Here is a 144179-nt window from a genome sequence, read left to right on the forward strand (position 1 = left end):
GCACATAAGGCACTAAGCTCTTGACATAAAGATACTGCTTCCTCTTCAGAACCAACAGACACCAAACAATCATCAACATAGAAATGGTGTAGGATGGTGTTAACTGCCGCAGAACTGAAGCACTTTTGATTGTCTTCAGCACATTTTCTTAAAGCAAAACAAGCGCAACTAGAAGAGGAAGTAGCACCGAACAGATGCACCATCATTCTGTACTCCACTAACTCCTGACTGCAATCTCCATCTGGCCACCACAAAAATCTCAACAAGTCAGAGTCTTCAACTGGAACCCTGACCTGATGGAACATGGCCTCTATATCTGCCATAAGCACCACAGGTTCTTTGCGAAATCTTGTAAGGACTCCCACCAACAAATTTGTGAGATCTGGTCCTTGAAACAACTGTGAATTCAGAGATGTCCCCTGAAATATGGCTCCACAATCATAAACTACCCGCAGTTTTTTCTTTTTAGAATGATACACCCCGTGGTGGGGTAAATACCACACTCTTCCATCACTACGAGTCAGATGCTCATGCGGAACTCTCTCAGCATAGCCATCAGCCAGCATCTTGGACATAAATGCAATGTAGTCGGCGCAAAAAGATGGATCCTTATTCAAGCGTCTTTTGAGACTCAATGCACGCTGTTCTGCAACTGGTTTATTGTTAGGCATTTTTAGGTTTTTTTGTCTTACCGGCAAACCGATACTATAATGACCATCAATGAACTTGGCAGATTCAGAAACTGACTCAATGAAGCGCTTATCCTCTCTCGACTGACCAGGTTGTTCATCCTGCAGATTTTCAGGAAAATCCACCTTCAGTTGCTTCTCCCAAAGCTCATCAAGCCTTGCCACGGAGATGCGATTAACGGAGATGTTGGGCTGCAAACACTGATCGCTAAACTGATTATCTCCTCGGAGCGGACCGTTTACGGTCCAACCCAGAATGGTCTTAATTGCATAAGGGCCGCCATTCGCTGCACGAATCACTTCCCACGGTTCCAGAGCTTGAGGGATGTTATTGCCAATCAGAAGGTCTACATCAGCATCGATCTCTGGCATTTTTATTTTTCTCAGATGCAACCATCTTTGGAGATCTTTCGAGCATGGAATATTACCTCGATGAACAGGCATACTCTTCTGAGTAAAAACCTCAGGCAGGCCAAAAAAGTTGTCCGAATCTAATCCGGCTACTTCCAAGTCTGACAGCTTATAACTGTCCACCACTTTCTCTTGTCCCATAGTTCTAAGGAGAATTCCCAGTTTCTTTCCTACAAGATTAAACCGATTCATGAGTCGCTCTGTACAAAACGAAGAAGTACTCCCTGGATCCAGAAACGCATACGTGACAAAAGTCTCTTGCCCTCTCTTGGATCTCACCTGAACAGGCAAAATAGGGAGCGTGCAGTCCTGTTTACCGGCCCCAGTCAAACCACTGGACTGAACTGACGTCACAGCACCTTCTCTGGTCATTTCCAAGCCACCGAAGGCCTGAGTCGGACTCTTTTGTCTAGCTTTGGGGTGGATATGCAACAACGTAGGGTGTCTATAATTGCATATTCTACATATCAGTCGTTTTCTGCAATCCTTACTCATGTGCCCAACGCACAGGCATCCAAAGCACATACGGTTCTCCTTCAAAAAGGACATTTTTTCATCTTGAGTCCTTTTATCCAAAAGAAGACAAGCATCCAACGAATGTCCAGCTCCACAAAACAAACAAACTTTCACTAGTGAATTCTTCTCCCTTTTATGCACAGGCTCTATTTTCTTCTCAGCAGGTGCTACATTAGTGGCAAAGCTGCTGCCTCTAGCCTTTGAACCAGTTTGAGACTTGACCATTTTTAATTCTTTTCTTCCTGTCGCAGGTGTATCTTGGATGTTTCCAAAGAGAGGATCACTTGCTATCTTGACCTGTCTCTCAACAAACTGCACTATGTCCAAAAATGTAGCTCTACGATGAAACTTCTCCTGAATATCACCAGCCACACTTCTCCAATGATCCCGCAATTTATAAGGCAGCTTTCTCACAATAGTCTGCATATTTGTAGGTACATTTAGGTCACTTACGGCGGTCCCCATGGAATTGCAACATTCCTGTAACATGAGACTATAGGCCCGCAAAGCCTTAATATCTTCAGCTTTAACCATCGGCCATGAAAGCACCTTATCCATATATGCGGAAGCTACTTTAAATGGATCGCCAAAATGTTCCTGAAGTAATGACTTTGCCTTGGTGTATCCATGAGACAGTGGCAGATGTTGACAGCTTCGGACCAAATCCCTGGGCTGACCTCTTGTATACTGCTCAAGGAAATATAAACAGTCCTTTTGACTTTGTGTTCTTCCTTCTATGTTGTGTTCAAATCCTCTTATGAAGGTTTGATACTCCAGTGGATCTCCGTCGAAAACTTGTAAGTCTTGCTTGGGTAATAGAAAAAGTGACTGTTGCCCAACCAATAAAGACGTAATTTGATTTTGTCTTTCCAAAACTGTAAGAAAACGATGATCAGAGTTATTCACTGTTACAGGTTCAGCTTCATATTGAAGGCGAGTAACTGATGGATGAAAAGCACCCTCTGACAGAGTGGAGAGACCAGCATTATTCGTGACAGCAGGCTGAAAAGATAAAGTGGATGGATCATCTCTGGTCACAACAGCAGGCAGCCCAATTTTGTTGTATGTCTTGGGCCTCACAGCAGCATAACCTGAAAGCAAAGCTTCATCTCCAGCCTCTGCAGCAGATGGTTGAGTATTGAACTCAGGAACAAATATTGCAGCGCCATGGCTTAACTGTGTGTTATTTTTTCTTTCCAAATAGGAGTTCATCCCATCTGATCTCACAGATGCATGAGACGCACAAGATACTTCGGAAGCCTTAAACACGCTTACTTTAGCCATAGATGCTGCCAGCTCCATGTCCAGATCGAGCTCCTCCTTCTTCCTCCTCAACAGTTCCTGCTGTTCCTCCAAGGCATGCTTCTGACTCAGCAGCCTTTGACGAGCCTTAAGAGCAGCTGTTTCAGCCTCAGCCCTCATCCTAGCTGATGATGCAGTAGACATAGATTTACTCACCACTGTACTACGTTTCTTTGACCTCACTGATACATTAGAAACGCTGTCACTTGGCCTAATATCATCATCTTCTGTATTTTCCATAATTCTAGATATATGGGCCTCATTAGCATTGGAAACAGTAGATCGTAAACATGGGGCATCAACATCCTTTACAGGTATGTCTGGCGCATTCAACAGCCGTTTATTTATCTCTTCCACAAAAGCGGCTTTATGTTTTTCAATGCTATCAAACCAAGTGTTCTGTTTTTCTTGTTCTTCAGGTGGGATCATAGAAATCACAACACCATGAAGATGACTTGCTTCATTAAACAGGCTTGATATACTTTCAAGGTGTGACCGTATATCTTCAGCACTATCAGCACTTTGCATTAAATCTTTAATATCTCTAATTGCACCTTTGATCTTTCTTATTTTTGTTTGACGTTCTTCTTGGAGCTTTCCTAATTTATATTCGAAAGCCCTAGGTGTCAATGATATTTGCCTTTTCTCTTTCAACCTGGTATCACTCAACTCCATTTTATCTGCAAGATAATCCAAAACAAATCACAGAAAATACCTGCTAATGACACTTAACACAGCATACTTGAATTAACTTTCCACTCAAAAACAAGATACGATGCATTGGTCTGTTTCCCTCTAAATTATCCACAAAAGCTAAGCTAAACTCAACCCTAGTCTTCTGTGCATACTAGCGGTGGGTATTTATGTACCTCTATACCGATAGTCTTGAACCAGACTAACCGTCTTGGGACCAGAACTACGGCGGCACTCCCAAGCGCAATGCTTCACCCGCTTGACGCACAAACCAAAATACTACAAAGGGTAATAAAACAAACAAACCAGTACTATCACCTTATGTGAAAGTACCACTGAGCCTAGCAGGGAATACAATCCTTTTTTGACCATCAATCCACATTGTTTACAGTGTACTTTTCAAATACAGACAGCTGTAGTAATCAAAAAATGAGCATCAATTATAACAGAAAATTTGTGAATGAAATAAGTTCTACATAAAACAAATGCGCGTTCACGTCTATCGCTTAACAATCCAGCGTTAACCAACACTACGTTTGAATCTGCGCTTCGTAAAACTTTCTTTTGACACATGTAGCGGCATATACTCAAAAACAATCCAAAAGCCGCAGCAGGCTAAGACACGAGGAGATTATACTAAAGACGCGTCACACTGAGGCATTACATCTGATGTTATTTTTATTACTCCGTTTCACCAGCAGAAAGAACAAACACCAATCACTTACTTTGGTAGATGCATTCAGTCGAGGGAAGATACATCAAAGAACGCACAGTAACAGATAGTGATGGTAGTAACGTCATTGACAGTAGTGACGGTCAAAAGAAAGTTTTTCCCCATGCTCACCCTGCAGCCATGCTCCAAACAACCCGCCATGCCCCACAGGTGAACACACACGCTAATATACACACCACACCCACTTACGGTGCCATAGTTACAAATGACGTCACACCGCGCGTGCATATACACAACAGTATAGAAGGAAAGAAGAAATATCACAACAGACTAATCAAACCCGATATATGGCTCCTACAATTGGTCTCACAGCGGACGCAGTGTGAGAAAATCTCCCGGTCAAGCTCTCATTTTCCTGTTTCCTCTTTCTGTCCAGCGAGCATTTGGTCTCACAGCGGACGCAGCGAGAACTTCCCCGGTAAAGCAGTTATGTTTTCTCTTTCGTCCAGCGAGCATTGGTCTCACAGCGGACGCAGTGTGAGAAAATCTCCCGGTCAAGCTCCCATTTTTTCCTATTCCCTGTTTCCTCTTTCTGTCCAGCGAGCATTTGGTCTCACAGCGGACGCAGTGAGAACTTTCCCGGTAGAGCAGTTACGTTTTCTCTTTCGTCCAGCGAGCATTTGGTCTCACAGCGGACGCAGTGTGAGAAAATCTCCCGGTCAAGCTCTCATTTTCCTCTTTCCTGTTTCCTCTTTCTGTCCAGCGAGCATTTGGTCTCACAGCGGAGAAAGAAGGCGCAAACTCTCCCGAACGGTCGCTCCAAATTACAACTGCTCCCCGTTGCAGGCCAGCAGGGCCCGTCAGTCCAGGCACAGTGAGTCACCATCACGGGCCCCCCTGGGCAAACATCCAGACCCTTTCTCGAGATACCAGCCCGCCAAACTCGGCACTCATTTGGGGGGGTTTTTGTTCGGCGGCTGTCCTCTGCTGTTTAGCCTTTTGGGGGGAGTACTCTGGGTTCGGGCCGAACTCCGAGCTCGGAGCCCTCCCCCCGGACAGCACGCCAAATACGCATTAAACTTACCCCTTCAAATTATATGTAAGTGTGAACTCGTGAAATGATGTTTTATTAACAAAGTTCAGGAGGAGCTCGTTCAGATAATTAACACAAGTGGAGAGCACTCAGCAATCAATGGTAAGAGGTATATATACACTCAGCAGTCTCACCTCATTCCATTGACAGTTTGCAGCATCCCTCCACCACCCCTTCTCCACGCTTCTAGTCCTAAGCACTTACATAGGGGGGGAGTACTCTGGGTTCGGGCCGAACTCCGAGCTCGGAGCCCTCCCCCCGGACAGCACGCCAAATACGCATTAAACTTACCCCTTCCAATTATATGTAAGTGTGAACTCGTGAAGTAGGTCTCATGAAAATGGCAACACGGCAGAAGCGTCTGGATTGAATTCATACTATTTTAGGACACATACTTTTTATTGGTTGTGAACTAACTTCTTATAATGAAGTTCATTGACTCAGATGTCAGCAAATTCAAAAAGTAGAAACATTCTGGTTTAAACATCCAGTGTATCAATTAAAATGACTAAAAAATTATTAATGTACGATAAATGGACTAAGATATCGAGTCGCTTTTGTGCTCTTCAATAACTGTCTGGTTTGGGTCATCCAGCAAATCAGATATAAGAAGACTGCAGTGGACTGTTAGGAAGAATCAATGGTGTGCACCTGCCCAGCTTTCAGGATTTCTACATCTCCAGAGTGAAGAAACGGGCAGGTAACACCATCACAGACCTCTCTCACTCCGGACACGACCTGTTTGCACTTCTCCCTTCAGGCAGACACTACAGATCTCTGTGAACTAGAACATCTGGGCATAAAAACAGTTTTTCCCCCATGCCATCTCCAGCTTAAACAACAACTAACACAGGAATTATTACCTGTGTTCTGTCATTCAAGTACTACATAAATACATATGCATATCTCTTTATTTATACAGCTGTGTATAGAGTAAATAATGCACAAATCTGTACATAAACCTTCTGTTCCAGATTCATACACATTATTATTTTTGTAAAGTCTTATTTAATGTTTTCTGTTCTCATTTCAGATATGTATGTATGCATGTATGTACCAACAGCACCTTAAAAAAAACAAATTCCTTGTGTGTCTGCGCACACTTGGCAAATAAAGCTATTCTGATTCTGATATTTTACACAGCTTGTATTATTCCTGTGTAAAATGTTTTTAATTGCTGAATTACCTGAATTTACTGAAATTAGATTAATTTATCAAAAAAATAAATAAAATCATTGACTCCTTTTAGGGTTGAATGTTAAAGGGTTAAACACACCAACAGATGATCAGAAACTCCACCCTCTTACAGCACTACCCAGGAAGAGACTGACTTGTTATTTCTCCTTTCTGTCAAACTGATTTTCTTCTCTTTGACAAAAGCAACAAAGAATCAGCCATCAGTGAACAGCGAAGAGAACAACATTGAAGACATTTGTTTCTGAACAGACAGCAGATCTTTGTGATTCTCGTGGTTATTCATTTTTGCAAGTCATCCAGAAAGTGAAAGTAAAGTTTAGATTGCTGGAGCTCAAACAGTCAAAATGGCTTCATTATGTGTAGAAGAGCTTTCTTGTCCCGTGTGCTGTGACATCTATAAGGCTCCTGTTATTTTATCATGTAGTCACAGTTTCTGTAAAGCGTGTCTTCAACAGTTCTGGAGAATCAAGAAAACTCAGGAGTGTCCTGTCTGCAGGAGAAGATCCTCAAATATTAGTCCTCCAGTAAATCTAGCATTAAAAAACTTGTGTGAGTCGTTCCTGAAGGAGAGAAATGAGAGGTGTTCATCAGGATCTGAGGAGATCTGCAGTTTACACAGAGAGAAACTCAAACTCTTCTGTCTGGAGGACAAACAGCCTGCGTGTTTAGTGTGCTTTACTTCAGAACAACATGAAAATCACAAATTCAGACCAATTAGTGAAGTTGTTCCATCATATAAGGTAGGTATATCTCTCTGTCATTTTGCTCAACTTAATTTTTTAACTTTACTGTGGAAAAAGTATTTGCCCCCATACTGGTTTCTTCTGTTTTCTTGTTTGTTTGTGTGTGTGTGTGTGTGTGTGTGTGTGTGTGTGTGTGTGTAAACTAAATAGTATCATATTAAAGTGTAGTTACTGGGTAAGACTTCATGCTGTTAAAAAGTTTGATTTAAGAGTATTTTGTATTTTCACAGGTTACCTTTGCTTCATGTTAGGTTTTAATTTGAAGTCTGAATTAATTTAGTATTATCTCACAACACTGAATTTTCATCTTTTCACTGTAATCTACTTTATATATTTGTATTTTGTTCAATTCTAGGAGGAGCTCAATACAGCACTGAAGTCCTTACAGGAGAAACTTGAAAAGAGAGAAAACATGAAAGAAGAGTTTGAGAAAACAGTTAAACACATCAAGGTCAGGAAACACAATCAAGAGTGATTTTCAGTACAGGTGTAGGATCACGATACACAATTATGATTTATTATATTTAATATAATGGATTCCAGGTTGTTATTGTTGTAAATGACAAGCAGCGATCTGCTTCTGGGTCTGTTATATGTCTGGTGTCTGAGTTTCTCTTGGATCTGAATGATGTGATGTGTTGATGTGTGTTGATGGAGATGATTGAACTGAATGTGATTTGATTTCAGTCTCAAGCTGAGCACACAGAGCGTCAGATTAAACAGCAGTTTGAGAAGCTTCATCAGTTTCTCAGAGATGAAGAAGAAGCTACAATCACTGCACTGAGAGAGGAAGAGGAGCAGAAGAATCATAGGATGAAGGAGAAGCTGGAGGAGATGAACAGACACATCTCAGCTCTTTCACACACAATCAAAGACACGGAGGAGATGATGAAAGCCAATGACGTCTGCTTTCTAAAGGTCTGATTTCAGATCATCCATCGATTGATTGATTGATGATTGATTGAGTTCTTGATGATAAATGGTGTATTTGTTCTCCAGGAGTTTCCAGTCACGATGGAAAGGTAAGTTATCTGCTGGTGTCTCTGATCTCTCTGCTTCTGAAGCCAAAGCCACTGCAGTTCTGATCCTGAATGTTCTTCCAGAATCCAGATCTCACAGCCGGATCCACAGACGCCTTCTGGAGCTTTGATTCATGTGTCACGATACTTGGGCAACCTGCCCTTCAGAGTCTGGAAGAAGATGCAGGGGATTGTCCAAAACAGTGAGTCTGGAGAAGATCTGTGCTGTTACACATACACTGGAAATGAAGCTTGAGGGACTATTTACAGATTTCAGCATTATGTGTGAATAACCAGATGAGCTACTACACCAAAATGAGCCGTAAACAAGAGAAGAACAACTTTGCTCCACATGATATTCACAGTTACAGTGATACAGCAGATCTCACTTCAGTTTGATTCATTATTAAATCTAAAATTTGATATATTTACTGTAACAACACAGAGTAGAGCTGCACGATTCTGGATAAATTGGGAAACACATTTTTTGTTGTTGTCTCCAGGGTTTGAAATGAACACCCGCCAACACACGGGTAAAAATCAGATGAGGCGGGTAACGCTGTCAAATCACTAGACAATTTGGCTGTTAGTTATGTTCACTCATTCATTTCTAGGGGAAATTCATGCAAGCCAAATCTGTGCAAAACTCAACTCGTGAGACATCATGACATTATCGAGTATGTTACAAAAACCAAATAAAACACACCTACAGAGAGCACTCATACAGGATGTGGTTAGACTAACTAGTGCGCATTTAGAGTGAGTTCTTTCACTGTCTATTAATATGCATTAGGAATGATCACATAATTCAAAATAAGGGGGCAGAAAATGGATATATTTATATACATTCATATAGTTAATATCACACAAAGACTGCCGTTTTTTCCTTAAAAAATCAGCACGGTTACAAATGTGATATAGGTTTTATACAACAGTTTAATAAACAATAAGTTAATATTAGGAGACTTATGTTTTAGACACCATATTGGCTGTTTTTGCTCTTATTTAACTCCAAACACAGCCACAGCACTGTTCTGTGTCTCTGAGCAACATGATGGTGTTTCGTTCCTGAATGAATCAAGCTTTTAAATGATTCGGTTCACTCACTTATTAACAGTGACTTTTAATTTTACATTTAAAATACCTTTTCATTTTTTAAATAATTTCAAATATCAGTTTTCAACATTTCATGTTTAAAATATCAAAGCATTATTAATGCATTTGTAACTGCAGGTTAAAGCATGTCCCTCTAAACTGCATTAACATGTAAATACATCTAAATGCCATAAACTTCTGCAAAGATGAATTTTACTGAAACTGATTTCATTTGTTTAGTAACAGTCTAAATGTATTTTATTATTATAATTGATTGATTAAATGTAAGAATTTGACTCAAAAGGTGATGCACACTTTTAGAAAAAATGGTTTTATAAAGGTAAAAATGTCCATAAAAGGTTCAAATCAATTTAAACTTATTGGAAAATATTAATTTCTATCACTTCTGTGAACTGACCACACAGAATATGAAGAATATCAAAAACTGTAGGAGTCAGCTGTCCATATCAGTCCTTATCAGCACAATAACACACTCAGCACAATATTGTCTAATTATCTTCATCGATAAAATCACAGAAAATATTGAGATATTATTTTTTGTCAATATTGCACACCCTTAGTACTGACACAAAATGACTTGTAATGTAATGTAATGTAATGTTTTTGGCTAGTAGAAGTTATGAATGGCCGGTAACTTGGTGGTGAGTGAAAAGATCATTTCAGTCCCTGGTCGTCTCAAATAGAGATCACGATTATCTCACAATTCAGAACAAAACAAAATCATTTGTGACAAAACATTAATTGCTGCAATCTATTTAACAGTGTTTAATTAATTTGAAAGAATTATTAAACATTGTAATATCTTATATATTTAATGAACTGATTTTTAATATTAAAATGATGAAAAGTGGTTTGAATGACTCGCTCATGAATACTTGTTTCATTCCTGGATGAATCAGTGTTTTTTAGGGCTGATGAATGAATGATTCAATGACAGATACACTTTATAACAGTCACTTGTCGTCATCTACTGGAGAAACACTGTAATCAACACAAACCTTATTTGAAGCGCCAGTTACTTTAAGAAGGTGATTTGCTCTGTTTTGATCAATCATAGACATCAGTGTTTATATCCGAGCTATAAGCGTTTATCCCAGTATTTCTGTGATAATATGAATCGTAAGACTGTTTGTGAAGCTGTTTCTTACCTAAACATGATAACTGCTCTCTCTGTGTCAGCAGCTAAACAGATTTTAATGTTCCAGGATGATTTTTTCAGAGGTTTAATAAACACGGGCGAATCATTGAGATTTAGAAAATAGATTGTGTGGGTGTTTGAATCTTTTAACGATTAATTGTGCAGCTCTAACTGACAGTGATCAGAGGAAAATGTCTGATGTGTTTGATCAATAGGATGAATGTCATAATTCATAATAATCTGTGTATGGTTCACTCTTGATCATTATATGAACATCAGAATAAAATCAGCTGTTGATTGTGTCTCATCAGCTCCTGTGATTCTGGATCCAAACACTGCAGATCCACGTCTCGTCCTGTCTGATGATCTGACCAGTGTGAGATTCAGCGGGAACAATCAAGCTCTTCCTGATAATCCAGAGAGATTTGACTCTTATCCATGTGTTCTGGGTTCAGAGGGTTTTAACTCAGGAACACACTGCTGGGATGTGGAGGTTAAAGAGACTCCATGCTGGAGTCTTGGAGTAACTACAGCATCAAAACAAAGAAAGGGAGATGATTTCTTTGACACTGATGTCTGGAGTGTGGTGTACAGATTGTCTGAATGGTTTGGTTTCCCTGTCAAACAGGATCTTGAGCGTGTGAGAGTTGATCTGAACTATGACAGAGGAACAGTGTCATTCTCTGATCCTGTAACTAACACACATCTACACACATTCACAGCCACCTTCACTGACACACTCTTTCCTTTCATCTGTTGTTATAGTTTTTCTCCTCTGAAGATCTTACCGTTCAATAATCAGTAAACGTTACACCTGTAGATCTGGATTGATCTGCTTTCATCGTCGGTGTAGAATTGAATGAAATATAAATACTATGAAAATACTTGATTAAAGTTGTTTACTAATCAGATTCTCAGAACAAAGTCTCTGTGACTCACTGAAAGCTCGTCAAAGTTTGTCAGAACCTGAAAAAGGAATTTTTTATTTTATATTTGTGATTAACTGTGATTATATGATTTTAGTAACAAAAGGTTAAATGTTTGTGTATGATATCTAGTTTGTAAGTCATGGAAATGCATTGGTTTAAAAGTGTGTCCTGAATTTTGTTTATTTCTGTTTCCCTAATAAATGAATAAATGAATGTAATTGACTTGTTTAAATCAATCTCAGCTTCTGGCAGCAGTGGAAACTTCAGTGTAGTTTTACTAAATGACTAGAAGTTAAAGGTTCTACACGCTAGTCTCTATTTAATCAGCAAACAGTTCTAGTTTCATCTCATGTTTCATTTAGATTCTAATTCTGATCAGTTTAGTCCCGTCTCTGCAGCGGCGCATTTCAGTCGGAGACTCTCGCGAGAGTGAGCACTTATAATCGCGCGGGCGCCGCTGTTTAAACTTCAGCGGTTCACGATGTGCTCAGCTCTCAGAGTAACGACGGTTACATCGGTAAGAGAGAAAATTAACTCATTTGAGCTTATTTAATTACTTTTACCTAAACCCTCGTCATTTTAGTCAGCCTAATGTTACACGGTTATTTCAAGAAGCTAAATGAACAAATGTTGTCCGCCGGGAGGTTTGTCATTTTTAACATGAATCCCTAAAGCAGGGCTATTCAATTGGCGGCCCGGAAGCAACCTCCAAATGGCCCAGCCCGTGGTCCCGCCAAAAACGCACATCCCTACGTAAATTCATACAGTAGTACAGACCACCTAGCCTAGCAACATGCAAACAATGCAGAGCGTGCCGGTAGTAGCCTAGACTACTATCAATATGTCTTTCTCAACACTTAAAGTAAAATTGCCAATGAAAACCGTCAGTTTAACCCTGCCTGGACTGACAAATACTTGTTTATTTTACCGCCACATCCAAACGCCAAACCGATGTGTTTCATTTGTAATGAGTGCATTGCAGTACTTAAAGATTACAATGTGCGGAGGCACCACGTTGAGAAACACCAGACTTTCCACACCAATTTTCCAGAGCATTGTGCATCAGGCAGTGTTGTGCGCAAAACTAGGCGGGGCGCTCAAAACGACAATGGACAACATGATGGCTACAATTAATTTTATTCGCTCTACATCAAGCCTCCAACACTGCTTGTTCTGCATGCTGCTGTCAGAAATGTCTGCTGAGCACCACGACCTGCTTTTGCATAATGACGTGAGGTGGCTGTCCAAAGGCAAAGCACTGGAGCGTTTCTGTGGTCTCAGAGAGGAGATCATAACTTTCCTCAGCAGCAAGCAAAAAAAGGCAGAAACGCACTCGAGTCGGATACTGGACGACAACTTCATGGCCGATGCCTGCTTTCTGAGCGATATATTCAAACACCTGAATGATCTCAATTTGGCAGAGACAAAACTGTCATCGACCTTGTGGAACAGATGCGCGCATTCCCAGTTAAACTGGACCTTTTCGCAACTGATTTGAGCACAGGCCGAATGCTGCATTTTCCGACACTCCGCAAATTCATCTCATCCCCCGCACAAATCACGGATGTGATGACAGATTTCATTGCATTGCGAGGCTGAAAATGAACTTTGCTGGTCGATTGGATGGACTTGTTCTGTCCTCAGAGGTGGCCGTTTTTGTCAGAGACCCGTTCACTGTTGCATTAGAAGGGGACTTATCCGCCAGAGCAAAGCAAGTGGTTCCTTCCATTGACGAGGGGAAATTCACACTCGAACTTGTTGACATGCAGTCATCTGTAACCATGGCACAGGAGCTTTGCACTAACGGGCCTACAATGTTTTGGACTGATGTCAACGTACATCAGTTCCCTAACATTAAGAAAGTATAGCGATCGTCATGCTCAGTATGTTTGGATCAACATACACATGTGAGTCGAGTTGTTCACACATGAACTCCATAAAGAGCAACTATCGCTGCTCCCTGACTGACTGTACTCTCCACCAATGCCTTCGGATTGCATTGACAACTAACAAGCCTAAAGTCACTGCTCTCGTTCAAAACAAAAAATGTCACTGTTAACTCTTTTATTGTATTTTTATGCACCTTTTGATGTGCAAACTGACCAAAGTTAAAAGAGAAACAATGAATAAACCTTACATGTATTCAATAAATTTGTTTGTGTTGGTTTTAAAATGTGTCAATACGAGTTGCTTCGCCGCTGAAATAACTGGCCCAGCTAACCTTCTTGGTTTGAAAATCTGGCCAAACTGAATTTGTAATTGAATAGCACTGGCATAAGACATGCTAGCAACATGCTAATCATGGTATCAATATGCTAAATCATGCTAGCAATGTATTAAATCATGTTAAAACATGCTAGCATGAATGCTATCCCTATGGCTCAGCAATTTGTTATAAGCAGATCTGTAGAAATTAGTCATGTCATTGTCCAGCTCAGTTCAGTTCTCAATAGCATCAGTACATCATTTATAATAATGGAATAAACAAAACTGTACTGAATACTGTGTGTTTGTTTGTTGGTTTGTTTCTAGGAGGGCATCAACCCCTAATTGACATGAGGAAAAAAATGATTGAAAAGTGTTCAGCGTACAGTTCCCTCTTTGCAACAGAGGAAGCTTTAGGAAAGAGGAGAAGAGACACTCAACAGATGTTGAGAGACTTTATTTCTGGAAATGCATTAAAGGTCACTCACATTTATTATTATTATTATTATGTTGAATAGATTTTTTTTCAGGTTTATTTGATGAATAGAAAGTTCAGAATATCAGCATTTATCTGAAATAGAAATCTTTTTGTAACATTATAAATGCCTTTATCATCACTTTTGATCAATTTAAAGCATCCTTGATAAATAAAAGTATTAATTTCTATAAGAAGATCATTCTTTTAAGAAACATTAAAAATGTCACTGTTCCAAACTCTTGACTGATGTAGATTGACTCGGATGTCAGCCAAATCAAAAAGTAGAAACATTCATGTTTGAACATCCAGTGTATCGAGTAAAATGACTACAAAATAATTCATGGATGATAAATGGACTAAGATATTTTAAAAAGCTTGCAATACTTCTGTTGTACAAAAATGTTCCTGTTGTGTAAAATGTTTTTAATTGATGAATTAACTGAATTTACTTAAATTGACTGAATTTATCAAAAATTATATGTATTAAAATGACTGAAAATGGCCTGGATATTACATCAAATCAAATCACTTTTATTGTCACACCAGCACAGCACATGTGTCTTGGTGAGTGAAATTCTTGGGAGCGTGCAGAAACTATTTACATAAAGACAGTACCATTACATTCCTACAGACTTACACAGATGACAATGTGCAATATACACATACATATACTCAGAACACACAGTGTACTATTAGACATACAGTTAGCAATACACATTATACACAGTATGTACACATTCTACATTATCTACACATATATATATATATATATATATATACACACAGAGGCTGGAGTTACTGATGATCCTCCGGGCTTTCCTTATACACCGCCTGCTGTAGATGTCCTGGAGGGAGGGAAGCTCACCTCCAATAATGTGGCGGGCAGTTCACACGACCCTTTGCAGAGCTTTGCAGCTGCCAGCAGTGCTGTTTCCAAACCAGGCAGTGCAGATGTAGAATGATCTGAGGATGCTGGGACTCATTCCAAACCTCCTCATCCGTCTCAGGAAGAAGAGGCGTTGATGTGTCTTCTTCAGGACTGTGTCTGTGTGGGCGGACCATGTGAGATCCTCACTGATGTGAACGCAGAGGAACGTAAAGCTGTTTATCTGCTCCACAGGTGTCTGGTCGATGGTGATGTGTGTGTGTTCTCTGCTCTGTCTCCTGAAATCCACCACCAGCTCCTTGGTCTGGTCGATGTTGAGTGAGAGGTGGTTCTCCTGACACCATTTAGTCAGCGTGCTCACCTCCTCTCTGTAGTGATCTGTCAGAGATCAGGCCTATCACCGTCGTGTCCTCAGCCAATCTGACCAGCATATACCAAATACAGCATGTACTATTTATCTCTAAACGTTCCTTTTGAGTAAATTTTATTTTATGTGGACACTGATAATTATGAAACATATCTAAGACCTACTAACAATATCGCAGGTATGTTTATTATTAATAAAGGCAGTGAAACAGTGCTACACATGAAAAGCAAGTTTTACCATCAACAGACCTCTCAACAGTATAGTAAAATTTTATTTATATCATTTAGATAAAAGCACAACTTTTTACAAAAACAGCTTGAGGTTATTTTTATGCGTCCAATAATAAGAATTTTAAATAATGTTTAAAAAATGAATCTGCTCTTTCAGGGATAAAGTTAAAGGGTTAAACACTCAAAGTTCATCAGAAACTCCACCCTGTTACAGCATTAACCAGGAAGAGACTGACTTGTTATCTCTCCTTTCTGTCAAACTGATTTTCTTCTCTTTGACAAAAGCAGCAAAGAATCAGCCATCAGTGAACAACGCAGAGAACAACATTGAAGACATTTGTTTCTGAACAGACAGCAGATCTTTGTGATTCTCGTGGTTATTCATTTTTGCAAGTCATCCAGAAAGTGAAAGTAAAGTTTAGATTGCTGGAGCTCAAACAGTGAAAATGGCTTCATCGGCTGAACATGACTATAATTGTCCCGTGTGCTGTGAAATCTTCAACGCTCCTGTTATTTTATCATGTAGTCACAGTTTCTGTAAAGAGTGTCTTCAACAGTTCTGGAGAACCAAGAAAACTCAGGAGTGTCCTGTCTGCAGGAGAAGATCCTCAAAAGATCAACCTCCAGTAAATCTGGCATTAAAAAACTTGTGTGAGTCGTTCCTGAAGGAGAGAAATGAGAGGCGTTCATCAGGATCTGAGGAGATCTGCAGTTTACACAGAGAGAAACTCAAACTCTTCTGTCTGGAGGACAAACAGCCTGTGTGTGTAGTGTGCAGAGATTCACTAAAACACACCAATCACACATTTAGACCCATCAGTGAAGTTGTTCCATCATATAAGGTAGGTATATCTCCCTGTCATTTTGCTCAACTTTATTTTTTAACTTTACTGTGGAAAAAGTATTTGCTCCCATACTGGTTTCTTCTGTTTTTTGTGTGTGTGTGTAAACTAAATAGTGTCATATTAAAGTGTAGTTACTGGGTAAGACTTCATGTTGTTAAAAAGTTTGATTTAAGAGTATTTTGTATTTTCACAGGTTACCTTTGCTTCATGTTAGGTTTTAATTTGAAGTCTGAATTAATTTAGTCTCACAACACTGTAAGATCACTGAATTTTCATCTTTTCACTGTAATCTGGTGTTTTATATATTTGTATTTTGTTCAATTCTAGGAGGAGCTCAATACAGCACTGAAGTCCTTACAGGAGAAACTTGAAAAGAGAGAAAACATGAAAGAAGAGTTTGAGAAAACAGTTCAACACATCAAGGTGAGGAAACACAATCAAGAGTGATTTTCAGTACAGGTGTAGGATCAATGTACACAATTATGATTTATTATATTTAATATAATGGATTTCAGGTTATTATTGTAGTAAATGACAAGCAGCGATCTGCTTCTGGGTCTGTTATATGTCTGGTGTCTGAGTTTCTCTTGGATCTGAATGATGTGATGTGTTGATGTGTGTTGATGGAGATGATTGAAGTGAATGTGATTTGATTTCAGTCTCAAGCTGAGCACACAGAGCGTCAGATTAAACAGCAGTTTGAGAAGCTTCATCAGTTTCTCAGAGATGAAGAAGAAGCTACAATCACTGCACTGAGAGAGGAAGAGGAGCAGAAGAAGCAGATGATGAAGGAGAAGCTGGAGGAGATGAACAGACACATCTCAGCTCTTTCACACACAATCAAAGACACGGAGGAGATGATGAAAGCCAATGACGTCTGCTTTCTAAAGGTCTGATTTCAGATCATCCATCGATTGATTGATTGATGATTGATTGAATTCTTGATGATAAATGGTGTGTTTGTTCTACAGGAGCTTCCAGTCACGATGGAAAGGTAAGTGATCTGCTGGTGTCTCTGGTCTCTGCTTCTGAAGCCAAAGTCACTGCAGTTCTGATCCTGAATGTTCTTCCAGAGTCCAGATCTCACAGCCGGATCCACAGACGCCATCTGGAGCTTTGATTCATGTGCCACGATACTTGGGCAACCTGCCCTTCAGAGTCTGGAAGAAGATGCAGGGGATTGTCCAAAACAGTGAGTCTGGAGAAGATCTGTGCTGTTACACATACACTGGAAATGAAGCATGAGGGAATATTTACAGATTTCAGCATTATGTGTGAATAACCAGATGAGCTGCTACACCAAAATGAGCCGTAAACAAGAGAAGAACAACTTTGCTGCACATGATATTCACAGTTACAGTGATACAGCAGATCTCACTTCAGTTTGATTCATTATTAAATCTAAAATTTGATATATTTACTGTAACAACACAGAGTAGAGCTGCATGATTCTGGATAAATTGGGAAACACATTTTTTGTTGTTGTCTCCAGGGTTTGAAATGAACACCCGCCAACACACGGGTAAAAATCAGATGAGGCGGGTAACGCTGTCAAATCACTAGACAATTTGGCTGTTAGTTATGTTCACTCATTCATTTCTAGGGGAAATTCATGCAAGCCAAATCTGTGCAAAACTCAACTCGTGAGACATCATGACATTATCGAGTATGTTACAAAAACCAAATAAAACACACCTACAGAGTGCACTCATACAGGATGTGGTTAGACTAACTAGTGCGCATTTAGAGTGAGTTCTTTCACGGTCTATTAATATGCATTAGGAATGATCACATAATTCAAAATAAGGGGGCAGAAAATGGATATATTTATATACATTCATATAGTTAATATCACACAAAGACTGCCGTTTTTTCCTTAAAAAATCAGCACGGTTACAAATGTGATATAGGTTTTATACAACAGTTTAATAAACAATAAGTTAATATTAGGAGACTTATGTTTTAGACACCATATTGGCTGTTTTTGCTCTTATTTAACTCCAAACACAGCCACAGCACTGTTCTGTGTCTCTGAGCAACATGATGGTGTTTCGTTCCTGAATGAATCAAGCTTTTAAATGATTCGGTTCACTCACTTATTAACAGTGACTTTTAATTTTACATTTAAAATACCTTTTCATTTTTTAAATAATTTCAAATATCAGTTTTCAACATTTCATGTTTAAAATATCAAAGCATTATTAATGCATTTGTAACTGCAGGTTAAAGCATGTCCCTCTAAACTGCATTAACATGTAAATACATCTAAATGCCATAAACTTCTGCAAAGATGAACTTTACTGAAACTGATTTCATTTGTTTAGTAACAGTCTAAATGTATTTTATTATTATAATTGATTGATTAAATGTAAGAATTTGACTCAAAAGGTGATGCACACTTTTAGAAAAAATGGTTTTATAAAGGTAAAAATGTCCATAAAAGGTTCAAATCAATTTAAACTTATTGGAAAATATTAATTTCTATCACTTCTGTGAACTGACTACACAGAATATGAAGAATATCAAAAACTGTAGGAGTCAGCTGTCCATATCAGTCCTTATCAGCACAATAACACACTCAGCACAATATTGTCTAATTATCTTCATCGATAAAATCACAGAAAATATTGAGATATTAGTTTTTGTCAATATTGCACACCCTTAGTACTGACACAAAATGACTTGTAATGTAATGTAATGTAATGTTTTTGGCTAGTAGAAGTTATGAATGGCCGGTAACTTGGTGGTGAGTGAAAAGATCATTTCAGTCCCTGGTCGTCTCAAATAGAGATCACGATTATCTCACAATTCAGAACAAAACAAAATCATTTGTGACAAAACATTAATTGCTGCAATCTATTTAACAGTGTTTAATTAATTTGAAAGAATTATTAAACATTGTAATATCTTATATATTTAATGAACTGATTTTTAATATTAAAATGATGAAAAGTGGTTTGAATGACTCGCTCATGAATACTTGTTTCATTACTGGATGAATCAGTGTTTTTTAGGGCTGATGAATGAATGATTCAATGACAGATACACTTTATAACAGTCACTTGTCGTCATCTACTGGAGAAACACTGTAATCAACACAAACCTTATTTGAAGCACCAGTTACTTTAAGAAGGTGATTTGCTCTGTTTTGATCAATCATAGACATCAGTGTTTATATCCGAGCTATAAGCGTTTATCCCAGTATTTCTGTGATAATATGAATCGTAAGACTGTTTGTGAAGCTGTTTCTTACCTAAACATGATAACTGCTCTCTCTGTGTCAGCAGCAAAACAGATTTTAATGTTCCAGGATGATTTTTTCAGAGGTTTAATAAACACGGGCGAATCATTGAGATTTAGAAAATAGATTGTGTGGGTGTTTGAATCTTTTAACGATTAATTGTGCAGCTCTAACTGACAGTGATCAGAGGAAAATGTCTGATGTGTTTGATCGATAGGATGAATGTCATAATTCATAATAATCTGTGTATGGTTCACTCTTGATCATTATATGAACATCAGAATAAAAGCAGCTGTTGATTGTGTCTCATCAGCTCCTGTGATTCTGGATCCAAACACTGCAGAGCCACGTCTCGTCCTGTCTGATGATCTGACCAGTGTGAGATGGAGCGGGAACAATCAAGCTCTTCCTGATAATCCAGAGAGATTTGACTCTTATTCCTGTGTTCTGGGTTCAGAGGGTTTTAACTCAGGAACACACTGCTGGGATGTGGAGGTTAAAGAGAGTTCAGGCTGGAGTCTTGGAGTAACTAAAGCATCAAACCAAAGAAAGGGACGTGTTTTCTTCAACACTGATGTCTGGAGTGTGGAGTACGGATGGTCTGAAGAGTTTGGTTTCCCTGTCAAACAGAAGCTTGAGCGTGTGAGAGTGTATCTGAACTATGACAGAGGAACAGTGTCATTCTCTGATCCTGTAACTAACACACATCTACACACATTCACAACCACATTCACTGACACACTCTTTCCTTTCTTCTGTTGTTATAGTTTTTCTCCTCTGAGGATCTTACCGTTCAATAATCAGTAAACGTTACACCTGTAGATCTGGATTGATCTGCTTTCATCGTCGGTGTAGAATTGAATGAAATATAAATACTATGAAAATACTTGATTAAAGTTGTTTACTAATCTGATTCTCAGAACAAAGTCTCTGTGACTCACTGAAAGCTCGTCAAAGTTTGTCAGAACCTGAAAAAGGAATTTTTTATTTTATATTTGTGATTAACTGTGATTATATGATTTTAGTAACAAAAGGTTAAATGTTTGTGTATGATATCTAGTTTGTAAGTCATGGAAATGCATTGGTTTAAAAGTGTGTCCTGAATTTTGTTTATTTCTGTTTCCCTAATAAATGAATAAATGAATGTAATTGACTTGTTTAAATCACTCTCAGCTTCTGGCAGCAGTGGAAACTTCAGTGTAGTTTTACTAAATGACTAGAAGTTAAAGGTTCTACACGCTAGTCTTCTATTTAATCAGCAAACAGTTCTAGTTTCATCTCATGTTTCATTTAGATTCTAATTCTGATCAGTTTAGTCCCGTCTCTGCAGCTGTGCATTTCAGTCGTAGACTCTCGCGAGAGTGAGCACTTATAATCGCGCGGGCGCCGCTGTTTAAACTTCAGCGGTTCACGATGTGCTCAGCTCTTAGAGTAACGACGGTTACATCGGTAAGAGAGAAAATTAACTCATTTGAGCTTATTTAATTACTTTTACCTAAACCCTCGTCATTTTAGTCAGCCTAATGTTACACGGTTATTTCAAGAAGCTAAATGAACAAATGTTGTCCGCCGGGAGGTTTGTCATTTTTAACATGAATCCCTAAAGCAGGGCTATTCAATTGGCGGCCCGGAAGCAACCTCCAAATGGCCCAGCCCGTGGTCCTGCCAAAAACGCACATCCCTACGTAAATTCATACAGTAGTACAGACCACCTAGCCTAGCAACATGCAAACAATGCAGAGCGTGCCGGTAGTAGCCTAGACTACTATCAATATGTCTTTCTCAACACTTAAAGTAAAATTGCCAATGAAAACCGTCAGTTTAACCCTGCCTGGACTGACAAATACTTGTTTATTTTACCGCCACATCCAAACGCCAAACCGATGTGTTTCATTTGTAATGAGTGCATTGCAGTACTTAAAGATTACAATGTGCGGAGGCACCACGTTGAGAAACACCAGACTTTCCACACCAATTTTCCAGAGCATTGTGCATCAGGCAGTGTTGTGCGCAAAACTAGGCGGGGCGCTCAAAACGACAATGGACAACATGATGGCTACAATTAATTTTATTCGCTCTACATCAAGCCTCCAAAACCGCTTGATCTGCATGCTGCTGTCAGAAATGTCTGCTGAGCACCACGACCTGCTTTTGCATAATGACGTGAGGTGGCTGTCCAAAGGCAAAGCACTGGAGCGTTTCTGTGGTCTCAGAGAGGAGATCATAACTTTCCTCAGCAGCAAGCAAAAAAAGGCAGAAACGCACTCGAGTCGGATACTGGACGACAACTTCATGGCCGATGCCTGCTTTCTGAGCGATATATTCAAACACCTGAATGATCTCAATTTGGCAGAGACAAAACTGTCATCGACCTTGTGGAACAGATGCGCGCATTCCCAGTTAAACTGGACCTTTTCGCAACTGATTTGAGCACAGGCCGAATGCTGCATTTTCCGACACTCCGCAAATTCATCTCATCCCCCGCACAAATCACGGATGTGATGACAGATTTCATTGCGAGGCTGAAAATGAACTTTGCTGGTCGATTGGATGGACTTGTTCTGTCCTCAGAGGTGGCCGTTTTTGTCAGAGACCCGTTCACTGTTGCATTAGAAGGGGACTTATCCGCCAGAGCAAAGCAAGTGGTTCCTTCCATTGACGAGGGGAAACTCACACTCGAACTTGTTGACATGCAGTCATCTGTAACCATGGCACAGGAGCTTTGCACTAACGGGCCTACAATGTTTTGGACTGATGTCAACGTACATCAGTTCCCTAACATTAAGAAAGTAACGATCGTCATGCTCAGTATGTTTGGATCAACATACACATGTGAGTCGAGTTGTTCACACATGAACTCCATAAAGAGCAACTATCGCTGCTCCCTGACTGACTGTACTCTCCACCAATGCCTTCGGATTGCATTGACAACTAACAAGCCTAAAGTCACTGCTCTCGTTCAAAACAAAAAATGTCACTGTTAACTCTTTTATTGTATTTTTATGCACCTTTTGATGTGCAAACTGACCAAAGTTAAAAGAGAAACAATGAATAAACCTTACATGTATTCAATAAATTTGTTTGTGTTGGTTTTAAAATGTGTCATTACGAGTTGCTTCGCCGCTGAAATAACTGGCCCAGCTAACCTTCTTGGTTTGAAAATCTGGCCCAACTGAATTTGTAATTGAATAGCACTGGCATAAGACATGCTAGCAACATGCTAATCATGGTATCAATATGCTAAATCATGCTAGCAATGTATTAAATCATGTTAAAACATGCTAGCATGAATGCTATCCCTATGGCTCAGCAATTTGTTATAAGCAGATCTGTAGAAATTAGTCATGTCATTGTCCAGCTCAGTTCAGTTCTCAATAGCATCAGTACATCATTTATAATAATGGAATAAACAAAACTGTACTGAATACTGTGTGTTTGTTTGTTGGTTTGTTTCTAGGAGGGCATCAACCCCTAATTGACATGAGGAAAAAAATGATTGAAAAGTGTTCAGCGTACAGTTCCCTCTTTGCAACAGAGGAAGCTTTAGGAAAGAGGAGAAGAGACACTCAACAGATGTTGAGAGACTTTATTTCTGGAAATGCATTAAAGGTCACTCACATTTATTATTATTATTATTATGTTGAATAGATTTTTTTTCAGGTTTATTTGATGAATAGAAAGTTCAGAATATCAGCATTTATCTGAAATAGAAATCTTTTTGTAACATTATAAATGCCTTTATCATCACTTTTGATCAATTTAAAGCATCCTTGATAAATAAAAGTATTAATTTCTATAAGAAGATCATTCTTTTAAGAAACATTAAAAATGTCACTGTTCCAAACTCTTGACTGATGTAGATTGACTCGGATGTCAGCCAAATCAAAAAGTAGAAACATTCATGTTTGAACATCCAGTGTATCGAGTAAAATGACTACAAAATAATTCATGGACGATAAATGGACTAAGATATTTTAAAAAGCTTGCAATACTTCTGTTGTACAAAAATGTTCCTGTTGTGTAAAATGTTTTTAATTGCTGAATGAACAGAATTTACTTAAATTGACTGAATTTATCAAAAATTATATGTATTAAAATGACTGAAAATGGCCTGGATATTACATCAAATCAAATCACTTTTATTGTCACACCAGCACAGCACATGTGTCTTGGTGAGTGAAATTCTTGGGAGCGTGCAGAAACTATTTACATAAAGACATTACCATTACATTCCTACAGACTTACACAGATGACAATGTGCAATATACACATACATATACTCAGAACACACAGTGTACTATTAGACATACTTACAGTTAGCAATACACATTATACACAGTATGTACACATTCTACATTATCTACACACATATATATATATATATATATACACACAGAGGCTGGAGTTACTGATGATCCTCCGGGCTTTCCTTATACACCGCCTGCAGTAGATGTCCTGGAGGGAGGGAAGCTCACCTCCAATAATGTGGCGGGCAGTTCACACGACCCTTTGCAGAGCTTTGCAGCTGCCAGCAGTGCTGTTTCCAAACCAGGCAGTGCAGATGTAGAATGATCTGAGGATGCTGGGACTCATTCCAAACCTCCTCATCCGTCTCAGGAAGAAGAAGCGTTGATGTGTCTTCTTCAGGACTACGTCTGTGTGAGCGGACCATGTGAGATCCTCACTGATGTGAACGCAGAGGAACGTAAAGCTGTTTATCTGCTCCACAGGTGTCTGGTCGATGGTGATGTGTGTGTGTTCTCTGCTCTGTCTCCTGAAATCCACCACCAGCTCCTTGGTCTGGTCGATGTTGAGTGAGAGGTGGTTCTCCTGACACCATTTAGTCAGCGTGCTCACCTCCTCTCTGTAGTGATCTGTCAGAGATCAGGCCTATCACCGTCGTGTCCTCAGCCAATCTGACCAGCATATACCAAATACAGCATGTACTATTTATCTCTAAACGTTCCTTTTGAGTAAATTTTATTTTATGTGGACACTGATAATTATGAAACATATCTAAGACCTACTAACAATATCGCAGGTATGTTTATTATTAATAAAGGCAGTGAAACAGTGCTACACATGAAAAGCAAGTTTTACCATCAACAGACCTCTCAACAGTATAGTAAAATTTTATTTATATCATTTAGATAAAAGCACAACTTTTTACAAAAACAGCTTGAGGTTATTTTTATGCGTCCAATAATAAGAATTTTAAATAATGTTTAAAAAATGAATCTGCTCTTTCAGGGATAAAGTTAAAGGGTTAAACACTCAAAGTTCATCAGAAACTCCACCCTGTTACAGCATTAACCAGGAAGAGACTGACTTGTTATCTCTCCTTTCTGTCAAACTGATTTTCTTCTCTTTGACAAAAGCAGCAAAGAATCAGCCATCAGTGAACAACGCAGAGAACAACATTGAAGACATTTGTTTCTGAACAGACAGCAGATCTTTGTGATTCTCGTGGTTATTCATGTTTGAAGCCGTCGGTCAGAAAGTGAAAGTAAAGTTTAGATTTCTGGAGCTCAAACAGTGAAAATGGCTTCATCAGCTGAACATGACTATAATTGTCCCGTGTGCTGTGACATCTTCAACGCTCCTGTTATTTTATCATGTAGTCACAGTGTCTGTAAAGAGTGTCTTCAACAGTTCTGGAGAACCAAGAAAACTCAGGAGTGTCCTGTCTGCAGGAGAAGATCCTCAAAGTCTAATCCTCCAGTAAATCTAGCATTAAAAAACTTGTGTGAGTCGTTCCTGAAGGAGAGAAATGAGAGCCATTCATCAGGATCTGAGGAGATCTGCAGTTTACACAGAGAGAAACTCAAACTCTTCTGTCTGGAGGACAAACTGCCTGTGTGTGTAGTGTGCAGAGATTCACTAAAACACATCAATCACACATTTAGACCCATCAGTGAAGTTGTTCCATCATATAAGGTAGGTATATCTCCCTGTCATTTTGCTCAACTTTATTTACTTTATTTAACTTTACTGTGGAAAAAGTATTTGCCCCCATACTGGTTTCTTCTGTTTTCTTGTTTGTTTGTGTGTGTGTGTGTGTGTGTGTGTGTGTGTGTGTGCGTGTGTGTGTGTAAAGTAAATAGTGTCATATTAAAGTGTAGTTACTGGGTAAGATATCATGTTGTTAAAAAGTTTGATTTAAGAGTATTTTGTATTTTCACAGGTTACCTTTGCTTCATGTTAGGTTTTAATTTGAAGTCTGAATTAATTTAGTCTCACAACACTGAATTTTCATCTTTTCACTGTAATCTACTGTTTTATATATTTGTATTTTGTTCAATTCTAGGAGGAGCTCAATACAGCACTGAAGTCCTTACAGGAGAAACTTAAAAAGAGAGAAAACATGAAAGAAGAGTTTGAGAAAACAGTTCAACACATCAAGGTCAGGAAACAGAAACAAGAGTGATTTTCAGTACAGGTGTATCACGATACACAATTATGATTTATTATATTTAATATAATGGATTCCAGGTTATTATTGTTGTAAATGACGAGCAGCGATCTGCTTCTGGGTCTGTTATATGTCTGGTGTCTGAGTTTCTCTTGGATCTGAATGATGTGATGTGTTGATGTGTGTTGATTGAGATGATTGAACTGAATGTGATTTGATTTCAGTCTCAAGCTGAGCACACAGAGCGTCAGATTAAACAGCAGTTTGAGAAGCTTCATCAGTTTCTCAGAGATGAAGAAGAAGCTACAATCACTGCACTGAGAGAGGAAGAGGCGCAGAAGAAGCAGATGATGAAGGAGAAGCTGGAGGAGATGAACAGACACATCTCAGCTCTTTCACACACAATCAAAGACACGGAGGAGATGATGAAAGCCAATGACGTCTGCTTTCTAAAGGTCTGATTTCAGTTCATCCGTTGATTGATTGATTGATGATTGATTGAGTTCTCGATGATAAATGTTGTATTTGTTCTGCAGGAGTTTCCAGTCACGATGGAAAGGTAAGTGATCTGCTGGTGTCTCTGGTCTCTCTGCTTCTGAAGCTAAAGCCACTGCAGTTCTGATCCTGAATGTTCTTCCAGAATCCAGATCTCCCAGCCGGATCCACAGACGTCATCTGGAGCTTTGATTCATGTGTCACGATACTTGGGCAACCTGCCCTTCAGAGTCTGGAAGAAGATGCAGGGGATTGTCCAAAACAGTGAGTCTGGAGAAGATCTGTGCTGTTACACATACACTGGAAATGATGCATGAGGGAATATTTACAGATTTCAGCATTATGTGTGAATAACCAGATGAGCTACTACACCAAAATGAGCCGTAAACAAGAGAAGAACAACTTTGCTCCACATGATATTCACAGTTACAGTGATACAGCAGATCTCACTTCAGTTTGATTCATTATTAAATCTAAAATTTGATATATTTACTGTAACAACACAGAGTAGAGCTGCATGATTCTGGATAAATTGGGAAACATGTTTTTTGTTGTTGTCTCCAGGGTTTGAAATGAACACCCGCCAACACACGGGTAAAAATCAGATGAGGCGGGTAACGCTGTCAAATCACTAGACAATTTGACTGTTAGTTATGTTCACTCATTCATTTCTAGGGGAAATTCATGCAAGCCAAATCTGTGCAAAACTCAACTCGTGAGACATCATGACATTATCGAGTATGTTACAAAAACCAAATAAAACACACCTACAGAGAGCACTCATACAGGACTATGTAGACTAACTAGTGCGCATTTAGAGTGAGTTCTTTCACGGTCTATTAATATGCATTAGGAATGATCACATAATTCAAAATAAGGGGGCAGAAAATGGATATATTTATATACATTCATATAGTTAATATCACACGAAGAGTGCCGTTTTTTTCTTAAAAAATCAGCACGGTTAAAAATGTGATATTAGTTTTATACAACAGTTTAATAAACAATAAGTTCATATTAAGAGAGACTTATGTTTTAGACAACATATTGGCTGTTTTTGCTCTTATTTAACTCCAAACACAGCCACAGCACTGTTCTGTGTCTCTGAGCAACATGATGGTGTTTCGTTCCTGAATGAATCAAGCTTTTAAATGATTCGGTTCACTCACTTATTAACAGTGACTTTTAATTTTACATTTAAAATACCTTTTCATTTTTTAAATAATTTCAAATATCAGTTTTCAACATTTCATGTTTAAAATATCAAAACATTATTTATGCATTTGTAACTGCAGGTTAAAGCATGTCCCTCTAAACTGCATTAACATGTAAATACATCTAAATGCCATAAACTGCTGCAAACATGAATGTTATTGAAACTGATTTCATTTGTTTAGTAACAGCCTAAATGCATTTTATTATTATAATTGATTGATTAAATGTAAGAATTTGACTCAAAAGGTGATGCACACTTTTAGAAAAAATGGCGTTATAAAGGTAAAAATGTCCATAAAAGGTTCAAATCAATTTAAACTTATTGGAAAATATTAATTTCTATCACTTCTGTGAACTGACCACACAGAATATGAAGAATATCAAAAACTGTAGGAGTCAGCTGTCCATATCAGTCCTTATCAGCACAATAACACACTCAGCAAAATATTGTCTAATTATCTTCATCGATAAAATCACAGAAAATATTGAGATATTATTTTTTGTCAATATTGCACACCCTTAGTACTGACACAAAATGACTTGTAATGTAATGTAATGTAATGTTTTTGGCTAGTAGAAGTTATGAATGGCCGGTAACTTGGTGGTGAGTGAAAAGATCATTTCAGTCCCTGGTCGTCTCAAATAGAGATCACGATTATCTCACAATTCAGAACAAAACAAAATCATTTGTGACAAAACATTAATTGCTGCAATCTATTTAACAGTGTTTAATTAATTTGAAAGAATTATTAAACATTGTAATATCTTATATATTTAATGAACTGATTTTTAATATTAAAATGATGAAAAGTGGTTTGAATGACTCGCTCATGAATACTTGTTTCATTAATGGATGAATCAGTGTTTTTTAGGGCTGATGAATGAATGATTCAATGACAGATACACTTTATAACAGTCACTTGTGGTCATCTACTGGAGAAACACTGTAATCAACACAAACCTTATTTGAAGCACCAGTTACTTTAAGAAGGTGATTTGCTCTGTTTTGATCAATCATAGACATCAGTGTTTATATCCGAGCTATAAGCGTTTATCCCAGTATTTCTGTGATAATATGAATTGTAAGACTGTTTGTGAAGCTGTTTCTTACCTAAACATGATAACTGCTCTCTCTGTGTCAGCAGCAAAACAGATTTTAATGTTCCAGGATGATTTTTTCAAAGGTTTAATAAACACGGGCGAATCATTGAGATTTAGAAAATAGATTGTGTGGGTGTTTGAATCTTTTAACGATTAATTGTGCAGCTCTAACTGACAGTGATCAGAGGAAAATGTCTGATGTGTTTGATCGATAGGATGAATGTCATAATTCATAATAATCTGTGTATGGTTCACTCTTGATCATTATATGAACATCAGAATAAAAGCAGCTGTTGATTGTGTCTCATCAGCTCCTGTGATTCTGGATCCAAACACTGCAGAGCCACGTCTCGTCCTGTCTGATGATCTGACCAGTGTGAGACGGAGCGAGAACAAACAACCTCTTCCTGATAATCCAGAGAGATTTGACTCTTATCCATGTGTTCTGGGTTCAGAGGGTTTTAACTCAGGAGTACACTGCTGGGATGTGGAGGTTAAAGAGAGTTCAGGCTGGAGTCTTGGAGTAACTAAAGCATCAAACCAAAGAAAGGGACGTGTTTTCTTCAACACTGATGTCTGGAGTGTGGTGTACGGATTGCCTGAAGCGTTTGGTTTCCCTGTCAAACAGAAGCTTGAGCGTGTGAGAGTGTATCTGAACTATGACAGAGGAACAGTGTCATTCTCTGATCCTGTAACTAACACACATCTACACACATTCACAACCACATTCACTGACACACTCTTTCCTTTCTTCTGTTGTTATAGTTTTTCTCCTCTGAGGATCTTACCGTTCAATAATCAGTAAACGTTACACCTGTAGATCTGGATTGATCTGCTTTCATCGTCGGTGTAGAATTGAATGAAATATAAATACTATGAAAATACTTGATTAAAGTTGTTTACTAATCTGATTCTCAGAACAAAGTCTCTGTGACTCACTGAAAGCTCGTCAAAGTTTGTCAGAACCTGAAAAAGGAATTTTTTATTTTATATTTGTGATTAACTGTGATTATATGATTTTAGTAACAAAAGGTTAAATGTTTGTGTATGATATCTAGTTTGTAAGTCATGGAAATGCATTGGTTTAAAAGTGTGTCCTGAATTTTGTTTATTTCTGTTTCCCTAATAAATGAATAAATGAATGTAATTGACTTGTTTAAATCAATCTCAGCTTCTGGCAGCAGTGGAAACTTCAGTGTAGTTTTACTAAATGACTAGAAGTTAAAGGTTCTACACGCTAGTCTTCTATTTAATCAGCAAACAGTTCTAGTTTCATCTCATGTTTCATTTAGATTCTAATTCTGATCAGTTTAGTCCCGTCTCTGCAGCGGTGCATTTCAGTCTGAGACTCTCGCGAGAGCGAACACTTATAATCGCGCGAGCGCCGCTGTTTAAACTTCAGCGGTTCACGATGTGCTCAGCTCTCAGAGTAACGACGGTTACATCGGTAAGAGAGAAAATTAACTCATTTGAGCTTATTTAATTACTTTTACCTAAACCCTGGTCATTTTAGTCAGCCTAAAGTTACACGGTTATTTCAAGAAGCTAAAAGAAGAAATGTTGTCCGCCGGGAGGTTTGTCATTTTTAACATGAATCCCTAAAGCAGGACTCGATATTAACGCCTGTCCAGGAGAACTGAATGTTTTGGTCAGGCAAGTGAAAGAGAAATGTACTTTCCCAATCGGACAAGTAACTTAAAAAAAAGTCAATACCAAAAACAATAATAACAATAAATAGCCTTTATTTATGATATAGCCATTGTTATAGGGGTGTGCGATATATATCGTTTGAGATAATTTCGTAATTGTTGTTTTATGGAGTGTATTGCAAGAATCAAAACACACAGAGTGCACGCATATATTAGCTCACGACTGCATGATTCAGTATTACAATGCATGAAGAATGATCAGAAAATTCAAGATATGGGAGAAGAAAATGTATATATATATATATATAATTTCATATAGTTTCACACGGAGATCGAGCGCCATTTTTTTTTTTTTTTTTGCTCTAAAACCCATCATGATTACAAATGTGAACAGTTCAATAAACAAGAATTTAACATTAAGAGACTTACATTTTTAGACAACATATTTAGTGTTTTTGCACTATTTCAACAACAAAAATAACTCCAAACACAGCCACAGCACTGTTCTGCATCTCTGAGCAACATGATGGTGTTTCGTTCCTGAATGAATCATTTAAACGGTTGATTGATTGATTCATTCAGGAACGAAACACCATCATGTTGTTCAATCGCAATGATTCACTTATTAACAGTGACTTGATGCCACCTACTGGTGGTTTTAATTTCACATATACAGTATTTTTACATTTTTAAAATAATTTCAAATATCAGTTTTCATCGTTTTATGAATCAAAACATTATTTATTAATTTGTAACTGCAGATTAAAGCATCCCATGTCCTTCAGAGCTGCATTAACAGTGAGTAAATACATCTATTCCACTTCAGATGCAGCTTCTGTGTTTCCTCAACATTGCAAAGATGAATTTTGTTGATACTGATTTCATTAATTTGGTAACAGCCCAAATGTCTTATTATAGTAATTGTCTGATTAAATTGAACTCTAATTAAAAAAAAAAAATTAATTTAAGTTTGAAAATGAATATACATAAAAAAATATATATAAGCATTTTATTTTTTAGTTTAATATAAAATAATTGTATTTGTAATTAATACTCCCTTTTTATTTTAAAATACATCAGTATTATCAAACTTTATTTTTTTTTTTCATTATTTTATTTAAAACGAAAAATCTAACTAAATAAACTAAATGTGTTTTGTATAGCTACAATAAATAATTATATTTATAACTCAATTAAAAAATTTTTTTATCTCTGGGCAAGTAACTTTTATACTCGGACATGTAAAGGACAACCACATTAGAATGCTTAATATACCAGTATTATTTGATGACAGACTTTTCACATTCCAACTTATGTATTTATTTTAAAATAATAATAATAATAATTTTTTGCAAGTTAACTGTAAGTTAACATTCCATTCAGTTGTTGTTGTTTTTTGGGGGGTTTTCTTAGCAATCAACATATATTTGTGACTGACATGTTGGATGGGAGAGTAAAGTGGAGGGGATTAGAAAGTCCAGGATCCAGTTACAAAGGGAATTGTTAAGGCCCAGCAGGTTTAGGTTATTTATGAGCTGTTGTGGATTATTGTGTTGAATGCCGAGCTGAAGTCAAAGAACAAGGAGTCTTTATTTTCTAGGTGGGTAAGAGCCAGGTGGAGGGTGGAGGAAATTGCATCGTCCGTAGAGCCGTCCAAACGATGAAACGCACTACAGAGAGGAAGTGGCACAGCTGGCTGAATGGTGTGGCACAAACAATCTGTCCCTCAATGTGACCCTGACCCCCACACTGACCATCGACAGCTCGACTGTGGAGAGAGTCAGCAGCACTAAATTCCTGGGCGTGCACATCACAGAGGATCTCACCTGGACCACCAACACCATGTCACTCTCCAATAAGGCACAACAGCGCCTACACTTTCTCCGCCGGCTGAAAAGAGCAAGTCTCCCTCCACCCATCCTCACCACATTCTACAGAGGCACCATTGAGAGTGTGCTGACCAGCTGCATCACTGTCTGGTACGGGAACTGCAGTGCTGCTGACCGCAAGACCCTCCAGCGGACCGTGAACACAGCTGCGAAGATCATCGGTGCCCCTCTCCCCTCCATCCTGGACCCTTCAGCATCGTGAAGGACTCCACCCATCCCTCCCAGTCTCTTCCAGCTCCTACCATCAGGAAGACGTACCGGAGCATCATTGCTGTGTTTTATATTGCACAGTAAATGCTAATAAAAATGTCTTAAATGATCACACAAAACCTTGATGTGTTATGCTTATGGATATTTCATGTGATAAATTAGTTAAATGAGCTGTTTAAGCCTTAATATTGAATTAAAACAAAAATTAAATCCAAAAGAATGTTCCCATGATGGGAACCCCTAAAGGGTTCTGTATATAACCTTTTAGGGGTTCCAAATATGTAGCGCCTGATAGAACCTTTTAAGGTTCTATATAGAACCTTTTCTTCTAAGAGTGCTTGATCTATTCTTTTTTTTATTTTCTTTTTTATTATTTTATTACATAATTAAAAATAATAATAATTTCTACGTGTACTGCATTAAGCTAACTGAGACTTGTTATATGGCTTGCAAATCATTGCTCTTTTGTTGGTTTTGATTGCTTCTATTGTCCTCGTTTGTAAGTCACTTTGGATAAAAGCATCTGCTAACTGACTAAATGTAAATATAAATGTAAAGGGCTTCATTACAGCATGACTAAAAATTATTTAAAAATATTTGCTCAGCATTCAAATGTTTCTCAGGTGGAGGATTTATTTATCTGAAAAGGGTTTCAGTAATGTCAAATACTAAAATAAATATTCGGAAATGCACTTTAATAATTTAGCTGATACATCTAAATTACACTATGAATTATATACAGGCCTATATTTTTAATTTAAGATATTTAATAATAGAAATAAAAGGCATATAGGCTATGATGAATAATGAGCAAGTTTGAAATGTGCTTTTAATTCATAGAATTATTACATAACATTATGTACATAATCACAGCAGCCTTTTGTCCCAATTCTGAGGGATTCGTTTGACCAAAATCCCTTTAAGGTGTTCGATATTCTTTTATCTTACCTCAAAGCGTCTAAATTTAACTTTCCACTCAAGAAAAAAACAAATCAAATCTATAGGCTATATTTTTCCCTACAAATCACAGATATCTGTGTAACTCAGAGCCAGTATAAATGTGAATCAACTTTAGGACCCGGGGCCAGCTGCTGCATGTTCAGACTGTGTCTTAAGAACTAGTTTGACCAACTAGCAGTTGCTTGAATTAGAAAAGTTATGACCAGTCTTGAAGAAAAAAAAAAAGATGACTTTAAGACTAAACTGTTTATTCAACCGGCTCCTGAACTCTTCTGTTGATGCAGCAACACATCACGTGATCGACTCTCAGCCAGCGGGGTCACGTGACACTCATCAGCCAATAGGATTGCAGGAGTGTGGCCCCATCAGAGATCAGAGGAAGAGTCTGAAACTCGTCTTGTTTCGCTTTATTGCTTGTTTTGTTTCTTCTGATCGACTCAAGATGTCTGGCTATTGAAGCTCGATGTGCTCAGAGAGAGCTACAGGTGAGACCGAGTCAAATATGAGTTAAATCAGCTGTTTTAAAGCTCCAGATAGCAGCATTACACACACAGAGCTGTTTATTTCCTTCTGATTTAGTCTCGAGTTCAACAACTCAATCATTTATCAGTTTGATTTATCACTTATTTATGAGTTTGATTCATTATTTATTTATGAGTTTTGTGGGGTTTCATCATTATAAATGTCCTCGTTTGGTTTGTTAATCGCTTCTCGTGTCGTTTTGTAAATAAATGAATAGCGAATATCATCAAAACATATCCGGCTCATATTTAACTCTCATTTAAGTGATATATTAGTGATTAATAGTCATTAATACATCCGGATTCAAACTATCGTTACCATAATGTGTTTAAAATCAATCATAATTATATTATTATTAATAAATACATTATTATATTGATACTTGACACTATTTGTTGTATTACTGTATATACACTATACTTTCTTTAAGCAATATATAATAATATAGTAATAAAATGTGTTTTATATCTATATAAGGATTTCTAAATAATATTATGCTATATGATATATGCATGGATTGGCCAATCAGAATCAAGTATTTGATGCTATATAATAAATATTTGAAATATCTGCCACACAAGCGGTTTCAGCCACATTCATACGTCATAAGATGACAAGATGTTCCCAGCATTATTTCCACATTTTTGAAACATTTGAGTTAATTTCTGAATCAGGTCATTTAACCCTGCTGTTGTGTTGGAGATTAATGTAGTCTTGCGGGTCAAATTGACTCTCATTCATTTCCATGCAAAAATAAAGCTTGCCTGTCAACCGCATTGATCAGCCCCGCAGGTCTGTGCAGTGTTTCCTCCAGCAGGCTTGTGTAATTAATTATAATGAAGTTATTATCTGGGTTGTGTTTAAACTCGTGTTGCATTTTTCCTGAATTGTGATGCACACTGTTGCATGTGATGCAGGACAGACAGGAGCACATGACCGACTGACCGCCAGCAGCTGAGAGAAAACTACTGTGAGTCTCAGTGGACGCTACTCATGCCTTCATTAGTGCTATAACATCTCCTCATGTCCAGCATTACTGGGCCCAGCAGGCTGTTGTAAAAGGCTGACCTATATTGTATTTTACAACCAAGATGTTTCTGTTGTCGCAGTACAGTGATAATGTAGTGTTTACTTTTACAAAAACACAAATTAAGCTAAATAAAAATTACATCAGTTATTATTTTCACCAAAAAAAGTGTGTTTAAACATAGATAACAGAAATAAAATCATTAGAAATTATAATCAGTTATTGGATGTTTAAACATATTTTTAAGCATCATTTTTATACTTTTAATGGCTTTATTTCTGCTTTTTGTGAAAATAAAAAAACACACAGTCATTATACTGCATATAGAAACAAACATGAATAATAATAATAATAACTGATGTAATATGCTCATATGTGAATGTTTCAGCATGAATAACTGTAAATAATTGACTGATTTCTGCAATCAACACTACAATATTCTCTCTATTGTGAGAAGTCTCTGTAAGTCTATTGCGTGGATATTAATTTAACTGGTATAATTAATATAATATGACTGGTATAGTATGTTGGGATAATATTTATAATTTTGCAATTTTTTTTATTCTAGGTTTTGAACGATGAGTTATTTGAGGCAGTAAAGGTAAGCTAATTTCTCCCTAGTTTTACCAAATATTGCAATGAATAATGCAAAAGCTCAAAATGACAATTTTTTTTTAATTAATTTTATTTCTGAATCCATTTATTTACACAGACAAACAAACTGATTTACAGAAATTAAACAGCTCAAATGAGTTCAAATAGTGTTTTATAAACACCTCTGTACCTACAACTACTACGTTTGGCTTTTTGTACCGTCTTAAGAGCCGCATGTATGTAAGTATATCAGAAATGATCAAACACGGTTACGGGTGTTATAAATAATAAACAGTACCAGTCAAAATTTGAGGATTTTTTTTTTATATATATATTTTTTAAACAAGTCTCTTCTGCTCACCTGCATATTTTTGCTCAAAATAGTAAAAATTGTGTAATATTATTGGAATTTAATCTAAATCTATTCTGTTGTATCCATTGTAAACTGTAATTTATTTGTTATCAAAGCTGTATTTTCAGAAATTCAGATGAATATAAAGTTTAAAAGAATAGAAAAGCATTTATTTTAAATAGAAATCTTTTGTAACATTATAAATGTCTTTTACTGTAACTTTTGATCAATTTAATGCATCCTTGATTAATATATATATATATAATCATATGACTTATTTGAGTCTTAAAAATGTCCCTAAACTTCACAGGTTCACAGGACGACGACTACAAACACCATGTCATCCAAATCATCCCTTTTTAAAGTCATTCTCCTGGGAGACGGTGGAGTGGGAAAGAGCTCGCTCATGAACCGCTACGTCACTAACAAGTTTGACACCCATCTCTTTCACACCATCGGCGTGGAGTTCCTCAATAAAGACCTGGAGGTGGACGGCCGCACGGTCACGCTGCAGATCTGGGACACGGCGGGTCAGGAGAGATTCCGCAGCCTGCGGACGCCCTTCTACCGCGGCTCCGACTGCTGCCTGCTGACCTTCAGCGTGGACGACAGCCAGAGCTTCCTCAACCTCAACAACTGGAAGAAAGAGTTCATCTTCTACGCCGACGTCAAGGAGCCAGACAGCTTCCCGTTCGTGGTTCTGGGAAACAAGGTGGATGTGACAGACAGGCAGGTAAGCAGCGAGGAAGCTCAAGAGTGGTGCAGGGAAAGCGGAGGATACCCGTATTTCGAAACCAGTGCTAAAGATGCGACTAATGTCGCGGTTGCATTCGAGGAAGCCGTCAGAAGAGTTCTGGCTTTGGAGGATCGAAATGAGCATTTGATTCCAACAGACACTGTTAACCTGCATAGAAAGCCGCGCAGCAGCACAGCATGCTGTTAACAGACGAGATTTACCTCCATTAGCTATTTAATGGTCCTTGAGTGAAGCGTCTGCATTATATTTGAACATGCACATACTGGGATATATGCACTTACTCGTAAACACTGGGTTGCTTTCATTGGGTGATGCTCTTGTATCTGAACTGAACTGCCTGAATTTGAATGATTCTGTGCATTAAGATGTATATATATATATGTCATATGGGATTTGAGCAGGTTATTGCATAGATAGACGGATATCATTTTGTCTTGCATGGCAGTCAAATGGTGAAGAGCAAATGCACCTTGTTTTCCATTAAAATATCTAAATGCCCTTAAAACAAAAGAAGTTTACTTGAGAATCACAGCTGTTTAGGATAAAAAAAAAACTTAGACCTAACATTTTGAATTTATTTTTCTGATTCATATTAAGTAAAAAAAAAATCAAATCTTATTAAATGCACTGTGAAAACAATTCTATCACATGCTGTTTGATTCTTAAGTAAATGCTTCTTGTTTTAAGGATGTTCATATTTTTACTGGAAAACAAAACAGATTTTTTTTCTTGCAGTGTGTCTGATGTGATTTTCTTTTCCTATAACTATGATTAACTTATGCAGGACAGGCGTTCGTACTGTGGCTGATTTCTAATATATATATTAACATAATTATGTAGAGAGTGCCAAATATATACACAGTACTTGTGCTAAAAAATATGGATGAGGTGAAGCGTTTAAGCACTTACTTTGAAAAGAAGCACTAAAATTTCAATATTGTACATTGTTAAATTGAAATTAAAGAAGTATTGAACAGTACTTGATGAAATTGTTTATTTGAGGTAAGGTTATTATTGGACAACAGTAATGTACAAAATCATCATGTAATCGATGTTGCATTTGAAAGGTTTAGGTGAAGGCTTTTTTTTTCCTTACACACTTAAAAAATAATCTGTAATCACACTTCATTTGTTTTACAGTAGTAGGTAAGAATATGCATATTAGCTAGAAATTATGAGTATAAACATCTGAAACATGAACAACACACCTGTATATTTATGCATGCAAAAACAGTACATTTAGTTAAATAAATCAACTGAGCAGATGCTTCTTCCCAAGAAACTGCACTTTCCTGTCAAAAGCTGTGGAGCGAATCGGTGCGTTGGCTTCGTAGAAGGGATTCATTGCAAACTGGGTAAAACACAAAAATGTTTTAAAACAAATGCAATGCATTCATGTGGCACTGGAATATGACGACAGAATAATACAGATTTTACCTTGATGTATAGTTCATAAACATCATTAAAGAAGTTCTTGATTCCGTCCTCTTGCCGAACATCATGGAGCATAATAAATCTCATATGTATGCAAGGAAAGTTAAGGAATAATACATGCAATATGTCTCTTAATTATGGCTGATTCTTCAACTTGAAACTTAAATCTTTTTTTATCTGTGCTAAACATGTATCAGCCTTGGAATAAAATCTGATGGTTATGATGCACTACCTGGGATACTTTCTTATACAAAATTGCAAATAAAATTAATTGAAAATATGATTTTAAGTTTTTATAAAAAAATGCAAAGTTGTATTTTCTGATTTCCAAAGCTTTATAGTGTTAAAAAAAATCAGTTATTATAGTTAACTAAAACTAAAACTGTTACTTGAAATAAAATATAATACAAATTTAACAATCTGGTTTAAAACAATGTGCTGAAATAACTAAAAATAAAAATTAATAAAAATCAAATACATATTTGCATAAACATTAATATAAAATATTAAAAATGTAAATTTATAAAAATCTAAAATTTAAATCATTACCATCAAATATGCTAAATTATTATATATACTAAAATTTAAATGGAAATTACAAAAATAAAAACTTGATTTATTTTACTACATATGACCCTGCAGCACAAAAGCAGTCATGAGTAACACAGGTATATTTGTAGCAATAGTCAACAATACATTGTATGGGTCAAAATTATAAAATTTTCTTTTATGACAAAAATCATTAGGATATTAAGATCATGTTACATGAAGATATTTTGTAAGTTTCCTACTGTAAATATATCAAACCTTCATTTTTGATTAGTAATATGCATTGCTAAGAACTTCATTTGAACAACTTTAAAGGAGATTTTCTCAATATTTAGATTTTTTTGCTCCCTCAGATTCCAGATTTTAAACTAGTTGTATCTCAGACAAATATTGTCCTATCATAACAAACCATACATCAATGGAGAGATTATTTATTCAGCTTTCAGATGATGTATAAATCTCAATTTCTAAAAATGGACCCCTATGCCTGGTTTTATGGTCCAGGGTCACATATATAATGCATATGTCCTGCAGAGCAGTGTTTGATGAGGATATGAGCAGCTGACACAAAGGCAGACACAAACCATTCATTGAATTTGTCCACAGTCTTCAGGTACATGTTGTTGGACTGCCACATGTTCTCATCCAGCAGATCCAGAGCAGCATGAGCGATGAACTGGTTCAGATGTCTGTGGTCATCCTGCACGAGCAGATCATTACTGGAGCTGTCATCAACATCATTATTAATATATATCTATATATATATCACCTTGGATTCAGTCTTTCCAGCAGGGAGAAACTCCATCTCAAACACCGGGTTATCATGATGACCCACCATCACGAAATAAAAACTCCCCGACATGCTTAATAATCAGACTTCAGATCTGAAAACATGGTTAATAATCAGACTTCAGATCTGAAAACATGGTTAATAATCAGACTTCAGATCTGAAAACATGGTTAATAATCAGACTTCAGATCTGAAAACATGTCAGTTATTAAATATTACAGAAACACTGATGAACACATCTCACCACAGCAATTATCACTTCAGTCTGGAGGGTGTTCAGAAATTATACATACACCTCATTTAAATAAATAACTAATTGTGTAAGTCACAAAGCGAGCATTGTGAATAATAATTAAACATAACCTGAACAACAGCAGATGAGGATCATACGCGATCATAAGAGTTCCTGTTTCCGGTGGATTGACCCAGCTGACACAAAACAGCCAATGAGAGCGCTGAGCGACCCTTACGTCATGACGCCGAATCCGGATACACAGTCTGTTGTCAGTTAGGATTTTAAAGCGATGCAGCGCGCCGCGTTGCCAAGGAACGGCTCGTGCTGGATCTCTGATCGATTAATTGTGTGAATATCGATCGATTATCACGAAAGATCGTGTTTATCGGTGAAGGATCATGTCTGCGAGTAAAGAGGAGAGTCTGTCTCCGGATGAGATGCGACAGAAGCTCTATCAGACCTTCAAGAGCCGCGGGCTTCTGGACGCACTGAAGGTCCGAGTCTCCTATCATCATCATCATTATCATTATTATATTCATAAACTTTAAAAAATGTAGTTGTTATTTATCTGTTTGTTTATCTGTCTGTCATTCTTTCTGTCTGATTATTGTTCTGTTGTCAGTCTGTTGTTCTGTGTATCATAGCATCCAGCATAACATAGCAACATCCTAATAACTGCCTGCTTTAATCCAATCTTAATCAAGCCATCAGCTCGCTGCTCAAAGATCTGAGTGTGATATCTGTGATAACTGAGTGTGATATCTGTGATAACTGAGTGTGTCAGATCTGTGATAACTGAGTGTGATATCTGTGATAACTGAGTGTGATATCTGTGATAACTGAGTGTGATATCTGTGATAACTGAGTGTGTCAGATCTGTGATAACTGAGTGTGTCAGATCTGTGAGACTGTTGGGATTCTCCTGGAACAGGGTTGAAAACACCTTAAATCTTATATATTCAAACTGCACAAGTTTATATAACCTTCAGTATTAATACTATCCTCCTGCAGTAAACCGTCAGTATTAATACTATCCTCCTGCAGGAAACCGTCAGTATGAATACTATCCTCCTGCAGTCGAGACTGTTCTTCTCTAGCAGTGTTTTGTGGTGTGTTCTGCAGACGCAGCTGAGGAATCAGCTGATCCAGGAGCTGCAGCCGCCGGCGGTGCGGAGAGGAGATGCTCACTCTGTGTTAGTCACCGCATGCAACAGCGTCATCATCCATCACCTGCGGAGCGCCGGGTGCGACTACACGCTGTCTGTCTTCCTCCCCGAATGCGGAATGAGCAAAGACCAGGTGACTCCACATCACTTCATACTTACGATTGTAAAGATCAGCATTGTTTTGCAAATCTGTTTTATGATTTTGTCACAAGAGGCTGTTAGGAAAATGGAAGAACCATTATTTTAATATGTTCTGAACATCGGTATGGATGAACTTCATGGAAAACCACGTTAACAAGCATGATTTGACTAATTTAAACCAAGACCAGATCTTGTTTTTGTTGGACTTGTCTAGGTGTTATCAGCCAGAGAGCTTCTGCAGCTCATGAAGATCAGTCCTCACACACCGTTATACAAATCTCTGGTAATAAAACTTCTATTTATTCAGTGAGAGGACATGCTTCTGTGTTTATAAAGGCCATTGAATTAGTTGTTGTTTTGCTTTAATAAAGTTTCCTATTTGTCGTTCTTTCACATTCGGGCAGGTATCGAATATTCAGAAGGGACAGACAGGTATGATGTAAAAAAAATTGTTTAATTGTTAAATTTCTGAAATAATTATGAATAAATGCCAAGAAACACATGGTATGACATAGTATTTTCTTGTAAAACATAGCCCTGCACTCTGTACAACTTCAATAAATAATTTTTACAGTGTACTTGATTGGGTTTATAACTAATTAAATTTCTATCCAGAAAATATATTTTATTTATTTATTTATTTAATAAAGGTTTCTCCTGGAATAATTAAATCATACATTAAATTTAAAAATTCTATATAAATTATATTTTTCCATGTAGATTTGTTTTTAGATAAAATGGTTAAATTTTTGTAAACAATCTATTAATATTGTAATCATAATACTGTTAATTTTGCCCTGAATACAGCCATTGCTGCTGATATGGCATTAAATTATGCATACATAAATTGCTAAATAAATAACAAATGAAAGGTTTTCTTTTATTAGATTTGTGTTAGTAAATCCCTGTGCAGATTGTAGATATTTAAAGTTGGCATGAAATACAAACGGATGGTATTTAGCTGCTTCAGTACACGGTGATACTGGCTCTGTTGCTCTCTGTGATGAACATCATGATGAATGTAGTTGTATCCCTGCAGGTTTCCTGATGAGTCTCTTCACAGAGCTCACTGAACATCACGTTTACAGAGACTGCTGCGACGCTTCCACTCAGTCCACCTCCATATCAGCGCATAAAGAATCACTCGGTTAGCCTTTACTGACATCCAGACTCCATCAAAAACTCCACAGGATGATCTGCGGATTCTGTAGAATTTCCACCATTCACAATATTCACCACATGTTCATTTATTAAGCATTTCGGCCTTCAGAAAAGTGCCCACAGTGCTCATAATTGTTTATAAAAGTAAATAAATAGTCCCCATTTTAAAGTACAGAGAAATCAGCCGTTGTCAAAGTCTCAGTAAATGCAGCCTTGGTGAGCAGAAAAGACTTCTTTCAAAAACCATAAAAAAAAACTTTTGACTGGTAGTGTATGTGTTTGTGTTATGTATGTGCCACTGTGAGCACCAATAAATTATCAAAAATCTTGCCATATTTAACTCCATTGGCACAGAATTTCACAGATTCTGCCAAAATCTACCCCTAGATGCAAAAACGTCTGGATTTGATTTCACCTGTTCATTTTAAATTCCTTTCAGTCATATTAAGCATTATGAAAGAGTCTAACAAAATGTTCACTTCATGTTTGACTGTGTTTAAGTTGAGAAGCTGCAGCTGATTGACGAGGAGTATGAAGTGCTTCGGCACAGAGGTGATCGCTGGGCGTCAGTCGAGGCCAAGCTTGCGGAGTACAGGAAGGAGATACAGGAGCAAGCGCAGGTGGAGCTCAAAGCTAAGGTCCGTCAGTGTTCGTTTCCAGCAGATTTCCAGGAGTTTACATTGTAATAGCGCTCAAGATCTCAACAGAGCGTTTGCACCGTCTTCACGCAGCTGCAGCACTTCATGGAGGTGGAGATCGCGAAGGTGAAGAGAGACGAGAAGGAGGCCTCGCGGAGAGAAATCCTGGAGCTGCGGAGAGACATGGAGAGAACGTTTGAGCTGAAGTCTGAGGCTCTGATGAGCCGAGAGAAAAACGCCATCGAGAGGTTACAGAAACAACAGGAGGTACTGAGTCTCACTGCTGCCAGCAAATACATGCAAAACACAAAACCATTCTTGAATCTTTAATGTTTCATTTGATCCAGATAGAGGAAAAGGAGATTTATACTCAAAGACAAGCCCTGCTGAAAGAAATCGAATCTGTGCGGAGCCGAGAGATGGATCTTAAACAGAGGATGGAGGCCTTTGACAAGTGAGTACAGCTGGTTATTTGAACCAAAAAACAATGTGCTTCTTTGACATACTAACATTACGAAAGTACAACTAAAGAATGAAATCAATTAAATACAAAAACTTTAACTAGCCTTGGTAGCTAACTGAAATAAGTTTAAGATGAAGTACTAATGTTATTAAACTAAAACTGAAGTAAAAAAATATATAAAAACTAATAAAAATAAATATATGATGAACGTATAACGGAGTGACTAAAATGAAAAATGTTATTAAAATTAAAACTGAAAATATAAAAATAAAAAATGTAATAAAAAAAAAAAAAGTAATACATAAAAATAAATAAAATGAAACCGACTTGACAAAAACATAAAATGACAGACACTAACTAACTTAACTTAAAATAAAAAGTGAAAATATAAAATAAAAACAGCTGTACATATGGACAAATACTGAAATAGTATATAAATAATACTAAAATAATATTGGTTTCAACGCTGATGTGTTTCTTTCAATGTGAAGCAGTGTTGTTGTTAACTAGAGCTATTAAAAATGCTTTTGGTTATTGGAAAAAAAGCTGATATAAAGTAAGATATACATTTTAGATGAAAAACTTGAACTAAATGAACATTTGAAATGTTGTCTTGGCAACTAATTGAAATAATTGTACTAACTGAAAAATTTTTATAAAAAAAATTTAAAAACGTAAAATGACACCTAAAAATATAAAACTCAAAATAAAAACAACAAAATATTAATAAATTAAAAAATTAAAACAAACATGACAAAATCATATAACAAATTTACTAAAACTTAAAAAATTTATTTTAAAAATTGGTCATTCAAAATATTATAAAATGCTATAAAAGTATATGAATATGACTAAAATAGCACTGCTGTCAATCCTGATGTGGAGGAAGCCTTTACTTCTGAAGGTTGTTGTTTTATTGATCGATGAACTTTGGTCTGAACAGATCAAGGAAAATGAAATTCCTGAGACAAGAGCCCTTTCACTGTTGACTTGTTGACTTGAATTTCTTGTTTATAATATCATGGAACCTCTTATATGATGTTGAATGTTATAATATTACTTAACATTGAACTTTTCCGTAACGATGAAGAACCTGTAAGCTGCATGAGGAGAAGGTAAAGACCATGGATGATCTTCTGAGGAGGAGAGAGCTGTCTGTGAAGACCACGGAAGACACCTTTGACCAGAAACTGAAGAGCGAGTTAGCGAAGTAAGTAATTAACTCATTTTTTAATGATTGTTATTCATGAGTCCTGCAGATGGCGCTCTCGTGACTCAGGTTGCAATCCATGATGAAAGATGAACTTACATTTTAGATAAAATATGCTACTGTTCAAAAGTTTGGAGCCAGTAAGATTTATTTTTAAAGAAATTAATACATTTATTTATTAAGGATGCATTAAATTGATTAAAAATGACAGTAAAGAGGGTAATGATGGTGAAAATTCATTACCCATTATAAAATTCAGCTTTGATCACAGAAATCAATTATATTTTAACAGATATTCACATAGAAAACAGCTATTTTAAACATATTTGTAATATTTTTGATCAAATAAAAACATTAAGTCTTACCGACCCCAAACGTTTGAACGGTATTGTAACACAGTTGAATCATATTTCTATATATCATCATAAACTGTTTTAGATATCAGCTGGAGCTGAAGGAGGATTATGCGAAGAGAACCGAGAAACTGACAGAAAATGAGAAAAGGATTAAAGGTCCGTGTTCAGAAAAGTCAAATATAATTGCTGCAGTATACAGTGTTTTATTGATCTTTACTGTAAAGTTATCGTTGATGTTTTATTCTTCTGTTTGCAGAAGAAACGGTTCGTCTGCAGAAAGAATCTGCTATTATTGATGCAGAAGCAGAAGAGCGTGAGAGAAGTTTATCAGAAGTTAAACGTCTGCTGGTAAAACAGACACACTGTTCCATTTCTGCTCCCATAATCCATCTGTAGTAAAGCAATGCATGGATCTTTTCCTGTTGAGTTCCCTCTCCTGAAAGGTGCATTCTCATGGTGTTGATATGTGATGTAGATGGAGCTGGAGTCGTCCAGATCGCAGGCGTCTCTTCTGGCCCAACAGAACGAGCTGCTGCGAGAGAGACTGGAGAACCTGAGCGACTATCCAGCGCTGAAGAAAGACTCGCTGGAGCTGCAGACGCACATCAGACTGCTGAAACAACAGCTGGAGGAGAACCGGCAGGAGAACCAGAGACTCAGACGAGGTGAAGCTGTTCCCGCTGTACCTCATCTCTGGGTTTAGTTTCCCAGTTCTGTTCATTAGCATTATTACAGGAACAACCCCGCTAAAGTATCAGAACTAGTGCTGGCTAATAAATATTGAGCATCTTATTGATGCTTCTTAAATATTATTCAAAAGTGCTGAAGTGCTCAAAATTCTAAATTTATTTTTATTATCATTATTTATTTATTTTTATGAAAGAAAACTCTTCTGCTGACCAAAGCTGCATTTATTTGATAAAAAAAGTAGTAAAATTGTGAAATGTTTTTAAAATTTAAAATAGCTATTTTCTATGTGAGAATATTGTAAATTGTCATTTATTGGTCTGATTCAAAGATGAATTTTCGTACTTTTCTGAATTTTTATTTTTTGATGAATAGAAAGTTCAAAAGAACAGCATTTATTTGAAATGGAAATCTTTATTGACATAAGCTTGTGGAAAGTAATGGAAGCTTAAAAAAAAGTTGTTTAACTTCTCAACTTATAAAATTTCTAAATCTTTTTACAAATGTAAAAACTTATACAAAATAATAATATTAATAACAATAATTTATATATATATATTAATATTCTCACACTGTCAATCAAAACAAGTTTGTTTGATTTTAAAGAGATTTATTTTTATATGACTTGATAAACCAACATTATTCCAACCATTTATCAATAGTGTTTCAGCAGGATTGGAATGGAAAAACTTCACATTTCGAGCCAGTTTGTTTGTCCGTCTATTCTGAGGAGGAATAAAACAAACAACAAACATTTGCAGACTAAATATACAAAAATAAGCGTGGTATGAGTTCTGGGAAAGATGCTGTTCTTGAAATCAAGCTCGAGCAGCTCCGTCTGAAATCTAACGGGTCAAACAGGGATAACCAACAGAGAATGGTCTGTTTGGATGTGCTCTGCTTGTTAATTTGGCCCTTTTGGCTGCAATTGTGCATTTTCTGGGAAAAAGAGGAGCGCAGGGGGTGAAGGACAGAGAAACGCTTCAGAGTTTGGCCTGTTCAACAAACCCCCTGTTCCTCTGTAACACGGCAGGATACTCACTGCACAACCCTCTTTCTTGCTTTATGCATTATGAGCTTAAATTGGATGCACAAAAAAGTCCGATTTTTGCTGTTTGTCTGAAAAAAGGCAAAGCAAGCCAGGTTCAGGTTTGGAGACTAAGAACACGTGTAATTGTGTTTCTGGTTTAGAGCTCAGCGCGCCGTCTAAGGAGCAGCTGGCGCTGCAGGCCGAGCTCAGGAGACTGGAGACGGCACGCAAGCTGGACGAGGACGACTTTGAGACGCAGAAAAGCGTCTTACACACCCAGCTGCAGCACGAGGTCTGTCCCGGCGGGATCTACAGCTTCTGCTGCCATGCTCGTCAGAGACTTCATTCCCTTAGTTATGAAACATGATGTGTGTTGAGCACTTGACAGATTCAGTCAGACTCACACATAAATTCTAAAGTGAAATGCAGTCAAGAATATGACCTTCAAAAGCACAAGAAAGAAAGAAATGTTTTAATTTTTTATATATTTTTATGTTAGTAGTAGTACTACTGCTAGTAGTAATATTCACTCAAAAGTGTAAGATTCAGATGAATTACAATTTAAAAAATTGGGGGGAAATCATATTACGTTTAAGTTTTAATATTTGATTAAAGTAATAATAATCATAATAATATTATTATTCAGATACAGATGCATTACAATACTGCAAATGTTAGAGGAAGTGTGCTTAATTATACAAAATAAATCAATAAAAATGTAACATTAATAATATGACCTTTTAAAACCAAAAGAAATCAAATTACATATTTAATAATAATAATATTTACTCAAACTTAAAGCATTCAGAAGAATTGCAATAATGAAAATTTTGGGGGAAATTATATTACATTTGAAATACATTTTAATAATAATAATATTGTATTAATAACAATAACAACAATTCTTCTTCTTATTAATTATTATTATTAATAAATCTGCTAATATTGGTGATAATAATAACAATAACAATTATTCAAACGTGAAACATTCAGATGTATTACAATAATGAGAATTTTAGGGAGATGCTGGTGAAGTTGTATTACATTTTATAATATTTTATATTACATTGTAATTGTAATAATTATTATTATTCAAAAGTGAAACATTCAGAAGCATTGCAAAAGAAAACTATATTTTGGTGTCGCTGCACAAAAAAATCTATATTTAATATATTTAATTGTATTTGTTGAATGTGGCTTGGGTATGTTTTGTGTTTGTGTCTGCAGGTGCAGCAGTGTGGGCTGTTGAAGGCTCAGCTGATGGAGTGTGAGGAGCGGGTGAAGTGGATGAACACTCACGCTGAAGAGATCAAGCTCCAGCTCCAGCAGACACAGCAAGGTGCACATGACTGAAGCTCTACCGTAGAGTCTGTAGAGTTCAGTCTGATTTTCTGAAACCTCTAGAATGAATCTGTGAGCTGATGCTGTGTTCAGTTCAAAGATGCGAGACGTTGATGTGAATGTTTCTCACTAATCTTCCTGGGTGCCATCATGTTCACGCGGCGCTATACATCCAAATCTCTGCTGAACTGAAGTCTGACTTAGCTTTTCCAAGTTGGTCGTTCCTCATATTTAGTGGAACGCAGCATCAGCTGTTACATTACATGTTAGTTTGATGGTGGTTTCATTGAATCAGACATTTAGCATCTTTTCATACTCTGTGAATGCCTTTCGTATGAATTTACAAGCTAAAAACTTGCAAACATGTATTTATTTCATCCAGGGTTGCCCCCGACCATCAAAAGCCTGGGAATTTAGTGATACATTTCTTTATACATTTCTCTAGCTATGATTAGTAACTTAATATGTGTAAACAAATCATTCTTTGTTCAACGAGTCATTCAAACCAACTCACAGATTTTCCTGATTGGTTCATTTCAAACCACTTCACAAAACTTTCTAAATGATTCATTTGTGAATCTTTTTTTTTTTTTTTTAAGTTAAATGTTTTAGTAAATTCTGATAAGCCTCAAATCAGAAATGAAACGTTTAATTTAGCCAGAAACTGAATGGTAAATAAACATTATTATTCTAAATGATTCTTTGGTGAATCGTTATTAACACAGTAAATCATTCAAACCAATCATTCTTTTTAGTAATGAATTGTAGTTCAAACGACTTCACAAATCATTTGGAATAGTTAATTTGTCTCTTTATTATGTTCGCTTCAATGAATTGTTCAGACCACTTCACAGATCATTCTGAATGAATCATGTTCCAGTAATCTCAAACAGGCAGGAAGGTCATGTTTGTGGGAGCCCTGTTCTTTCATCAGTGTTGGGTGGTTTTGGCTTTCCTCTCTCTAAACTCTTTCTCTCTCCTCTCTTCTGTTTGCCGTGTTGTTTGGTGATCGGAGCAGCTCTGGAGAATGAGATCCTCCGCAATCCCAAGCCTTCCCTGGTAGAGCGTTCTGTTCTGAGTTTGATTCCTGACAGGCTGCTTCCTCCTGACGTTTACATAGACTCCGCTCTGCTCCGAAAGCCCAGAGCCGCTTCTGACGCTGATTTATTTGAAGCAGGGCCGGCCCTCAGGGGCCTAGGGCCCCCGGAGCGTGACTCCGAGCTGGTGAGCGGCGCTCTGGCCCGGATTCGAGAGCTGGAGCAGGAGGCCGAGCGTCTGGAGGAGGCCTACAGGAGCCACAAGCACAGAGCCGCTCGAGCGTCTGCTGAAGATCTCACGCCTCCCAGAGCGACCTATAGAGCACAGCCCAGGGTGAGCTTCGCTTCTGCAGGACGTCCTGTCGAGCAGGAATTCACCAGAACTCCTTCCCCGAGAGAGAGAAACCCGCTGAGACTCATCTCTCCTCCAGCCAGACGTCTGTCCTCCACACCGCTGAGCAAACGCGGAGCAGACGCCGATCACGACGCTCACGCTTTCACGCAGGGTCTGTAAAATCTGTCTGATAGTCGTGCATTGAAATTCTGGCAAACGGAAACAATTAAGTGAAACTACAATAGCATGTTTTGACGCTCTCACATTTGTTAAACCTCTTCCAACTTTAACTTCATTTTTTAAAGCATATTCAAGCATCATTTCAGCTTAAATGATATTAAACTGACTTAGAAAATTGAGCTGAATCTCATTTGAAATGAATTTATTATGAGTAATTTAATGAATCATTTACTTCACAAATTGTTCAGAATGAATCCTTTATGAATTTTTCTTTTTAGTCCGTTAATTTGAAGAAATAATTTAAGCCACTTCACAAACTGCTCTGAATAACTCATCAGTTGTTCTTGTCTCTTCATTTCAATGAATTGTTCAAATAAATTCACAAATAATTATTTTTAGTAAGTTTGTATTAATGAATCATTCATAACATTTCACAAATTATTCTGAATGATTTATATTAATGACTAATAATGACTATAAAGATGAATAAAAAACGTTATAAGAGTAAATAAAGTTAATGAACTGGCTAAAAGGAATGATTCGTGATTTGTGAAGTGGTTATTGTAGCAAACATTATTTTATACTGTATAGCATATACTGCCATTATTTTGAAAATAATATTTTCTAAGCAAGTGTAATCCATGACAATATTATTTAGAAAATTCTAATAAATTTTAGTGTAAATTTTATATTTAAAATGAATGGGGTCTAATGAGCTATAGTGCCTCCATATAATACTCCACCAGTTATTTGGCAACACAAAGTCAGAATGTAACATGTTCGTTTTTAAAATCGCTTAATTGTGGAAATTTGATTGTGGAAAAGTGTGGAGTTTTGAACTGGAAAGTGTGTAGGAACCCTGTAAAAGCAGTGTTTCTGTGTGTTTTGTCCCAGAGTGCCTGAGGATGAGTCCTGACTGTGACAGAGCGGCGCTGGTGTTTCCAGAGAGGCAGATCTCACCGATCCCTGCTGGAGAAAGCCTCTCCTCCATCAGTCCTCCCAGCAGCCCCAGGATGAAGAGCACCACTCGCCACAGCCGCAGGTCACATGCTGTTACACTAGCTCTCACATTTACCCGCCGCTGACTTCAGCCTCACGTTTTACCTTCACAAGGGCAATTTTTATAGGTATTCGTGTTGTCTTATGACTCAATTCAAGTTTATTTGTATAGCGCTTTTCATAATACGAATCGTTGCAAAGCAGCTTTACAGAAAATTGTAAGTTTCTACATTATATTTAGGAGTAGGTTATTAGTGGTGACTGTGGCAGAAATGTACAGTAAAAATCATGCAGTTAGTTACAAATTCAACAACTACAAAAGCCTTTTTTACACTGCAAAGGTGGAACATAACCTTGTATTCATAAATCAGCAGAAACGTGATTGGATGTAATGCTCAACACTCCAAAAAAAATCATGTTAATGCAACAAAAATGCATGAAGAGTAATCTTTGATGCAACATGAGCAGAAATGAGTCAAATGAATCAAAGTTCTCTGTCTAAACACTCATACTCAAGACAATCATGGGCATCAGTAGGAAAAGTGATGACACGTGCATTAAAATGTACTCATTTCTGTTGTAATTCTGCTTTGATTTCACAGTCCACCCAAACTGCAGGAGGTCATCTCCAGTTCCTCTGAAGAGTCGTCGCCTCAGCCGGAGAAGATCACGCTTCACGATCTCTCCGACCCTGTGCCACGTACACACTCCTTTCTGTTACCTCAACTCAGCTTATATGGAGAATTAATCAGAGTTCAGGAAATATTAGAGTTTAAAAATGACCTGGAAAGTCACTTCTATTCAAAAGTTTGATGTCAGTAAGGTTTATTTGAAAAGAAATGCATCATCTATTTATAAGTAATGACATTTTTGTAGTTTTGCTCTTCTCGAATATATTTGATCTGCTATACATCACAACATCTGCAGTAAATAAGGTTGATGTGGTGTGTGTTCAGTGCTGTCTGTGGATCAGGAGTGTGTCCTAGAGCAGCTCCAGGAGTCACACACAGGTGAGACGATCATGTGACTGATCATGTGACGCTCTTCACCTGTTCGTGTCTCATGTGTTTGTGTGTGGTGTTTCAGATGCAGACGCAGCTGTAAAGAGGAAGAGTGAGGAAGAGGAGAGGAGCTGGGAGGAGGAGAGGAAGAGGAGAGAGGAGAGGAGGCAGAGGGAGAGAGAGGAGGCGCAGGAGAGAGAGGAGCGAGAGCTGCAGAGACTCCAGCAGGAGCTGGTCTGACTCATTTACATGCTCCTGTAGTTTCTCACAAGAGTTTAAATTAGATTCTATTTCTATATATTTTTCATTTTCATTTGACTTTTCTTTGTGTGTATTTTTGAGTAGTTTTTGAGTAGTTTATTACTTTTTTAATATACCTATATAGTATTTAGTTTTACTACTTCAACCTAAACTAAACCAAAATGAGAAATTAAATATAAGTTTATGGTTATTTCAGTTAATGTTTATTTGACTTATTTATATGTAATTACACTTATGGTTTTAGTTTGTTATTTTAGTATTTCAGCTTATTTCCGATAGATGCAAAGGCAACATTTCTCATCTTTTTACTTTTTTTTTTTTTAATTGTATTTTAGGTTCATTTTAAGTGTTTTTTTTGTTGTTGTTGTTTGTTCGTTGGTTTAGTTTATATATATATATATATATATATACGCACCTACAAACATGCATATCTATACATGCATACATATAGTATTTTAAATTTTTTAATAATTTTTTTAACTTTCCTTTTTCATTTTAGTTTTAGTATTTTTGTTGTTTTGTAATTTTTTTTAGTTTTGATTTATTATTTTCATTAATTACTTTTTATTTTATTTTTTATAGAGTTTTAGTTATTGTAGTACATCAATCTAAAGTAAACCAAACTGAGAAATAAAATAATCTGAAATATTTTTTTTTTAATCTTTTTCGAAAGTTATTACTCTTTTTCTTTTTTTTTTCTTTTTTTATTATGATAACCCTGTTTCAAACCTATAGCACAAGATCAGGAGTCAGGATTGATTGATTGATTCAAAAGAGCCGCTTCATAAGAGTCATCTGTTCATGAATCTCAGCACAGATTCATCTGACTCTCTGATGACTGTCTGTGACTCTGTTTGTTAGAAGCTTTGATTTCTGTTTCATCTTCTTTCAGGAGGATCAACACGAGGAACAAGCTGAAGCCGAGAGAGAGGATACAGAGGGTCATGTGACATTAACGAGCGCAGCGATTGGAGGAGGAGCGGATGAGGAGGCTTCAAGAGGAGCTGATGTGGCCAATCCTCTTCACAAATACATGATGATGCTCATGCAGGACAAACAGAAGGAGCAGGTCGTTCTATCTATCTATCTATCTATCTATCTATCTATCTATCTATCTATCTATCTATCTATCTATCTATCTATCTATCTATCTATCTATCTATCTATCTATCTATCTATCTATCTATCTATCTATCTATCCATCTATCCATCATTTAGACATTTTTCACCACAAATTCTCTTTACTATAGTAAACAAATATCGTAGCTCTACTGTTTTCTGTGTTAAATCTGTTTTTGATTCTAATTGTGATTACTGCAGTACAGTATTTTATTTGTGGTATTTTTTATTAAAGTATTAAACTTGCAATATAGAGAGAGTTTTATATAGATATTATTTTAGTATTATTATTACATATTTTCCAGGTCTTATTTCACCATGAGGACAAAAGACAATTTTTCAGGATATTTCTATATATTTTTTAATTATATATTTAATTTGAATATATATATATATATATAATTTATTTAATTTGTTTGGATTTTGACATTTTCATGACATTCATGACAAAACTTGTTAAAAATGCTAAAAGTTATTTTCAAACTCAGTGTCGATTCTAATTGTTATTGCAATCCAGTTTATTGTTTGTGCTAAATTACATTTTTTTATGAATCTATTAAAATTGCACACTGTGTATATATAACTTTAGTATCATTATTATATTTTTTATTTTTCATATGGTCTTTAAAATGTTAATTTTTATCATTAGCAAATTATAATACCATTTCTGTCTTTTGAGCTGAGATATGAGCTGCACAAAGTCTTGACAGATTTCTTAAGATGTTGACGTCAAGATAAAACGGCTTGGGATTCGTTTTAAAAACGACTCGTTTCAATGATTCAGAGTCGACTCTTTCTGTTGAGAGACAATAGCTTTATACACGGTGCACTTTCAGATTTAAAACTTTACAGGATGTTTTCATTCACTTAGAGCTGTGTTACACACTACATGAAGCTCATTTTCAAAAATCCATTATAGGGACACTTTACTGGACATTTTCATTGGTTCATTACAACAGTAATAATTAGTTGATAATCTGGAATTATTGTCGTGTTTGATTTTGTGTTAATGATCTTTCAGAGCTCAAATAAAGAGGCATCAGAGAAGCAAAGTAACGAGGAGGTTCTTGAGTCTGAGAATAATGAGCGCAGGTAATAATGTGTTTGTGAGAGTTACTGTTTAACGTCCAGAACTCTTCATTACTAACCTTCAGTCTGTTCTGCAGCGTTGATCTGATGTCCCACGAGGAACCAGACGACGACTTCTGGTGAAAAACAAGTACTGCTGGATGATTTTCATGTTTTATATATAAAACGTTTTTTAAATATTAGCTGTACAATGTAGAATTTTTAAAAAAATGTTTCATTTAATTTTTCAGGGGTTTTTTTCTAATTCACAAATGAGTTTTGTGAATAAATGTTTTTATTGGCTTTAAGGTTTACTTGAATAAATGTATATATCTGCAGTTATTTTTCATTCATAAGAGCTGTTCAATCACAGCATAACTGAGAATATTATAATTACACAAACGCTGCAAATGACACAGAGTTACAAAAGCTGTTCGTTGATTTGAAAGAACACTCACGGAGACAAAGTATTTTATTCAGATTTATTTTTGTATAAAAGACAATAGCTGGTTTGAAGGGCTGATCACGCGTTCAGCGTCTCTGGCATCAAATCATCAGTTTTGGGCAGTTTTTCATGTTTTCACAATCCATCAGAACCGAGTGAATCCCAGGATTGAATTGATCAAAGTCACTGGTGAATATTACCAGAGTTTAAAGCGTTCAAAAAACACGCATAATACATGAAAACATTTTGGGAAAGGAATTTTAAAAAATCATGTAAGTCTTGGGGCTTATAAAAGAGTACTATAGAAACAGTTCTGTTTTTTCAAAATAGCAGTAAAAACTAAGGGAATCCCCTAAAATGAATGAAAAATATTGGCAGACTATAAGGTTAAAAAGACAGTATTATACAGAATTCATACAGTATATGTGAATTACATTAACAGCAATGAATACATTACATGGACTAAACGCACTCTAAGAAAACAAAGCATATTATGATGTTACAGTCTGCTGCCTACAACATCAATACAAATGACCTCCAGTATGACCAGATTCTGTCCTGCTCGTCAAACGATGAATGAATAATAGTGTGAAAAGAGACATTTTGTCAGTATTTACAATTGCACATTTAGTTACTGTTGTTGTATCTCTCCCAAAAAACACTGACCAGCAAAAAAAAAAAAAAAAAAAGTTTTTTTCCTTCAGAGTTCACATTCACACTGATGCAATTAGAATACAAATACAAAATAAAATAAAATACTAAAAAAATACAATAAAAGATGAGAAGCTGCGGTGTTACACTTTACAGAATTTGGTACAAACAAAATTGGTTAAAACCGTCCAAATCTCATTACTTTCATGAAAAAAAAGGATTTATACAATCATGGTAAGATTTGTTAAAAATTATTGTATTACAATTTAATGAGAATTAAAACACCCTTCTATAAGCATTCAATTAATGTGCATTCAGAGGCTTCAGTTGGTCATGTTGTCATTATTCATTCATGCATTTTTGCGACAGTACTTTTGTTCGTAATATAGCAGGTAATTCTGCAATGTGAAGGTGAATTCTGGGTAATGTGAGGTAGTGTGAAAACCTGCTCATCACGAGAGCTTCTGACCTGCATACATTCCTGCAGTAGCCCACAATGCAATGTGCTCAACCCACGTCCACCTCAAGACATTTTTACACAAAATTCCATTTAAAAATACAATTAAAAAAAAATATATATCGTTTCCAAGAATATTTGGATGCTATGGAAGCCTGTTTCCACCACAAAATAAAAATAATAATAAAGTAATAATATAATAATAAAAGGTAATTGTGACTTTTGGAAAAAAATCTCACAAATCTTGACTTTTTTTCCTCAGAATTAGATATAAACTCAATTTTGAGTTTACCACACAATTCTGTTTTTCCTCCATCCCATAATGAAAAAGTAAAAAAGGTAACTGCATTTTTTGTTTCCCAATTCAGATTTGGCAACTCAGGCTTTATATCTTGCATTTTTTTCTCAGAAATGAGAATTATATCTGAAGGTTTTTTCAATTGTGAGTGTATATTGCAGGTTATACACTCATAATTGCAGGTTTTCATATCACAATTCTGATTTTATATTACACAGTTTTGATTTTTTTTCCCCTCAAAATGAAGACTTTCTCAAAATTCTTCAAAATTTTTCTCAGAACTATGAATTTGATCTTGAAATTGAGTTTAACATCTTGCAATTTTGACTATATTTTGCATTTTTTACTTTTTCTTAATTCTGACTTTTTTCAGATGGTTTTTTTCTCTCGCAATTTCAACTTTCTCAGAATTATAAATTACATTTTGTAATTATAAGTTTTTATTTTGCAATGCGGACTTTTTCTCAAGAGTGTTTTTCTTAATGAATTATATCTTGCTTTTTCTTTTTTTTTTTTTGTCATTTTGACTATATCTTGCAGTTTTGAGTTTATATCTCAATTTTTTCTTTTTCTCAAAATTCAGACTTTTTCTCTCTTCGTTGTGAGTTCATATCTCACAATTTGGACATTTTTCTCAGAATTGCAAGAAAAAAGTCAGAATTATGGGACAAAAGGTTACTTTATTATCCCGCGTCGGAAACAAGCTTCCATCAGATGCCACTGGCTGAAACAATGTTCTGTTCACATACTATTTCCAAACAACAGTAAGCAGCAAACAGCACATATTGCACATCAACAAATCCAAACATTCAAAGACAACCAGACTAATTATTTCAGAAGAATCCTTTGATTATTTCTCTTCAAAATAATATTTTAAAAAAATGACTGGGAATGTTTTCAAATTTTGAGAGGATGCAAAACATGTTTATAATGCAAGTGCATGTTACTTTTCATTAAAAGCATAATATGTAAGGTCAAATAATCATGTACTTGTATAATATAAATGTTTACTCTGTTTTAAAGCAAATCTCATCTGTTTACTAACAGAATCTGATTTGCATTCCCGCTGTGTTTCCAATAGTGCAACGCTTGCGATTCACAAAGTGCTGAGAGGAGAGCGTGAGCATGAAGGAGGGATGGATGGACAGACTGCAGGTTAGCGGAGCGGGTTAGTGAGTTAGGGCTGGTTAGTGGTCGGTTGGTTGGTTGGTTGGCAGTGTTAACCCTCCTTACGAGTAGGAGTTGAGGCACTCTTTGGAGCGCGACTGGATGTCCTGCAGCTCCCGCTCCTCCTTCATTTTGATGTCTTGGTACGCATGCAAGTGACTGGCGTCCTTTAGGTAGGCCCAGTTTGCAGAAAGGATCATTAGGTAATGGATCTGTAAGAGAGGGCGAGGTGATGCCCGTCAGCAGGTTAACAACGCCACAGAGCCACAGCTCAACCACACACACACACACACACGTCACATGATACAACACAACACACTCATTTTAAAGGAATAAATTATCCATAAACATGCTCGCCCTCATGTCATTTCAAACTTGCATGCTGTTATTTGTTTTAGATAGACGCAATGTTTTTACATCTGTTTTAAATAAACAATAATGAAAAGTAAAAAAAAAAAATGAAAGCCAGTTGCCTAGGTAACATTTCGCATTTTCATTTAGTTTAACTTTATGTACTAAAATAACAAACTAAAAAATATCATTAAATAATAGACACTAGAAATAAGAAATTAAATGATTTTTTTTTTTTTTTTTTTTTTACTAAATGGTGAAACATTTCTTTTTAGCTTTTAAACTTTAATTGTATAACTTTTATTTAACTTCATTTTACCTAAAAATTATTTTATTTCAAGAAACAAAATATTTTATGGTTTTAGTTAACTATAATAACTATTATATATAATAATAATACATAATAGTTCAACTAAAATAACAATAAAAAACTAGAAATAAAAGAAATAAAAATTTTTTTTTTTTAAAGTTTCAGTAATTTTGTTGTGTTTTTGTCACTTATTTGTTTTCTCTTTTTTGGAGTTAAAATATAGTTAAATAGAGTTTTTAATAATATTTATTTGTTTTTCTAGTATTTATTTTGATTTATTTTTTTATATTTGTGTTTTAATTTTAGTTCAATTTAAACTAAATGAAAATGGGCAATGTTGCCTTGGCAACTAGCTAAATAAAATAAATTTTTTAATATTTTATTTCAATTCAGCTAAAGGTGTTTTTTTATGTTTTTAATTTGTTAAATCTGGTTCATGCGTATCCAACTTTATAATAAAGAGCTGTGCGATCATATAGTTTGTGATAAAAAACAAAAAAATAGTTTTGTAGATGTATTAATTTAATATTCACAGGGTTTTTGGAGTGAATTTAAAAATGTAAATGGCCTTGCTACAAATAAAATAATAAATCTCTTGAATCCAAAAACAAAAAAGTATCATAACAGTTGCACATATGACTTGCAGATTACATTCCATGTCTTCTGAGGTCATATGATGTTTTGAGCAATAAGGCTGAAACTGAATTGGTTATGCACTATCTGTGCTCACTGTGAACGGAAAAGAGCTCCTTTTGTCTTGCAGCACAGTCAATAATAACAGCACAGGCTTTTTAACAACATGAGAGTGAGTAAATGTTCATTACTAGCCAGACTATTCCTTTAGTATGCAAACAACTACAAACGAATGAACATGAATACATATTGAAAACACATTCATATGCACAGGACGCTGGGGTGCGAGGGAACGGGAGGCAAAGCAAAGCTTGAAATGAGGGTTAGTATGAAAAACACGCAGCATGACACAAACTGAAACCCCAAACGAACGCTCAATAAACACCACTGAGGATCACTTGTACACAAAGTAGGTTTATTTTTATAAAGAAAAAAATCTACAGGCACCACAATCCCAGAGGAATATTAAATCAATCACGTGAGATGAAGCATGCAATCTGATTGCTAAATCAATAATGCTGGATCTGGGTGTAAAATAACAGGCACATTCACATGTGAACCTGTGATACAGGCAGCATCACGTCCAGAATAAAAAACATTAAAGATCTTGCCCTTATTAATTCACCCAAAAATGAAAATATACTGAAACTGTGCTCATCCTCAGGACATCCAAGATTAGGATGAGTTTGTTTCTTCATCAGGTTTGTAGAAATGTAGCATTGCATCAGTGTCTCACCCTGCAGTGAATGGGTGCCGTCAGAATGAGAGTCCAAACAGCTGATAAAAACATCACAATAATCCACAAGTAATTTTATTTGTATTTTTTACAACCACACAGCTTTTGTCTTCTCCAGATGTTAACTGATTATTGTGATGTTTTTATCAGATGTTTGGACTCTCATTCTGACGGCACCCATTCACTGCAGAGCATCCATTGCTGAGACACTGATGCAGAGACACATTTCTACAAACCTGATGAAGAAACAAACTCAAACTAATCTTGGATCACCTGAGGATGAGCACATCTTCAGCACATTTTCATTTTTAGGTGAATTGTTCTTTTAACACCTTTAAATCCTGCCTGTATTAGTCACATTTAAAGCCACTGTGAAATGCAGGTAAATGCATGTTTTTGCATGTCTTGGCAACCAGAAACTACCTAGATTTTAATAGAAGTTTCATAGGATCTTTGAACGTTAGCGTGATTTTAAAAGGCCAGGTTTTTAGCTGGTTAAATTACTGTAAAAAATCTGTAAATGAATGCATCTATTGCCTTTCAAAATGAACAGTCATATAATCAAGTGTTCGGCACAAACCCATGCGCTTCTGATCACTAACCACAATCTTCTCGATTATCATGTTTATGTAATGTTTTATTAATGATCAAATCACACATAGGTCGTTCCTACTGACAGATGATTTAGTTTATGTATTAATAGTAAAGCAGACATTGTTATGAGCAAAGCCTATAATAAAACATGAAAGGACCTGCTGTATTGCGTTCTGATAATATAAATGCAGTTTTGAATGAAATCTGATCGTACAGACAATGCAACTCAATATTTATGTTTTAAGAATTATTTACTTGTTTTTATGCTGTTTTTCTCACTCTGTTGACAGTGAAAGGTCTGTGTTTAAAATAACAGTACCGTAAAACATATTATTCAAATCATATTTATGCAAACAAAAGAACTAGGTTAGTTGTGAAGCTGTACACTGACATCTAGCAAGTCTGTTTTTAATAGTTCACAAAGATTAAAAATACCAGCGATCTTCATAATACTGCTTCAAACAAATGAGTAGAAATGATAAAAACAACACTGAAAACTGTAAACAGGTCTGAAGGAAGAAAACACCATGAAAACACTGGAAGGCTCACTGGCACAATTGGCAAAAGTCAGAAAAATTAGGCCTTTAGAAAAAATATAGACCCCGCCCCCCAAAAAATAAAACAGATTCTAGAAGGAAAATCACATTTTCTCCATAAAGACATTAAACCTCAGAGTTCATAGCAGATGTGTTTTTAGATGTTTGTAAGTTATTTGCTTAAATTACTGAAAAGACAATAATTAAATCAGAAATCATTTCATATTTTTTTTTATACAGCACCAGTCAAACGACTGGAATAATTGTGATTTTTTTTTTTAAATGTTTTTTAAAGAAGCATCTTCTGCTCAGCAATGCCGCTTTTATTTGATCAAAAATACTGTAAAAATGTTGACATATTTATGCAGTATAAAATATGTTTTCTATGTGAATATCTGTAAAAATGTCATTTATTTCTGTGGAGTAATGATGCTGAAAATCAGATTTGATCAGTCTTCAGTGTCACATGTTCTTCAGAAATCATAATAATATGCTGATTTGCTGCTCAACAAACATTTCTGATTATTATCAATGTTGAACACAGTTGTGCTGCACAATATTTTTTGGAAAATGTGATACACTAACTTTCAAATGTTTGAAGTAATACAAAAAAAAAAAAATTAATCCAATGACATTAAATTGATCAAAAGTGACAAAATGTTACAAAAGATTTCTATTTTAAATAAATCCTGTTCTTCTGAACTTTCTATTGATCTGTGAATCCTGAAAAATAAAATGCATCAGTTTCCACAAAAATATTCAGCAGCACTACTGTTTATAACATTGATTAATTATAACTGATAATAAATGATTTCTTCTAATATGCAACGTAATTAACTTTTGACCAGTGGTGTATGTATGTGTTTGTGTGCACGCATATCAGTCTTTGAATCGCATTTCATGATCAGAATTTTCCAGCATTTCTATTGAGAAAATTAATGGGAAAAATACTTTTCTCTGTTGAGCTGTGCAGCTGTTCTTTAGCTTTAATACTTTAGACAAAGATTGTAGGAGGAATTTAAAGAGACTTAGTGTTAGGCTTCAAATGAATGTTTTCTAGCGGTTGCAGAAACGAAGGCAAAGTCTGGATAACAACATGATCATGTTTACAGACACGGCAGCTCCGGCGTCCAAGCGCTACATCTGTGTACAGTCCTATATTTACACATTACATGTCAAGGCAATGAAAGGTTTCTCTCGTTTGTTCTCGTTTCTATTATTTTAGTCCATATTGTCAGTGGCTGCTCATTCTAGGCACTTTCATGCAACTGCGTTAAAATTTAGTGCAGCAGTCCTCTCGACTCTTAAACTTCAAAACAGCAAAGTTATACGTGGTAGCCATCATGTAGATGAGCTGGTGGAAGAGAAAGCACAAAAATCAGACGCCAAATTAAAGAAACTGCAGATGAAATAAGTCCTGAAATTCATTTGCTAACACTGTCAACACTGGGAGCGTCTGATGACCAATCGGCTGTAATACAGTGAATTAAAATGCCATTTTCAACTGAAACCCATTAGTATTAAAACTGACTTTGCATGGGTTTTTAGAATAGCTGCAAATAAATATACACACTTCAGAAAAAATATTTAAATTAGTCGATCAAAGACCAGAAACATCACAAGCTGCTTTGACTTAATAGCCAGGAGTTATTTAAATTTATAGAATAGATAATAAAATTACATAAAAAATTAAAGTTATAGTGAAAATAACCATATTTCTAAAATATACATATATATACACATATACATATATACATATATACACATGTATATATATATATATGTATATATATATATATATATATATATATATATATATATATATATATATATATATATATATATATAAAATGAACAACTTAATTATTTAATAAATTACATAAAGAAAAAATAATTAATTTAAATAATTAATTATAAAATTAAATAAACAGTACATTTTTGGGGGTGAAAAGCATGATTTTGTAAAAATATAAAAATAAATAAATCAAATAATTATACAATAATATTAAATAAAAATACAACACAAATACAACATTACAAATATAAAACAATAAACACTACAAATAAAATGAGAAAAAATTTAATTTAAAATAAAAATTATGAAATTACATTTTGAAAATATTAAAATTAAATTAAAATTTAAAATAACATTTATAATGAATATCATGATATTATTTTTTAATTATCTGATATTAAATAAAGAAATAATGAAATAAAAACATTACAAATCAAATATTTAGTGTGTATATTATTTTAATATAATTTAGTATATATTATAGTTACATATATTATATATTATAGTATTACAGTTAAAAACATGATATTCGTAAAATAAAAATACTATTTAATTACTATTAAAAATTATTTTTATAAACTTAAATAAAATGAAAAAACAAAAACATTTTAAATAAAATTCACTAGCGTGGTTGGTAGTGTCAATAAAGAAACAGGCCATCCATCAGCTGATGGTGTGACACCAGATGCTTCCAGTACTGACAGCTTTATTGATTATAACTGGACTGAACTAGTGATGTTGTGTTGAATCCTTTGTCTTAAGCTGCAATGTCTTGTTTTTTGTAGATACAATAAGTCTAAATTTCCCTTCAGGTATCAGTAAAGTATGTGACTAGAAATTGAGCTTCTATGGCTGACGTCCCACTAGCTGATTTTTCAGTTATGTACATGCATGCATTTGGCAGAACAAAATCAAGTCATCTCAGGTGAACTGCTGGGACGTCATCACAAATCTACCATAGATCAGGGGCTTAAAGCACATGGTTTGCAGTAGATGGTGCTGGGGATGAAGGGATAAAAAGAGGAGGAAGAGGAACAAACACCCCATATATCTGACCATAAAACAAACATCCGCTTACCAGAGCAATGACTGTCGCCCCGGCTCCGGCACAGGCGACGATATACAGATGATAAGACAGATAGAACTGCAACAGACAAATGGGAATCATTTATATCCACTGCTGCACGACAAATAAACCAGTGAGAGTATGACTAATGTGTTTTCATAACTCACTGGTGTTGCAAATACAATTGTGAAAAATATAATTGTAAAAAATAAAATAATAAATTATTAAATAATCATTAAATAAATTAAACAAAAAAATAAATTAAATAATACTAAATAAAAAAAATGATTAAAACTAAAATACACAAATTACAAATAAAATGTATAATGAAAAGCAACAAAATTGTAAAAAAATAAATTAATAAATAAATAAATTTAAAAACAACTAACCAAATGAACAAAAAAAATACATTGCAAATAAAATTGAGGAAAAAGCAAGCCATTTAAAAAAAAATAATTATTAAATATTTAATAAATTTAAAAAGAACTAACAAAATAAATATAAACATTTCCTAGCAAATACAATTAATGGTGAAAAGCATAATATTTGTAAAATAACAATATTAATATTGTTAATATAATAAAAAATATTAATATGAATAATTATTATTATTATTTATTCAAATGAATGATAAGGCAGGTAGAACTATAATTATGTACAGTGCCCTCCATAAGTATTGGAACAGTAAAGACAAAATTGCTCTGTTGGCTGTGGAGTCAAGACATTTGCAAATATGATTAAAAGATGAATATGAGACAAAACTACAGAATGTCACATTTTATTATTAGCCGTTTCAACACATACATGTTTTACCAAATAAAAAGAACAGCACTTTTAGAGTTCATCCCACTCATTGATGTGAGCATAAGTATTGGGACATATAAAAGATTAAAAGCTATTATTTAGTTGCAGATCCCTTGAGCACAATCACAGCAGTGAGTCTGTGACCCATAGACATGAGAGGCAGCCATGCATGCCCATGCCATGACACCACCTCCACCATGCTTTACAGATGAGGCTGTATGCTTGAGATCATTGCAGTTCCCTTTTTTCTCCACATTTTTGCTTTCCCATCACTTAGATAAAGGTTCATCTTTGTCTCATCGGTTCATAAACACAGTTCCAAAACTCTTCTGGCTCACCTTTGTGCTTTTTTGCAAACTCTAATCTTGTCTTTCTATTTTTGGTGCTGGTCAGAGGTTTGCATCTTGCTGTGTAGCATCTGTAATTCTGTGTCAAAGTCTCCTGAGGACAGTAGATTGTCAGAGCATCACCCCAGCTTTCTGGAAGTTGTTGGTGATTTTACAGACATGTCTTTTAGGATTCATTTTCACAGCTTTTATGATTTGACTGTCATCAACTTCTGTTGTTTTATCAGTAGATCAGGTCGTTGTTGGTTGCTGGTGGTTTCCAAACTCTTGATTTCTCCATGCCCTTTGTTTTTGCTAGAGCTCTAATTGACTTCCTCTTTTCTTTTAGCATCCAAATTGCTTGCTTTTCTCTCAAAGTCAGCTCACTCATCTTCATCCTGGTTTGTGTGTGTCATCATCGAATGCAAGATTCAGAATATAGAAGTAATGGTAATTTTAATAAAGTAAAGTAATTTTAATATCTGAAGAATTAATGCAACAGGACACAGCTGATCACTTAGAAAGACCTGAGAGGCAACTGCTCCAATACTTATGCTCTCATCAGATAGAGGGATGAAACTCTAAAAGTGCTGAACTTCTTAGCTGGTAAAACATCTGTGTTGAATCGCCCAATAATAAAATGTGACATTCTGTAGTTTTGTCTCATATTCATCTTTTAATCATATTTGTAAATGTCTTGACTCCACAGCCAACAGAGCAATTTTGTCTTTACTGTTCCAATACTTTTGGAGGGCACTGTATATCCACTGTTTATCACATATATCCACTGCTGTCAATAAACTAGCATGTGACAGATGTGTTTTCGTACCTCGCTGGTGTTGCAAATATCACCTAGCGTTGAGCCGCAAGCTTTGCCTGGTGTTGCGTTCCACGGAATAATACCTGCATCGACATACAAACAACTTTAACAATCACAACTCAAATCCTCATCAACAGCGTTTATAGTGCAGTTAAGGGTTTGATTCGCAGGGAATGCTTCATTATGTCATATTCAGGGTCTAGTACCGTACTGCCGCACATCCACGCAGATACTGTCGATGGAGGTCAGGTTAGCCATCGGTGAGCGCATGGCAGCGCAGGTCGACCACATATTATAGAAAAGAAACACAGGAACCGCTGAGAAGCCGAAAACCCCGAGCCAGGCGATTCCCAGGATATACGTCAGGAACACGAACTGAGAGAGAGATGTTTCAACAGTTTTAGCAACGGCACCTATCATCTCAAATAGTTACATATTTGTTTTTATTTTGACATTTATTTTGATATATTTTATTTTTTATAACTTATTTTACAGTATTTACATTTTTAAATTCCTTTTATTTAGTAATTTGACTATTTTAATTATTTTCTATATCTATTTTTATATATCTAATTTATTTTGGTATGATATAAAAGTGCATTTTTATATTATATTTAAATATTGTATTTTATTGAAATTGTGTGAAAATTTTATTTAAATTATTTTTTTTATCACAAAAATCTAACCATTCATTGGATAAGAATTTAAAATGGGTGGAAATATCATTATGAAATAGATGTTTTTCTCGAATACACATTGGCCACAATTAACGGCACCCTTTTATTCAATACTTTTTGAAACCTCCATTTGCCAGTTTAACAGCTCTAAATTTGATTTTGAATTTGAAATCCTATAATGCCTGATGAGTGACCCATTTTTGTGCGGTTGGAAGATCCAAACATGGCCCATTATAAGATTTCTAACAGAGTCAGTCACTTATTGATTTTTTTTAACTGTTGGTATTGGATAGAATCCATGATGCCATGTGTCTGAACAAGATGTCCAGGACCTCCAGCAGAAATATAGGCCCACAACATCAAAAATACAGCAGTATATTTCATTGTACACATGGGGTACTTTTTATCTCTGTGTTCACCAAACCCATCTTGAGTGTTTGCTGCTAAAAAGCTCATTTTTTAGTTTCATCTGACCATAGAAGCCAGTCCCATTTGAAGTTCCAGTCGTGTCTGATAACTGAATATGCTGGAGATTGTTTTTGGATGAGTGAGGAGAATTTTTCTTGAAGCCCTCCCAAACAACATGTGCTGATGTAGGTGCCGTTTGACCATTTTTTTAAAAGGTTTTCTGACCCCGAAACTCAACCTTTTTCTACAATTCTCCAGCTGTGGTCCTTGAGTCTTTAGCCACTCAAACTCTCCTCCTCGCCGTGCATTAGGACAATATAGACACGTCCTCTTCCAGACAGATTCGTAACATTTTCTGTTGATTGGAAATTCTTAATTATTGCCCTGATGGTGGAAATGGGAATTTTCACCGTTCTAGCTCTTTTCTTAAAGCCACTTTCTACTTTGTGAAGCTCAATTATCTTTTGCTGCACATCAGAAATATACTCTTTGGTTTTTCTCATTGTGATGGATGATTAAGGGAATTTGGGCTTTGTTTTCCCTCCTATTTATATTTCTGTGAAACAGGAAGCCATGGCTGGATAATTTCATGTTCATAATCACCCTGGAGTGCTCAAAATTTTGAATATGAATGGGAATATACTTCAGAGAAATTTTACTCAAGGATTTCTAGGGGTGCCAATAATTGTGTCCAACGTGTATTTAAGAAAAACATTTCATAATGATACCCCCCCCCCATTTTAAATTCTTATTATCCAATGAAAGATTAGTTTATGAATTTTTTAAATAAAAGATCAAAAGGATTAACAATGCAGATTAATGTTCACAGTCTTCTTTGATCATATTTACCAAGGGTGCCGATATTTTTGGCCATGACTATGTATTCGTGTGCGTGCGTGTATGTATGTGTGTGTATATATATATATATATATATATATATATATATATATATATATATATATATATTTTTTTTTTTTTTTTTTTTTTTTTAATTTTTTTTTTATATTATTTATTTTATATTATTTACACTTTTAAATTAATTTTATTAAGTAATTTGACTACTTTAAAATATTTTCAAAATCTATTTTTATCTAATTTATTTTTGTACAATATAAAAGTTAATTTTATATATTTATGTATATATAAAATAGTACAAAATAAAAACAAATAAAAAATTAGATAAATTTTATATATATGTGTGTCTCAGACATTGATCTAATTATTTGATTCAAGTTATTTTTATTATATATATAGCATTATATTAATTACATTACTTATTTGCTTTCATTTTTAAATTTATTTTACCGTTTTATGTAATAAATTTTTTATTTTTTTATTTTGATAAATTTTATTTTTGGTTTAGTATTAAATATATATACTTTTATTGTTATTCATTCTTTTTTATTATATTTATTTGATTGTATTATTAATCAGTATATCTGCAGGGGGTTTCGTACCATCCCGCTGATGCAGCGTCCGCAGACGGTGGTCTTGAACTCGCTGTGGAGCTCTTTGACGGCGCTGGTGGTGTAAAACCCCTCGGCGAGCAGAATGATGCCATAGAGGAAGAAGAAGGAGGCGATGCCGTAGATGACGTACTGCATGAGCTGGATTCTGCAGAAGAGACGAGGAGATTTCACAGATGTTACTGCTTCTGTGTGTTTAGTTTCCGTCCATTCAGACCATCTGGAGCATCTTCTTAGTGAAATCACCAGTGTGTGTGTGCATGTTTATGTGGTTTATGAGGACACAAATTTGTATAATGACATGGGTATGACAGAGGTATTACAATATGAAGGTGGTTTATGAGGACACTGCCTATGTCCCCGTAATTCAAAAGGCTTAAAGAAAAAAAAAAAAACATACTAAATGGTGTTTTTTTGAAAATCTAAAAATGCACAAAGACTCCTGTGAGGGCTAAGTTTAGGTGTAGGGTTGGTGTAGGGCAATAGCACACACAGTTTGTTCAGTATAAAAACCATTACGCCTATGGAGAGTCCCCATAAACCACAAAAACCAACGTGTGTGTGTGTGTGTGTGTGTGTGTGTGTGTGTTAGTGCAAGGTGATTCTGCCATTAACCTCTGCCCTGAAGACTCAGCATTGTTTGAGAACATCTCATCACTGCATGTGACTTTAATTAAAGTCTCGAGATGGAGAACAGAACAAATGTGAAGCACTGAGATATCATCAACAGATGTGAGCAGATTTAACGGAACACAAAACTACTGGCCAGAATTACTCATAACAGGTGAGTCTTCTCATTTTAAGAGACTAATCTGGAGCTCAGACAGATAAAATAAACTGTGAATCAGTGGATGTCAAATGACCAGATAAACTTTAAGAAAATGCATTCAATTCAGTGCATGATTTCCTGGAAAATCTACAGTGATATAAATTAAGATACTAGGAATCAACATAAATCCATTAAACAGCATCTAATGTCTTCCTATGAGGCTTTAATTAAATTCATGTCTTTATCATCTGTAAGACCGTCTTCTGTTGACAGCATGCATTTACAAAAATCCAACAGATGAATCCTTAATAAAATGTCTTTAACGTCCAAAACAAACAAAAAAAACATAAAAAATACAAAATAAACTAAATTATATTTTGCTTAATGGTTCTAAAATTTAGAAATTTCATGACAATTATGCACATTTCCCTCCAAATTCTCATTACTGTAATGTGAAAAAATATATATATATTCTCATTACAGCAATGTGAAAAAAATTATTTAAAAATTAAGTACTTCTACATAAGTACAGGCATACTGTACAGTTATGTTTTTATTGATATTCATTTTTAAGAGGAAGTGACTTATATATTGTCATAACTCTATAAAAGAAAATGGACATTTAATGCAAGACATTAAATACAAATATATAAGCAATGGTGTTGTATATTTGTATATATGAAAGTATAATTTAAAATATATACACAACCAGTCAAAAGTTTGGAATAATTAAGATTTTGTAATGTTTTTAAAAGTCTCATCTGCTCACCAAAGATATAAATACATTACAAAGATTAAAATACAGTATTGTGAAATATTATTACAATTTCAAATAAATGCTTTTCTTTTGAACTTTCTATTCATCTGTGAATCCTGAAAAATAAAATGTCTCAGTTTCCACACAAAAAAATTCAGCAGCACAATGTTTTCAACATTGATAATAATCAGAAATGTTTGTTGATCAGTAAATCAGTATATTATAATGATTTCTGAAGATCATGTGACAGTGAAGACTGGAGTAATGATGCTGAAAATACAGCTGCAGATTACAGAAATAAATTACATTTTAACAGATATTCACATAGGAAACAGTTCAATTTGTAATAATATTTCAGAATTTTGACAGTGATTTCCCAGGTTCCTCCTCACTCACATGTCGGTCAGCATGGCGTGGTCTGCGGTGATCTTGGAGAAGTGGTTCTCCAGGATGGTGAGGGTTCCTGTCAGAGCGACGTGTCCGCAGCCGCAGAAGAGCGCCACGCCGGAGAAGCACAGGATGGTGGCCACCAGAGACGCATACGGCACGCCGCCCAGACATTTAATACAGCACTCAAAACAACCTGCACACACACAAACACTCGTTACAGTCTGAAGAGCTTTACTCAAACTGAACAGATTCACATTCCTGGACACCATGTATACTAGAGCTGTGTGATATATACAGTGTTGGGGAAAGTTACTTTTAAAAGTAATGCATTACAATGTTGCGTTACTCCATAAAAAAGTAACTAATTATGTTACTTATTTACTTTTTATGGAACGTAATGCTTTAAGTTACTTTTGAGTTACTTTTTAAGTCTGGGAATATTTCTAATATAAAAAAGTTATTCTGTGAAAAAGTGATAATCTTGAAAAATGGCATGTTGTCGTCACAAAGACTCATATCACGTCAATATAATGCATGCTTAATATAGTACTTTGATGATGTTTTTTGTTCTTGTGGTTACTATGAAATATTGTTAAATGCACGTTAAAGATCCGCATGAAGCGTTTCAAAAAACATTTGAAAACTCCACTTTTGTTTTCCACAGAAAAATATGGAATATGGAAAAATAACAGCATAACCCAAGAGTCAAAATTGACAGATTTTCTGTTTTTGGATGAATTATTCCTTTAATAAATGTACCATCAAACTGTGAAGCTCCTAATTCAAAACAGTGAAAAGCAGAGAGTGTGAAAACAAAGACTAAAATAATGAACTGCATGTGTGTGTGTGCAGTTTGAAGATGTTAAATTAGTACTTAGCTATTAGTAAATGTTCTGCTCCAGATCTTCAAACAAACAAACCAATAAAAAACATATGCAAACTTTGGCTGTTGGTTGGTTTATTAAACAGAATATGCATGCACACAAGAATGAAGACCATAAAAAAAAAAAAAAAACTCTGCTGAAATCCTGCTGGAAAAACAGGCATTAATATCTAATGGAGCTTTATATGGGAATGTGAGGGTATGTTTTCCTTCTGTTAGTTGCTCATCGCTTTAATTATAACATACTAACAGTGTGGTCAGTTCCGGACCGTCCAAAATGATAACTGATGATGATTGATAATGGCCTGGTGAAGTGACTCACATCAGCTGCTGTACAGTAATGATACACGTCATGATTTATAGTTTACATGTGTAAACGACATGAACCAAAGCCTCATTTAAACAAGACGTGAAAGAAAAATACTGTGCTGTGAAACTAATCAGCAGTATATTTAAGGAAGATTTGATGCAAGTACAGCAGTGTTTGATAGTAACTAAATGAAAGTAGTGACAATGCAAATTGTCAAATTAACTACATTTTACAGAATCATGACAGTTATATAGCAGTTTTCAAAAAAAAAATTTAAATAAATAAATCAAACCGGTACAACCAGTGGTGGGCCGTCAGGGGAAGCAGGGCCTTCTCTGCTGGCCCTATAAAAAATTAAATTGTGTGAAAAATGTTTTTAGGTATCTATTTAGGCATCATTTTCATTTGTGTAAAGTCCACTAAATTGCCTACGATTAGTTTAGTTGAGATTGAACTGGAATATCCTACATAAAAAAAGTCTGCGGCGAGCACTACAGATAGTGCTACCCTTTTCTTGAAAGATGTCACATCTGATTTGTTACGAGCATTAGTGACCGTATCATCAGCCAATCAAATTTTGACGTTCAATGACAGCCCGCCCTCTGGGTCTAGCTATGTGCCCAGTGCTACCCCCAGCATTAGACCGCCTCTTTAATCAGGGATTTCCAAGGAACGAAAGTGAAAGTAAACTAAAAGAAAATGACAGCCGGCGCCTACACCAGATCTTGTTGCCGATCTACTAAAAACTCCTTTTCAAGGCACTCTTTTGCAGACAAAAGAGAATAACTGAGAAAGGAAGACCAACACCCAAACTGAATTTGTTAACAAAAGGCCAGCAAAGTTTTTATGCGCCATTTCAAAGATTGCAAGGATGAGTGCAGCTAGCACCGAGCAAAAGTTATTTTGTTGACCGTGTTTACTTTTTAATACGAGTAAAGGGTCATGGAATGACAGACCCATGGACTTTATTTACAAGTGACAGGTGAGTGCGTTATTATTTGATGAGTATTGTCTCATGCACATTGTTATGGAGGTGTACGTGGTGCGTTGATAATACTGTGGTGTGGTGTGTGGATGTCAAGCATTTGTACAGTTTTGCTGCTTTGGGCGCGTCGTCATTTTAGAGTGACGTGAATGTGCATAGTGACCCGTGTATTGGTGGATTACTTTAACTGACCATGTGGGGAAATTTACTCTGCATTTAACCCACACTAATCTAGCCTACTGTTGAAATTGCTGATCAGCCGTCATTGTTGTTGAGAGCCTGTGTGCGGCATAATGTGTGCATTTATATGCATATTGGCTGCGTTAGCTGTAACAGAGATGTGTAAGATGTGTACATGTAGTTTACAGTTGCTTACTGAAGGCCCTGACTGAAACCCCACGATACGCCACTGGGTACAACAAATACTGCAATGACTGCAATAGCAATGTTAATCATTTAAACTATTTAAATATTTAAATACATTTCACGTCACAGTAATTAGAAAGGGATATTATTTTAAGTACTACGTAAGATTTTATTTTGATCTTTGAGGAAGAACTGCTTAACTGTCATGAAACGTCACATTGCAAAATAAAATAAAATAATAGGTTTCTTTTTCTTTTATTAAAATAGTTATTTATTTATTTTTTCATTGATTGAATCGGTTTTTTATTTTTATATTTTCAGTTCATTTTCATTTTAGTTAGTGTTATTTTGTTGTGCGTGTCATTTTTATTAGTTTTTGGATTTTTTAAATGCATATCTATATTGTTTTCATTCATTTTTATTTCAGTTTTAGCTATTTTAGTATATAATGTTAGACTAAATTAAATATGAGAAGTGTTGCCTGAAATAAAGGTTTTATATATTATTTGAGTTAACATTTATTTCAAGCAACTTTTTTTTTCATTTTAGTTTCAGTTTAAGTGAACTATAATAACCCCGGTTCTTGAGAGTTTTTTTTAGATTCATGTAACGTTATTAATATAAAGTCTGTAACATCATTAAAAAGTCTCAAATGATGAGATTTGAGTCATGTGTACATTTATCACCTTCATCCAGGGTTAAAAAAAACACAGCAGTGCTTTAATTCAGAGCCCCATTGTGCAGCGTCTGAATCCTGAAAGTTCCTCGACGTGGAGGCCTTTTTCCCAGCACACAAAGGCAAATTAAAGCAGATATATTAAGCAGCAGAGAGAGGCCCTTTCAGAGCCCGTCTGCGTCCGACAGTTTGTGCCCAGCTTTTATGAGGCTCACCGGGGTGAAAGCTTTCTGTCCCAACTAGTGAATAGCCGTTTCCATAGCAGCGAGTTAACCACAACCCAGTGAGTATCGCCCATGGCACAGTCTCTCACGACCCACAACAGACACAAACAAACACGCGCACACACACACACACACACACACACATACATATGAAGCCACTTAAATGCTCCCATCTCAAAGGGAAACGCTACTCTCTCTCCCAGCCTTTCCACAAAACACTTGGGGAATATGTGAAGTTTTGGTCAACTAAGAGAGGTCCGTATGACCAAAATTATCAGATGATTCACATCAAATAAATTAATCAGTTTGGCATTAGTGTAAAAATATCTTCACATTACAACAAAACAGTCAAACTAATATTATTTTAAAAATCAGAATCTGTAATTGGAGACTGCATTCTTAAAAGTAGCGTGATAATCACAGTTGATTTTCAATATTTATATAAAAAAAAGGTATCTAAAATACACACACTTTATAATTGAATATTTCCGAATACTAAAATACTAAATACTACATAAAGCGAGTCTTATTTCGTCACTAATGTTCTTGTTTTGCCTCTAATAATGTTTGTTTTTAGAAGAGCTGAAGCTGTATTCAGTAAACTGAGCTTTATTCCACAAACAATTAAATGCTGTAGTTAAACATCTCTGCTGAAACAAATCTCCAAAACACACACAAACATGCCACACTCCCGAATCATGAGCCACATTTCACTCTTTCCAGCTTTCCATACCAGCTTACAGCTATGATTACGCCTGATTCCTGACCACAGTCATATTTCACTGCTGCGTTCAGACATTTATTCCCCCATATATTCGCTGAAATGTGGTCTGTTTTTGAACCAGATCCTGTCTTTAAATGGCACAGGTTTTGTTCACTTTGTGTTGACGGCAGTGGAAAAACAAAGAGTGCTGACTGGGATTCAAGATCACTGCCTGTTAGCAGAAACACGGCCTCATGTTAGACACACAACCTAACTACAAAACCATCACTGATCTTCTTCATAGAGCACTGGAGGAGACACTAAACACCCTGCATTACAGACTGAGAGAGAGAGGAGGAGGAGACCAGGGAAAAAACGAGGAGACACGTGATAGTGGTGAGGAGCAGAAAATAAGAAAGAGAAGAGGAAGACTAGAAGGAGAAAACATGAGGATAAAGAGAGGGTTGTGGAGGAGTAGTAAAGGAGGAAGAGGAGCAGAAAGAAGAGGAGGAGAAAAGGAGGAGGAAGATGAATATGAGGGGAAGAAGAGGAAAAAGGGAGATAAAGAGAAAGATGAAAAGAAAGAACAAAAGGAAGAAGAGGGGGAGAAAGAGCAGAAGAAAAAGGAGAAAAGAGGGAAAAGAAGAGGAGGAAGATGAGTAAAGGGGAAGAGAAGGGAAAATGGAGAAAATGAGGAAGGAGATGATTTGGAGGAGGCGGCGAAAGGTAGGAAGAGAAGAAAAATAGAGGAGGAGAAAAACAAGATGTGAAGAGGAGGAAGATAAGGAGAAAAGGAGGAGGAGAAAGAGGAAAGAAAAAGGAGAAACAGAGGAGGAAGAGAGGCTGAAGAAAGAGAAAGATGGGGAGGAGAAAAGAGAAAGATGAGGATGATGAAAAAGGAGAAAACAAAAGGAAAAGGAGTAAAAAAAAGGAGAAAGATGCAGTGGAGGATAAGAAAGGAGGAAGGAAGAAGAGACAAGGGTGCGGAAGAAAAGGAGAAAAAGAGGAAGACAAAAATGAGGAGAATAAGGAGGAGTAAAAGAGAAAGAGGATGACAATAGGAAAAAAAAGATAAAAGAACAGAAAGAAGAATGAATGGGGGAGAAGCTAAAAAGAAATAACAGCAAGATACAGAAAAGAAGAACGTGGAGAAGGAATAAAGAAAAAGGAGAAGAAAGAGAAGAAGGAGAAGCAGAAGACTATGGAGGAGCAGCAGCAGTGGTTTCTGAGCAGCTGCAGAGACTCCAGTTGCCTCATCACTGCAAGTCAAAGCCCAAAACTTCTGCTGGCTCCAGAATAAGAGCAGGAAGCCAGATTCAGAGGAGAGCCCAGTGTGACGAGCACAAGGTCAGGACCCCACACTTCCGGACGCTTCTATAGCCACTGACAGACACATACAGCTCCAGAAAGCACTTCATCCTCTGCCAACCTCCAGCTGAGCAGAGCAACCAATATGAGACACAAACAGATGCTTTCTCACAGACTGTCATGCATTTTGTGCGTGAAATGTGTTCATGCCATGGAAAAAAGTCGTAGTAAGCAGAGGAAAGACTGAGAACGGGAGAAGAACAAACAGAGAAAGTCACAGCTACAGTATGCAAACGTCTGCCAGAAACTGGAACGTTCTGGAAGACCATTATGAAACTGTAGGTATGCAGAATAAGTTAAAAAACCGTGAGTGAACCCAACAGTGGACTCCTAACTGGTCTTCTACAACAGACCGAGTGTCTAACTGAGTGATTATTCTAGAACCAGAATAAATCTCTGAAGACCTGGACTTGTGATTCTAACAATGCCTGCGAACCCAATAAGGTTTAGCACGATTATCAAATTGCAAAGACTACATTGTAATATATATATAAACAAACTGATGAGCTGTGATCTTTTCACAGCTCGCAGTAAATGCTGCTCCACACAAACTCTATCTACGCAAGCTCTGCTTATAACGAGCATTTGAAAACCAGCATGCTCCAAACATCTTCCAAAGTTATAAATCTGTTGTCAAAAAAAGAGAAGTATTTCAAAAGATAAGTTTCCCTGCGGCTTTCCACCAAAATAAAATCTCTATGGTTTAACATTTGAAAACAAAAATGCATTAAAGACTGAGAGAGTTGAAATAAATAAAAAAATAATAATAATAATTATATGCCAATGCATTAAATCAGAAGAACAAAAAGACTTTTTGATATCAAACTGAACCAGAGTTTAACACATAATACACAATTTAAAAATCTAAACCTCCAGTTAATAAACAGCTCTAATTGAAACTCATGTGATGCAACGAAACACAAGTGCAGTATTGACTGTCCCAATAATGAAGCTACTGTAAACGGTACCTCGTTTCTCCTGACGCTCATCGTCAGTGTCATCATATAAAGTTTCCATGTTTCGTAGAAATCCAGAAAAAAAAAAAAAAAAAAAAAAAAAAACTTCCTCCTTCAAACTTCTCTGGTTGTATTCCTTCGTTTTCTGACTGTGTTTCTCTCTTGCTCTGCTCGGTCTTCTTCACATCACTGAAGGAGACCATGAACCCACACAGAAACTAGAGATGTTTCCCAGTCACAAAATCACAGACACATTCCCAGACCAGCACAATGCTAGTGGAGGAGGTGGAAGAGGAGGAGACCCACAACACTGAAGTCCACAACACACTCCCATGCATATATTAACATATTCAAAAAAACGAAACAAAAAACACCAGACACAAACCAGCCTTCCATCTGCTGCCTGACCCATGAGAACCCAAGACAGGCAAAGAAAAGGGGAAGATTCCCTCTGGACAATGAAAGATGCAGAGAAGAACAGAAAGCAGGAGCAGATGGAGGAAGAGAGAGGTAGAAATGAGAGAAAGATAAAGATCAAAAAAAGAAAGACCAAAGAAAAGAACTACAACTTGCAACTTGAAAGATTTTGTGGCTGGAGTGATGCTACTTATTGTAGTTTTAGTTTCTTCTTGCGTAAAGGTTTGGGAATCATAAATACGTGATGTATTGGTTGTTGGTTGTGCAAGACTGTCACTGAGCAATGTTTTCCAGGAAACTTTTTCACTCTTCTTAATTAACTGTACTCAACATGGTAAATAGTTCAAAAATTGTGAAAGTTCACAATTACTCATTATGATCTACACCAGTGTCTCCCAAACTGGGACTTATGAGGGAACTGCAGGAGGTTGATAATCAATTAAATCCTTAAAATATAAAAGTAAAATAAATAAATACGTTTTAATAAAAGAAAAGCTTGCTTCCACCATGGCAAAAAACAATATAAAAAAGGTAACTGTGACATCTCACAATTCTGACTTTTTTTCTTCCAAAAACAAAAAAAACAAACATAGCAAATTATCCCACAATTCTGAGAGTTGAAATTGTGAGATGTAAACTCACAATTTTTTATTCCACTAAAAAAAAAAAAAAAATAATAATAATAAAAAATAATAAGAGATTCAGAGAAAAAAAGCAGAATTGTGAGATAAAAATTGTAAAAATGCAAAATTCTGGTTGAGAAACAAACTAAAATTTTTTTTTTAATTTTGCAATTCTAAATTTATACATCTTTGAATTCCGAGGTTACATCTCGCAATTCAGTTTCTTTGTTAGGAATTGCAAATTGTGAAAAAAAAAAAAAAGGCAAAAGTCAAAATTTTAAGATAAAATGTCACAAACCTTTTTTCACTTTTAATCCCATGGCAGAAACAAGCCTCCATAAAAGCACTTACTCACTAAATATTTTATTTGTTTACCTGCACGTCATGTGACCACAAACCAACACCAAAGAACCATGAACTTGCAAATGTGCTGTTAAACTTTTAAAATATCAGCTTAAAATATCTAGGGTTTTGGCTGACAAAAAAAAGTTGCTCCAAATAATTCTGACTTGATTCATGTGCGCTCATCTCACAAACACGATCACTCTGAAGCAACTCAAAGGCTGCACTTTCTGAATTACAACATATTAGGCCAAAATTAGGAGCAATAAAACAAACTCCCGAATAGCTGTAGAATATGAGCTTGTAAGCTGGTTGTGGGTTGTGACGGCTCAGCACAGCTGATGGGGTCAAAGGGCCGCTGAATGCAGGAGGATGGTATTGTGTTCATCAACATGGGCTAAACTGAGTCAGTGTTCACTCACCCGTGAGCATCAGAGCTCTGTCTGACACATAAAACAGAAGGTTCTCATGACCACCAGAGCCTGGAGCCCGTGCACGTCTCTCACAATAGACACACACACACACACACCTCACTCAGCTTCCCAAGGGCCGACAGAGAGCCGAGATTCCCACAAGCTGTCTGAAGGAAAGGGATAACTGCAGGAATGTGCATGCGAAAGGAAGACGGGGAATGTTTTATCATAGATTTACATTTACATTTAGTCATTTGGCAGACGCTTTTATCCAAAGCGACTTACAATTGGGGAATACAAAAAGCGATTCATCTTGAAGAGGCAGTCAGACAGAGGAAGTGCTCGGAACACCAAGTCTCAGTCATTGTTCAAATAAGTATAAGCTAGTAGGTGGAGAGAAAGATAGAGGGAAAGTGTTTTTTTTTTTTTTTGAGTTTAGGATGAAGTCAAGTACTGCCGAAAGAGATGAGTTTTCAGTTGTTGCTTGAAGATTGCCAGGGATAGATCATGTGTCTCTACGTCTCATACCAGGTTTAATAAGCGACAATCAATTTACTGAAAGAAAATCGAGAGGCTTTTTGAACTGGACAAGCTTTGTGAACTAATACAGGCAAAACCATGACCACATGTATCAAAAAATCTTTTGACTAATTCATTTTAAATGGTTCAGCAGTGTGACTAATAAATACTAATTTAAATGACAAACATTCTAAGCATTCACTTGATTGTAAGCTTAAAAAAAATGCATGCATAACAATAACGGGCAAAATGTTGGAAACCGTTTTAGTTGGAGTACAGCATACAGCAACAATATATATATATATATATATATATGCTTATTTTGCACTTAACAACACCTCATTGTAAAAATGTTCTCCTATTTTACAAAAAGTTAAGTTCAGTTGCTGCCTTAAATTTTTAAAGTACAACCAACTTGCAAATTACATTAAACTAACTTTAAAAATTAGAAGTTTTATTTAATATAACTTAAAACTTATTTTGAGGAGTTTTGAGGAGCCATGACTTTAGCTTTTAGTAAACAATTACAGTAATGCACAGTTTCTCATGGCTAATTGATTTTTGCATGTTGCAACGCTGACCTACTTTCTTTTTAACAACAAACATTCATTCAACATCAGGTCACTGATTCAGACCCACAACCCAGATACATTTATGTCAATCAATTTGTGAGTCTGTTGACCTGTTTCATGGAACGAGTCGATGACAGAACCGCTATCAAGAGTGAATATATAGAAACAAATCAGAACATTTACTCCATCACACGTCACGTCCAGTATCAGCACCTCAAAACATCAGCGAGTGTTTGTCACATAGTACAGTCTTTACATGCAAGGCTTTCATTTCCAGAGGAAATATATAAATGCAGGAAAGAAATTAATTAAATAATACCACACTTTACATTCACTCACTCCACTGTTGTTTTGGCTACATATTAGTCAATATGGTTCCTATTTTGTAAGTTGCTTTGGAGAAAAACATCTGCTAAATGCATAAAGGTAAAATGTAAATATTAATTTCTTTACACTCAAGAAACAGAAAAGGAGAATGTCCCAGCAGCTTTTTTTTTTTTTTCCTCCACACAACAAAAGTGGATTATTATCTGTAATGTAGAGATGGGCAATATCTTATCGTTTGTGATATACCAGTAACAATTCTCCCTACGATAAGAATTAAAACAATCTTAAACTGGTTTGGCCAGGGCTGTACAATGCGCCAAAAAAACAAAACAAAAAAAATGTCTGAGCCTTGAATAAAATCAGTCCCTCCAGGATTTTGCCGGGCTTTTTTCTGTTTTTTGCAGCCTAAAATGACTGATTTTGCTGCGGCTTTTCTCAAAATTTGCAGTGATATTTGCGGCATTTCTTATTGCTTTGCAGTAAAAATATAACATGGACAATTTTTCTAATATTGTAATAATATTTCTGACTTTGAGAGCCACCATAGGGCTCCAGACTAACATTTGAGGACACCAGTGCCATTAAGTTCTACAGAAGGTGGCACCAGCACCTGACAGTAAAGCACTCAGCCTAATCGCACATGTACATCTCAGAGATGTCTATTTGATGTCTGTATTTACATATGCAAGATGTATTTTTAGGGTGTTTGCTCATCTGCAATACGTGTCTAAGATGTTTCTTGTCAGATGTCAAATAGACATTTATTAGAGTCCATGTAAAAAAAATTCCATGTAAGGCCGTGTTCACACTTGGCGTCTTTTTTGACTAGAAAAAGTTGACAAGAGCGTTTTTTTTAATGAAAAACAAGCTGGCAGCGTCTGTTACAAATAGCAGCTGAGAGCGTCTTTTGTTGTCATAGCAACAGCTGTAACAGTAGCCTAGCGCTGTGTACTGCAGAAATGTCAAGAAAGAGTAAAAAGTTGGCTCTTGCGTTGGCTTTTGAAGTTAACGGGAAAGAAAATGTCGATTCACAACGACGTTTGTGGGTGCACGACATTATACGGGGAAGGAACCAATATTATGATAGCGTTTTGTGCTCATATCATACAGCTCCTTGTGCTCCTAAACTAGTACGAGCAGTCTATCTACCGGCACCTTCTCCATTTTTCTTCTTGTTGTTATGGAAACGACAGATCTCGCTACTCGCTTGTCATTGGTCAGCTGTCAAAAAGGCGCTTGACGTAGGGCGTTTTTTTCAGAAAAGTTGAAATTTTTTCAACTCGAAAAAACGCTCTGAGCTGCAGAAAAAGGCGGTGGCGTTTTAAAAAGCGCTCAGGACTTTTTTGAAAACACGGTTTACTCCATAGGATTATAATGTAAAACAGACGCCGGCAGCTTAAAAAAAGACGCCAAGTGTGAACACGGCCTAAATCTGCTTCTGAGACGTTTATCAGATTACAAGGCAGATGTTTCCCAGATCTTTAGCAGACGTCTTACAGACTTACTTGTGCTGTCTGGATAGTTGAGATAAAAAGCAGATAAAATGAACTTTTATTACTGTCATTTATAATGTCTAAATATAATTTGATTATAATTTTTTATATATAATATATATATATAAAAAAAAAAAATATATATATATATATATATATATATATATATATATATATATATATATATATATATATATATATATATATATATATATATATATATATATGGAGTGGAAATGGCTAATAAGCCTATAAGTCTCTACAGTCATATAGTGGTAATTTAATGTCCTTTTTATTTTTAAATAAGTGTTTGCTTTCCTACATTATGAAACTTTTAGTTTTATAAATGGAGGCAACCTATGAAGGATGAACAAATAATGTCACCACATTAAAAGTTACTTTCAAATTTGGTAATACTTAAAGCTTTGAAGTGCTGGGAAAAGTTGTGCGAAGCATTTTAAAACACTCGAAAACATTAGACCATGTTCCTGTAGTTATGTTAAATCCATGGTGAATGGTGAAGATTTGTGTTTATTGAACAATGTTTTTCCTGGTTTCCACATCAGTGGCGTTTGTTCTGATATCCGTAGCTTTAATGGAATACTGGGCCGAATTTGAATGCTTCGCACAAGATTTGACAGATGTTATTGATTCTGCGGCGAATTCGACTACTTTCTTCACTGCATTTCCCAACGCGGTGTATAACGGTGGCGTGTGATCGAGATCAGCCTGCAGCTCCGGCCCGAGCAGATAAACGGTCTGCGCCACGTAGCCCAAACAAGTAGCGTGGATTCGTTCTGCTTTCGGTTCGTTTGTCCAATGTAGCTCTTGTAAATCGGGCATGATGAGAACGCAAGGCTGTTCATTCCATTTTTCAAACTGAGAAACAAGGAATTAAAGGATTCCCTGAATTGTCGTCATTGATATCGTAATCGCAAAAAATACCAAAAATATTGGTATAATATTGGTAATATATTTTTAAGCCCATATCGCCCATCCCTACTGTAATGGTAACCAAGCTCCAAAAGATGACTATTACAAGTATCATGAATGTAATCCATATGACAGATCATATTACAAATCATGCCATTTTTTTAAGAATAAGATGCAAATGAGATCTGAAAACTACTTATGATACTATTATGGTGCTTTTCTCACGCTTGACAGTATAAAACACTGTACCAAAAAAAAAAAAAGAGAAGCTCTATAATTCAATTGGTGTTACAAAGAAGAAAGAAAATCATATTACTTTGTGGAGTTACATAAAGTTGAGTGAATGCAACAAAACTGTTAATTTTTAGGTTAAATATTCCTTTAATTTCCTACTTTGGCTCTTGCTGACTGTGTTGGGGGGGGGGGGGGGGGGGGGGGGGTCCCTACAAAACCTAATTGGTACCCAACGTTCCCCAGGACCTCTGAATCAGCACATCTCTAATTGCATGTTTGTGTTGTTGGCTTTTAGGGCTTGGGGGGAACTGAGCTCTTCTGAGGTTGTTTAAAACCACAATTTGCCCTCTCATGTGACTTTACACCCGCTGGTTGGCACCTCAGTAAAGAGAAAAATGAAGCTTAGAAAAACATAAACCCAGATGTTAGAAACTGACCAGAAATCACAGTACTATCTGTATTCCTCGTTGCAATAAGCACATCAATGAAGAACTATATAAAACTGATAGTTATGACTGCAAATTCTGATTTAATGAAAAGTTGTTTATAAACACACCTGTGGAACACATGAAACAAATCCATCGTTAAGGCATTTTAACTTGGCCAAAATTTAAATCCATAATGACACTTCCTCCTGTTGTCTCTCTCATCAAAATGCACCCACATATTTGTTTAGAGTTGTTTTGGCTTGTAAACGGATATGTGCAGATTTTTCTCCTGATTCAGACCAGAACAGAAGAGGAAGTTATTATGGATTATGGACTCTTAAAAACATCTTAATGCTGGATTTGTTTCAGCTTTTGTCTTCTCCAGATGTTAACTGATTATTGTGATGTTTTTATCAGCTGTTTGGACTCTCATTCTGATGGCACCCATTCACTGCAGAGCATCCATTGCTGAGACAGTGATGCAATTCTACATTTCTTCAAATCTGATGAAGAAACAAACTCATCTACAGCTTGGATGGCCTGAGGATGAGCACATTTTCAACAAATTTTCATTTTGGGGTGAACTGTTCCTTAAACGCACCTAGCTTTATAAAAACAATAAACCACTCGATGGTTAAATGGGGTTTTGGGCATGACAAAAACACCATATAGCTGTGGTAAAATCACAGTTATGAACCGCTTAAATTTAAATATGATCAGGGTGACAGATGATCATCACATGATCTTCATTTTTGGATGAACTACTTCTTTCATGTGACCTTGGTTAAAAATAGGACTTCATTTCTTAGGGCCAATTTATTCCAAAAACCTGTAAAAGGCACATGAATGCTGATGGTTTGTGTGAAGGCTCTTTGTATCTAACAAAAAGTAAAGACAATCTTCTTTTCTGATTGTGATTTGTAAAAGGCAAGCTTTATATCTGTACAAATCTCAAATGTTGTCTATTAATTCTCACATCTGAATCGATCGAGAATAGCCGACTTGTTGAACACCGAATCAATCTGAGCAGCTGACTGTGTCTCAGCTCATTGAATATTCATGAGCATAAACAGCTGTCCTATTGAATGCATTTTAAAGAGCGCTGAACTGAATGGCTGACTCCTTTATTCTGTGAGAGCATGTTGACATGCAAGCGGTGCCGAATTCACATCTGTTTGCACAACCCTCGTGAGAACTCGATTTGTGTTTAAGCCGCCGTTGAACTTCGCAGGTTCATCTCTTTAGATATGACTGCAGAGAGCAGTTCTAATCCAACCTGTTATAAACACCGTAACAGAGTCGACTTGATGATTGTTGGAGCCAGTCACCAATGTCACCAAGTGCTATGGGTTCAATACAAGTTCAGCATTATCAATGTAATTTGGAACATGATGTCTATTACATTGGGAAAATGTTGGTGTAGGATTTAATTTTGAAACAATTTCCACTCATAAATTGCTAGGAAATTTCACAAATAATTACAAAAAAAAGTCAAGTAACACATTGAATTAAACGTGAAATATTTAAGTAGAAAGACTGAAATAGCATTTTCTAGTAAAACCTACTCCAATAATTTCATGTATATCTCACTATATAAAAAATTACTTCAATTACTTCACCAAAAAAAACTAAAAAGTAGTTTAAAAAGATGATTTAGACCAGTATTTCCATTTCATTCATAAGATATGCAGGGCTCCAGACAAAAAAATAGAGTAAGGAGCCATTGGCTCCTATAAAAGAAAAACTTAGGCGCCAAATTATTTTTTTAGGTGCCACAGAATAAAAGTGGTTTATTTTATTATTATCATTTTATTTTTCCCCCCTATTTTAACATTTCAATCATTTTGTCATGTGTTTATGTTAGGGCCGGGACTCGATTAAAAAAATTAATCTAATTAATTAGAGGCTTTGTAATTAATTAATCGAAATTAATCGCATTTTAATCGCATATAAATATTTGACCTGAGAACAGTGAGAAGTAAGTTTTTTTATATGGATTTTTAAATTTCCCATCCACAGGGCCAACCAAAGCGGTCTCATCAGCTTCTTTGTCCATGTTCACTGTGGTTTGTTTTTGGCTGTTTCTCAATATGCGTTCTTCAGCGATCTTGCGTCCTTGTGTTCTCGTTCTACGTCATCATTAACCGTCGAAGTTCAGTTCCAATTCTCAAGAACGCAAGTACAGAGGATGCATGAAAGTGCCCGGATATGTTCTTGAAACTGAGGATGCATCGAGTGCAGACTTGAGAGAATCGAGCCGTTAGAAATCCCAGAAAACGCTGTGGTTGGCCGGTGTACGGAAGCCTGTAAGCTTTAAAGTCGCTCTCACAAATACTTAACGGCTCTTCAAGTTGAAAGTAAACATTTATCGTTTTGTTTTGGTTAATTTTAATAAAGTTATAAGACCCGGAGAAAGTCTGCATTTTTATTGGCATATTAAAATTAATCTTAACAGTAAAACATATAACGCTGTAAAATAAAACACAATACAATTATATGAAAGTAATATCTATAATAGTATGAAATGTTTTAATAAGTTATGACATTTTGTAATATTGATTGCTCATTGGCCGTTTCTTATGCTGAGATTATGCGGTCAGTTAAGCAGGAACGCAGTATATCTCAGTTCTCATAAGTGTGCGTTCTGTGTTCTCGCGTCCTTCCGAGTTCGTTCTTCCAAGGAAGCTCTCTCTCGCGCACTCTCCCCGTGTTCGCTTGACTTTTGTCAAGCCCGGCGCCTCATAGGCAAGACCGGTCTCCACGAGAACGCAAGTCCGTTCTTTGCGTCTTTTGTCTGAACGCTAGTAGGTGCTCCAGTATAATCGGTCCGCCGAAACTCATCCAGTGAGAAACGTTCCGCGGTGCAAAAATAAGTGCGATTAAAATGCGTTAAAAAAATTTAACGCGTTATTTTTGTGTAATTAATTAATCTAAATTAACGCGTTAAAGTCCCGGCCCTAGTTTATGTCTTATCTTTTCTAGGCTTTATCAGCATTTTAATCCATCTTGTAGATGATCAGGTCGACCGGGGGACTAAGGTTCACTTAAAGTGTGAATTAAATGTCTTTTACAACTTGAAATATACAGTCACAAAGAATTGTTCGTTACACAGAATCTGTACCAATATCATGGACCATAAGCATCACTTGGCAACTGAGTGCAGTGCATCCTATAAATGTTGTCACGTCTTTCACACATTCAGTCTGTTTTTCTTCATTAGTAAAATGCAATTTTATAGGAGGAGTTGAATCATGTACAACAGAATAAGTAAAAATATTAATATGCAACAGAGCATAAATATAGCAAAACGCTCCTCTTTATAGTTATTTTTCTAGCTGACTGATGAGTTTATGGACACTGAGTGGTTATTCTGAGGTAAATGTATTACAATGCAATGTTTACAAGCTTTATACATTTCCTCAGTTTGAAACACTGAATGAGCTTTTACATAAAACATTTCAGTACTATAGGCTTTCTTATTGCCTACCTTTTGATCATGTTCATTTCATACTATAGTAGTAAATCGAAATGTATAATGGGTTCACTTGCTGCTTTAACTGAGGTGCTAAAGAGATCGCGCCTGAGCATTAAGTGCGATACTCTCCGCTCGTGCGATCCGGACGCATACACGGACCGTGTGGACGCAGGGTACTGGTGTTTATATTACCCAAAGTGTGCGCTTGTGGTCCGCATTAAAGAGCACCCAAACCGCATCATTTGAATTTCGTAGCATTTTAAAGCTGATACTTTGTTTATTAAAAAGTAAGACAGCACAAAGCTTTTTGCGAATACTGGATGGCAAGTGCGCTTCAAATAACAGGAAGTCCATGCATTAACAGAACACAGCATATAGACTAAGATCTCGATAAGAAGATCGACCGGACAAGTGTAAATGCATCTGGTTGTTGAAACTACATATGGTAATTTTACTCCTCCCATAATATTAAAATAATAGACGTGTGAGAGCGTTTTATAGGCTATATGGCATGTTATAGTCAGATATGACAGCGCATCACCGCGGATGAGTAGCGGAGTATTTCTTCAGCAAGCGACGCGCAAACTGAATGAACCTGAAAGTAAGTCGCAGACGCTCAACACACAATCTTCTTCATTAAAAGTAGCGAGACTAGCCTATCTTTCCAGTGCTGATGCCACGCGCTCTCTTGTTGCGGTCTCTGATATTGAAATTAGCTGATAATTAATCAAATTATCCATTGCTTTCATTGACGTGAACTCCGTTATATTTGCATATGAAGCGGGAATTGAAGAACGGATTTATAGCCGTTTTGCGAAGACACATTTATGTGGCCAAGTGTAAATGGGGAAACGTTTTAACAAATCATATAGATATCCGATCAGAGAAAATGCATGAAGTGACCAGGTGTAAACAGGCCCTTTCAGGTCTCTCTCACTGCGTTCAGCAGACTGTGTGCGGCAGAGACGAGGACTGTTTGAAACTCTTTTCAGTAAAACTTTGATGCGCATCGTCTTATGTAAGTTTAATACGTGAACATAACAAAAGATGTGAGCGCAAAACAATCGGGAAAAAAGTCCTTTCATGCAAATTATATATAGTCGCCAGTGGCGACCTCAGCAAAAACTTCACTCGCAAATTAATATTTTTGGTCGCAAATGCGACCATTTTAGTCGCAGTTTGGAGCCCTTCAGTAAGGTTCCAGTACTCATATGAAACTGGATATCATTTAGCCAAACTAAGGAACAAGTTCAAGATATGAACAGTATGCCATTATTAGTTCACCCAAAAATAAAAATTTGCTGAAAATGTCCTCATCAGGCGGTCCAAGAAATAATTGTGTTTCTTCATCAGATTTGGAGAAATGAAGCATTGCATCAGTGTCTCAGCAATGGATGCTCTGCAGTGAATGGGTGCCGTCAGAATGAGAGTCCAAACATCTGATAAAAAAAAAAAAAAAAATTTTTTTTAAAAATAAAAAATAAAAATAAAAACACACCACACCACTTAATTAATGTCTTGAGAAGGCAAAAGATGTGTGTCTGTAAGAAACAAATTCATAATTTTGGCGGTTTTAACTTCAAACCACTGCTTCCGACTAAAATACGAGTCCATAATCCATAATATTGCTTCCTCCAGTGAAAAAATTAATCTCCTGTTGCCCCTCACATCAAAATCAACACACATATTTGTTTAGAGCAGTTTTGGATTGTTTTGTCTTGTAAACGGTGCTTGATCTGTGCAGATTTCTCTCCTGATTCAGATCAGACCACTTTTTCACTGGAGGAAGTGTTATTATGGATTATGGACTCATTTTAGTAAAGGTCTGAAGTTAAAAACATCTTGATTTATTTGTTTCTTACAAACATGCATCTTTTGGCTTGTTAAGACATTAACTAATGGACTGGAGTGGTGTGGATTATTGTGATGTTTCAATCAACTGTTTGGACTCTCATTCTGACGGCACTCATTCACTGCAGAGGATCCATTGGTGAGCAAGTGATGTAATGATACATTTTTCCAAACCTGATGAAGAAACTAACTCATCCTAATCTTGGATGGCCTGAGGGAGTGTACATTTTCAGCTAATTTTAATTTTTGGCTAAACTATTTATTTAATACTGTCAATTAACCTGAAATGCAACAAAACTTTTAAGCTAACAGTATCTATTTGTGAACATTTTCTTTCATCAGTGTGCAAGGTCTATAACTTAATATTATTATTATAGGTCTTACACAGGCAAAAACATACTGATTTTGCCTCAGCAATGTGTTCATGAACTGCTCACACAAATCTGGTGTGTAAATTAAATAAATGAACGGTTGCTATCAAACTGCAAATGCCTGTGGTTGCTGAAACCTATAGAGAATGCATATGACAGCTGGGTTTAACCAGAACCGGACAAGATTAATGAATAATCTGCATGTCAAAAAACACTTTATGCAGAAATCAGCAAAAGAACTTTCCCGCCAATTCCCTCTTCAACCTCTAGTGCATACATCAACCACATATGACACATAATATGAGTCTCTTGGGTCAAGGGACCAATTCTGCATTGCATATATTCAGCATGATGTGTATATGGATTAAGTTTTAGGTTAAAAGTCTATATTTTATAACACAATTTCAGTTTAATCATCCATTGTAATCATCTATTTCAATTTACTAGTTCATTTGTAATGGTCCTGCGGTGTTGTCTCATAAGAGGTGATTATAATTATGAAAGACTTAAGAAAAATTGTTTATAACAGTCTGAGATGCACTATAGCATGTCACGCCACATGATATGTTAACTTCCCAAAAGCATTTTCATGTGAACCATGAAATACTACCCTATTTCCAATTCCCAAATCTGTCAATACGCTGTTAACTCACACGCTATTGAATTTCATGCAGCTGTCGTATCTTGTGAAGGGAAGCTCAGGAATCTTGGGATACGGTCATCTGTTTGGCCCACATGTTCTTTACACATTACTGCCTAATTTAATGCCACGGTTGAAGATCCTGAACATTCAGGCTGGGGAAATAAAGGAATGGATCCTCTACAGTGAATGGGTGCCATCAGAATGAGAGTCCATACAGCTGATCCATACCACTCCAGTCCATCAGTTAACATCTTGAGAAGCCAAAAGCTGAAACAAATCCATCATTAAGATGTTTTTAACTTCAAAGTGTTGCTTCAGACTAAAATATGAGTCCATAAACCATAATAACGCTTCCTCCAGTGGAAAAAGTTAATCTCTTGTTGTCTCTCACATCAAAATGCACCAACATATTTGTTTAGAGCTGTTTTGGCTTTTAAACAGTGCTTGATCTGTGCAGATTGTTCCTCCTGATTCAGAGGAAGCGCTATTATTGATTATGGACTTGTCTTTTGTCCACAAGCAATGGTTTGAAGTTAAAAGCATCTTAATGATGGATTTATTTCTTACAAACATGCAGATTTTGTCTTCTCAAGATGTTAACTGATGGACTGGAGTGGTGTGGATTATTGTAATGTTTTTATCAGCTGTTTGGACTCATTCTGACGGCACCCATTCACTGAAGAGGATTCATTGCTGAACAAGTGATGTGATGTTAAATAAATCTGATGAATAAATAAAGTCATTTATATCTTGGATGGTCTGAGGGTGAGGACATTTCAGCAAATTTTTATTTTTTATTTTTGAGTGAACTATTCCTTTAAAATGCAACACCAGCTGAAATCAGCTGATGTGAACCAGAGCAGTTTCATGTGCACAAAACCAGAATCACAAGAGACTGAATCACAAATATCAACCAGAGGGTGAAGCATGGATGTGTTACATAACATGTTTGAGCTGGGCTGGAGGGACTCTTGAGTGAATCACAGGGGAATTTGGGGTGAGGAAAGTAATGAGCCGGTCTAATCCTACCATGAAGTCAACTGAGAGCTTAATGTTATTATTGCTGTCAGCAACATTCCAGAAACTGTTTTCAAACAACTCCAGATGATAATGCATTGTCAAAGAAATACTTTCCAGAGTCAATAAACTGATAAAAAAGGAGGGATACGAGCCATATCTAGAAACCAGTATATCACATGGACGCTTTTGACCGATGAGTGGAAGCAACCAAGTTTTGCACAGCATGCTCATTTTCTCCCAAAAAAAACAAAAAAACCTTTGGTTTCTTAATGCGGCTACGAATTGAGAGTCAGTGGCGATTCCATCAGGCCATTCACATGTTGAGGGCTCCTCGGTGGCCAAATGAAGAGATTCTGAGGCTTTTGTCTAGCAGTAAATGAGCACAGCACAAAGAGCTATCTGTGAAGTCTTGAATGTGCTCCACAGGCCCGCTGCCAAAAACTTCAGGCCTTTCGACTCCCTTTAAAGCCACATTACCAATAACTTTCACTCAGACAGTTCAAACCGAGACCAAGGAAATGTGAAAAAAAGAGCGACCCTCTTCATTTCTGTGGCAAATAAGTACAGTGGGGGTTCAAAGGTTTCACACAAGCTTGAAGATCGTGACTATTTGAGCATCTTTTACTTCAAACGATGCAGCATGTTTTGAAAAAGTCAAAGCCAAGAAATACGAGTGAAGGAGGACAGAAGATATCATTTCACGCAGGGGTTTGAGATCTGGCCAGTAAGAACAACCAATAAACACAATGAAGAAAAATAGCAACTAAAAAGGCTCCATCTAAGAGCGGCAGATAACAGGAAATAGTTTATACACTCGAAAAATGACACTACATTCCCCTCAATACCCATTAATTCTCAATCAAGGGTTTAGATGATACATCATGCATCTGAAATGTGTCAACCATTTTCTATACACTGAAAAATAATTGTTGTAGAAACTACAACTAGAAAATTTTATCATCACAAAGAATTGGCAAGTGCAAAACTGAATTAAAGCTGAAATTTAAACACACTGCATAAAATGAGAAGAGTTTTGAAATTTTCTTGTAAAACACACTCTAATAAACTTTGTTTTATTTACAACTTCGAAAAATCAGTGTAGTTTATACAGTTATAAACATTAATCGCAGCTATCGGTGAGGAGGAGTTGTGTGTTATTTACACATGAGAGCAAAGATTAAACATTGAATAATGATGTGGAATGTGAAATAAACATGTCAAGATGAGGATATTAATGTATATCTATTCTAAATTATGCTCATCCAATCAGAATTTACAGTCTATGGCCCAATCCTCAATGCAGCAACCAATCACGTCCCTTTATTCATATGATTGAAAGGTTTTTCTACCACCTGTATGAAATGGCTTGATTCCCTCTTGTTTTGACCCAGAAACATAAAAGCAACAGATTGCGGTTTACATTTTTGTTACTCGCGTGTCCTGGTTATTGTTCTTGGTGTTCAGCAATATAAACAGGTCAACCGGGAAAAACATATCGATTCATTTCCACTGTTTTCTGTCGATACGGTCCACACAGCAATGCTAAATGGTGTCATGGAAAAACTGTACAATGAATATGTGCTGTAATGCAAAGTGAATCATTTCAACAAGGCTTTTCACACGTTCAGCGCAAACTAATGCATAAATCACTATTTTACATCAAAAGCAATTTAAACAACAATCATGGCTCAGAGTTTGAAAATTATTAAGCCTTATACAGGGATTTTGATGTTAATCGTACTGTCTAGTCTTGACAGCCGTCAACCAGTTGTGTCTCTATTTAATAACATTACATAATGCCAAAAATCTGGGTAAAAAAAAAAAAAAAAACCCAAGCTGTCCTCAGCCACTTAAAGACTATAGAAAAATTAATTTCTTTCTATTGAGCCGTTCGTCATACATAATAGGTCTGCTCTTTAGTCTTTTCACTGACATTTGGATTGGAAAGGCCAAAGACGACCACTGAAGTCTGGAGATTTCAGTAGCACTAATATACTAATTTATAAAGCTCTAACAAACACTTTTGAGCTCCTTGCCAGCTCCATCACGTGGCTCTGAAACGATTCAGGGCAAGGCAAAAATTCGACTCGCTCTTGTTCCTCTTGTCTTGTGAATGGCCCTTTGATGCACAAATGCGAGGGCAATTGGCCATGCTTGAGCAAGCACTCCCACTCGGCACAACCGCCTCCATATCATTTCATATCTCAACTCACAATGCTCCTCTTTGTGTGCTGCGATTATGAGGAGAAACAAATAAACATGATGGACAGGACCAGTGAACTACTTCTGGGAGAAGCGAGGAGATAAATATTACAAGAGCAACAACTGTGCAAGACACATCATGCCATCTTTGTTTCTTTAGTGTTACACTGCACGGTCAAACACCTGAAGGTGACCTTTGGTTTGACCTTTCCATCACAACACCTTGAACAAATCACAGAGATTCAGAAACAAGATCTCACTTTGTGTTATTGCTCAGCTGAACGCCTTTGAGCTAAAATTTTTACATGAGATTTTAAGTTAATATTTCAATAATTTAACAAAACATTTGCAAGTTCACGGTTCTCTAACATCGAATAATGGTCACATGACATGCAGGTAGCAGAATAAAATATATATATAAAAAAAAAAATATATATATATAACTCTTTTATTTTGTTTATTTATCTTTTGTATTTTTCATTTTATATGTTATGATTTATCAGCTTTTCATTAACTCCAAGAAAGTAGACATGACATGCTTGCAAGTTCCCAACAAAGATCAGGTTCACCTTAAGTGCTAAGGGTCAAAGCTCAAGCTGATAGAAGAATGTAAGTCATAACACTTCACAATTAAAATGGAAATTAAAGAATTATGTTTGTTATGGTCCCAATAGAACACATGTACAGATAGATCAACCTTAAAATCAACATGAAATGCCATTTGCAACTTTAATAATGTGATGCAATTCCGAGTTAAACGGCACAAGAAAAGGATTGGTGGGAGGAACTTGATAGTCTCCATCAGGAATTTATTGATTAAAAATCAGGCATTTCATATTTAAAAGGTCAGGAGGGATTAAAAGTGTCATTTCAGAAGTGGAACGTTCTGATAAGATTACAACATTTTTCTTTGGAACAACATGCACTGATGAATCATTACACACAATAACGACAAGACAAGAGACATGCGTTAAGGAACAAAACAGGGTCAATTTGAATTTCATGTTGACTTTAGGAAAACCACACTGGCACACTGCAGGAGAGGAGCAGCAACAGGCACAAGACAGAAATTAGTTCTGACAAATAGATGATGACAAATTTTCCTCCAAAATGTGACAAACTATGAAACAACCACCAAGTCAAACAACTACAACCACACCCAGAGATTTTAAATATATAAACTCTCCTGTGAATCAAATCAAAACATTTCATTACTAGTCAATACGATGCTTGAGCTGTTCTGGATGTTGTAAACACTGAGGCAGTACTGGCAGAATGTAAAAGTGACTAAATCTTTCCAGAATGAATAAAATGACCATCCACAAGAGAATGAAAACAGCTACAGTATAAGAACTGTGGTTATAGTTCAGTTTGTGACTTGTTAGGATCAATTCTAACTCACTGTAAATAATTTATAGAGCACATTTCATACACAGTGGTAATTTAAAGTGCTTTACATAATGAATCATAACTGTTGGCTAACTAACAAACGCAAGTGGTCTGGGCCCCTAATTTAAATATATTCAATTCACTGATTGTGATAAGCCGCATGTAAACACCGGTCACTTTTTGTGGACAACACCATAATAAAAGCCATATAAATAGGCAAACTTTTTTTAATATGATGTCTTTGCAGGCAGCACACAACAACACAGCAAGATCTGTCTAGTCTGATTCACTGACAAACAACTCATATGAACTGGTTCTTTTAACGAGTCAATCAAAAAGAACAAGTTATACTTCAATCTTTAGTTTCACAATTATGATTTTTTTTTCTCATAATTGCGAGTTTATATAGTGCAGTTGCAAGTTTAAACTGATAATTGCGAGTTTACCTCTCACAATTCTGATTGTTTTTCCTCCAAATTTCAAGTTATTAGCTTGCAATTGAGTTTTACATCTTTACGTCTCTTTAAATTTTTATGTTACATGTTTACATATCACAACTGAGACCTTTTCTCACAGTTAGTGGTTGACCGATATATCGCCATGGCCGATATATTGGCCGATATTTGGCATTTTTCAAATATCTGCATCGGCCGATAAGTTTTCCTGTTTGGCCATTTGAGGCGGGACTTTTATTTTGATGGCAACGGCAGCACCTGAGCACACAGCGCTCACATTCTCCCTCTTGTTCGCTGTTGTCCTTAACAGTTCTGTCTAATACGGATTTAAGTCTGTCTTATAATCAGATAGAACAGTTAAACAAAGGAATTAAAATGTATACAAAAAGTATTATAACGATTGCTTTTATATTATTAGTAATAAAAAGGCACACATTATAATACTTTCTTGTTTGCCGTCAGCATTCAGCAAATACGCATTTATATAATTTAAACAAATCTTTGAATGACTAATGAACATTTATTTTCACAAACCTTGCAAACTTAGTCGGATCCAGTTGTGAGAACTAATGAAGTGTGCATTTGTATCCTGTATGATCGCATGATTGTGAATCCATTTTCAAATGATTTCAAATTTCTTAAATATTAATTAAAATAAATAAAATTATATCGGCCATCGACCATCCTGCTTTCCAAGATATCAGCATCGGCTGTCAAAAATCCAATATCGGTTGACCACTACTCACAATTGTAAATTATAAACTCATAATTGCGAGTTTACTTCTCGCAATTCAGATTTTTTACTCAGAATTTCAAGTTATAAACGCGCAATTGTGAGTTTACATCTTTATCTCTCTTATCTTCATATCTTTAGTTTCAGAACACTGAGAAAGAAAGTCTGAATTGTGAACTAAATAGTCACAATTACCTTTTTTGTTTTTCTATTGCAAGGCTGAAATAAGCTTCCATAGTGTGTTGTTATTTTCTCCAAGAAACATAAAGGAGAATTTAGCATTTGGATCAATGCGTCATGTTCTGTATAACACAAAAGCAGCCATTCACAAATCTGTAAAATATCCAAAGAATCAAACATTTAGAGTAACAGTGCGGCCTGTGAGTTTGTCTAACTATGGATTACATGCAGCTGCGTTGCAGGACTTCATTGAGGAGGCCCCTCATTCACTGCTTTATTCTCCTCAGGATGTCCCAACTCACTGGACCTACTTCACGTTAACAGTCTCTGGAGTCACACAAAGACACGGCCAATGAACTAGACACACAAAGCCGGCGCTGTGAGAGAGAGAACAAACCAATGCTCTCACACGTTCTCACACTGTCAGCTGCGGCGGACTGAATCAAGCCGGTTCTGTTTTCGTCTGCTTTTTCACTCCTGCCAGCTTCCTCCAAACATTTCTGGAGAACTCACTTCTGTGGAACACGAGCTTGAGTCCATGTCGTAAAAAACAAAGGATGAAACAACACGGACTTAACGAGGAAATGCTTTTGGACTTCAAAGCATAAATAAAAACAAGATGTTGGCTTGCAAATATCAGCATGAGTATTTAAAGAAGTAGTTCAGCCAAATGTACTTGCCCTCGTTTCATTCCAAATCTCTATGTTATGGAAGCTTATTTCTACTGCAACTTTTTTAGCTCACAAATTAGACTTTTTTTTCTCTCACATGTGCAAGTTATAATCTCATAAATTTGAGTTTAGATCTTTATTATTTCATATTTTTATATCTTTACTTCACATCTTTAAATCTCGCAATTGGAAATTAACATCTTGCCATTATGATATTTTCTCATAATTGCAAGTTAATTTCTCCCAATTGTTTTTAAACTTGCAATTTCTGAGGAAAAAAATTTTAATTTCTAGATTTAAACTCAAAATTACAAGTTATAAACTCACAATTGAAAGTTTACATCTTTATATCTCATATTATTATTTTACATGTTTATATCTCGCAACTGTGAGTTAACATTTTGCACTTTTCTCATGAGTAAGTTATGAAGTCGCACATTTACATCTTTATAACTCTTATCTTTATATATTTAGTTCACATCTTTCTATCTCGCATTTGAGTTCATATCACAATTCAGATTTTTTTCTCACAATTCTGACTTTTTTCATTAGAATTGCAAATTATAAACTCACAACTGGAAGTTTACATCTTTATATCTCTTATCTATAGCATATATCTTTACATCTCACAGTTAACATCTTGCAATTAAATTTCTGAGTTTGCATTCCACAATTCGTCAGAATTGCCAAATAAAGAGTTTACTTCTTTATTCTGTGGCAGAAATAAGCATTTATAGTATGTTGCCATTTAATTAATGGAACTTATGTTTCGAAGAATATTTGAAGAATTTTTAAGAGCTGCATGAAGACATACAGTTATTGTGCTGAAACTAAAAACAGGTTAATCGGATAACCAAGTGATGAGGCAGATTCCTGAGGTCTGAACGTGAACAGATAGACAGAGAGCGTTTATCCTCGTCTCAGTGCTCACCCATCTGGCCTACAGCCCTTCTTAGTGTCCCAAAGCCCATAATTCAGTCGGGAGCTTTTAAATAGTGGTAAACATCCGTGGAAGTGGCGCCTCTCTCTCCTCTTCTGCCTGCTCCAGCGTGGAAACCCAGAGAGCCGACACAATACACACTATTCTACTCGCTCTAAACCTCCACATCTATAAAACATCTGCAGGACACATTATACAAGACTTTACACTGAGATTAAGCACAACTGTTGATTAATGAAGGGTCAGAAACAGCAGAGAAAAGCAAATCTGAATGCAAACTAAACGCAACTGATCATATAATTGTGCATTTTCAAAGACTTTCTACTTTTGTCAAAGTTTGCACATCCAATCAAACTCTTGTATTTTGGTGCAAATTCATATATGTATCTAAAGATTCAGATACTTGAATTGGAAAACCAAAATATTGAAGTGGATATTAATTTTTTGCAGTACAATGTGACATTTAATGCCATGACTTCATTAATTTAAGACTTTCTGCTTTTATTTACGGTCTTTCTAAGGCCTTCATTTGTGGAAGGGCAAATTAAGACCTTTTTATGAACTTGCAGAAACCCTGAAACAAAAAACCCTTCCCATGTCTTTTGTTGTTGGTGTCAAATGTTGTACATCAATATTTTGGTACAAATTCATCTGCAATTTGGAGGAAGCTTATCAAATTAACACATTTCAACATGGACAGGTTGTATGAAGTCGGATTTGAAGTCAGATTACTATTCAGGAGAACTTCTGTAAGTGTGCAGAAATTGTATTATTGTTCTACAAACAACAGAGAGAAAAAGAAGAAGAAAACTAACCCTCAGCCTCAAAAAACACCAACAAAATCACATTATATACATTTTTAAATAGTTTTTGGATGTTAACAAAGCAGGTTCTGGATATCCCGCTTAAAACTGAAGCAAAATCAGTTCAGAACCAGTGCTTTGAGGTATATTTAAAAAAAAGAAAGTGATCTGCTCATTGAAAATAAACAATCCTAATAAAGAGCATCCCTAACGTTAGACCACATTGAAACTCATTTAAACCACAGATGAGAAAATGTAAAAACTCATATTCCTTCTATTTTCTAACAGAATAGAGTTTACAGCCAAACAAACACCAAACTGCTGTCAGATATTACAGTCTGCTCTTGTTTACCGGGAGTCTGACTCGTTTCTGTTGGTCACGGCGGACATAATAAATCTGTTTAGTCTAATCCATAATCTCACTTCTCAGAGCTGCTCAGATACCTGGACTATCTCTGACCGCCTTCAGACACCAAGAAATACAAAGACTTTACACAGAAACAAAGAAAGAAAGACGTGCGTTATATTCGCGCGTCCGTTCTGAGGTAAGTTACGTTAAACCGTCACTGTCTGAGGGGAAAAACGCTCTCAAAGTTGTGTTTCAAGACACAGCGTGAGCGGATGGAATAAAACTCGCTTTTCAAGTTTACTTACCCATTTTCTCAAGCGTCCCAGCACTTCTTCTGCTGCAGTCGCATCAACTGTTGAGCGTTTAATAACGGTTACGGTAACGGAACGCAGACTGACTCACTCACGCGCTAACTGTGCACGAGCGCGTGACGTCATCAGCAGGGATTACCCGCGCCCCGCCCACTTCCCAAAGGGCTGATAAAATAAAGATATAAATATATATAATACAAAATCAGATAATATAATCTGACTAGTAATAACAATAATACCTATTATTATTATTATTAATAATAATAATAAGATTAGTATTATTATTACATCAGATATTTTCTATATTTGATCAACTATGATATTATGTCTTTTATACATGCAGTTCAGATATGATTGATTAATTTAGTGCAATTTAAAAAAAGAAAAGCTCGAATGCTAACCATTAGTTGGCTCATTTATAATAAAAATAATAATAATTTAGTATAAATTATATGTAAATGTCAAGTTCTAAATTAGTTAACTAATTTATAAAATTATTAATGATTATAATACTTATGATTATGCTGATGATTAATAAGATTATTATTATTTTATATTATATTATTTTATTATTATTATTTTATGTTTTATAATTATATTATTATTATTTTACATATTTTTTGTTTTATAATTATATTATTATTATTTTACATATTTTATCATTTATGTTATTATGTCTCTGATACATGGTCCACAAGTGACCAGTTAATTTAGTGTAAATAATATAAAAAATAAAATATAAAAACTGTTAGCCATTTCCTGATTTTAATAATAATAATAATTATTATTATTATTATTATTATATCATATATGTTATATATTTAATCAGGTATGATGTTATGTCTCTAATACATGCAGTCCACAACATAATCAGTTCATTTAGTGTAAATAATATTTTTTTTATATAAGTTCAAATGTCAACCATTAGCCAATTGATTTATAAATTGACTATTAATAAATTATTATTATTATTGATCAATTTATAAATATTATTGTATTAAATCAGATTAAATAATTTGATTTAAATGATTAAATTAATTTTTATATATCAGATATGTATCAAGTATCATATATTCTCTCTAATATAAGCAGTGCAGTCCACAGCATGAGCGCTCAGTGTAAATAAGTAGAAATGTCAGCCGTTAGCAGAGTAGCTGATGTGGCTTTCTGAATGTTGAGTCTCTAATCTAATCACTATTCCTGCTGCATTACGGCTCGACTGAAGCTTCGAGGCTGAAAGATCCTGCAAAGCGGCATTTGGTCTCCAAGGAGCCTGAAGATCCTTTCAGAAGATGCCAAACAGCTTCAGTGAATGGAGAATCAGAGAAAGAGTGGAAGATTCTCAGGAACAGGCTCTCTGTTTTTACAGCTATGAGAGGTTTTCAGATTGTTCACCGCGCCGTAAGAGGATCTTTACAAAGACATCAGGACACTTCACGATCAGAGTCGAGAGCCTGTGTGTTTACGGTATTTGATCTGTTATGTGCTGATACTGCCGTCACAAACAGATGTGTTTTGGATCAAGGCTGAATATAAGTGAAGTTTTTGTTCTTATGGCTGCGATGGAGAGGTCTTATTGTGTCAGAGGTCAATGTGATGATAAAGACGTAATCGCTGCCTGGACTCGGTTGTGTTGATGATCAAGACCTTCAAAGCTCTACCACACCTTCTCAAAACTCAGATGGGTCAATATATGTGCTCAAATCCAATCTCTAAAATATGTGTAATATGTTCTGAGTGTCTCTCCAGCAACAACATAACATAAATACAAAACATAAAGACGAATAAGAAAAAAAATTATATATATAAAAATTAAAATTAAAATGAAAAATATATAAAAAAAAAAACAAAAAATATGAATCATATCAGTAAACTAAAAATAACAAATTATGGAAAATAACAAAAAAAATAACTAATAAAATAAAATTAATAAAAAACTATATCGACGTACTGTATTTATAAAACAAAAATGAATAAAATGGACAAAATTACATAACAAAATAACTAAAACTTTAAATAAAATTACCATGAGAATTAAAAATATAAAGACAAAAACTTCCAAATTATAAATATTAATAAATGTAATAAAACTAAAAATAACTAAACCAGTGAAAATAACTAAATGAAAACTGAATAAAAATAATAAAAACTATATAGGCATAATAAAAAACAATAATAAAATTGAAAAAAGCACAACAAAATAAGTAAAATTAAAATGAAAATGGAAAGTATAAAATAAAAACGAATTAAAAGCATTAATTAATATAATTAAACTAAAAAAATAACTAAAAAAGTGAAATAAAAAAATACATACACAACAAAATGAATAAAACTTAGACTAAAATTAAAATGAAAAGGGAAAGTTTAAAAATAAACTAATTCAAAATATTATTAAATGTCACAAAAATAACCAAACAACTGAAAATAACTAAACAAAAAGTTACATAAAAAATACTAAAAACTATTAAAAAAAAAACATTAAAACAAAAAACTCAAATTAAAATTAAAATGGAAAATATAAAAAATGCAATACAAATAAAATATTAATAAATATATATAATGATCCTGAAGTAGTGTATAATGTATCCCTTGAATTATTTTCCTCAAGGGGCCTTGTCCTCATGTGAAGCAGCTCTATTGAGAAACTCTGGCTGTTCTCAAAGGACTCAACAGAAGCTTTATAAAGAAACGCTCGGTGGAAATAGGTACGATGCTGCATTGATGGTACAAACTTCACATCCACAGGAACAGAGGAGAGCAAACCCTCGAGAGACTGAACGACGTGACGGGAATGATTACAGAGATCTGCACAGGATTGTCTCATTTATTGCTCTACAATCTGACAAACTGGATTTTATTATTGTATAAACGCTGTAGTGTTTTGGGAATTTGTCGAGATAAAGTTTGAATGCTGACTTGATGAACACTTTCCTGACAGCTACACTTTAACAATGTTATCATTTGAAGGTTACTCAGGCCTTGCATTGAATGCATTCAGCCAGACGGTGGAAGAGTGAGATGCATGTTTTGGCACAACAAACATGAGATTGTTATGATCATCATTCACCATTCACTTCAATAATATAAAAATAAGGCCAGAAGAATTTCACTTATAATAGTTGAACATGAAACATGAAGTGAACATTAATCTTATACATTGCACTGAAATTCAAGACTTCAAATATCATTTTATAATAATAAAATAAAAAAAATAAAAAATTGTAAACAAAATATTAATTGTAAAAAAATTATTATTGTTATTATTATTATTATAAAAATAATAATGATAATAATAAAAAAACAAAATAGCAATAATGTAACAAGCAGTCAGATGTACAGGGAACGATACGTTTTTACAACAACAGTAGTAATAATAATAATAATCATCATCATCATCATCATTATTATTATTATTATTATTATTAATAATAATAAAACAAAATAGCAATAGTCAAATGCAATAGTCAAATGTACAGAGAACTGTACACTGTTTAATTATTAACTAATTATTATTACAGTTTTTTAATAATAATAATTAGTATGGTTATTATTATAACACTAGTAACAATAAAAACAAAATAGCATTAATGTAACAAGTAGTCAAATGAACAGAGAACTGTGCATTATTAGGTTTTACATTAATAATAATAATAATTTACAATAGTAAAATAATTATAATAATAATAATAATAATTATCAATATTATTATTATTATTATTATTATAAAAATAACAATAAAAAGCTAAATATCAATAATGCATCTAATTTTATTATTATGATTAATAATCATATTAATAATAATTAATTAATAATTCATGTTTATTTTGTTTTGTTTATTTTGTATTAATTACTTATTTTGTTCAAAAGATGTTTAATTTAAACACGTCTATCTACCTGAAATGTTCAAAGAATTTCAACAAACTGATAATAAATTTGTTTATAAAATTAAACTCACACAAAAAGTGAAGTTGCAAGAAATCTTTATGTATATATATATATATATATATGTGTGTGTGTGTGTGTGTGTGTGTGTAACTAAAACTGAAATAGGCCTATATATGAAACTAAAACTAAAGGTTTTAAAGCTTAAAGCTATAACAAATTTACAAAAACTTAAACTAAAATTTAAATGGAAATTAAAATAATAATAAATATACAAATGAATTAGAAAATATTATTATTCCACAAAATATTGATAAATATTATAAAATATATAAATGTTTAATCAAGTTATCAGGTTAAATAGTGACTTATTTTAGAAGTAATTTAATAGTAATTTTTTAGTTTATGAAGACATAACAGGCCTGATGGATATTCGACTGCAATTACTGCATGAAACACACTACATTAGCAAAAACTCTTCAGTTCTCAGCTAAGCAACGTTAGTTAAATATTCAAAATATTCATCTTGCTAACTAAACAGATGTTTGACTAAAATACTGTGTGCAAAAGTGGTGTAACGGTGTAGTGAATTCAGTCCTTGATGCTCATGTTGACAGACGGTGACAAACGGTGTAAGTCATTCAGCAGATGTGTGTCCTTCACTTTGTGTTTGGATGAAATACAGCACTGAAGTATCTTCTGCTGAAGAGAGAAACACTCAAATCCTCATGTGATCTGCTTCAGTATATTCACACTGTGCTGTGTGCAGCTGAACATGTCGTGTGTTAAAAGAGCAGAGCTCAGGATGTGAGAGGAACAAAACAAAATTCCACACATTTTTCAGACAGGGCCTTTTTAATGAATTCTACCGAGCGGATCGAGTGGAATAGAGTGAGGCCTTTTTCTGGACCGCTATGCAACTTTCCAATAACGAGTGAAACAGACGCAAACACAGAGAGGCATCATGGGAGTGCGTAACACGCTGAAGACCTTACAATGCATCAAACACACACACACACACACACACACACAGCAGGGGTCTGGGAGTGGAAATGCAATGAATATCTGTGTGAATCTCCTCAGAGCCGCTGATGCACACAAAAACAATAACACAAACTTTCACTGGATCTTGTATGTTATACAATAAAATAGAATTTCAGTTTTTCTACTTTAAAATTTCACATTCATGAGTTGCTTTTGTAGTCTATTTGAAGTAATTCATGTCACAATATCTTAAAGACTTGCTGTTAACTGATTGTATTTCTGGAAAGCACATAGTACATTAATCCTGCTAATATTAAATAAACAAACAAAAAATCACATTACATTCAATGTCACTTGCTGTCTCTTTGTAATTATTTGTGAAATTCACTAGCTATTTCTGAGTGAAGAGTGTTTCAAAGTAAATCCAACACCTTCAGCCTTGTGCCATTTATGATGCTGTATTTCAGTGCAAAACCTGCTTTTATTCACTAACCAGTTTAACCAGGTGCTACATGCACACTGTATTTGAGTGAAGTCATTGTGATTTTAATGCCTTCTTAGAAACAGGGTTATGTACGCCACAACTATATGAATGAAGCTTAACAATCAGTTACAGGAATGGGTTAAATGTGCCTGTAATGTCCCATCACACCAGCAGATGTCTCTGTCAGCACAGTTATGAGCCTGGGTCTGTCTCTGATTTGGTCAGATATTTAACTATCTATCAGCATATAGTCTGGTCAGTAATCAGGTCAAACCGCCCTCTGAAGACATGAAGAGTGACCGATCACAGCTGGGAGTTTATCTGAAAAACTGGTCTCACAACAACAGAACATCATGGGAAAATATGTGACAGTTCAATCATTTACACTCAAGAAATAAAGATTTAATTTCCACTTATTCATTTACTTGGTAGACATATGATCAGCAAGATCATGTAGATCTCTCCTTAATTCTCAATCAAATAATTTAGCAATGCAAAAAATCATAATGGTTCTTAAAATATCTATCTAATATCTATCTAAATACTTCAAAATATAAAAAATGGCAGAAAAATGTTTCAAAATATATTTACGTAAACTAATTTTCTACCATATTATATATAGGAAAATACATTCACATATGTCACATCTGAAATATGTTTATTCGCTGTCCATGACAAGTGAACAACATCACACATATGAATAAAAATCAGCAAGGAACATACTTTACAAAGTTACAAAAAAATACAATAAATGAAAAAATTAAACATTATAAAATAATTATAAATTTGATCTCTAGTAGACTTTTCAATTCAATTCAATGTAGGTTACTGTAAGATTGGACATGTTTTTTTGTTTTTTACTGAAAAAATGTAAAATATAATTTTATTAGTGCTGTCAAACGATTAATCGCATACATAATAAAAGTTTTTGTTTGCATAATATATGTGTGTGTGTTCTGTGTATATATTTATTTATTTATTTATATATTGTTGTTGCTCTTTTGCTGGTTTTGATTGCTTCTAATGTCCTCATTTGTAAGTTGCTTTGGATAAAAGTGTCTGCTAAATGACTAAATGTACATGTAAATGTAATATATTTATTATGTATATATAAATGCACACACATACAGTATATATTTTGAAAATATTTACATATCTATATTTATATTCATATAATTTATATGATAAATAAATATAATTAATATATAAAAATAACCTATTTTTCTGAAATATATACATGCATGTATGTGTATTTATATATACATAATAAATATACACAGCACACATGCATATATTATGTAAACAAAAACTTTTATTTTGGGATGCAATTAATCGCGATTAATCGTTTGACAGCACTAATTTCTATATATAAAGTTTGAAATTATACATTTTCTATTTTAAAAATACATTTCATTGAGCTTCACTGTTTACAACATTTTGGCCAGAATTGTGTCATATGGACTTACATCTATCTATCTATCTATCTATCTATCTATCTATCTATCTATCTATCTATCTATCTATCTATCTATCTATCTATCTATCTATCTATCTATCTATCTATCTATCTATCTATCTATCTATCTATCTATCTATCTATCTATCTATCTATCTATCTATCCATCCAAACACTTTCTGTTTCCCCGTTTAACCTTTCAACTTGCAAGTTTTTAAGAAACTATTTGAAAATCTGCGGAGGAGGGTCTCTCAGAGCCTCACACATTCATACCTGTTTATTAGCAGCTGTCAGTGTGTGATTATTCAGAGATCATGGAAACATCAGCCCACAGAAGACAAGCCTGAACACAGGAGACATGAGCCGCATCCCAAGAGACCAACCCATCCTGAATCCTGAAATAACTGCTTCCACCCTGCACATCTCTGTTTGGAAATAGAATAAAGATGAAAAATCATGCATTGTTTTCCTGTGTTCATAAGCTTGCATGAAGAAACCTGAATAACGTGTAGCCAAACATACAAATAATACAATGTTCAAATTGGAAACTGTGTAGCTTGGTGAACTTCCAAGTAATTGTACAACTTTTGCATGTTTTATAGCATGTTAAAAACAAATATTTCATTAAAAAATCAGAATCAAGCGGCTCTAAATGTAGCTAGTTAACAGGGAACGCTCTCACAATGTTCACTATGTTTTTATTAATGTTAGGACTAAATGTTTTTAAATTAATGTGTATGGAACGTTCTTATAACTCTATTTAGGCTATTAGAACAACATTTTTGGAACGTTCTTATGATGTTATTTGTTCTTGATGAACATTCTAAGAAATGTTTTTATAACCTTTAAATAACGTTCTAATTACGACAAGAAAACTGAGTATTTAAATGCTCTTTAAACATTCAAATAATGTTATATTTTGAGTAAAAATAAAATGAATAGAATGTTTAAGAAAAGTTTTAGAAATCTTAAAATAACATTCTAATCACAACAAGGAAAATGGACATTTCAGTGTTTTAGAAGCATTTTAAACCATGTTCCCACAATGTTTTTATAACCTAAATTTGTTTGGCTGCTTGGGTAAACTTTAAAAAGCATAAACATTTTAGACTTATTTACTCGAAACGAACTTCACTCAAGTCAAGCAGCGTTTATCTAGCAGGACTCACCTCTCCTTTTCTCTGAAACTTGACGTGACTCACCTCTGTGGTCTGGATCTGAAATATTCATGCCTCGGAGGGAATCTGTTCAGAGCAGTAAAACACGAGAGACTCTGAAGACCAACATCGCTGACATCCCTGTCAAAATGACTTCATACCTTTAGTAAATTACAGGATTCACATAAAACTGTTTAGTCAAACATGTCAGATTTGGTCTGTCAGATTTGAAAAAGTCATGTCATGCATTTCATTTTTTTTCCCACGAGGTCCAGTTATAAATCTAAATGTTATTTTTACCCAATAATTTAGCAGTTTAACAGTTGCATTTGACATTATTTGGCAAATTTGAATTTTCTTGGCAAAATCAAGTCATTGAAATAAAGATGAACATAAAGCTGCTTAGTCTGAAAGTGACTGTGTGTGCTGTGCTTTATACATCTCTATTTATAATAGACAATGGACCTTTTTTTGCCTTGTACAAATGTACTTTTGCCTCTTTGATAAGGCTATATAACTAAATCATCTGTGAAATTGCACAGCTTTTTTGCAGACTTTCTATCTATTAGCAAATTGCAAGATTCACCTAAAACTGAATGGTCGTATCATAATTGAATTTTTCTTCCCCGAGGTCTGCTTACAGCCTAATATGTAGGCTAACCTTTATTTCTGGTTTTTCATATTGATTTTTAAGGTGTGGTCACTAACCATTGTTTGGCTAATTTTCTCCGTCAAATCACTTATTTCAATAGGAATCCATGCAACTGGAACAGGGAACGTTTAATCAGTGTTATCTAGCCTTTAATGTTCTCAAAAACATCATAGCACAGAAAGGTTTGTCATGTAACGTTTCTCAAATGTTACTACTTTATTCAGAACGTAACAGTGTTTGCAAAATGTTCAAATGGAATGTTCTCATAACCCTTTGAATGTTCAAACAACTTTGTTTACATTCTTAATTCTGACTTTTTCCCCTATAATTCTGCATTTATGTCACACAATTCAGTTTATATCTCATAACTGTGTTGTTATTTTTTTCTCGTAACTGTGGGGGAAAAGTCAGAATCAGGGTTATTAAAGTTATAACTAAAACTAAAACCTTAAAAAACACATTTTTTGTTATAATTATTTTTTTTTGAATAATATAAACATTAACGTAAATAAAATATGAAAAACTTAAACTTGTTTTATTTCAGCTAGTTTTCCAATGTGCTTTGGGATGTAATCACTAAAACTGAAATAAAAAGGAATAGAAACAATATAGACATATTTCAAATCAAGAAAAAAAAAATCTATAATAAAATCTATGAAAACTTTAAAATTAACACAAAAGCAGAAAATATGCAAATGAAATCAATTCACAATATTAACAAAATAGTACAGTATCTCAATGTTACCAAAATAACACTGATGCAGACTTTGAAATAAAGAGCACCAGTCATCTTATTTATTTAGTATTATTATTATTATCTTTTTTGTATCCCGTGGTGGAAACAAGCTTCCATATTCTTCATCTGTGAAATGACAGCTTTTTCTGGTTTTGATCAGCTCATTGTAAAACTGCATTACGTTGCTTCAGATTCATAAAACATCTCAAACTCTTCAGATAAAACTGAAATGATCAGGGATTTTGTTCAGATTAGGTCAGACCAGATTGTGTTCACACCAATTGCAAAGTTGAACTCCAGACCAGAAGAACTAGTTCAGACGAGCAGTTTTTCCTGAACAAACCGACTCAGGCGTGAAAGCCCAAGCAATAAGACTGCAGGAGTTTGCTGGCGTGTTGAAGACACCAGCAGCTTTAAAGATCTATTTGTCATCAGGAGCGCTGTAGAGCTCGCTTATCAGTGTGTGTCTTGGTGACGTTGCCATGGTAACACTGTTTACAGCCTGCTGGGGTTCTAAAAATGGCACGGCGATGATGGCAGAGACAGACCTATGTAGGGTAACGTGAAAGATGAAATGTCACATCCTCCTCATAATCAACATTTTACTTCAGACTCAGGTTAAAAACACAGATACTCAGCAGTACTGTCTACAGGTGGAACAAATACAAGTTCATTGGAGATGAATGCGATTCAGATTTCTTCCAAGCTAACAGGGAATGTTTCCATAACTTTCACTAACATTTTTTTTTAAAGGTTATGCAAATGTTAGGATTAAACATTCTTAAAAAAACATTCTTTATATATTTTAAAAATGCATGTTTTAAATGTTGAAAGAATGTTCTAATGTAATGCTCTCATAATGGTAAAACAAAAAATGATATAATGGAGAGTTCCACTAACGTTCACATAACTAAGATGAAACGTTTACGAAACATTGAGAAATAATGTTTTCATAACAGTTGCACAATTATAAAATGGAACATTCGCGCAACCAAAAAAATTACATTTTTAAATATATTTAAAAAAAAAGTGTTTTAAATGTTGAGAGGATGGAATATTCCTCTAACATTCACATACTGTATCAAAGAAATGGTTGTTTTGAACATTTAAGAAACATTCAGAAATAACATTTTCATAATGAAACAAACTGAACCAAAAAAACAAATACTAACCATAAGCAAAAAAAATTAAAAAATAAAACTTATTTAAATATAAAAAAATAGGTGTTTTAAACATATAGAGAACATCCTAATGTAATGTTCTCATAACAATTTTTTTTTTAAATGATAAAATGGAATATTCCTCTAACATTTGTAAAACCAAGAAAAATTAAAAAATATAAAACTGGGTTTTAAATGTTGAAAGAATATTCCAATGTAACTTCCTCATAAAGTGTTCAAAATGGTAAAGTGGGCTCATTTTCCTCTAATGATCAAATTACCAAGAAAAACATTCTTTAATTACGGGTGTTTTAAATGTAACATAATGTTCTTAAAGTGATAAAGATGGAATGTTCCACTAATGTTCGCAGAACCAAGATATTTTACTAAAAATTATGTTTTGAATGTTTAAGAAACATTCAGAAATAACATTTTCAAATTGGTTTCATAATGATCAAATAGAAGGTTTGCATATACAAAAAAACCCTTCTTTAAATATAAAAACTGGGTGTTTTAAATGTTGAGAGAACATTCTAATGTAACATTCTCATAACATTCTCAAAATTATAAAACGGAATGTTCCTCTAACGTTCACATAACCAAGAAGAAACGTTCTTAATGCATAATAAAACCTGGACCTTTTGAACAATTAAAATGCATTCAGAAATAATGTTTCATAACTTGTGTTAGCAAAGCTTATTTTTATTTTTAGCCGGCTTAAAGCATTGTGTTCGTCCAACTGTAATAAAGACAAGAGCTTCAAAGGGCCTTGTTTTCTCTTGTTTGTATTCCACTGAAAGTGCCAGCGCTGAGCTCTCGAACCCCAGCCTTTGTTATTGTAATTGCTGAAGAGAATATTCACTCTGCTCTCAGAAACAGTGTGAATGACAGAAGCGGCTGTTAGAGGAAAGTGAGTGTGATGCAGGAACAGATACGGCGGGATGTGTTTGCTTATGCTGCGATCCGAGCGTATGAAAGATGCACACAGAGCCGCTTGTCTCCTGCCATCTCCAATACTTCAAGCTTTCAGAAGCTCTGTGTGTTGCCAAGGCAACCAGCGGGAGAGGAAATTAAACAAGAACCAGGGATTATGAGGAACGTCCCACCAGGGACATACATACATATATATGCTTCTACACACAAGATATAGGCCTACTATAAACCAGCATATTAGAATGATTTCTGAAGGATCATGTGACACTGAAGACTGGAGAAATAATGCTGAAAATACAGCTGCAGATCACAGAAATAAATTACAGTTTCAAATATATTAGAATAGAGAGAAGTTATTTGAAATTGTAATAATATTTCACAATATTTCTGTCTTTACTGTATTTTATTATCAAAGAAATACAGCTTTTGTGAGCAGAAGAGACTCAAAAACGTTCAAAAATCTAAATTATTCCAGACTTTTGACCGGTAGATTATAGTGTTATAGATTATACATGAATTATTTAATTATAGGGCATGGGTTCACGTGCTTTTTGGCATCCAAACCCATAAATTAAAACCAGCCTAAATTATTTACTTGAAGTACCTCATATTTTAATGGTGAAGTATGTTTAGATCTCATTCTAAGGACTTGTCTTTCTTTCTTTATTTTTTTTATTTAAAAAAATATATATATTATTAAGTCCATTTGGTCCATTTTCTTTCATAATTTACCTTTTTTTCAAATGGACTACTTCTTCCCGCCTAACAAAAGTGTTTAAAAACAGAATGGCAAGATATAAAGTCGTGACGTATTGTCAAGTATGGTGACCCATACTCGAAATTGGTGCTCTGCCTTTAACCCATCCAAGTGCACACACACAGCAGTGAGTAGTGAACAAATCCACACACACACACACACACACACACACCGTGAACACACACCCGGAGCAGTGGGCAGCCATGCTGCGGCGCCCGGGGAGCAATTGGGGGTTCGGTGTCTTGCTCAAGGGCACCTCAGTCGTGGTATTGAGGGTGGAGAGAGCGCTGGACGTTCCCTCCCCCCACCTACAATTCCTGCCGGCCGGGGGCTCGAACTCGCAACCTTTCGATTACGAGTCCGACTCTCTAACCATTAGGCCACGACTTCAAACTCTTTAATAACCAATTTTAATCTTAGAATTTACAATTCTAACATTTTTAAGTCCAATCGATAGCTCTCATGATGAAATATGCTTTACTTTTAAAGGGACAGTTCAGCAAAATGTGTTTAGCCATTATTTACTCTCCCACATGTCATTCCAAACTTGTAGAAGACAAAAGATGTTTTGAATAAAGGTCATTTTTTCCAACAAGAGTCAAAATTTTTCTAAATATCTTCTACTGTGTTCCACAAAAATTATATGAGTGTCCAAATGATGACATAAACATTAACCATCAATGAATATCACGAATTACACATAAAAGTATACTTTTTAATTTATGTAGTTGAGCATTTGCATTGCTATCTCTTTACTGTCATTACAAACCAGCAGTTAAGAATAGCAGAAAATCTTCAGATGCTGATGCAAATGTAGACTTTATATGACCGACAGACTCGATACTCAACCATACTGACATTCATTTTTGACTCTAAAACTTGTAAAAGGAGTGTTTCTCATTCCTTAGAGCTCCTCATCATCTTGTTTGTGCTCTAAACAAAAAGATACAATAATCAGTTGAGTTAAAACATATTTTAAAGTGAAGTATTTAATTCAATGAATGTCAAAAACATGCGTTACATACTGTAAGCTGGAATTGCTTCATGATATAATACTGTGACACCACCAACAACTACTAGGCGTTATTAGATGAACACACCTGATAAAGTGGCTAATAAATGTGATTTCAGTATTCATGCTCTGATGTTCTCCATGAGGACGCCTCACTTACATCTGGATTTTTTCCTCTGTCATTTTTCTCATTACACTCACTGCAGGGAGTCTTCCAGTCATTACCAACATCTCACTCTGAACACTGTGGAGCAATGAAGATAATAGATCATTTATCCAGAGCGAAAAATACAACACAGCATGCCCAGATATTACTTCATCGTGCTTATAATTACAGGCTTCAATCGCCTAATTGTGATATTAATATCATTCTGTATTATTATGTCTCATCACTGCTGTTTAAGCAGAAAACAAATTGTGCATGGTGACAGTAAAAGAGCATATTTGAGAAGCATTTGATTTATGATAAAAACAACAAATGCAAATGAACATTATATCATCAATCAACGCATTAAAGCTCGTTAAATCAAGTTCAACTCTAACAATGAACTACGAAACCTGTTTGCTGTTTATTGTTTTTCTGTGCAACACGAGGAATAGTTGACCCAAAAATGAATATTTGCTCAAAATGTGCTCAACTTTAAGTCCATCCAAGATTAGGATGAGTTTGTTTCTTCATCAGGTTTGTAGAAATGTGTCTCTGCATCAGTGTCTCAGCAATGGATGCTCTGCAGTGAATGGGTGCCGTCAGAATGAGAGTCTGATAAAAACATCACAATAATCCACACCACTCCAGTCCATCAGTTAACATCTGGAGAAGACAAAAGCTGAAACGCATTGCACCCATTCACTGCAGAGCATCCATTGCTGAGACACTGATGCAGAGACACATTTAATCAAATCTGATTATCTCCTGAAAGATGGCCTGAGAGTGAGAACATGTTCAGCAAATATTAATTTAACAAATTAATATTTAAATGAATATAATAAATATGAATAATAACTCATTGAGCATCAGCGTTTCAGCAGAAGAGCTGTTTTTGTCAGCTCTGTATCGATCACAAGCGCGTCTGAGCACACGAGGCGGTCGTGAGGTCTGTGATCTCACCTGGAAATGGTGTGATTCCCTGAGCGCCGCTGAAGCGTGACATCGATCTGCCCTCATAATGACTCTCTGTGAAGCAGACACACAGTCTGGAGCCGGTCCTGCTGCTGGTTAAAGAAAACCTGAGCTGCTTTAAGGATTTCAGTCTCTGAGATAGTGGTTTATAACAACATTTTTGTCCTAGTTTGAGAAATACAGAATCTGTTGTTGCATAACTGTGTTTAGTTTGATTTAGCCGAAACATTTGATGAGACTAAAATAGAAGAGTGTTTTGTTGTTGTGGAGAAATATGAATGAAATGAGCTCTGCTGCTGGGTTTCTTTGTTTATTCCACTACAAACTGACAAAATGTATTAAAAACACATTATACTGAATGCATTAAGCTAAGTTTTAAAATGTAATAGTTTGTAATTAATTTAATCTTTTAACAGCCATAATTTTTATTTTAAAGTCTGTTATTTATTAGTTTAGTTTAGCGGACTGAGCCACAACACGACAGCAAAACTGCACCTAATAGTGGAGAACTTTATCTTAATTTCATGTTTGTAATGTATAAGTCAAACATATAAAATTCATTTATAATCAAAAACATATTTTAAGAGTATTTATTATTTTTGTATTAATTTATTCTTTTGATAAATAATTATAATTTATTTTTATTAATTATTTTAAATTATTATTTTAATTATAATTATTAATATTAATAATACGAATAATAATAATTATTATTATAATTATAATTAAAATAATATAAAGTAATATATATTATTTAAAATAATATTATATAAATAATATATTGTTAAAATAATAATAATAATAATAATATTATCATCATTATTTTTATTTTAAAGTTTACTATTTATTTTATTTATGTATGGGTTTGCTCCACAACACACCAGCTAATTTGCACCTAATAGTTCAAGATTTAATTTTTTTATACGATTTGATAATTTTGCTGTGATGTGTATTTGAATCACTGTATAAATCACATAGAAATACTGTAAATAAAGCGTGCAGAAGTGCGTCTCTAACCCTGAATGACATGCCAAACACATGTGCAGCTGCCGTTTCTGTGCTGGTACTTTGTCTGCACGGATTATCTTCACTGCTGCTTTATAAACTGTTTTTGTGGGATATTTTGCAGTCGTTCAGCCGTCTTCCTTGAGCTGTCAGTGGCGTCTCCATCAGTTCTGTTACAGGACTCGAGTCTCTGTCAGATCCAGAACAGCAGCGTCTTTAGATCGGCCATCATTCTAATAGCTGCACCGTTTGTATTGCTGTGACCCAGTCAAGATGAAGATTTGTCAGATGAAATAAGAAAACCTGCCAAACGCATTGCAGTGATTGTTTGGATTGGGTTCTGAACATCCACACCTCTCCATGCACAACAACAGAGCCGCTTCTTGTTCTTGTAGAAGCAGGTTTGGAGCATGACGGATTGAACGCATCTGTCAGATAAGCTGGGAAATACTTCACTGTTACAGCACTTTTTTCAAAGCGAAGATTGTTTTAATAATCTTAACAACCTTTTTTTCACTATAAAGAACCTTTTGTGGAATGGAAAGGTTATTCATGGAACCATCAATGCTAATAAAGAACATTTTGTTCGAGTGCATCAGTGTTAGCGCAGGTAAATGTTGTTCCATGTTGACTTTAATTGAACTCAGGCTTTGTTTGGCCCTCAGATTCCCAAAAGAGCAATGAAATGAACATCTGTGATTTGCATGTGCTTTACATGAAGGTTTTCTGCAGATGCTTCCTTAGCCAGAAATAACATTATTATTTACATACTGTATGGTGTCATTTTAATGTCATTTATATACCATTATAGTTTTTGTTTTCACTTTAGCTTTAGAAGGCTATTTGTGTGTGTGTGTGTGTGTTAATAATATAGTTTTTGAATTATTACTTATTAGTTTTAATTATTCTAATACTATAAGTTAAACTAAAAAAAAAAAAATGTTTCCTTGGCAAAAGTTAATTTATATTTTATTTCAGTCAATGTTTATTTCATGCATTTTATACACACACACACACACACACACACACACATATATATCAGTACTTATGTATTTACTCTAAAATGTCATAAAATGGTGATTTTGTTTTGAATCAGAAGAAGCATCATTTGAATCAATCAGTCATTATAATCGAGTAGATTCAAAGTGTTTAATATAAGAAGCAAAATATGGTAAAAGTCTAGGTCAAATAATCAAGGTTTCCAAACTGTTTTTCACCAAATGAACACAAAGAATCATATTTAATCATTTTCATTTACAGTATATGCACCAGCTGAACCTCAACGAACAGAAAATGTTCTCAGAAAGTTCTCTCAAAGTTATGCACAAATGTTCTTCCAGTAATGTTGATAGAACGTTTGTTTAAAGTTATTTGGTCTTTAAAACATTTTCTATCCACCGTTTTCTTCAATGCAGAAGTAAGCCTAGGTGAGACACAAAGTTTCTGAACATTCAAGTTTTTAAAATGTTTCAAACATGAAAAACATGTTTTTTGGTTATGTGAATGTTCATAACTTAATGGGAACGTTAGCAAGACCATATTTTTGTTAGCTGGATCATGAACATATGAAAAATGAGACTTAAGTCAACAGTTTTGCAAATGAACTGCTGAATCAGATTTTTGAATGAATTGATGAATGAAATGAATCAAATTTACCAACTTTATCAAATTTCCTGAAGAGTCACTAGTTTCAATCCCTTCAAATTTACTCTGAAGGGAGTGAAACTAGTGACTCTTCAGGAAACTTTGAGGCCAAATATGTCATGCCATCAATGAACTGAAGCTGAACGGCTTGATGAAAGGCCGTCGGCGGCAGAAACAGTGTCTTGAGTTCATTCTCTGAGCCAGTGAAGGGATTCCTGTAAGAGCTGAAATACTGTCATCATGTACACGGCAGTTTTGATGGCATAGAGTGCCGTTTTATCCCTTTATAAATAAAGGATAGGACTTCACTTATAGTGCTTCCTGTAGCAGCTGAAGCCTGAAGAAGCATATATTTTTGAACCGTTCGGACTGAAACCATGTGTTCAATTATTGAGCAAAGCGCATCACTGCATTACTAAACATTCAATTACACAAACCCTGCACTGAAGAGCCGAGATGATGTTTACCCTTCAGATGTTTGGAGTGAAGATTTGGAGAAACGCAGCATTGCATCACTTGTTTACCAATGGATGCTCTGCAGTGAATGGGTGCCGTCAGAATGAGATCTGATAAAAACATCACAATAATCCACACCACTCCAGTCCATCAGTTAACATCTGGAGAAGACAAAAGCTCAAACTAATCCAGGATTAAGATGTTTTTAACTTCAATCTGTCACTTCTGACTAAAATGTGAATCCATAATCCATAATAATGCTCCAGTGAAAAAGTCCTTCTCCTGTGGTCTCTCACATCAAAATCCAGTTTAGAGCTGTTTTGTCTTGTAAACGCTGCTTGATCTGAGCAGATTTCTCTCCTGATTCAGACCAGAACACTTTTTCACTGGAGGAAGTGTTATTATGAATTATAGATTCGTATTTTAGTCAGAAACGTCTTAATCCTGGATTAGTTTGAGCTTTTGTCTTCTCCAGATGTTAACTAATGGACTGGAGTGGTGTGGATTATTGTGATGTTTTTATCAGCTGTTTGGACTCTCATTCTGACGGCACCCATTCACTGCAGAGCATCCATTGCTGAGACACTGATGCAGAGACACATTTCTACAAACCTGATGAAGAAACAAACTCATCTACATCTTGGATGGTCTGAGAGCGAGCACATTTTCATTTTTGGGTGAACTATTCCTTTAAGACCTGATCACACCAACGACAATAAAAATAAAGTTTTAAAAATAGCTCTAATTGTAACAATAACAACACAGAGGAACAACTTTCAGAACATTTTCTTTCCCAATGAAAATTCACTAGTAAATGCACAAGTGTCTGCTCTATATTTACCATTTTCCACGTGCTTCAAGGCGTCTGTCATCTGTGCAGATGCTAAGACCTTTTATTTGACACCTATACTGTAAAATAACCCATTCTGACTGCTGTACCTTGAGGCCTGTTTCACACGTCTGCATGCGTTGAGCTTTCACACAACGCCGGACGGTTCTGCTGCATTTCAGAGCTGTGGCTTGATCATCCTGAAAAATTATTTAAAAGAGAAATACCACATTTGCATCCTAATAGTAATCAAAAGACACAAACTTCAAACTAATATAGCTAAAGCATAACATCATGTGGATTCAGTCAGATTTACTGAACACAAGTGCCAGTGTTTTCTGAGAAAGATGCTTTTCTCTAATGGATAAATGACTGGTCTGGAGCTTTATTTAAAGCAGAAATGGTTCCTTTCTCTTTTTTTGTTCCGCAGCCGTCTGAATGAAGGATAATGTGTCACATAAGAAACACAAAGCTGACATACAGAGACCTTCATTGATTTTTCATTCATTACAGCTTTAAACTATGGTATTATGGCATCCAGTTCAGATTTAATGACCGTATTATATAAGAATATATAAAAAGGCCACTCTCTGACCACAGTTTTATTAAACCAGGCGTCTCCTATATAATTACCCTTCCAACCAGACCAAAGGTCATCGCTCACAGGATTTAATGACCAGTTTGATGATCGCACCTTCGGCTGGGCCAATTGCACTTGTCTCATGAAGAGACAGACCCGTTTCCCTCTCTTGCATTAGTTTTTATATTTCATAATCCTGAACCACAGCTTTTGAGTTTAATGTCTAAAAGCACTAGTTCACCCACAAATGAACTGCTGCTGCAGAAAAGACAACGAATTATCATTTTTGCATATTTTCGAACAGAGATCTGTTGACTGTTTTGACACCGACAGACACAAATTACGAGGTACGAGATCAAACAAATAATGCGCTCGTTTTTCTTGTCGCTCATTGTCAGTCTGTTTTGTAGGTCAGGCGGTGTTTGGTTTAAAGGTGTTGAAGGAAATGAGTTTGGACCGCGTCAGTGACAGTGACCTGTCATATTGTGGATCAAACAGATATTATTCATCGCCTGAAGCACCACAGAAATCATACAGAACAGGAGAAGATGGACAACTTGAGGCTACAGAATAAAAATCTTATGCCAAGTCTCAGATTTCAGTCTCTTTATCTTTTGCATTTTGTCATGTTAATGGGTAAAAATTAACCACTAAGAAATCTAGTGTCAGTTTGAGCCAGCTTGTTTATTTTGTGTGTGTGTTTGATTACTATATAGCCACCGAATAAAATCTCATAAATAGCAGTCGTTTAATAATACATCAGTGTTTTGTGCTTCTTCTGTCTGTCAGTGCCTCTGCATTTGGCTTTAATCACCAGAATGCTTTGTGCAACAGTTGCTGTTAATTTTCATACGCTCAGAGGCAAAAGAATTCATATCTAATGTAATTTAATGAAGCAAAAAGCCAATAAGGCAGTGCTTTATGGGATTTTACCATTTGTAAGCTCTGTTCTTCTGCACAAATGAACGGCCTTGAGTAGCTTATTGCTTTTATAAAACTGCAAAATGATGCAGGGACAAGACATAATGAGTTATATAATAACTGGAACAATCCATTCTTTCACTACAGGGATGTAGTTCCTTTTAACAGTAAGTTGTTTAACATGGAAACACAGCTCATTCAGTCAGAATTCAGTCAGGAAAAGGAAAAACAAAAATAAGCCAAAAAAAAAAAACAAGATGAAAAAAACAAAACAAAAAAAAAACACTTAAATCATTTATAAACAATATATATATATATATATATATATATATATATATAAATAAAATATCAATTTTGTGGCCAATCAAATACCCCTATATATTCACTGTATGTTTAATGTAAGAACAAACAGTGTTGTTATTGTTAAAAATAATACAAACATTGAATTGTAACTAGATAAGATATTGTTTTATTTAAGATATGGCATATTCTAAATTTACTCTTTATCCACAACAACTATAAATGGCCATTGAAAAAAATCTATTGTTAATTATTTTAAAATAGAAATAGGTCACTACTTGTACACCCTTACAGAAATAAGAAATAACATCCAAAAACGGTCAATTACGGTAAAGCCTGCTATACTTTTAATTATTTATCTACACAGTTTGTATCTTAATTATAGAAATATATATTTTTATGGTTTTTTTATTATTATTGTAGGCCTATTTGTTTCATTTAGTATTTGTTTTGATATAACTGACATGTTGCAACTGCTTTTTTAAACGCATGTTCACTGCTAAATAAATAAATAAATAAAGCGTCATTTGAAATCTGATTCAAATTAGGCGGTGCTGTCAACAAATTTATATTACTTTATACTGTCAGAATATTATGCAAATCACAGTATTTTGTGGCAATAAAATAAAGAGCTCTAGAATACGTTTGAAAAGCCCATTTTATTAACATTCAAAATAGTCAAAGTTGGATAAATACATGCAGGCAGAAAAGACAGTTGCTGGTGGTGCTAGAAGCTAGAAGTATAAACTGAAATTGTCTTAGTATTGTGCCAGATTTCATATTTTTTACTACCTAGTTCAACAGGCTGCCATAGACTCTCATGTTAGAATCATAATAGGAAAACTAGATGAAATAAGTGTCTACACACCTATGGTCTCAGCTCCTAGAAAAGAATTGAGACAAAACAGAAGAAAACACTTTGCTAAAGCTGTCCGGGGCTCTAGATAATGTGATTGATGCTGTCAGTCACACACACATGACCCGTCTGTCACTCTCCTCCGGCACTAAAGCAACAAGCTCAACCTTTTAGCATCTGCAAGTGAATCTGTTTCCAAGGCAACCTGTGCTCCTGATAAATTCCCTGGAGGTGTGAGCTGCTGAGCCTATTGTTTATTTCCTTTTCAATTTGATACATATTTTAGAAAAGAAAAGCAATTACCAAAAGAGCTTGTCCACAATATATATATATATATTTTAAACAATGGCTAATGACTTAACCTGAAGATGGCAAACCAACAGAAAATCGAGCATCCATCCATCCATCCCATTCAAATGGCTTATTCTCTGTATAGGGCGGCAGGAGAATATAACGAAAACTAATGTAATATAAAATATAAAATAAAATAATATATAAAAAAGTTTTTTTCAGCTAGATATAAAAAAAATAAAAAAATGAAAATGATAAAAACACAACACAATTACACAAACTTTAACTTAAAAATTAAAATGTAAAAACTAATTCAAAATATTAAAAATACACTAGGTTATCTTTATACCTAATAACACTTGAGTATTGAATATTTGTTTTATGAATTTTATGTGTAAAAGCTTGAGGATGTTTTTTTGTGATTCCAATTATTGTGCAAATTATTCAATAATTTTAAAAGGCATAGACTTTTTAAAGTAATTTCTGCCATTAATTATCTGGGTGGAATCGGTGGAGATTCGTTTGGCGCAACTCAAATGTCTTATGACGGCCTGTAAGGTCAACCAAGACATTTTACACAAAACAATATTTTTGTGATGTATTTGTGATGTGGCTCAAATTAAATAAAATATGTGTATAATAATAAAAAAATTACAATACTTTGATGCCACCTCCGATCCAAAACAGAAATCGCTCGGTTGCTATGGTTACCGCGTCTGCAAAGGCGGATTGATTGTGATATAATGTAACATTTTTGTTAATGTCGAAATTTAATTGGAAAGCGCTACTAGAATACATAGAAGAATACACCTAGCCTACATACTTTAAAAACAAGCTTATTGTTTTGAGTTACTTCAGGGGCGGAGGGTACAAGCCTTAATTTAACCGAGACTTAATTCGGTGGTTAATTCTTAAAAACTCCCTAATCAACATTTCAGATTAAGATTCCACTTCGGGTTTGTTGCGCATGCGCAGAGAGAGGCGCGGAGCTGCCCAAGTGCTGAACCCGGCATCAGAAGAGCTTCTCCAGCGCTGACGGACGCGTCTCACTCTGAAAACACATCATTTAACACACAGGACTGCATCTGTCATCTCTAATCGCGCGTTCCGTTCCCGCTGCGTCTGATTCGAGCGCAGAATGGCTTTAGACGCTCTGGGGGCGCGCAACAGCGGATCCGCGGCGTGTCGGTGTCGTTTCTTTCACACAGACGAACCATGAGATTCTGGGCTGAAGTGGCTTTACCTGCGGAATCCTCCGGCTGTGTTTTAGCTCGGAAGAAAACGCGACTGGAGCTCGTTCAGGACGCGTCTCTGAGCCCATGAGGGAGCGCGAGTGAAGCCAGAGGAATGACTCGCCCTTCTGTAAAACTCCTCACAACTTTACTCGCATTCTTGATAGAAATGCACAACTTCAGGTACGTGCTTCTCTTCTTCAGCTGTGAAAGCAACAACTGTTTAAGCTTCTAAACAGCTCACTATTAGGAATAACGCAACAGCGCGAGGAGCGTCTCAGTACGCGGATCCTGACGCGCGTTGCCATGACTATTAAAGAATGCTCGGATTAATATTAGAACGTCAATTCAAATTCGTGCAGATCAAAGAAGATTGCATTCTATTTTTGTGATTCTCTAGGTAGAGGAAACCGGGGTTCGACGTCACAAGCTCAATATCTCAGTAACTGAGGGTTTTAGTCAGAAGTACACAAATAGCATTGCTCTGTTGAGTTCAAATATCTACTTCAAAACACATTTGAATTATAATATTTGTGTGAATTCTGTATCATCCAGTGTCATATTTGTGTAACGTATGTTGGTTAATAAGTTGGTTAACAAAATAAAACCTCACTGACATCACTACAAAGGTGGTGAACTGAATATAATGAACTGAAACTGTCACATATTTCATTAATTATATGACATTTTTGCTGTTTCTTTTATTTGTGTCAATAGTGTGACAACATGCCCCGTAATGAGGGTCAGCTTGTGTTAAATGAACTGTATCTCATTTTCTGAACAACAAAGGTAGACATGTTAGATAACTTGTTTGTAGCTCATATATACATAAATTCAAAAATAAAAACAACCTGCATGATATTCAGTGGAGTAAAAGTGTGACAACTAGCCCCGCTCAGCTGCTGCAGTTCATTCTCTTGGACACAGAGCCTCAAGTGCATTGATATAAAATTAAAAGAGAGATTTTTTTTTAAAATAAATTTAATTCTACTTTATTATATTCTAGTGATGTTAATTTGCTAAGCAGCATTCTTATTTTATAATATTACCAAAAACAGTTGTGGTAACATTCTGGGAACATTAGTTTATGGCAATAAAAATTATAACCATAAAGAACATTAAGAGTAAGTTTCCAAAATAAGTGAATGGTTTGTGATGTTTGTGTCTCAGGATAACGGCAGGAAAAGAGTACGAGAGAATATCGGGACGTGAATCTTCATCTGCGATGACTCCCTCTGATTTCCTGGACAAACTGATGGGCAGAACTTCAGGTTACGACGCACGGATTAGACCCAACTTTAAAGGCATGCAACCGCTTCAGTTCTTATGCATGCGATTACAATCAATCAAAACATTCTGATGCTGCTTTATCATAATGTGTAACAACGTTCGTGATTCGGGAAGGAGGAGGCGGGAACCGGCAAACATTCAACGATTTAATAACAAAATAAACAAACGTAAAAGTACAGCGGCAGCCCCTCACGGACGACTGCCGCACACAAACACAAAATAAAATCTAGGCCTGGTCCTCTCTCGTCTTCCACTGTCGTCACTCCTCCTTTTATCCTTCCGGAGCTCCTCCGTGGGACTCGAGACCGGTGAGTGTCGCAGGTGTCGCTCATTATCATTAACTCCACCGGCCTCGCTCCGTTCCCACGGCTCTCGGCCCCGCCCCACTCACCACATACCCCCATCGCCCCTCGCAGGCCGGGGGGTACCCTCGAGACTGCGCTCTACTCCCCCCCCCCCCCCCCCCCCCTCCTTCCTGGGGGGGACCCGTCAGGGCGGCCACGGCGTACCTGGGGGTACGGACAGACGAGGCGAGAGAAAAGGAGACGGAAGGATGAGGAGTGACAGAGACGAGAGAGGGGAGAGAGGAAAAAAAAAAAATTCGGTCCGGTTCCCGGACACACTGCTGGTTGGTCCTCAACCAGCTGAGAGGCTCTCACGCGCGGTGCCATGCGATGGTACTGGACCTCTTTGGTGGACGGCTCGACGCTCCGCCTCCTGGCGGACGGCGATGGCTCCTCCGGTCGAGGGCAGCCGGCAGCGAGTCCCCCATTCCCTGCTCCTCCCCATCATGGCGGATGGCAGCAGGCTACGGCCACTCGGCGAATGGCGCCGACTCCTCCGCTCCCTCTCGGACGGCAGCCCCCCTCCTCGACCCAGGAGCACGGCAGCGAGTCTTCCGTCCCACCTGATGTTCCATCGCTCCAGCACCACCGTCGCCTCGGGCAGCCAGCGGCCGTCCCCGCTACTCCCTGCTGCCCGATCTCCTCAGCACCGCGATCCCCCTCAGCAGCGAGGGCTCTCTGACAGCATGTCCCTCCTTCCTCCCGGGTTTCGGCACCAATGTAACAACGTTCGTAGATTCGGGAAGAAGGAGGCGGGAACCGGCAAACATTTAAGAATTTAATAATCAAAATAAACAAACGTAAAAGTACAGCGGCAGCCCCTCACGGACGACTGCCGCACACAAAACACAAAATAAAATCCAGGCCTGGTCCTCTCTCGTCTTCCACTGTCGTCACTCCTCCTTTTATCCTTCCGGAGCTCCTCCGTGGGACTCGAGACCGGTGAGTGTCGCAGGTGTCGCTCATTATCATTAACTCCACCGGCCTCGCTCCGTTCCCACGGCTCTCGGCCCCGTCCGATTTATTTTTTTACAAACAAGGCTGCCGAGCGATTAAAATTGAAATAATAACATGTACCTATTAATAAATCAAATCAGTCATAAATTTGGGTTGAGAAATTACACCCCAAAAGATCATTTAATGTCATTATTGTGTTAAATGAGAAAGATACTACAAAACGTAGCTTCAAAAAAATATTTTGATTCAACATAGAAGTTATTACATATAAACCTTTAAGGCTATAATGTAGCCATGACATTGTTTTTATTTACGTTTACATTACATATGTAAATGTAACATTGTTTTCAGAAGCTGCATCTGAAGTGGCATTTTGTTACGGCCTCTGGTAGAATAAACTTCACGGAGAGAACGGAATCCAAAATAAAGTAGTTTAATATTATAATCCACACGAATTGAAGGAAATAACACAGGTAGTCTCAACACACGTAACATCCAACAATAACTGGCACTGAACTGGGAAGAACTCAAGACTTAAGAACACAGGGACTAATGGGATAATTAATGAAACAACAGGTGGTAACGATGAACTTGACGAGACAGGCAAAAACTAGGTCAAAACAGAAACTCAACATTCAGACATGTGACAGATTGCCCCCTCCTGGGAAGGCGCGTCCTCGCGCCGTAAAGAGTTCAAACTGAGGAGGGAGGGCAGGGGCTCTGGAGGAGGGAGTGGAGCAGGAGAGAGGGCAAACCAAACACAGAACAAAATAAGAGTCCATGGGAGAGTGGAAGGTGGGAGGAGCCAATGGGAAGCCAGGAGCAGGAGGAGCCAAGTTTTGAGCCAGAGACCAACCAGGACGAGGCCCCAGGGCGGAGTCGAAGGAGGGAGGACCCAAGGTGGGAATGACGCCTTGACAGTCGTGGACACCCTGGGGGCAATCGAAGGAGCTGCAGCCCTCACTGATGGAGACCCAGATGGAGCCGATGAGTCCACACTCAGCCGATGGTCCTGGAGACCGAGGAGGAGCCGTGGCAACGAGCGTCCGAGGAGGAACCGGAAATCCAGAGGTCAGAGGCTGAGCCGGTGGGACCGAGGACGAAGGCGGAGTCGGGGGAAAGGAGGAGCCAGCCGAAGCCATAGGTGCAGGCAGGTCGATGATGGGGCTGAAGGACTGGTTGAGTGAGGAGGCGGGAGAGGGAGGCTGGGTGGGAATTCAGGACACACAGGAAACACAGGATTCGTCAGAGAAACAGGAGTATCTGGAAGAACAGGGGGCTTAGGGTTCAACTCTCCAAAAAAGTCAGTCAGGTCCTTAGAAAAAATGTCATAATATCCACCAGAGGCCAGTTCGTACTCACTCATAGCGGTGGGATTGTGGGTGGGGCAATACTCCATATCCCCGAACTCTACTAATACTCCCTCAGTGCTCAGTGGGGTCAATGTAGGATGAGGAAGACGTCTGGGCTGCATTTCCCAAAAGCATCATAAGCTTAAGTACATCGTAGACCCATTGAATCTAATGGAGCTATACGATCAACTTAGGCTTACGATGCTTTTGAGAAACGCAGCCCTGGACGGTGCATTGAATGCATTTTAACATGCTATTTTTTTCCTTAATTAATTGGATCAAATGAACTCATTGAATCAACAGCATCATATAAGTTAACAACACTCAAAAGTTGCTTCCAGACCTGTTGTCCTGTAAGTGTTTGCCCTTGACCTGACTTTGCACAGAGAGCATCTGTACGGCGAGTGCTGGCCGTTCCTCAGGACGAGCGTCTGATTAATGACCTGGAACACAAACATACTCAGTCAGTTATCTTCTAGTGCTTTGGGGAACACGGCTCATTGAAACATGTTCAGTCAACCTTCGGCTTTACACTTACATCTCACGCACACATCTCACCCCAATATCAAAAGAAAAAAAAAGTGAGAAATTATTCATGCATAAATATCTAAATTGTCTTAAGAATATAATGCAGTAACTCATTTATTAATTATTAATCTTTTTAAGAGTCAAATACAACTGTTCATTGTTCATGATAGTTCACAGTGAAATAACTAATGTTAGCAATGCAAATAATAACATAAGCTACATTTTGTTTTTGCACAATATTATTTCTCTGTTGTTTTTTTCTCAACTACGGCAGTAAGAATTTAGAATGTTATGTGCATAATTGATGACATTAATTCCACAATGCAAAAGGTTAATTTTCCTTATGCAAAATATTATTAATTCTTTTTTTTTTTTTTTTAATTACAGCAATAAGAATTTAGTATGAGTAATTGTTGGATATGGATAATTGTTAATATTAACTAAAAAAATCTTAATGTTTGCTTAATTTTCTTTATGCAAAATATAATTAATTATTTCTTTGTTGATTTTTAGGTGAAATATGCCTGAGACACGTTATTGACAATATAAAATTTCATCACCTGAAACAAAATAAATGTTAACTGAAAGTAAAAAAATAAATAAAATAATAATAATAATTTTATTTTCAGCTGGCAACATTTTTTATTTTATTTAAACACTGGTACGACGTCTCAGTATATTCCTATATTGCAAATAAAGTCATCTGCTCATGCAATATTGAGAAGGTTTCTATAAGAGGAACTTTAGTGTATTTTGGAAGTGAATGGTGTCTGTCAAAGCAAAGGACAGACTAATGAACACAGAGCAGAGAGATTCGTCTGCTGTATTATTTAGTCTCTTCCTTTATTTGTTTCTGAGTGGTATCTGAAGGACACTATTAACGCTGAAGCTGTCTGTTTCTCCTTCGCTCTACAGCAGACGAGCGCCAGCTTTGATTCAGCTCATCTCTTCAGCTCAGTTTGGCGTGGATGTGTGTTTGTGCCCAGGAGTGATTAAAACGCAATCTTGTTAGAAAACATTCACGAGGTTCAAAATACCTCCGAGGCGCATCTAATGGATTATTTTTAGAAAGCTGCACCTAGAGAACCTTAATAAACTCCTTTCATGATTTTCAACATGCATGACAGGCTACAATCTGCTCAAAAAACCATGCTGCGTGGCGCTGAGCGATATATTCACAATATATTACTCTATGGTAGTATATAAATAATACTAAAATAACACTAGTAAAGACATTTATAATGTTACAAAAGATTTCTATTTCAAACAAATGCTGTTCTTTTAAACTTTCTATTCATCTGTGAATCCTGAAAAATAAAATATATCTCGGTTTCCACAAGAATATTGTGCAGCACAACATTGATAATAATCAGAAATGTTTGTTGAGCAGTAAATCAGTATATTAGAATGATTTCTGAAGATCATGTGACGCTGAAGACTGGAGTAATGATGCTGAAAATACAGCTGCAGATCACAGGAATAAATTACAGTTTAATATATATTCACATAGAAAACAGCTATTTTAAATTATAATAATATTTAAAAAATTTCAATATGTTTTTAATCAAATAAATGCAGCCTTTTTGAGCAGAAGAGACTAAATCTTACCAACCCCAAAGCTTTGAATGATGCTACATGTCATCTGAATGGTGAATGTTAACATGTTAAATTACTGAATTGTTTGGTGTTTAACATCATGTTATTCTTATTTGTTGTCTGCAGGTCCTCCTGTGAACGTCACGTGCAATATATTCATCAACAGCTTCGGCTCCGTGACAGAAACCACTATGGTGAGAGTTTGCCGTTACGTCTTTACTTTGCTAAAAAGATGAAATGACAGGAATGTTATCCATTACTATTTGTTCCTGTTGCAAATCATCTCTAATCAACACTTTCCAATCAATCACATGAATAAAATCCAATAAAGTCCCACCTATATTTGGAAATTAGCTCTGAAAACGAGATTTCACGCTTCATTCCTCGCTCTACTCGCACTGGCATCAAACCGCTTTAGTTTTAATAACTCAGAAGGAGAATGAAGCTCTGGATCGGCCAGCGGGCCTGAATTCAGATTGATTCGAGTCATGTTTGGAGATTTCCAGACGCTTCAGGCGTAAACAATTCCCAGATCTGGAGTCAGCTCTCATTCTTCTTTCCCAAGGAATATTACTGAAATCCCAACGCATCTCCAGTGGATATTAAACACGAACACCAGAGACGCCGCTTTGATCAAATGCTAATTTTGTTTACATGTTTTTGATGATCATTTTTAAGCAGCCAGTCATACAAGCTCACTAATGAACTGTACAGAGAATACAAACTATGACAAGAGCTTAATAATTCGGACAAAACGACACTAATTTATTATTTTATTTCATTACTTTTTAAAATAATGATTTCTTAAATACAAAAATAATATAATGCATCTAGATGACTTACTTTTGTGTCATAATTCTAATAACTACAATATATAGATCTATATAGACAGATGTATAGAATATATTTAAAATAGAAAAAACATGTTTTTATTTTTCATGCATAAAATATAAATTGTATAAATGTATTTATATATATATATATATATATATATATATATATATATGTGCATAAATATATATATATATATATGTGCATATATATATATATATATATATATATATATATATATATATATATATATGTATCTATAATACATTGTTAACTGTAATAAAATACTATTAATGCATTTTAAAGAAATACGTGCACAAAATTATGCTACAATAAATGATGCTACATATCTTTATATCTGGGCAGTTAATTAGCTTGATTTCTATAGGCTTTTTGTGATGCCATTATTTGCTTGTAATGAATGGAACAAAAAGTCTGGCAAATATATTCGCTCAACATCATTTTCAAAGAGCTTCATCTATAATGAAAACCTTGAATGACATTGGATTTCTAACGTCACTTCATTACCTCAACTTTGAACAAAAGCAGACAGAAATGCTTGTAAAGTCACTGAATGTCTTTGTTATACATGTTATGATGAAGTCAAGTTTACAGCAATGAATGTTTCGTTTTTTATGGCTGTATTAAGGAGTCTTTTATGAAGCTGCTGTATGAAATATTGTGTTTGAAAGCACAACAATATAAAAGTAATAGCTGTGTTTTATTCTATTAGATGCTATTATAGTTTTGATTAATAATTTGAATGTTTTTGTATTTTCTGTTTTAATTTTTAGTAATGTTGTTGTGTTTATCATTAATTTTTTTTAAATATCTCAATAGTTTTTATTCATGTTTATTTCAGGTTTAGTTTGAGTTGTTTTATTTCAGTACATCAAGTTAAACTAAATGAGAAAAGTTTCCTCTGCAACTAGGTAAAATAAAATAATTTTAATATATATAAATACAAATACTTTTTTGGTAAGTGTAAATTGGGCTATTTGCACTTATATCAAATATAATCTTTATATAACTTTTGCATTTGTTAACACTATCGGGTCGGTTTAGGATTGGGTTTGGTGTAGGGGATATTTCCATCACAATAGAGCATTAAAAGTGAATAAATTAATAAAAACTCAGCAATGCATGCCTATATCAATGCAACAAAAATGTGCCAGGGTCACGTATTGAACCCATGTTTTAGCGCCACTCTCTGTACGTTTCCTCGAAACGTGCAGTAAGGCATGTATGTCCATTGAGCCTGGGTCGGGATAAATGCTCCGTGTGGCACCGTTAGAGCTGTTTCGTTCCATTATATCGTATCATTATACATTATAACAAACATTTATTGAACTCTTCATATCGTTTTATCGAGGAAAATTATATTGCGATAATTATTGTTATCAATTCTGGTTACGCTAATGGTGTGTTCACACCAAACTTGAATATAATTATTTGCGCGAGTAGATTACATACAAAGTTAATGTGAATAGAGGCGAATTCGCATCGGGCGACACAAAGTCCCTGAAATGTGACCTGTGCTGGCAAAATGAGTGTGAATGTGCACAGGTAATTTTGAGCAACAGATAAAAAAAAAAAAAATTCGATTTTGGTTGAATTTCAAGTTTCCACAAAAATTTGTTAATTAAGCCTTCGTCTAGCGATCCCAATGCCAAATAGTAATTAAACATCTAAAATTATCTTTATTTGTACATTTTCTGAGAAGTACCATTTTCTAAAAGTACTGCTACTATTATATTGTTTCAAATCAAGAAACAGGTTTGTGTTGCCTGATAATATTAACAATATTCCTTTTTTTATCTCTTAGAAATATACATTTTATAGTAGTAGCAGCTTGAGTTAGGATGCAGATGCAATTTTTTATTTAATTATCAAAATGAGTAGCATCTATAAAAATGGTACCAACCTAATTTTTATATGGTGCAATTTAATTAAGTTTTTATTTTTTTTATTAATAATTGGTCTTCCATAGGAGTACCTTTTTCTCTGCTCACTTCTGTTGCTGACTGATAATAATAATCGCGCACATAATAATGGTGCTTCTGCCAGTGTGCAATCCCGATACAAAACATACTTTATACACAGAATTACATTAAGTAGGTTATTCACGCAAACACAATCAGATATGTCTTAAGTGAACGTTTGAGGAACTATTGGGGATGGGGAAAAACATCAGACGTGTAACATTATATTAGGTCCATGCATTACAGTAGGACTTACTATATAGGCCAGCTGTCTCATTAATGGTAATTTAACTATAAAAGTAAAGGTGTGGCTTCAAAAGGTGTAGCTCAGTCATTGTTCATCCAATTCCAACAAATCATTTGTGTCCCTGGAGCACAAAAGCAGTCATGAGTAGCACATTTATATTTGTAGCAATAACCAACAATACATTGTATGGATCAAAATTATACATTTCTCTTTTATGCCAAAAATCATTAGGATATTAAGATCATGTTTCATGAAGATATTTTGTAAATTTCCTACCATAAATATATCAAAACTTAATTTTTGATTAGTAATATGCATTGCTAAGAACTTCATTTGAACAACTTTAAAGGTGATTTTCTCAATATTTAGATTTTTTTGCTCCCTCAGATTCCAGATTTTCAAATAGTTGTATCTCAGACAAATATTGTCCTATCATAACAAACCATACATCAATGGAAAGATTATTTATTCAGCTCTCAGATGATGTATAAATCTCAATTTCGAAAAATTGACCCTTATGACTGGTTTTGTGCTCCAGGGTCACATATCATTGAAGGGTTTTTAATGGAGAATGTGAAAATAAAAATAACTCATTTTTGAAAATGTGCTGATTGTGACTCATTTTGCCAGCACGGGTCACAAATGATCATTCAAACGTCCGTGGCTATATTTGTGTCTCAGGACTACAGAGTGAACATCTTCCTCCGGCAGAAGTGGAACGACCCTCGGCTGGCCTACAGCGAGTATCCCGACTCCTCTCTGGATCTGGACCCATCCATGCTGGACTCCATCTGGAAACCTGACCTGTTCTTCGCCAACGAGAAAGGAGCAAACTTCCACGACGTCACGACAGACAACAAACTCCTGAGGATCTTCAAGGACGGAACCGTTCTGTACAGCATCAGGTATGAAGTAGAAGATGATTAAGAGTGTTTATCCAGTAAAAGCTCTTTAATGTTATTGTTCAAACGTCCAGCTTCAGCTGCTGCTTCACGTGTCTTTCTGTCAAATCTTGACTGATTTTGATCAAGTAAACGTCAGAATAACTGCAGTCATATTTCCAGATGAACTCTTACTGGACAGAAGCAGCTCAGCTTTACTTGATTCTCCATCAATCATCTTTTAGTAAAATCAGTGCGTCTCAAATCTGATCATCAGGAGCGTTTGTTTCCAGAAGCTTCACTGTTCCTCAGCGGAGGAGCGTTTATTAAAGCTGAAATTAAAATATATAAATATAAGATTAAAAACCTAGACAAAACAAAAATTATAAAAATTTATGAAAGCTAATAGAGTTAAAAAAATGACAAAAGCACAAAAAAATGACAAACTAAAATTAAAATTAAATCTGAAATAAAATAATAGTATTAGATGAAAAACTTGGAAATGTTTCCTTGGCAACTGATTGAAATAAAGCAAGTGTAAGTTGAAGTACTAAAAATAGTAAACCTAAAACAAACCAAACAAGAGCGGAAAACATCACAGAATTCGTCTGATAATAAAGCTGTTCACTCTTCTGTGCTGATCGGATATGAAGATATTATTCATGAATGACAGGTTTTTCCTCTTCGTCACTGTTGTGTTTTTCTCCGGTGGATTTTGTCACATCGTAAGAGATGTTCAGCGATTCACTCGTTCTGCCAGCAGCAAAAACTCACGAGAACGACTGAAGTCATGATCAATTAAAGCTCTGGCCTCCCTGAAGCTCAAGAGCCTGATGATCGGCGCTCGTTTACAGTCATCTCCAGCCTTCAAAGAGCCAAACGCTCAACATACAGGCCTGTGTGACACATACTAATGCAAGAGTCTGAGTCTAAAACTATTCAAAACACACTAAACCAAATTAATCCAAACAAATTAATCCATTAATCCAAATAAAGATGAAATAAAAGAAAATATAAATATTAGATGAAAAGCAAAAAAAAAAAAAACCTTAAATTAGAACTGTTGCCATGGCAACTAAAATAAAATTGAAGTATAATTAAGTAAAACATTTTAAATTGAATTACTAAAATAAAAATAACAAAATAAAAATAAAGGAAATATTAATAAACTAATAAAAGCAAAAAATGCAATATAAAAAAGACTATTAAAATAAAAGCTAAATAGAAATATATAAAAAAAGAGATTAAAAACAGCTTAATATTAAAAATAATTATGGAAACTAAAATTGAAATGAAATCTAAATAGAAATATTATAAAACAAGGAATAAAAATGACAAAAGCACAAAAAATACTGAAAGTAAAATGAAAGCTGAAATAAAATATAAATATTGGACGAAAAACTAAAAAAAACAAAAACAAATGAAAACTGAAATAAAAATTGAAGTTGAAGTAATAAGATTACTACAACTAAAACTAAAATAAATGAAAGCTAAAAAAAAAAACTAATAAGAATGCACTAAGGCACAAATAACTAAAACTAAATTTAAAACCAAACATATAAAAAACAAAAGGTAACTCAAAATATTAATAAATACTGTAATAGTGTATAAATAAAACAAAAATAACACTGACACATTGAAAATATGGCATTGTTTCATTTATAATCTAACTTTTTGAGATTAAGTTTTAGAATTGTTATGAAAAGTTATAGTATAAAATTAATTTTAAATCTTTCAGATTGTTCTCATTTTCTTAAAGATGCTCTTTGCATCTCAAGTCATGCTGAAGAAGTCATGTTGATGCCTGCTACAGGTCTCAAAAGAGTTGGGACGGGGGCATGTTTACCATGGTCTAGCATCTCATTTTCTTTTCAAAACAGTTTAAAGACGTCTGGACATCGAGGTTATGAGTTTCTGGACTTTTGGTGTTGGAATTTGGTCCCATTCTTGCCTGATATAGGTTTCCAGCTGCTGAAGAGTTTGTGGTCGTATTTGACGTATTTGGCAGGCCATTTCAGCACCCGGACTCTTCTACTACGAAGCCATACTGTTGTAATAGCTGCAGTATGTAGTTTTGCATTGTCTAGCTGAAATAGACGTCATCTGGAGGGGAGCATATGTTGCTCTAAAACCTTTATATACCTTTCAGCATTCATAGTGCCTTCCAGAACATGCAAGCTGCCCATACTGTATACACTTATGCACCCCCATACCATCAGAGATGCTGGCTTTTGAACTGAACGCTGATAACATGCTGGAAGGTCTCCCTCCTCTTTAGTCCAGAGGACACGCATCCGTGATTTCCAACAAGAATGTCAAATTTGGACTCGTCTGACCATAGAACACTTTTCCACTTTGAAACAGTCCATTTTAAATGAGCCTTGGCCCACAGGACACGAAGGCGCTTCTGGATCATGTTCACATATGGCTTCCTTTTTGCATGATAGAGTTTTAGTTGGCATCTGCAGATGGCACGGCGGATTGTGTTTACTGACAGTGGTTTCTGGAAGTATTCCTGGGCCCATTTATAGCAATGCCAATGACAGAATCATGCCGATGAGTGATGCAGTGTCGTCTGTGGGCCTGAAGACCACGGACATCCATCAAAGGTCTTCAGCCTTGTCCCTTACGCACAGAGATTTCTCCAGTTTCTCTGAATCTTTTGATGATGTTATGGACTGTAGATGATGAGATTTTGATATTTTTACGCACTCTTTCACAGATTGGAGAGTCTCAGCTAAGCTTTACTTCTGAGAGACTCTGCTTCTCTAAGACATCCCTTTTATAGCTAATCATGTTACAGACCTGATGTAAATTAACTTAATTAGTTGCTAGATGTTCTCCCAGCTGAATCTTTTCAAAATTTCTTGCTTTTTCAGCCTCTTGTTGCTCCCGTGCCAACTTTTTTAAGACCCGTAGCAGTCATCAAATTTGAAATGAGCTCATTTAGTGGATAAAAGTTAAACATTTGTTATGTTCTCTATGCTCTATTGTGAGTAAAATATTGGCTCATGTAATATGGAAGTCTTTTAGTTTTCATTTTATTCAAATTTAAAAAAATGTCCCAACATTTCTGGAATTAGGGTTGTAGTTTTCAAATGGCATTGAATTAGAACAGAATGCAAAACAGAAATATTTTACTAGTGCTCAAACAATAGTAAAATTGTATGTGTAAATCAAAGCTTTTCTATTCACTAGTGATATTTGATTTGAGCGAAGACGAGCGCTGAACAGCCCTAACTGTAAATCCACGTTTATTTTGAAAATGAGCTGATATGACACTGTCCTAGTTTTCATAAATGCTGTTTCTATAAATCACAAGCCATCAGCTCTGAATTCATGCATAAGTCATAGTGAAGCCCACATGGCTTCAGATCCGCTCGAGCACTGAGTTTGCAGGTGTTTCTCAGATAAACTCATCTAACATTAAACACTGCAGCCGCATGAATCACCTCTGATATTATAGTGTCAGATAACTATATATATATATTACCTGTATAATGCATTGTGTGTTTGTCACATTGTCTGTAGGTTGACATTAATATTGTCCTGTCCGATGGATCTGAAGAACTTCCCGATGGATGTACAGACCTGCACCATGCAGATGGAGAGCTGTGCGTACTTTATGCATCCAGCTTCTCATTTTACTGCTGTATCTTCAGTTTTCCTTTTAATTTTTCTTAATGTTCCAGACATTTTGTTGTGTTTTTGTTGGTTTTATAAATGTCTATATTGTTTATCCCACAAGACGAGATTTTTAGACTTTAAAAAAAAAAAAAACTCAATGATGAAATATATAGCGAAAAATAGTCTTTTATTCAACTGAATAACACAAAATGCAAAAAATGTAGGTGCATTCTTAAATCAACTTATACTTCATGAAATTAAACTTCTATTTTAATGAATTATATGCAGTAATAAACAACATGTAAACTAGAGCTGCACGATTCTGGATAAATTGAGAATCACCTTTTTTTTATATAAATTGGAGATCACGATTTTCTCACAAAATAACGTAATTTACTAGTGGTTCTGACAAAATGTTCATTGCTTAAGGCTTTTAAAAAAAAAAAAAAAAAAAAAATATATATATATATATATATATATATATATATATATATATATATATATATTAATTTGAACAAAATAAAAAAAATAAAAATTCAATGGAATCAGTGTCTCAGTTCATAAAGACTTGTTTCACTATTGAAATCTCCTGAAAGAATGATTCAATGTCAAATACATTTTTTAAACGGGTTGTCACCACCTCCTGGAGGAAGATGATAAGCGTTACAATACAAGTGTTACGATACTTTCGTTTTGATCGCTACTGTAGACAATAAGTGTTTATACCCAAACTATAAACTTTTATCCCAGTACTTCTGTTATTTAAATGTCTGTAACACAGAAATAATGTGTGGTTGAAAAGACTGTTTGTGTTGCTCTTTCTGGATGAGCAGCAGCATGAATGCAGATTTGTTTGTCTTTAAGACCTGTTTCATATCGTAAGCGTCAGAGGAGCGTGAGCAGCGCATGTTTAGTCTGACAGCGTTCACATCGGAAGCGTGATGATGGTCGACCCTCTTGATTACTCAACATCTCACACTCCACTGAAACTCGAGATGTAATAGACAGAACTGAATCGTTGTCATTCAGGAATAAGATCACGTGGGTGTTTGAATCAAGATCGCAAGCGCAATTTTTTACGATTAATGGTGCAGCTCTAATGTAAACATTGCTAAATATTTTGTGAGGATATCGTCACGTTGCGAGGCTCCGATGTGTCTCGAGATCTCATGCCACGTCACATCCCTATTGTTTATGTTACTTCTTATTTAAATTTTTGTTTCATTATTTTTAGTTTTACCATATTTGTTAATATTTTTGATCAGTTTTAATAAAAAAAAATTCTGTTTTCATTATAATTTTAGTTAGTTTTTAAACATTTTGTTGTGCTTCTTCATCAGTTGTATTAATGTCTATATTGTTTATATTACTTCTTATATCAATTTTTGGTTTTACCATATTTGTTAATATTTTTAATGAGTTTTATTTTTATAAGTTTAGGGTTAGTTTTATTAATGCCTATGATGTTTTATCATTTTTTTACTTCAATTTTTAGTTTTACGATATTTGTTAATATTTTTGATCAGTTTTACTTTTATTTTTTCTGTTTTCATTTTAATTTTAGTTAAGTTTTAGTCATTCTGTTGTTATTATTGTAATATTATGTCATTATTGTCAGTTTGTCTTTTAACAGGGCTATGCCTATTTAGTTTTATTGTTTTATACTAAATTATTTTCAGTTTTAGTAATCTTAGTACTTCACCTTAAACTAAATGACTATTTAATTAAGGTATAACAGAATATTATATTTTATATTTCAGTCAGCATATATTTGAAAGAATAACAGCAGTAACGGAGTGTTTCCACTCATGTTTCCTGCAGTCGGCTACACGATGAACGACCTGATCTTCGAGTGGCTTGATAAAGGTCCAGTTCAGGTCGCCGATGGTCTGACGTTACCACAGTTTATCATCAGAGACGAGAAGGAGCTGGGCTACTGCACCAAACACTATAACACAGGTCAGACCATCACACACACACACACACACACACACACACACACACACACATAACTTTAAACATAATTTTTGAGAAATTGAGAAAATTTTATCTGAAATAAAATATGGTTATATTTTTATATCAGTTAACATTTATTTTATTTCAAGCAACAATTTTTATATTATTATTTTTTTTAACATGTTTTTCCTCTCCTTTGCATACTGTAAGTTAAATCTTCTAAAAAAAAAACTTACCATCTTTTCTGGCAAACAAGAACAAACATCTTACATGGCCCAAGGATGATTAAATTAACAGCAAATTTTCATTTTTGGCTGAACTATCCCTTTAGTGAGGTCTCTGTGAAGCTGTAGAGGTGTATGTGTGTGTTCAGGGAAGTTCACGTGCATCGAGGTGAAGTTCCTGCTGGAGAGGCAGATGGGATATTACCTGATCCAGATGTACATCCCCAGCCTCCTCATCGTCATCCTCTCCTGGGTCTCCTTCTGGATCCACATGGACGCGGCTCCGGCGCGGGTCGCGCTCGGCATCACCACCGTCCTCACCATGACCACACAGAGCTCCGGCTCACGAGCCTCGCTGCCCAAGGTCAGAGGTCAAAGGTCACACCACTATAACACAGCACAGCACTTCATTACAAGGGCCGAAAACAGGGATGATCAACCATTAATGAATTGTGAAAATTAGGCAGAACGGATTTATTATTTTAGTGTCACTGATATATTATTATAGTTTTGGATTAGATTTTTTCACTTTAATTTTACTAATTTTGTTCTTTTCCATTTTTATTAGTTTCTAGAGTTTTTTTAAACGTTTGTTAAGATTTTTTTATTTTAGTTTTAGTACTTCAATAAAATTATTTCTGTTAGTTGCCAAGGTGACATTTTTTTCATTTTCGATTTTTAAGTTTTTCATTAATTTTTTTCAGCTTTATTTCAATTTACGACATACAAGAATGTGTTTGTAATTTTTATTAGTTTTTTTTTAAATATGTCTACATAGTTTCTATTAATTTTTATTTATTAGTTTTATTTTTTAATATTATCTTTTTTTTTTGGAACGAAACAAAAAATAAAAGAGAAATATATATTTTCATGTTAATTATGTTAATTTCATTCATGTTTTAAGTATTTATTTAATTGTGAAAACTATTATATTATGACAGAATCATTAAGTTAGAGAACCATAAATCTCTTTATTTTGCTGGTTTATTTTTTTTATTATTTCTAATCAATTTAATCAAGTTCATATTGTTTTGTTATTTTGCAATTATATATAATTAAGTAAATATATAAAATTAATCTAAATTTAATTGCAGTTTATGTCCTTTTTATTCATGTTTTAACTTTTCTTATTTGTGAAAAACCCTATGATTAGAGAATGAATAAATTACTAAAGCATAAATCTGTTTATTTGACAGATGATTAATTTATCAAATTCCAATTATTTTTCAAAAATATTTATTCATTTTACAATTAATTATTCCTAATTATTTTAGCAATGGAATTGATTTATTTTTACACATTTGCTAAATTAGAAAAAAATAACTGCCAAAGAAAAAAATGTACTTGATAAAAATAAACTATAAATGAAAAGAGATTCATGCTTCAGTGATTTCTTGATTCTGTTTCCTTATAATAGGACTACAGTATCAAGAAGTTTATAAATCTATTTTTTAATTAATATAATGAGTTTCAGACTGATAATTATTTCATTGTTGTAAATGAGAGACGCAGAGGAAGCGTTACGCATGAAAGGGAACATGAATATGAAATGGAAAGAGTCCCGACTGAAAACAGCAGAAGCTGAGAACACAATTATCAGGGAGATTCGCTTTTTTGTTTCATAACCCATAATGCAAATTACCTTCGGCTCTAATCGCTGATTTTCTGACTGAACAGGGTTTCAGTACCTTATAACAGTCACAAAAATATGACTATAAACTGGATGTTATATAGGTTTAACTGGTTTCACCCTCAAACGACGCATGTGTCATTATGTTAATCTGATAATCAGCATTATTTGGAAATCAAAGCACTCATTACTAGACGGAGAATAATCCCATAATCCTGCAGGAGCTTCTAATGAAGGCTTTTCTCTCTGCATGAGCTGCTGTTTCTCCACATCTGACTGAAATCCCAGCAGATATCATAATCAGAAACATAATGATTATCAGCAGGTAATACATAGGTTAAAGTACATCTAATGTGTGATGAAAACAACTGATAATTCATGCTTTTTGTTTGATATACTTGATTAGTAAATAAAGTTGAATAAATTCAATCTGTCCATGTAAGTGAACTGAAACTGATTTATTTGTTTAAAATGTTCTTTAGACAACCCGAGTTACTATTTTAATACATTGTGGTCTAAGTAAATAGATACATACATACATAAATAATGTTGCTTTAATATATGAAATGTAAATAAATACAGATAAATAATATACTTTAAATATATATATATTTATATATATAATATAGTCATAATATTTCAAACTGTTGTAGTCAAAAATATATAAATTAAAATAAACTAAAAGCTTGTTACTGTAATAAATTAAATCTTCTATTCATTAAATAAATAAGTAATATATATTTTAATGAAATAATTTAAATACATTTATATTTATACACAAGTTTTATTTCCTAAATAGCATTTAATATGTTTATTAAAAATATATATTTTACATATAAAGGAAATACATGTTTATTTATTAAAATTATATGTAATATATTATTAAATAATATTAAAAGTATATTTAAAATATGTTTTTAATATATAAAGCTTTTCTACAGTTTTTATTTAATTTAAATATACTAAATAAATATTTAATTTTAAAACTCTTTATGAATAAACTTTTTAGTACCTTTAGTAAATTAAACAATATATACAGAGAGAGTTAAAAAAATGATTTATAAAGTGCATTCATACGTTATAGGAAGTAAACAAGTATATACTGGTGTTCCTCGTCTGCTTCGGTGTCGTGTGTGCTGCAGGTTTCTTATGTGAAGGCTATAGACGTCTGGATGGCGGTGTGTTTGCTGTTCGTCTTCGCCGCTCTGCTGGAATACGCCGGAGTCAACTTCGTCTCCAGACAGCAGAAGGAGTTTCTGCGGCTCAAACGAAGACAAAGACGAAATCAAAAGGTGCCTAAACACTGACAGACACATGTATGATTGGGGCTTCACAGGGCTCAAGCATCTTTAGTTTGAAGGCCGGAGAACCAATCACATCCCACAAAAACAGCATTACCCTCGCTTTATCATCCCCACGAGCAGAAATTAACACCAGAGTCAATTACAATCACTCAATCAACAGCTTAATAACCCACTCTGTTTACTGCAACATCTCAAACGCTCATCTTCAGTCTGTTTACTCCGCAGTTATTCACTAACATCTGAAAGAATTATCATATTTTAGGCTGAAATTAATCTCCAAATGAGACAAAATAACATTAAAGGAATATATCATGCAATAATTAAAAATCTGTCATCAATGCTATTATACTACTATTTCTCAATACTATTATTTTTCACATTTTATAAATATATTTAGAAATCAAATTTAAATATTTTAAAATAAATACATTTAAATAACATAAGTGGATTTTTGATTTAATAAATGTATTTATAAAATAAAAAATATCCATTTTCATGTTATTTAAATTTGTTTATTTTAAAATATATTTATTTATATTTATATATATATATATATATATATATATATATATATATATATACATATACATTTATAAAATTATAAAAGTTAATTATAATTTATTGTGACATTTTGATTAACATCTTTGTGTTCCAGAGAAGAAATAAAGTTTGGATCAACATGTGATTGAGTAAATGATGACAGATTCTGAATTATTAGATCATTTTTTTCCCAATAATTTTTTATTTTATCAATATACCCAAAAAATGACAATTAAAAACAATGAAAAGAGTGAATATGATCATTGTTATTAAAATCAGTTTTACAGTGTAGTTAGTAATGTTTGCAAATGCAAACCGTATTGTAAAGCGTTCAAATCGAACTCAAATATGAATCCATTTAAATATGACACTAAAGACAGACAATAATAATCCTTTAACAAGCTACAAAACAGAAAGGTCTGCAGCGTTACCGCTCCATTAATTTTAGACAAAAACCTTTGCACCTGAAGCTTCAAAAGCCTCGACACCTGAGACGAAGATGAAGACGAGCTGCAGGCTGATGAAACGCAGCGCTAATGGAATGAAAATCATCTGCCCTGCGGAGAAAGAGGGTGATGATGGAGCACAGAGTAAACATGCGTCCCATTCACGTATTTATCAGAGCGTAAACAAACCTGCCTGCTATACTAACTTAACTATGGGTTCACACTGATAGTGCTCTGACTGTTAGAAACACAAGACACTGAACTTGAACTTGAGCGCTGTGTTTCAGAATAATGTATTATTATTAGAAGCTGCTATAAAGACCTGAGACCAGAGCGCAGCATTCACAGACCTCAACACAGATGCAATGGAAATATAATTTTGATATATTTATGGTAGGATTTAAGGATCTTAATCATTTTTTTGCAGTGTAGAAATACATACTTAAATTCCATACTTTTCCAAACCGTGTAGGAACCTGTTTCTCTGTGTTTGTGAACATACAGGAGGAGGAATTACAGGACGGCCGTCTGCATGTCTCCGGATATAACACCACGTCCTGCGTGAAGGACGGGACGACGGTCAAAAACACGAACGCCAATCCTGCACCACCGGCCGTCCCGAAGGACACAGACGTGAACCGTAAGAAGTTTGTGGACCGAGCGAAGAGGATCGACACCGTCTCACGCGCCGCCTTCCCTCTGGCCTTCCTCATCTTCAACGTCTTCTACTGGATCACCTACAAGATCATCCGGCACGAGAGCACCACCAAAACCTGACGCACACGGAAACAACCGCATCCACAGCATTTGAACATCTGACCAGCTTTTTACGGACGGTTTCGTACGAAAGACGCTGTTTTATACGATTGTCTTTTGGATCGTTTTTATGAACGAGTCGTCACTCTTCTCCTCTTTCACAGCAGCACATGTTTTCTGCACAAACACAATATTGTGGATTTATGAGGATGAATCTCACTGAACCCATTGATGTCCAGGTTATATTTCACCCACAAATCAATGGAACTATTACGTATTATTAAAATGCTATATTAAAAGTCAGTAAATATAATGTAATAAAATGTTCTATAATTAAAAAAAAAATTATATTTGAATAATTACAATAAACTTTTAACAATACTTTAAAAATACCATATTCATTTGTTTTTTTAAATATATATTTTAATGTAATATATTAAAAATATATTTATTTTTAATTTACACACCCACACCACATACATATATATATATATATATATATATATATATATACACACACACATTTAAAACATTTAAAAAATATATCTTATTTTTTTCATATTTATATATGATATAATATAATGTTTATATATTTTAGATATATATTATTTTATATTTTTATATATATATATATATATATATATATATATAAACGTTTCTACATTTAATATATAAATATAATATTACATTTCATTATATAGAATTTAAAAACATTACACTAAATGTAACACTACAATTTAAAACATTGTTTATTGAAGTAAATTAAAACCTAATTTTATGTATTAGATCTTTGGACTCATCTAAAATCATGAATTGATTGCTTTGTTCTACTTTTCTAAGTTTCTTTGGATAAAAGCAGCTGCTAAATGCATATATTTAAAAGTAATGTAAAAATGAAATAAAAATAAAATATGAATCAGTTTAAAAGCATCATATAGTAATATGTTCAGACTGAGAAAAACAGAATAAAGTGACTTAAAAACTAGAGAATTTAAAGAACAAAATAAAAAAGTTAAATATAATACTACATAATATATATAAAACTTTGTATTATATTATATTTACAGATATGAAGCTTTTCAGCTTTTCCGATAATTTATAGGAATTGTTGAAAATGTTTTTCCTCAGCTGTCATCTCCATTGGTTTGGATTATTAATAACACAATACTGAAGATCACAGATGAAAAGCATCTTTGGTTTTGGATCTTGATCACGTTGTCTCTCATTACAGTGCGGTATGATGTAGATTCGTCTGTTTCTCACGGATGTGATGCATAATCAGGTGTTTGGAGATGTGTTGAGTATCAAACTATTAAACGCTGCATATGCTGAACATTTTCATATTTCAGGTCCACTGAGCCAATTATTGGGGATAAAACGATTGTGATTAGATAATGAAGATGTTGCAAAACCAACTGGCTAGACATCTGTCCTAATCTGTGATGTCTTGCAGACATCAATTCCACTGCAGTGAATGGGTGCCGTCAGAATGAGAGTCCAAACAGCTGATAAAAACATCACAATAATCCACACCACTCCAGTCCATCAGTTAACATCTGGAGAAGACAAAAGCTGAAACAAATCTATCATTAAGACGTTTTTAACTAAAATACGAGTCCATAATCCATAATAACTCTTCCTCCAGTGAAAAAGTGCATCTCCTGTTGTCTCTCACATAGTTTAGAGCTGTTTTGTCTTGTAAACGCTGCTTGATCTGTGCAGATTTCTCTCCTGATTCAGACCAGAACACTTTTTTTCACTGGAGGAAGAGTTATTATGGATTATGGACTCGTATTTTAGTTAAAAACGTCTTAATGATAGATTTGTTTCAGCTTTTGTCTTCTCCAGATGTTAACTGATGGACTGGAGTGGTGTGGATTATTGTGATGTTTTTATCAGCTGTTTGGACTCTCATTCTGACGGCACCCATTCACTGCAGAGCATCCATTGCTGAGACACCGATGCAGAGACACATTTCAAGAAAACAGTAATATAAAAACAAGTCATCACACTCACCGTTACAGCTGATCTCAGACAGACAGTGATGAAGCTCCAGACGGATGGTGCTGATGCTGGTTTCCATGGTAACAGTGGCAGGACACTTGAGCTGGATGATTGCCAGCGGTGCTTCTGTTTGCTCCGGTCCGTGATTATTTGACAGAAACACCAACATTAAATAACGGATGATGCAATCGACTCTGAACAAACTGAAATCATTTATCTTAGTCAAAAGTAATGTGCATTCTTCTTCTGTTCACCGTTTATTTACATATGTACAAAACTAGAAAACCAAATACATGTCAATATTTGTAATTCACTGCCAGTTTCTGCCTGTCCAAGAGAAAATCTGAGTATTTTTGTGGAAATCATCAGTGTGTATCTGAAACAGCCGTATTCTTCTCCTATTTCAATCTAAGGCTTCATTCTCTTCAGCAGAAGCCTCTGATCTGTCAGCGAGAAGCTGCTGTCGTTCCTCAGGAAAGTGTTTTCAGACGCTGATCTTCATGTCAAACGCTGATTGATCTGCAGACTGAAACACAAGAGCATCAGACCTCATAATACTCACAGATGTGCTACTGATTTCGGGGAAAAATAATATATAAATTATTAATTGATTTTAAAAAATCTTGGAAATGTACTGTGGGCGAGAGAGTTCAGTGTGCTGCAAATGAAAAAACACCTGCAAATTAAGAAAACATCTTCATCAATTTGACAACACGCGCGCTACAAATACTCACCACACAAACAAATAAATAAAGAAACGCACTGCAAATAGACACAAACCACATCAGAAATATTTAAGGGAACAGCAAAGTGACAAACATGGCTGAGACATTTATCAGTTAAATCAGTTTATTTTAAGTTTACATCCCAGGAGTCCTTAGGGTTTTTTTTGGGGGGGGGGGGGTATTATCAGCCTAAATAAGATGACAAAATACACAATTACTGGATTGAGATGTTATGTAAGCTAGCTAACTTGGTAGGCTATTAAAATTAATTAATTAATTCATTTATTTATTATATAAAAACTAAAAATGGTTACTATACAATGGATTTACTACACTAACCATAGTTTAACCATGGTATTTGCACAACTGTGGTTATATAAATGGTAGCCTAATCAGTACGGCTAAAAAGGTTTTTTTTTACATTAATTTTCTCTAAGTGACTTTTGCATGCACACAAGAAACTTTTTGTGCCCTCGAGAAACTATTCACAAGCGCAATGGGAGCTTGCTTACGCATTACAATTTCTAGTTTTATATAACCTATTTCCTTTGTGCATCACTGCTATCTTACTATGAATAAACTGAGAGCATGGATGCACATGAATTAACAGAGATCTACTTGCTCAAAATTTGGCTTTTCTTTTGGTAGGACCTCTAATATCAAGGCCTAATGTCTAATTTAACATCCTCTGCAGCGGCGGAGAAACTATGATACGAAATGGGCTGATGGCACAATAC

General features: G+C 35.2%; 10 protein-coding genes across 21 annotated transcripts in view; 6 read left to right on the forward strand and 4 right to left on the reverse strand.

Annotated features, from left to right (window-relative positions):
• The first annotated feature begins 6674 nt into the window (after positions 1–6674).
• Positions 6675–11740, forward strand: LOC306876184 (E3 ubiquitin-protein ligase TRIM35-like). Its single transcript, XM_079427178.1, has 6 exons — positions 6675–7314; positions 7673–7768; positions 8005–8235; positions 8317–8339; positions 8421–8539; positions 10902–11740. Exons 1-6 carry the CDS (start codon positions 6919–6921, stop codon positions 11393–11395), a joined length of 1359 nt encoding a protein of 452 aa, XP_079283304.1. The 5' UTR covers positions 6675–6918; the 3' UTR covers positions 11396–11740.
• Positions 11741–16131: 4391 nt separating this feature from the next.
• On the forward strand, positions 16132–20917 carry LOC306876187 (nuclear factor 7, brain-like; the record flags this gene model as incomplete). The annotated part of the gene is made up of 6 exons (XM_079427181.1): positions 16132–16527; positions 16858–16953; positions 17190–17420; positions 17502–17524; positions 17604–17722; positions 20085–20917. 6 exons carry the CDS (start codon positions 16132–16134, stop codon positions 20576–20578), a joined length of 1359 nt encoding a protein of 452 aa, XP_079283307.1. The 3' UTR covers positions 20579–20917.
• A 4149-nt stretch (positions 20918–25066) lies between these two features.
• On the forward strand, positions 25067–30139 carry LOC306876185 (nuclear factor 7, brain-like). The gene is made up of 6 exons (XM_079427179.1): positions 25067–25708; positions 26079–26174; positions 26408–26638; positions 26720–26742; positions 26824–26942; positions 29306–30139. Exons 1-6 carry the CDS (start codon positions 25313–25315, stop codon positions 29797–29799), a joined length of 1359 nt encoding a protein of 452 aa, XP_079283305.1. The 5' UTR covers positions 25067–25312; the 3' UTR covers positions 29800–30139.
• A 3896-nt stretch (positions 30140–34035) lies between these two features.
• LOC306875895 (ras-related protein Rab-9A) lies at positions 34036–38230 on the forward strand. 7 transcript variants are annotated; one of them, XM_079426684.1, is made up of 6 exons: positions 34047–34187; positions 34984–35047; positions 35142–35194; positions 35820–35852; positions 35964–36085; positions 36508–37926. In XM_079426684.1, the coding sequence occupies exons 5-6, from the start codon at positions 36080–36082 to the stop codon at positions 37138–37140; spliced, it is 639 nt and encodes a 212-aa protein (XP_079282810.1). In that variant the 5' UTR covers positions 34047–34187; positions 34984–35047; positions 35142–35194; positions 35820–35852; positions 35964–36079; the 3' UTR covers positions 37141–37926. The 7 variants fall into 7 exon arrangements, with proteins under 7 accessions (XP_079282812.1, XP_079282813.1, XP_079282810.1 ...); XM_079426685.1 differs by having other exon boundaries at positions 34984–35016; XM_079426687.1 differs by lacking the exon at positions 35964–36085 and having other exon boundaries at positions 34038–34187; positions 34984–35016; positions 36508–37956.
• Positions 37934–40149, reverse strand: LOC306875898 (trafficking protein particle complex subunit 2). 3 transcript variants are annotated; one of them, XM_079426694.1, is made up of 5 exons: positions 39879–39917; positions 39707–39813; positions 39493–39637; positions 38392–38477; positions 37934–38305 (listed from the first exon to the last, which is right to left on the reverse strand). In XM_079426694.1, the coding sequence occupies exons 2-5, from the start codon at positions 39797–39799 to the stop codon at positions 38207–38209; spliced, it is 423 nt and encodes a 140-aa protein (XP_079282820.1). In that variant the 5' UTR covers positions 39800–39813; positions 39879–39917; the 3' UTR covers positions 37934–38206. The 3 variants fall into 3 exon arrangements, with proteins under 3 accessions (XP_079282820.1, XP_079282818.1, XP_079282819.1); XM_079426692.1 differs by lacking the exon at positions 39879–39917 and adding an exon at positions 39972–40149 and having other exon boundaries at positions 37937–38305; positions 39707–39821; XM_079426693.1 differs by lacking the exon at positions 39879–39917 and adding an exon at positions 40091–40144 and having other exon boundaries at positions 37937–38305; positions 39707–39821.
• A 41-nt stretch (positions 40150–40190) lies between these two features.
• ofd1 (OFD1 centriole and centriolar satellite protein) lies at positions 40191–54492 on the forward strand. Of its 2 annotated transcripts, none has more exons than XM_079427154.1 (22): positions 40191–40456; positions 41085–41261; positions 41484–41552; positions 41674–41701; positions 42309–42416; positions 42932–43068; positions 43162–43335; positions 43416–43522; positions 44622–44741; positions 45180–45253; positions 45354–45445; positions 45573–45762; positions 46976–47106; positions 48042–48153; positions 49333–49698; positions 50601–50748; positions 51308–51405; positions 51662–51715; positions 51792–51940; positions 52860–53036; positions 54108–54178; positions 54253–54492. In XM_079427154.1, exons 1-22 carry the CDS (start codon positions 40361–40363, stop codon positions 54296–54298), a joined length of 2724 nt encoding a protein of 907 aa, XP_079283280.1. In that variant the 5' UTR covers positions 40191–40360; the 3' UTR covers positions 54299–54492. The 2 variants fall into 2 exon arrangements, with proteins under 2 accessions (XP_079283280.1, XP_079283279.1); XM_079427153.1 differs by having other exon boundaries at positions 40192–40456; positions 49174–49698.
• A 139-nt stretch (positions 54493–54631) lies between these two features.
• Positions 54632–97905, reverse strand: LOC306876173 (neuronal membrane glycoprotein M6-b). Of its 2 annotated transcripts, none has more exons than XM_079427160.1 (7): positions 97770–97905; positions 69617–69803; positions 67686–67842; positions 65350–65518; positions 65153–65226; positions 63206–63271; positions 54632–57384 (listed from the first exon to the last, which is right to left on the reverse strand). In XM_079427160.1, the coding sequence occupies exons 1-7, from the start codon at positions 97771–97773 to the stop codon at positions 57235–57237; spliced, it is 807 nt and encodes a 268-aa protein (XP_079283286.1). In that variant the 5' UTR covers positions 97774–97905; the 3' UTR covers positions 54632–57234. The 2 variants fall into 2 exon arrangements, with proteins under 2 accessions (XP_079283286.1, XP_079283287.1); XM_079427161.1 differs by lacking the exon at positions 54632–57384 and adding an exon at positions 59830–61686 and having other exon boundaries at positions 97770–97902.
• A 22432-nt stretch (positions 97906–120337) lies between these two features.
• LOC306875668 (glycine receptor subunit alpha-2) lies at positions 120338–140734 on the forward strand (the record flags this gene model as incomplete). The annotated part of the gene is made up of 9 exons (XM_079426347.1): positions 120338–120405; positions 121393–121526; positions 126416–126483; positions 130031–130254; positions 133762–133844; positions 135679–135816; positions 136187–136401; positions 138810–138959; positions 140462–140734. 9 exons carry the CDS (start codon positions 120338–120340, stop codon positions 140732–140734), a joined length of 1353 nt encoding a protein of 450 aa, XP_079282473.1.
• LOC306875809 (uncharacterized protein) lies at positions 123238–136358 on the reverse strand. Its single transcript, XM_079426554.1, has 2 exons — positions 136243–136358; positions 123238–124608 (listed from the first exon to the last, which is right to left on the reverse strand). The coding sequence occupies exon 2, from the start codon at positions 123953–123955 to the stop codon at positions 123449–123451; it is 507 nt and encodes a 168-aa protein (XP_079282680.1). The 5' UTR covers positions 123956–124608; positions 136243–136358; the 3' UTR covers positions 123238–123448.
• A 2213-nt stretch (positions 140735–142947) lies between the features above and the next one.
• The window catches only part of LOC306876545 (Fanconi anemia group B protein-like), an 18970-nt gene continuing 17738 nt past the window's right edge, over positions 142948–144179 (reverse strand). For both annotated transcript variants that reach the window (XM_079427826.1, XM_079427827.1), the window contains exon 11: positions 142948–143243. The gene's annotated coding sequence lies outside the window, so the exon portion shown is untranslated. The remainder of the gene's footprint in view (positions 143244–144179) is intronic.

This window comes from Barbus barbus (genome assembly GCF_936440315.1).
Source record: "Barbus barbus genome assembly, chromosome: 10".
In the NCBI taxonomy this organism is placed as follows: domain Eukaryota; kingdom Metazoa; phylum Chordata; class Actinopteri; order Cypriniformes; family Cyprinidae; genus Barbus; species Barbus barbus.

Coding starts and splice junctions, on each gene's coding strand:
- LOC306876184 (XM_079427178.1), top strand. CDS start 6,919: ATGGCTTCATTATGTGTAGAAGAGCTTTCTTGTCCCGTGTGCTGTGAC. Junction 7,769..8,004: donor AAACAGTTAAACACATCAAG/GTCAGGAAACAC, acceptor ATTTGATTTCAG/TCTCAAGCTGAGCACACAGA. Junction 8,236..8,316: donor ATGACGTCTGCTTTCTAAAG/GTCTGATTTCAG, acceptor TTTGTTCTCCAG/GAGTTTCCAGTCACGATGGA.
- LOC306876185 (XM_079427179.1), top strand. CDS start 25,313: ATGGCTTCATCAGCTGAACATGACTATAATTGTCCCGTGTGCTGTGAC. Junction 26,175..26,407: donor AAACAGTTCAACACATCAAG/GTCAGGAAACAG, acceptor ATTTGATTTCAG/TCTCAAGCTGAGCACACAGA. Junction 26,943..29,305: donor GCAGGGGATTGTCCAAAACA/GTGAGTCTGGAG, acceptor GTGTCTCATCAG/CTCCTGTGATTCTGGATCCA.
- LOC306875898 (XM_079426694.1), bottom strand. CDS start 39,799: ATGTCGGGGAGTTTTTATTTCGTGATGGTGGGTCATCATGATAACCCG. Junction 38,478..39,492: donor TGCCTTTGTGTCAGCTGCTC/ATATCCTCATCA, acceptor TTCCTTGCATAC/ATATGAGATTTATTATGCTC. Junction 38,306..38,391: donor TTTATGAACTATACATCAAG/GTAAAATCTGTA, acceptor TGTTTTACCCAG/TTTGCAATGAATCCCTTCTA.
- ofd1 (XM_079427153.1), top strand. CDS start 40,361: ATGTCTGCGAGTAAAGAGGAGAGTCTGTCTCCGGATGAGATGCGACAG. Junction 45,446..45,572: donor CAGAAGTTAAACGTCTGCTG/GTAAAACAGACA, acceptor TATGTGATGTAG/ATGGAGCTGGAGTCGTCCAG. Junction 51,941..52,859: donor AGAGACTCCAGCAGGAGCTG/GTCTGACTCATT, acceptor ATCTTCTTTCAG/GAGGATCAACACGAGGAACA.
- LOC306876173 (XM_079427160.1), bottom strand. Junction 63,272..65,152: donor ATATTTGCAACACCAGCGAG/GTACGAAAACAC, acceptor TGTCTGTTGCAG/TTCTATCTGTCTTATCATCT. Junction 57,385..63,205: donor GGGCGACAGTCATTGCTCTG/GTAAGCGGATGT, acceptor CCTCTCTTACAG/ATCCATTACCTAATGATCCT.
- LOC306875809 (XM_079426554.1), bottom strand. CDS start 123,955: ATGGCTTCGGCTGGCTCCTCCTTTCCCCCGACTCCGCCTTCGTCCTCG.